We start from the raw sequence: 144179 nt of genomic DNA, 5'->3' as shown, positions 1-144179 counted from the left end.
TGTTGAAGATTTCCTCATATGTTTCTTCGCCATTTTTATTTCTTCTTCTGTGAAGTCTCGCTTTAGCTCCTGCTGGAACCCAATTTTTAAACCATTGTCTTGTACAAAACATAAAACAATCCAAATGGATTAAGATTCCAATGTTCATTTGAACATCTTGACAGAAAACAAAGTTTGGATTATTTCAGAATAGTAGAAATTGGAAACTTAGAAGTCATAAAAACATTAATCAATTTGATAACATAAACATTCAGAACCTTGTATGGGACAAAGGCCCCCATAAAAAATCTCAGAGACAAAAATAGCTGCAATTCAATGAAAAAGAAAAACACAAGTTAATAGTCCTATAATATAAACAGCCTTTGAAGTGTTCTGTGAAGGGGCTGGGAATATGGCCTAGTGGTAAAGTGCTGGCCTCTTATACATGAAGCCCTGGGTTAGATTCCTCAACACCACATATATAGAAAAAGGGTAGCGCACTAGCCTTGAGCAAAAAGAAGCCAGGGACAGTGCTCAGGCCCCGAGTCCAAGCCCCAGGACTGGCAAACAACAACATCAAAAATAAAGTGTTCTGTGAAAAAGCCAACAACCCCAAATCACGACAAACACAAGAAAAAGAAATAAGTAACAGAAGGGGGTGAGGATGATGAAGGGGGTGACACTGATCAAGATGTATTAGATTCATAATTGCTCTGTTAAATGGCAACTCCTTTGTAAATCTACTTAAAAATAATGAAAAATTAAAAAGTTACCAGAAAGCATATGAAAAATTTCTACCTAACAGACTGTCAAAAGAGATAAAATATTATTTTTTAATTGCCAGTCTTGGGGCTTGGGACTCAGAGCCTGAGCACTGTCCCTGGATTCTTTTTGCTCAAGGCTAGCTAGCACTCTGCCACTTGAGCCACAGTGTCACTTCTGGCTTTTTCTGTTTATGGGGTGCTGAGGAATCGAACCCAGGGCTTTGTGCACGCTAGGCAAGCACTCTACCACTAGGCCACCTCATAAAGTATTTTCAGTGTTGCTGAGATCCAAGCTCAGGCCACACATCCAAGTTCTCTTCTGTGGAGATGGAGTGTCAGAGACTTTTCTGTCTGGGCTGGCCTTGAACTACATTACAAACCAGAACCACTCACACCTTGCTTAGACAATATCTTATTTTATGAAATAAAATAGTATTCTGATAAATGGAGCATAATGGGATGTTTTATGGGCAAGAGAGTACTATGAAAAAGGAAAACACAGCCAGTAAAATGCAGATTTGTAATTTTGTTGTAAAGGTGAAATGAGAGGCTAAGTAGTGGCTGAGGAGCAGGGCACTCAGTTTAGGAGGGAGTCAGGCGCTAGAGGTCAGCCACAGCCCGGAGCTGCTAATCCAGGAACATCTGCAGCCAGCGGCCTGCAAGTGGCCTCATTTGCTGGCGCCCCCCCCCCCCACGCCCAGGAGTCATTTTTTAAAGCCCATACCTAAGCAAAATCTCTGTATTTTCACTCTGTATATATGTTGGTGGAGAACAGCTGTGGTAGAAAAGTAGAGCAAGAAAGAAAAATGACCAAGGCCAGCAAGCCTGGCTACAGGAATCTCTGGCCTGCTGGGTGTAGAGGCCCCTGTAGAATCTCTTCCTGCACCACTCACCACTTGAGCCATTAAGCTTGGATGCAGCAAGTACCCCTTGTCACAAGAGGGTGAAAATCAGGAGAAGGGAGTGAGAAGTTTAGATGGTCAGAGAGGATGGGAGTGGGACAGAGACAGGTCAGTCACCTTCATTTCTTCTTCCACTGTGTTCTGCCTTTGATCCCTGAACTGGGGATGGGGAGGAAGATGACTGCAAAAGCCAGCGGGGCAAGAAGGAGGTAGAGCTGGAGACATGCGCTCAGGAATGAACCCTTTCACCCTGTCAACCCTGAAGCACTATGTTGGTTAAAAGGAGACGGGAGCACAAACTGCATTCAAATTCCCAATTATGTTGCTTGCTAATTGTGACCCAGGACAAGTTGCCTGTTCTGTCTGGCATTCAGTGTCTTATGTCAAATGAAGACAATGATATTCTGATCCCTCTCACAAAGCATTGGTGGATTAAAGATGGGGGTAGTACCTACCAACAAAGTTTAATACCTAGGAAAATTTAAATGCTCAACAAATCTTAGTTATTATTAGAACACTAATTTTTGTGTAGAGCCCTACGCTAGGTGCTGAGTTTGAATAATCCCAGAAGCTGCAGGATTCCACATTTTCTTCCAAGTCATTCTGGCCCTCCCCATTTTGTCTTCCTGTCCCCAACCGGACCGGATCTAAAATTCAATCTTTTCTTGGAGTGTCTCCAACAGTTTGCACATTCTCCACTAGTCACCTAGTCACCTGATCCTCCCAACACACACACACACACACACACACACACACACACACACACACACACACACACACTCCTATGCACCACATCTTTACTTGTACTTGGAGAGCAAAGCCCTGCCCTGTGCCCAAGCCCTTTGAGAGCCCAGGTTCGTGGAACCCGAGGTAGGAAGCTAGAGGCAGAGCAGCCCTAAGCCACAGTCGGCCAGAGAAAACAGTCTAGTTCCTGCTTGAGAGACCCTACGGGTGTCCAAGGCAGCCAACAAAGAGAAAATACTTATGGGTGGCTTTATTTTTCTTTCATGAAGCATCTGCAGTTGCTGGGTGTAACCTTAGCTGTCTTCTTCCGTGAAATGTGTGAATGTGCTATCGTCAAGCATTCCACATATTGATTCTCTCACATTTCACTGACTTGATCCCTTTCTGCCCCCATTAACCCTACATAATAAGCACTTGCTCTTTCAAATCCAGGTCGACCCCCACAGATGGCCAAGTGTCATAATGGTTAACCACTTCCCCTATCTCTGCTAAGAAGATACCATTCTATACCCACAAATGGAGAGTGTAAGGAAAAAGCCAAGGATTATTTCTTTGAACTTTTTACTTGCTTTGCCAAAGTATAAATATGATGCTGCAGAATATGTGCAAATGTTCCCAAAATAGACCCAGTGCTGAGCCTGTGCTCATGCATGGGCATTCCCAGAACTGGTTTCACTGTGCAGCTTCAAGTCACTGTCTGTGCAGAAGGTGGTGAGGAATTCTCACTTGATGTGGTGCTGAATAGTCAATCCTTCAAGATTAGAAAAGCTTCTTGATTTAGGAGACATTTGTTATGGAAATATTTCAGTCCTCTTTGGGAAATCTTCTCCCCTCCTCCCCCATGCCAGTCACTTCCTAGGCAGATTGCCATACTGCAAGATGTTCTTGCATCTGGGCACCATGGACCACCAAGGTCAGTAAACAAGATGGAAAACTAGATGAAGAGTGTATGTTCTAGCTATGCACTTTCTCTCAATTCAAAAGTTTCAAAATTAGAAGCTGATTTTAATAGTTTTTTGAAGTTACAGCAAGAGGTGCAGTAGAAATGGTCTGGATGGGCATGAAGGGTATTTCTGGGGTAAAGATAATGTTCTTTGGCTCTATAGAGTTTTCCAGTATAGATATATCCATTTGTCAAAAACAGTTGAACTATTCACTTATGATTTGTGCAATTCTAGCTAGACATGGTGGCTCATGCCTATAATTCTAGTTACTCAGGAGGCAAAGTCAGTACAATTGAAACCAATCCATGGGAAATTAGCAGGAGATCCTATCTGACAAAAACACTTAATGACTCAGGGCAGGGTTCTTGTGTTAGAGTGTTTTCATAGCCTTTGTGAGGCTCTGGGTTTAATCCCCAACACTGAAAAACAATTTAAAATATTTGTATAAGTCTTTGTATCTCTTTTTCTCTGTTGAAGCTTGAGTTTTTCAAATTATGAGCAGAAAAACATGTTATATGGTCAACTGTTACAGTTATGCTTTCAGTCACTTTTGGCAAATCAGAGCCTATTGTGTTCAGCCAGATGAGTTTGGCAGATTGAAAACAGAATAACAAGCCACCACTTTCAAAGCAAACTGAAGACAGCTAGCAATTGAGAAAGTTCATTGGCAATGTCAACCATTCTTATTAAGTTCTGTCCTAGGCTAAGCTAGATCACTGGAAAATAATTTGAAATCACATTTTTTGAATCCTTTTGAGAATTCCATTAACTTACTTATATTTAGCCCATGGCTTTTCTTTTTGTTGCGGATTAACCACAAGAATCACCCATAGGAACAAGTTAAAGTGTGATGCCCCAAACACTAGTTATTAGTCTAGTCACTCAGAGTATACCCTAACACTAATGTGCCAACTCAAATGAGACTGTCACATGATACATCTCCTTATTACAAGGAAAAGAAATTTTCTACTTTTTCCTGGTCTGTTAATGATGCTAGAGCATCTTTCCAAGTAGTGCTATTACAATGAATAATTAAAGATCATGTATCCTGCCTATCTTATATCCTTCAGAGTGGCAATGCACAAAAGTCTATTCCTTGACACTTGTACCTATCTGAAACAGGCTAAATGAAAAAGATATAAAATGTACAGAAGAAGAATGTTCAGCACAAAGCAAAGCGAAGGAAGTTAGTGAAAATTACAAAAATTAAAAGGATAGCTGAGTGCTGGTGGCTCATGTCTATAGTCCTAGCTACTCAAGAGGCTGAGATCTGAGGACTGTGGTTTAAAGCTAGCCCAAGCAGTTCATTGGATTCAAATTTCCAATTAACCACTAGAAAGCCAAAGGTGGAGGTGTGGCTCAAATGGTTCAGAGCTAGCCTTGAAAAGGAAAACCAAGAGCCATGAGGCCCTGTGTTTAAGACATTGTACCAACACATGTATGCATGCATGCGCAAACACACACACACACACACACACACACACACACACACACACACGAGGTAATGCAAACACCATGCCCCATAGGGAAAGAAAAAAATTGGGTAAGTAATTTTTTCAATTTTATCTCAAAAGAAAAATATAAGTAAATAATGAGCTCAAGTAAATAACACATATGCTGAAGTGACTTGAAAAATGTATACTGATGTCAACATTGGACTTTGAAATAAAAGTAGATGTGAAATGTTTTGAATATAAAATGGGGTGGAGTAATACACAGATGAATAGTTGAGTAGGTATTTGATAAAACAATCTAAGTAAAATGCTAATGGCAGCGCCTAACGGTCAGGTAATCTTTTTTTTGTTGTTGTTGTTGTTGGTTGTGGGGCTTGAACTCTGGGTCTGGGTGCTGTCCCTGAGGTTTTCAACTCTAGGCTACAACTCTACCACTTGAGCCACAGCACTACTTCCAATTTTCTGGTGGTTAATTGGAGATAAGAGTCTCACAGACTTTCCTGCTCGGGCTTGGCTTTGGACTGTGATCCTCAGATCTCAGCCTCCTGAGTAGCTAGGATTACAGTCATGAACTACCAGCACCTGGCCTTTATAAAAGCAATCATTGTAGAAAGATTTCTGGACATTAAATTTATTTCATGATGAAATGCTGTGAAAAATAGTAAAAATTCCCAGTTTTTTAGAGCAAATAGTGTTCACTTTATTGTTTATTTCCTGACATGTTCTCTGTCTCTGTCTCTCTCTCTCTCTCTTTCTCTCTCTGTCACACACACACATCCAGATATTTTTATTTTATTTTTAAAATATATTGTATTATCTTTAAATAGTTGTACATCCAGATATTTGTATTTTATTTTTAAAATATATTGTATTATCTTTAAATAGTTGTACAAAGGATTTGCCATTCAAAAAAGGAGTTAATGATCATATATTTTAATAGCATACAATTTTATAGAGGCAACTCTGCACTGTGTATTTTCACTGAATTTTTAAATATTTTCCTCCATGGCATTGATTTTTTTAAGTTTGTGAAGTATTCCTCTTTGCCATGTTGCAGACTGAACCTATGTACTCACTTATGATAGATAAGTGATCTATCATTGAGCTACATTTGCAGCCCATATTATCCCATCAAATCTTTAGACACTAACTTATTTAATTTTGTAGTGAAGAATATTTATTTATATGTGAGATATTTTTATTGCTGGCTTATTTCTTTACTGTTATAAGCGTTGAGAAAATAGGTTCCATTAGACATATCTTTGTGAAATTTTCTTTTAGGTCCAAGATTGGCACTCAAACCTAGTACCTCATGCTTTTGCGCACTGGCTAGTGCTCCTACCAACTGAGCTAGGTCTCCAACCCCTCTGTGTGTTTTTATGAGTATACACATGGGATAAACTTCTAGAAATGGATTCCTGCATTAAAAATAGCATGCCAGTTTGCATTCTCATGAACAGATGATAAAAATAGTTTTTTTTTTTTTTTTTTTTCGGCCAGTCCTGGGCCTTGGACTCAGGGCCTGAGCACTGTCCCTGGCTTCCTTTTGCTCAAGGCTAGCACTCTGCCACTTGAGCCACAGCGCCACTTCTGGCCATTTTCTGTATATGTGGTGCTGGGGAATTGAACCCAGGGCCTCATGTATACGAGGCAAGCTCTCTTGCCACTAGGCCATATCCCCAGCCCCCAAAATAGTTTTGCCTTGGGGCTGGGAATATGGCTTAGTGGTAAAGTGCTCGCCTCGTATACATGAAGCCCTGGGTTCAATTCCTCAGCACCACATATATAGAAAAAAGCCAGAAGTGGAGCTGTGGCTCAAGAGGTAGAGTGCTAGCCTTGAGCAAAAAGAAGCCAGGGACAGTGCTCAGGTCCTGAGTCCACACCCTAGGACTGGCAACAAAAACAAAACAATTTTAAAAAATAGTTTAGCCTCCACACTTCCAACACTAATTTTAATTTTTGCAAATGTAAGACCTGATAAAACAGCACTGTAGCTTGTTTTAATTTTAATTTCTATATTACATAATTTCTGCTTATGTTAACTCTCTACTAATCCTTTTGCCCATTTTCCTGATTCCTTTTTTATTTGTAATATCTTTATATGGTGATCCTTTCGTGGTGTGTATCTTGAATGTTTTCAGTGTAAATTTTTCCTGCATTCACACTGTTAGGGAAAGAGCAGAAAGTTGTTTCCTTTTAAGAGAATGGAAACTTCTTTCTCCAGGCTTACTACCAAACCTTAGTGGACAAGTTCAAAAGTGGGCCAACTATTATACAATATAGACTCATCATCACCAGCCTCAATTGGGTCTGTACTGTTGCCACATGATTTTGAGGGTTTTCTAATTAGTTTATTCAAATCTACACAGTGCCACTTTTTTTTTTTTTTGTCCAGTCCTGGGCCTTGAACTCAGGGCCTGAGCACTGTCCCTGGCTTCTTCCGGCTCAAGGCTAGCACTCTGCCACTTGAGCCACAGCGCCGCTTCTGGCCGTTTTCTGTATATGTGGTGCTGGGGAATCGAACCTAGGGCCTCGTGTATCCGAGGCAGGCACTCTTGCCACTAGGCTATATCCCCAGCCCGACAGTGCCACTTTTAAACATTTGCGTTAACATTCATCTTCTCCCATTTCCTCTCTTATATCACAGAGACAAAACTTTGGTTTTGTCTTTCAACAAGCACAAAAGGAAGAAAAATAAAGTGCTTTCTGTAGGTAAGACAAGGCTTCTGTAGGGGAAAGTGAGCTTCTCAAAAAAATCTTCAAAAGGCTGGGAAAGTGGCTTAGCAGTAGAGTGCTTGACTAGCATGCATGAAGCCCTGGGTTCGAGTCCTCGGCACCACATAAATGGAAAAAACAGGAAGTGATATGGTGGTTCAAGTTGTAGAGTGCTAGCCTTGAGCCAAAAGAAGCCAGGTACAGTGCCCAGGCACTGAGTTCAAGCCGCAGGACTGGGGAAAAAAATCTCAAATAAATCAGGGTATCTCACACCTGTAACCCAGCTAATCAGGAGGTTGCGATCTGAGAATGGCTCTTTAAAGACTATGTTCAGCAAGGGTAGAAAAGTCACTAGACTTTGATCTCCAATTAACTACCCAAAAGCAGGAAATGTTGCTGTGGCTAAAAGTAATAAAACACCAGCTTTGAGCACAAAAGCTCAGGGCCAGTGCTTAGGTCCTGAATTCAAGTTCCGACACACACACACACACACACACACACACACATCTTCAAATAGTTGTATGGGGGGGTTACAATTTAACATGTCCATTTATCTGTCCAATGCATCTATATCAGAGTCACCACTTCTATCATTCTCCACCATCCCCTCTAATCCTTGCCTCCTGAATCATGTCAAGTTCCTCACTTCCTTTTTCATATAAGTCCATTTAACATAGTAACTATACTTGTTCCCCATTACCTTCTCCATTCATCTACCCTCTTCCACTAGTCTTCAAACATAGTTTCAAACATAGTTTCTGCTTCCTGATACTCATTTTGTTAAACAGTTAATTGTTCAAAGGATTTACTCTATGGAGTTTCACTCCTGGATATACTATATTCACCTTGATTATGTATCTATGCATATGCCCCTATGCATGATTACAGGGAAAGTTGCATTTTAGGTATAAGGAAAATGGATGTTTAGCTGAGAAAAGATAATTTGGAACACTAGCCTTGCTCCTGCTCTCTTTCCAGTCCACCACACTGAGTTCATGCTTCTTTGGTAAGAAAATCACCAGAAACTGATGGAGCTTCTAGATGAGTGCTGACACCCAGAGGCTGACTAATTCCCTGGCAACTCACTGGCAATGAGACTCAAGGAATAAGCTGGCCCGGCTTTGAGTCCCACTGACTGAGTTACTATGAAAGAGAATCTGAAAAAAAGGGTAGTTTGTCTTATTGCTAACCATAACTTGGTTCTCTGGTAGATTCCAGAGGAACCAATAAATTGTTCCAGACTGATAGATCCCTAAGCTTGGACACCAGCATGCTCATGAGCATTCCCCTCAACAACAGTTGCCAGTGTGGACAATGGGTTCTTGAGTAGAAGAAAAGGTGCAAGGTGGGGTGGTGAGTTCAGCTGATAAGTTCACTCATACGCACATGGGCTGCATCAGTCTGAGGAATTCCTAGAAAAAAGTGGGGGTACTGTCTGAAGGGGACAAATTCCACCTGGAGCAGCTGAGAAAAATAGATGTCTAGAAACTTGAACATGTCTATTAGTGTGAGATTCTAGAGGGACTTGGAGGCCTTTGTGGCTTATAAGTAAGCAGTACACGCAGAAGGTTTAGTCTCCAAAGTCAGAATCCACTCTCCAAAATGTCCTCTTTTCTTTCTCAAAGAGCTCATCATATTTTGAACACACTTTCAGCAATGCATGGATTGACCTTTCTACTCCCTCACCACAGTCATCCCTTAATATCTACAAGGAATTAGTCCAGAACCTAATTATGTGGATGCTTAGGATTCTAATGGGAAATGGTATAGTATTTAAATATAGCACCCCCCCCCGACATCAAGGTTAAACCATTTCTAGACTACTCATGTAAATGCCATGTAGTGAGTACTACATTGTGTAGAGAACAATGAGATGGAGAAAGGTGTTTGCCTTCAATACAGACACAATTATTTTTCCAAATATTTTGTTCCACAGTGTGATCAGCTCCGTAGATGCAGGAACTATAGATCAGAAGAGCTGACTATATTTGGATTGAGTCCTAGCTTGATGGAGAAAAGTTACTTTTTTCTAGGTAGGTGAGAACTGGCAACTCCATTCTTATCAACTGACAAAGCTCAGCAGCAGCTGTCACTGCACCTCTTACATAAACCCTTTGTGTCCACATATCCTCTACCAGACATTTTGCTTAAAACCAGCTGAAATACACTGGTCTGTACCAGACATGCACAGATAACCACTCCAGTCATGAAAAGGTATTTCTAGCTCTGAGTATGACCTGGGAAAGGGAACAGGAAAGCATGTTCAGTAAATGTAGTTGATAACTCCAAACATTCAAGGGGAAGGAATAGGAAGAAATAGAAAGAGTGGAAAGAAAAATGCAGTGAATGAAACATCCCTTTCCATGTGAGTTGTTTTTGGATGGAAGCCAAGAAAGATCTAGAATAGACATGTTGACTGGAGATAGCACTGGGTGGCTACTCTCCCTCTGTATTTCTGTAAGATGGAAACTAAAGGAGCCTCCATCCCCAGAGGTTGGGCTTCATAATCCAGACTACATGATTTGGCCATAAAGGAAATGTCCCCAGGAGAAACATGTCTATGAGAAACACCTGTCGATCTTATTCTTAGAAATCTTGAATAAGCACAATTCTGTCCTGGTGTTATCAAACACTAAAGTTGTTTAAGTAGAAGCACGTAACAAGAGAGATTTTTAAAATATTAAAATCCCTTTTAACACACTACTATTATCCGTATAGATTCTTGAAATATTTGTACAGGTAGCAGAAATACTGACCTGAACAATAGGTAATTCTGATTTCTGGGGTCTTCAAGATCCTTAAATGCTCTCTGAGTCTTAGGTTGCATGGTTTCCCTCATTTGTAAATAATTGGAATGTGACTGTATCTACAAGTAAAACCAATGGATAATAAAAGACAAAACGTTACTTGGACATAATAAACAGGACTCTAAACAGTCACACAGTGAGACTAAAGGAGGATATTCTTAGGAGAGGATCACAAGGACTCAATTTCTATGTGCATATAGTCATATAAAATGATGCACATCGAAATGAACTCCTAGAAATGGGAAAAAGAGGTTTCTTATTGTACTGTTTTCAGGTTTTTTTTGTTTTCCCCCTTTTCTCTGTTTTTTTTTTTAAATTTCTGTTCCTTTGTCTTGTATGTAAGTTTATCTGATTTGGGGAGGGTAAGGGGAAGCACAGAAATGGTGGGACAAAGGGTGAACTAATGAAGCACTGATACTCACTAGACACTATGCTGGAAATGAACTACACAACTTGGCAGGGGGAGATCGAGAGGGAAAAAAACTGGGAGCAAATGATGGAAAGGTGACACTGTTCAAAAAGAAATGTACTCATTACTTGATTTATGTAACTGTAACCCTTCTGTATGTCAACTTTACAATAAAAATTTAAAGAAAACCTATTGACATGTAGGAGCATTTTGGCATTGTGTGCATCATATCTTTATTTTTAAAATGTTTTTCCTTAGTATGTATTTGTTTAGTATTTATGCAAGTTTCCACATGACTAAAGAGGATAAAATGAGGAGGAGGATTAGGAAGAGGAGGAGAAGGAGAGCGAGAGAAATTTCTCCATCTTGCAACTAGTCAACCTCTACCATTAAGGCCAACAAGCTGTAAGCTATCATTTGCTTCTTCAGATGTGTAGAGAAAAATGGCCAGGGAGTGGCTCTCCTCTTTAAAAGGGAATTTCTGATACCCATGTATGGAACTTATGTATACTTTACTCTTTTCATTGTACAGAGAAGTAATCTGTTAAATGGTCATTGCTTTTAAGCTGCCCTTTTTGAGCTTAACTCCCATTACTTGGCTACAATTTGAGGATGGCTACTAGTAAAAGTTGGCAACTCAAACAAGCCTAGAACACAGAGAACAAAGGTGCATGGTCTCCCTGATATGTGGTTGTTGGGGGAGAGGGGGAAGAACAGTAGAGATCATGTCTGTAAAATGACAAACTTCTTTTCAAATGGTATTTTCACATGTTTTGGTCAGCAACTTTACAGTATGTCTTTAAAACCAAACAATTACTAAATAAACATAAAAAGGTCTAGGACAGATCTACCAGAGGATCACAATAGTTCAACATCTATGTACATATGATTATATAAGATGAAGCTAAGCAAAATGAACTCCAAGAGAAGAAAACAGGAGGATTTTATTGTTGTCATTATGTTTAATGTACTAGATGAATTTCCTTTGGCGTACCCCCTGTGGTCACTGTATATGATTTTGGTACACTGAACATTGTATATATGCTTACCTGAACTAGGGAAGGGAAAGAAAAATGAGGGAGGGTGTAACAAATATTACAAGAAATGTACTCACTACCTTATTATGTAATTGTACCCCCTCTGTACATCACTTTGTCAATAAAATTTAATTTAACAAACAGTTGGCAACTAAAGTGCAGTCATCACTGATCTCAATGATTCTGGGGAAGCTGGATTCAGGAGTTTCCTGGCTACTCAAGAAAAAGAAGTCTGATCAGTTTGCATGATCCAACATGTGATTTGAATTCTTTCCAAAGGTTTATTGACTGATAACCTTTCTCCTTTCCCATCATTTCAAACATTCCCCAAAGAACAGTCTACACTTAGAAGCTCTCAGTTCCCCCCATGACTTGAAACCCTAAGTCCATTCTCTAATTTTCTTTGTTCCCCACTAACCAGCATCTGGGAGGTAACAAGTGTTAGTAATCAGCAAATGAAATACTTCCTTTTCTGCTCTCGGTTATAGTCTCCAGGATTAGACACTCTTTTCTTGCAGTTCTCCACCTCCTTGACCTATGCAGTTTTCCCATTTTTCTGTTCCCTTCCTCATTCATCCTCTTCCATCTCTGTCAATGGAATCCTCTAATGCCATTCTCCTATTATAGATGTTTCTTTTCTTTAAGGTTCTGCTTTCTCCATCTTGCCTCATCACTCCTAGATTCAAGATGATTTGAAATGGCCTCAGTGAGAGGCTATGATCATTGACTATGACAGTCATCCTGAATCCCAATCGCTATCCATTTGTTAGTAACACTGGTAGTTTTCTCTATGCATCATTTTGTTAATCCATACTGTAACAATGCATTGAGATTGTGTACATGGAGTATTCGAACCAGTGTCTAAGAAACAGAAAGGCTCACACAATTTTTTTTCTACTGTATAATCTGAGCTTCAAGTACTATGTTTCACCACTCCAGGTTCACTCTAATTGGTTTGCTTCTTATCTTCTCCTGAAGGTCTCTAAGAATTGCCACTTTTAATGGTAAAGAAACATATGAGGAAGTGTTCAACATCCCTGACAGTAAAGGAAATGCAAATAAAAACAATTCTGAGATACCACCTCACCACAGTTAGAATGGCCTACACTCATAACTCAGACAACAACAAATGCTGGAGGAGATGAAGAGAAAGAGGAACCCTTCTCCACTGCTGGTGGGATTGCAAACTAGTACAACCACTCTGGAGAACAGTATGGATGTTCCTCAAAAAACTCAGTGTAGACATACCCTATGACCCAGCCATACCACTCCTAGGCATCTATGCAGAACAACAGGATCCAGGATACTACAAAGACACCTGCACATCCATGTTTATTGCTGCATAATTCACAATAACCAAAATATGGAAACAACCCAGAAGCCACACTACAGATGAATGGATCAAAAAATGTGGTACCTGTACACAATGGAATTCTCCACAGCGATTAGAAATGATAAAATAATGGCATTCGCAGGGAAATAGTCAGATATCGAACAAATCATGTTGAGTGAGACAAGCCTAGAACACAGAAAACAAATGCACATAGTCTCCCTGATATGTGGATGTTGGGGGAGGGGGAAGCAAAGATCCTGTCTGTAAAATAACAAACTTCTTTTCAAATGGTATTTCTACATGTTTTGGTCAGCAACTTTACAGTATGTCTCTAAAACCAAACAATTACTAAATAAACATAAAAATAACTAGGATAGACCTATCAGAGGATCACAGTAGCTCAACAGCTTTGTACATATGATTATATAACATGAGGCTAAGCAAAATGAACTCCAAGAGATGGAAACAGGAGCATTTTATTGTTGTTGTTATTTTTAATGTACTAAGTGAATTTCCTTTGGCGTATCCCCTGTGGTCACTGTGTATGATTTTGGAACACTGAGTATTGTATATATGTTTATCTGAGCTAGGGAAGGGAAAGAAAAATGAAGGAGGGTGTAACAAATATGAGAAGAAATGTACTCACCATCTTATTATGTAACTGTAACCCTTCTGTACATCACCTTGACAATAAAATTTAAAAAAAATTGCCACTTTTATAGCTCCTTTTCTATCTCCATCTACAAATCGATCAGACTTAGTTTCCTTTGAGAATTCAAAGTTACCTGCTCCAATGTTTGAGAATTCATCCAACAGGGATATTGGTCAGGACTGACTAAGATCTTCCCATGGTCTTCAAACAACAAGAAAGGAATGAGTAACTCAGTTAAGAGAAGGTGAACCTCTCTCTGATGAAGTCTGGACAAAGTAAAGATATGGCATGTGACTAGAGCCTCCCTCCCTGCATGCCAGAAAGATTGGTTATAGGACTCCTGGAAATACTAAAAATCTGTGAATTCTCATTTCTTATATAGAATAGCATGAGCCAAGTGCTGAGCCATACCTGTAGTTCCAGCTACTATAGAGACCAAGGAAATAGGGTTTCTGGAGTTCATGTATTGGAGATGTGCCTGGGAAACACAGAAAGATAGTCTTGTAGCCAAACAAAAAGCATGATATTTTCATATCATTTTTCACATTCTCCAGAATACTTTGAGTCATCTCTAAACTGCTTTTATTACCAAATGCAATGAAAATGGTAAGTAAATAGTTGCTCTGCTGAATTAAGGAATAAGGATAATAAAGCTCTGTTAATGTTCAGTAAAGATGTAGTTGTTTTTTTCAAATATTTTTGATCTATGATATATTGAATATTCAGATATGGAATTCACAGATATGGAGAACCAAATACATGCATACACACATATGCACATAAATACATACACACATACATACATACATACATACATACATACATATCTTTTTGGAAAAGTGAGTTTTTCAGTCAGGAAAAGAAATAATAAATGATAACGCTTTTCCAACCCTATCCCAGGACTTAGCCCATTGCATAGCTCATAACAAGTGTTAAGTATATATTCTTTTGTTGATGCTGTTGTTATTAATGTTATCATAATTGGGGCTCAGATGTACACATCAGCAGAGAGTTTATCCTCAGCAGGTGAAGGAGCACATCTTCCTGAGGGGCGGAAACATTTGAGATGGCTCAGATGGAAGCTACCAAGTCTCCTGTCTGTTGACTTCAGTCTTCTCAGTAATGAAGGAGGTGAAGTCATCTCCTGAGAATGAGAGGAAGGCTGGGGCTGGGGGCTTGAGGAGAGGGCAGGAAGTCTGGAGCAGCTGCTGTCGGGAATGTGATAGGGAGTCAGCAAGCAAGGAATGAACAGACTGTTGAACAGCCAGAGGGGCCGGCTTAGGGGAGAGAGCAGCATTGGCAGGAAACTCGATGAGCAGAGTTTCTCCAATGAGCCAAGAGTAGAAACAGCCACCTTCAAGGGGTCACTCAGGGCTGCAGGATAGAAACACAGGAATGGGACCAAAGATAGGAGAGGTAATATTCTAGAATGAGCACAGGAACTATCTGTACACTTGGGCTAACAAAGAGGTTCATTTATTTCTTCAACAGATATTTAGCTTCTCTGTATTTTATCAGAATCATGGAGGATGAACCAAAGAACTACACACACAAAATCTCTGCATTTAGCTATGTCTATACAAAAGAACTCACACAAGTATTCAGAGCTTTCTTTATCATTAGGGAAAACTGGTAATAGCTCCTCTCAATAGGTGAATGGATAAACAAACAGATATATTCCTGTGGTGACTCAACGAAATGCAGAAATGAACTAGTGATATATACAAATATATAAATAAATCCTAAAACCAGTACACTGAGGTAAAGAAGTATTACTGCATGACTACATCTGTATAAAATTGTAGGAAATGTAAATAGCAACAAAAAGAAAAAAAATGTTTGGCCAGCAGGAGGGATGCACACAAAATCCCAAGGAATGATTTAACATTTTTTTATATTTTTTATTAATTGTACTAGAAGGTTTGATTGTGGTATCTATATATATGCTTGTAATATACTTTGATCAAATTCATCCCTTCTGGTTTTCTTCCTCATTCCTCTCCCCCTTTGCCCTGTTTTCATGGATTCCATTGTTGTATTTTCATAAGTACATATAATGTATTCCACTCATATTTTCTCTCCTTTCATCCTCTCCTTTCCTCCTCCTTTTAACTAGTCTCATTTCAATCATCCCTTTGCAAAGAAGCTTTTGAGGTGATGGATTGTTATATTATTTAGATTTTGGTGATGGTTTCATAGGCATACATATGTATATATGTGAGTTTTTATGTTAATTATACATCAAATACACAGAATAAATATTTTGATTGATCTTAAAAATCCTTGTCTTCATAAAATTACAGCATACCTGGGAGATAATAAGAAGCTAGTGGGGCTGGGAATGTGGCCTAATGGTAGAGTGCTTGCCTAGCATTCATGAAGCCTTGGGTTGGATTCCTCGGCACCACAAACACAGAAAAAGTCAGATGTGGTACTGTTGCTCAAGTGGTAGAGTGCTAGCCTTGAGCAAAAAGAAACCAGGGACAGTGCTCAGGCCCTGAGTTCAAGCCCCAGGACTGGCAAAAAAAGAAAAGAAATGTACACACTACCTTAAGTGTGTAACTGTAACCCCTCTGTACATCATTTTAACAATTAGAAAAAGGAAAAAAATAAGAAGCTAATAAGTAAATCAACAAAATAATTTTAAAGCCATTCCTGTTTGAAGAATTGGTAAATAATATGATGGAGTTAGGAGAAGGGAATAAGTACAAATAGGATAGTCATCATAAATTGCTGAGGAAGTGGCATGGGAACTGAGGTCTGAACAATGAAAGGAACAGCCGTGAGAAGATGTTGGTAAAAAATATTCCAGACAGAAGTTGCAAAGGCTTTGAGGCAGGAAAGAGAGTGCTCAAGAAACAGCAAGAAGACAAGAGTAACTTGAGTTTAATAAGCAAGTGGGAGGGAAGAAGATCACTATGTTTGTCTGTGGCAGATATGTTCTAATAACCCCCCAGGGGCTTCCTGAAGCAAAGCTAGTACCAAGTGCTATATATACTGATTTTCTGACCTCACACCCTCCTGGTATCAAGCAATGTCCCTACCTCAGACTTCAGAGTCTTGGAATACAGGTGCAGAGAGTCAAATCTGACTTCCATTTCCTTCATAATACTTAGCACGTATTGTGGCTATAACTTTTGCGGTCTGAGATGTGACCACAAAATTAGCATGGGTTTCTTTCAGAAACTTCTTTATAATACCATGGGTAGATTTGTTCTTAACCATACATTCTAGTGACTTCAGTATTTTATTTTTCTTATCTTTCCTTATTAAGTCCTGGGGGCTGGGGATATGGCCTAGTGGCAAGAGTGCTTGCCTCGTATACATGAGGCCCTGGGTTCGATTCCCCAGCACCAAATATACAGAAAATGGCCAGAAGTGGCGCTGTGGCTCAAGTGGCAGAGTGCTAGCCTTGAGCAAGAAGAAGCCAGGGACAGTGCTCAGGCCCTGAGTCCAAGCCCCAGGACTGGCCAAAAAAAAAACCTTATTAAGACCTGCCATTTCAAGAAAGAACCTCACAGATTTTCTTTGGCATGTCCAAATTTTCAGTACCAGGAATCTTGCTTTTGGTGTAACTATTAAGTTGAATAAGGGTTGCTTGATCATAAGCACTGTGATACTTCCACTTTCAGTATCATATTTGTCTAATAACCAGTTACTAAATAACAGTAATATATGTAGTATAGAAATCAGAAAAGAGCAGGAGGGCACAAAATTTCATCGTGGTACTCAGAATGTCATACAACTGAGGAGTCAGGAAATGTTTGTTTCTGGAATTTTCCATTTAATATTTTCACATCACAGTTGATTATGAGCAACTGAACCTGTGCTATAAGATGATGCATAAGAAAGGGAAGAGACTACTATATCAAGAGATGATATTTAGAGAAACTGGCAAAGGTTAGGTCATATGGAGGCTTCTTCATTATGCATATTATTAAAACATTGCATTGTAGTCTAATAGTTTGAGTAATGCAGTAGAGAACTTTGATCAGATCTCCACTTCCAGATTTTTTAAAAGCCAGGCTGGGCTAGCTTCCAACCATGATCCTCAAATATCATGCTCCTGCTTTTGTTTTTTATTCTGGTACTGCATTATGTTTTAATATTGCTCTGGCTATTGTGTGAAGTGAGGGTGGGAATACCAGGAAGCCCAGTTAGGTAGTATTGTATTAATTCAGGAAAGAAATGTTGTGGCTATGGACTAGGATACCAGAAGTAAAGATCATGAGAAATGGTATAGGCAGAATTCCTTCTGGAGGTAAAATGGAAAAGATGTGACTGTGAGATTGTGTGTGGGAGAGTGAGAGAATGAGTAGGTTCAATATGACCTCAGTTTTGACATAAGCAACTGGATGGTTGGCAGTGGTATTGTTTACAAAACTGTCAGCTTTCAGAAAGTGAAAGTAAGTCTATTATTGGTTATCTTATCTAGAAGGAGGAAAAGTTAGAGTAAGCTGTAATTTTCTAGAAAAGTGTCAGTCATTCAATTAAGCTAGAAACGGAGGATGTTTCGTATTTTGTGAGTTTTGTAGTAAATGTCTGAGCTGAGAAAACATGAAATGGTTTTGTTTTGGCTTGATTTATCATGGTCACACAGATGTTTTACTATTAGATAGTCTGATATTGTTCTGTGGCACTACATCCTATAGGAGAAAAACATGGCCTCCTGTGAACATCAAGCCAGCTTCTAACAAGAGTGAGGCCTAGATATGAACATCAGAGCAATTCTCAGATGTCTTGAGTGGCCTTTTATTTCTCAAATAGGAGGGTTAATTTTGGGAGGAGGAACATACAATCTTATTTGCACATAATAACTTTGAGGCAGCTTTAAATAACAAAGTATAGATGTCAAGTAGGTAGCTATGATCAACTGCACCTCAGAGTATGGGTCTCAGAGACAACAATATTAATTTGGGAGTTATCATTGTAAAGATGGTATTTGTAGATGAGTGTCGGGACCCCTTTCACCCTCGTGCATGTTCCACCCCGTCCTGCCGGGCGGAAAGCTGGAGTGTGGCCCAATGTGCAAACCTTGGCGGTGCGTAGATGCGAGAATGCCCCCCTCCTGCCCCTGAAATGAAGGACACAGAAACACATAGGCATCTCACGGTAAGCTTCTGGAACTCCCACCGGTTTACACAGGGGAGGGGTTTTTATGACAGTAATGGCAGCAGGAAGGGGAGAGACTAGCTGGATACTAGCGATAGGCTGGTGAGCTGTCCATCACAGTGATGTCACAGAACTTTCCCCAGAGGCGGAGATCACAGCACACAGGACCGCCCCCTGGAGCTCAGCTTGGCGTCATAATGAGACATGTGCTCCAAGACGAGAGGCAGGACTGGTTTGGGCCCCTTCCAGTTCCGACCAGGAAGAAGGTAGGAGTGGCTAACAGCCACGCAGCCCCAGGGCAGGAGAAAGGGGCGGTCTCTCAGGGCCTGCCAAGCCGATGCCCCAACAGATGAGGATAATATTGTCTTGTGATACCTTAATGTCACAAAGAGTGAAAAGTAAAATTGAGACTAGAAGTTCCAGGATGAAGCTATGGACAGTTCAACATTGAGGAGATGGTTGAGGATATGGGGAGGAAACAGAATGGAACTGAGAAAAAAAGGGCCAATAAAGGAAACAAGTCATGCTACTGAAGTGTTATGGAAATCAAGAGAGAAGTATAAAGGAAGTACTGATTAATTCCATTAAATGTTACTAAGTAGTCACAAAAATGAATGCTAACAGTTAAATATTAGATTTGGGAAACAAGCGGATCGCAGTTTAGTTTCTATTTTGGAGATGAAAACTCTACTGATACTGATTGAGTCATGATTGTTCAGGGAGGAGATGGTGTCAGGTTATATGTAGACCATCATTTATAGAAGTTTTACTCAAAAGATGAAGACTGATGAAATAATAGGTAGAGTGGGGAGAAGGGCAAGAGAGTTATCTTGAAGGTAGGAAAGACTGCAATATTTTGTATACTGACAGAAATTAAGAAAATGGAATGAGAAAATGACTGAAGACTCTTGAGTATAGATATAGTGTTAAGAGAACTGCAAATCAAGATAAGAGGAGAGTGAAAAATGGTAGTTACCATTACCAGGGACTCAGTATTGTTAACTATTCAACAATCACAAAGGTCTTAAAGAGATGGCTACTATTTATTATAACTATTTTAATGTGTGAAATGGGTATTATATAAATTTTTTTTCAAATTTTTATTATCAAACTGATGTACAGAGAGGTTACAGTTTCATACGTTAGGCAATGGCTACATTTCTTGTACTGTTTGTTACCCTGTCCCTCATACCCCCTCCCTCCTCCCCCTTTCCCTCCCCCTCCCAGGGGGTATATATAAATTTAAGCAACTTTTCTAACATCACCCAGCTAGGTACATACCATAGACTTGAACCCAGGTAGTCTGGTATTGGGATGTAAACCCTATACACCATGTTTTTCTTCTTTTGTGGGTGTTGAAAAAGGTCCAAAAGATGGAGCTCTTGAATTGACCGTCCTCATCCTCCTGGACTTTCTAGTGAAAAAATTCAAACTTTTAAGGGATATACTAGTTTCTAGGAATATAGGATGGAAACTGGGCTGATTCTAGAGCAACTACTTCCCATAGGGCTTGCCATTTGGCTATAGTTTTGATATGTTACAGATTTAGAAACAGATAGCAGGTAGAAAAGTGGTGAGAATCTCATCCTCACAAAACTAGGAGAACTATCCTTATATTTCTCCAGTCTACTAGTCATTCCTCTTGGCCTATTTGTGAACTAGCTTTGGCTGACCCAGGCCTCTGGGCTAGCTCACTGAGTCTGCACAGAGCCGTCCACTATGATTTCACTAGTGTCCTCCCAGGGCCAGGGGTTGTGTACCTGCCAGTGAACAGAGGGTTAAATGGAGAACAGGCCAAAGGGTTTTCCCCCATCCATCTGAGTGCTGCCAGTTCTTCCCTATCTCATCACCTACCCCAGGAGACTCCCATGGAAATGTAGGTGCCTTCCTTGATAGTGCAATGTTGCAATCTTCCAAACTCCCCAAAAGCAGTAGGGATAATGGAAAAGCCAAAGTAAGTTCTGCCCTGGAGAAGCTTACCACAGCAATGTGACTTCTGTAGCCAGTCTTATTCATATTGGAATTAAGTATCCTCGGACAAATCCCTCTGTCTCATCTGTCTCTCCTTATCTTGATGTCTCAAAGTCACCATTAAAGATCCATCGCTTATATGATTTCAGGGATAAATAGAAGGTAGGATTGGATGAATGAGACTCTTATTTTCTGACAGTAAGAAAGGTATTGTTTGGGAGTACTGGGACTGAGAGTGCCAAGGGAAGCTTGGAAAAGGAAGAGGAAATATGCTGAATATCAGTCCTCTAGAGAAATGGCCCAATCAGAGATAAAGAAAATTTAGTAAGTTTTTTGTCTCCATTCTTTCTCTTGCTAGACCCTATGCAGCTATAGCCTCTACCCGATCACATGTACATCATAAAAAGAGACAATGGGGAGCCCCCTGTGCGTCTAGAAACCTGACGTGCTTTTTATGAATGGGCCCTTTGTGAGTAGATATTTGGGAATTTGGTATGTTCAAATGAATAAAAGTCAGTCATTCATAACCACCTTCATCTCTCCCAAGGTTCCAAGAACATTTTTGACAGTGAAAATAGAATATTCTAGGAAATTACTGTCAGCTAAGCAGATGACTCCACATACCTCTCCAATTCCACTGAAATCTACAACTCGGACATTTACCCCTTTACATTGTTCTAAATCATATATGCAAAATGTCAATACTGGGCCAAACATGGTAACTCATACCTATAATCCCAGATACTCATAAGGCAGAGATTAGGATGATTGCAGTTCGATGCCAGCCTAAGTAAAAAAAAAAAAAAAAAAAAAAAAAAGTTGATGAGATTCCATCTCAATAACAACAAATTTCTGTCATAGTAAATGCCTATTATCGGGGCTGGGAATATGGCCTAGTGGCAAGAGTGTTCAAGCCCTGGGTTCGATTCCCCAGTACCATATATATAGAAAATAGCCAGATGTGGCACTGTGGCTCAAATGGTTAGCCTTGAGCAAAAAAAAAAAAAAAAAAAAAGCCAGGGACAGTGCCCAGGTCCTGAATTCAAGGCCCAGGACTGGCAATATATATTCCTATTATCCCAGCCATGTGGGAAGTACAAATTGGAGGATTATGGTCAGAGCAAAATATGACCTGAGAAAAATATGAGACCCTATCTGGTAACAAACAACCTAAAATGAAAGAGGTGGGCATGTCTGAAGTGGAGGAACACCTGTGTAACAAATGTGAAGTCATGCTCAAACCCTAGTAACAGCAATTTATTTTAAAAATATGAATACCCTTCGGAGACTCATCTCAGGAAATAATTAAGCTTGATCATTTCTATATAATTTAGCAGTTTTGCTTTGTTTGGTTTTGTTTTTGCTAGTCCTGGGGCTTGAACTCAGGGCCGGAGCGCTGTCCCTGGCTTTGCTCAAGGCTAGCACTCTACCTCTTGAGCCACTTCTGGATTTTTCTGTTTATGTGGTGCTGAAGAATTGAACCCAGGCCTTCATGCATGCTAGGCAAGCACACTACCACTAAGCCACATTCTCAACCCCATAATTTAGCACTTTATCTTTTTCTCTTAAAAGGGTGCCATGGGGCTGATGATTTAAGGCTCAGTGGTAGAGAGCACAAGCCCTGGGTTCAATCTGCCAACACTGTAAAAGGAAGGGAAACAGATAGGGATGGAGGGAGGGAGGGATAGAGGGAGGGAGGGAGGAAGAATGAAGGAAGGGAGGGTGGAAGGGCACTGAAATATAATATGATTGATCTTATCTATACACTTAAAATGACTACTATGTTAAACTTTACATTCTGCACATTTTATCACAATTGTATAAAATGTATCTGAGGCATTTACCTGTCTACTCTTAAGTTCACTCTCTTCAGAGGAAGAGACACAGGGCACAATTTTGTGCTTCTCTCAACACACCGCTGATCAGGCAGTGGTGAGCACTGCTCCATTGCTCTTCAGCTCAGTATAGGGAGAAGAATTGCCTTAATCCCATACATAGTCTTCATAGGCAGTCTGGAAGCTAAGTGATGGAAATGCTGAAAAGAGACTTTCCATCCATTTTTTTCTCCCAAGCCAGTTTTGGATAGTGGCTCCAGTTAACCTATGTTAGCTATTGACCCACCTAATTAATTTATTCTTTATGGTCCTCAATGATTCTTGCCATTCTTTCTCTTCTCTTAGGCTTTCTTCATTTTCTTCTTTGTTTTTGTTGTATCATTGAGACAGGGTTTTGCTATGTAGCCCAGGCTATCCTCAAAATTTGTATCCTCCTGCTTCCACTGCTCAGGTTCTAGCTAAAAGTATATCTCACTTTGCTATCTCCCTTTTCTAATGCTTTCTACCAGTCCTTGAGAACTTATGTTTTCAAATGTCCAGTCACTCATCCTATTGGAGCCCTCTCAATAAAGTATTATAATCATTATAAATACATAAAGTATTATATTTTAAAGGGACATTATGAGTTTACAGGTAAAGGGAAGTACAGTAGGATGGTGAGACAGTTGTGCATGGTTTCCTAGTCAAGGTTCTATAAATAGGGGAGATAGTATCAGAAATCTGTGAGCTACTGCTTATGTACAGTATTGGCAATTTTCTTTGAGCAATAAGACTAGGAACTTTACAGAGTAGAGAATTTTTCTCTTCCCTCTACTTCCCCCACTTAAGTTCTGAAAGGGTACTCCTCCAAGGAAGGAAACATAAATGAAAAACTGAATACATTATACATTTATAGTGGCCCTATTTCTTCTAGTCCTTTCCCATGTGTGATCTCACTTGATCCTCAAATCTCCACAGCTATGGAGACTGAGGCCAGAAGAGGTTAAGCCACTCCCTCGAAAACAAAGCTGGTTAATTGATGCCAGCTCTGGACCCCAGTTCTCCCAATTCCTGGTCCTGTGCTGTCACAGGCATCACAGGTCATTTGCTTTAGTCATGAGAGAAGATTGTTTGGAAATCGCCCAGCCCCTTTCTCTTTGGTGATACAAATTAGGTGCAGATTTTAGGTTCCTAAAAACAATGGCATATTGAAAAGATAATGAAAGACAAATGACTTTATTTATATTCCTGTAGAAAAGTAAAATATATAGACGCAATTTTTTGTTTATTTTATTATTATTATTATTCATGAGGACTTCTAGACACTGCAGCTGCAAAACATCTAGTCCTTCTTTGTGGAAAGCCCCAAGTTACAAGAAAGGAAGAGTGGGACTACTGCTTCACATGGTATTAAGATATGAAGAGCTGAATCTGAATGCAAATGGAGGGGAGAAAATAAACTGCTAGGTGAGGTTAAAAAAAGAATCACTGATTTATTCAAATGTTTGCCATTCGTGAAACCACATTAAGGACAAGGTTAATATCTTCCAAATTTGTCCAGTCAGCTGATGCATTATCAAAAATGGGTGGAGAGTTGCTGACACAATATTTATCATTTCAGTGCTGTTAAAACCCCATTGGCTGGCAAGTAGCTGAGTGTTCAGACTTTTGGGAAACTTCATTCTCTGGGGCATAGTCACAACTATGAAAGTCTTCGAGAAAAAGTAATTGACCTTTTTAATATTACCAGTTCATTTTCTCACAGGGAGCCTTCTTTATCTACTCTAGTGACATTCTTAATAGGTCACTGTGAAAAGTTTAAAATACTTTTAAAACAAAGTATTATTTGGCATGGAATTTGTTTCATTCTGCTGGCTCATTTGTGCTTATTTATATGCATTGTCTCAACTCTTCTTAATTTGTTTTACTTGGGGTAATATATTATTTAAAGTATGTATGGAAGAAGGGTACAACTATGTTTACAAAGTTTCAATGTACTTCATTATCAAAGTAAGTCTGTATCCCAACTGATGTCACACAAATGAACTAAACTGCTGTACTCAAAACAGACTGCTGGAAACTACTCCGTCTTGCCAGGACCTCCACCATTGCTGTGTACCATGCCCTCCCTCCATGACCCCTCAAATCTCCCTGCATGGCTGACTTGGCTCTTAAAACATCCCCTCTCTTTCCATCATTGTCTTGTACTCTTGCCCAATCCCTGGCCCCTACCTTCAAGGAGAGGATGTGACTTTAGAGGCTGGAACTAGAACTGGAGAGAAGCCATTGGGACAATGCCAATATAGCTTCAAGGAGTAAATCCTGGGAATGAAACTAAGTCCATTTAACTTATTAATAGCTCCAGTAAAATGCCAGATAAGTTGGAAGGTCAAAAGCAGTACCATGAGGGCGGTTTGTATATTGTCAATGCGCTTAAGTGACCGATAATATTTTTGTTGAAAAAGAGAAATTAGTTGTACTTAGGCAATTTGGCTTATACCTAGAAACTGATTTCATGTCTTTGATGAAGCCCAACCCATCATTATCAGCTTTGTGCATTTTCCTCCTAGGTAGGTAGGTCTTTCATAAACTTCTTTTGAGACAAAGAGGATAAACTCTAATTATAAATATTTAGAGCCAGCTGTGTTGGGGCAGGTATGTCATCCCAGTACTCAGGAAATGGAGGCAAAATGATCTCAAGTTCAAGGGAAGCCTGGAATATATGAGGAATTGCACACTAGCCTGGACTACAGAGTGAGACTCTGTCTCAAAGACCAACAGCAACAAAACTATGCACTTCTAACTTTATTCATCATTACTTAGCTCAATCACCTTCTCTGTGACTTATCTTCTAATAAGCTCTTTTAATGGGGAGAATTTTTAAGGTGACTTCTAAGAATTAGCTTTGATAATCACTAATAGCATTGGTTCTTAGAGTTCTTTTAAGTGCATCAAAAAACTGCAAAAGTAAAGTGGCAAATTCATAGTTAGGGTCTCATATTTGAAAGTGTTTCTGAAACATAGGAACACTGCAATAGATTTAGCCAAGCTGGCTTTCAACTCCTGCGCTCAAATGACCTTCCTGCTTCAGATTCCCAAATAGCTGAGACTACAGGTAAGTACCATTGCACTTAGCTTCAACCTTTTCTTCACCCACAATCACACCTATCATATTGCACTTATTGTAAATACAGGCATCACCACTAAACTCCTAAATTCAAATGTCATTTTCAAAAGCAACAAAAAAATCCATCTCTATATTTCTCTCTAGATAGTTGTTCTCAAGGCTGGGAGTTTTGAGAGAAGAGTCTTAAGGTTAGTGTTTAAACAAATTTTATTACCTGCTTCTCACATTCCCCAGGGTTAGAGATCAGGGACATCTGACCCTCCTCTAGAATTGAGGGAGCACACACCGCTAAAACTGAATCAACATAGGGCAAGCATTTAGAGTACCTAAATAGATGACCAAGCTAGGAAAACTCAGACAGGTTACTTTGGGGATGACAACAGGAGAGGCAAGTAAATGATACAGATGGGGTGTCATAGATCTTCCCTTCCCATTGAGCCCTCCTTCCTCCCCCTTCAGTCTCCACTTAAGTCCCTTCTAATGCACAGACTGGTCCTAGCATTCCCCTGGTGAAAGAGAGGAAGGGAAAAGATGTCTGAGGTCTCTTCGTTTTCTTTGTCTTTGTCCCTAAGGCAACGGAAGGCGAGAGCTGCTGCAGCCAGCCTGGCAGTGAACAGCAAGGCTTGTTGGCTGTGCTGAGTGAGCAGTTCTAGGCAGCTCCTGGAGCAGCTGCCAGTGAGACGGCCCAGAGTTCTGCTAGACTCCATTGCTTCCATTCAATGCCAAGTGTTGGACGTGTTCGATTCAGTTCCCAGAGGGCTGGAGCATGGTGTCAGAGCTGTCTGAAGACAAGAGCAGAAGCAGTTTAGTGCAGTTGGATATGTGGGGTGGGGGTGAAGGCATGATGGAAGAGGAGAGAGAAAGTGGCCAGGAGGGAGTAGGGTGGTGCTTTTCCTTCCGGGGCTTCCAGACAAGAGCTCCTGACCTCTCATCATTGTCTGAGAGGAGCCCTGGAAAGGGAGGAAAGAGATGGGTAGCGTTCAGATGTAAGTAGATTAGGAGGGTGCCGATTGCTGGGGAGGGGGGTGAGGTGCGGATGGGTGGATCTAGACCTGCTTGGCACCTAGAGGAAGAGCAGGCAGCGCCCCCAGGGCAGAGTGGCTGAGACCCTGGGCAGGGGAGCCAGAGGCTTTCTCGGCATCGGTGTCGGGGTAGCGGCCGGTGGCCCATTCCTGCTCCCCGGGGTAGGCCTGAGATGGCTCGTTCTTGGCCTCCACGAGCTTGCGGGAGCGAGTGTAGGCCAGGATGAGGCCTCCGGCCAGGCAGGCGTAGAAGATCATGATGAGCAGGATGTAGAGATAGGCGTCGTTGCCTTTGGCGCTGGTCACCTCGCGGCCCACAAAAGGGTCAGGCACGACACCCATACCCATGCTTGGGCCGGGGCCGGCGCCCAAGCCGCTAGCATTACCCCGATGGTGCAGGTCAAGCAGCAGGCGGCTCAAAAGAGTTTGCAGCCGTTGACTCTCGCTGCAATTCATGGCTCTTGAGGAGTGACACGGAGGCTCCAGGACGCTGCTGACCTTTCCCCTCTCGGCGAAGGGAACTGCACGGTCAAGCGGTCGGGCGGGCAAGCTGAGGCTGGAGAGGGCGACAGACGAGGCACCCAGCTCTGGGACAGGAGTGCAGTGGCTGGGGGGCGCCGGCTGCTGGGCCTCCTTATCCCCTCAACCCTGCGCCTCCTCCCCTTCCCCACCACGCCCCCTCCGGCCCTGCGGCGGCCTCCTCCCAGGCCCAGGCTGTCTGGGGAGAAAGGGGACAGCTGGTTGGGAGGGGGGGGAGGAGAAAGGAACAAGGGAGGGGGGTGAGCCCAGAGGAGGGGCCGAGGGGGCGGGCGCTTGGAATGTGTGCGAGGCCCCAGGCAGCAGCAATTGGCAAGACGGTGCTGGGGCCAAGCCTGGATCTTGGGCTGCGGAAGAGAATTCCTTCCAAGTTCTGGCCATCTGCCCTGCGAGCCCGGCTTTGGCCCAGGTACAAGAGCTGGCCCCCCAAGGCAGGCCTTTCATGGCAGCGCCCAAGTGAGACGGCTAGACGCCTTGCAGCAGCACTCTAGTAACATGGCAGCAGAGATTGCTTTGTCCACAGCTATGGCACTTAACCTGTGTTTCTAAGGCCTTGTGTCTGTATCTCTCACCCTCATCCCATCTCTGGTGCGAGAAAAGCATCTTGTTCAGGAGATGCTCAGAACAAAGTTGGTAAGTGAGTGATTAGATACTTGCTTCAAAGGCCAGCACAGAGAATTCCTAGATGACTCCAATGGCTATAAGCCACTGCTGGGGAATCCTCCTGTTCTCATTAACTACCACAGTTTTCTGGAAAGTCCAACACATGTTTACCACATAAGCACATTAACTATCATATGGTCCTGTTCGCTTTTTTCCTTTTTCGTTTTTCTGTGCATGTCCTGGGGCTTGAACCCACAACCTGGACACTGTCCCTATGCTTCTTCACTCAAGACTAGGTAGTGCTCTACCACTTGAGGCACAGCTTTTTGGTGGTTAATTGGAGATAGTCTCAGACTCTCATGCCATGGCTAATTTCGAACTATGATCCCCAGATCTGAGCTACCTAAGTACCTAAGATTACAGATGTGAGGCACTGGCTCCCAATTACCTGTTTCCTCTTGGTAAATCATCTTCCCAGAAGTGAAACTGAATTCTTCCTTTAAGAAGAGCAGAGAAGGGCTGGGGACATGGCCTAGTGGCAAGAGTGCTTGCCTCCCATACATGAAGCCCTGGGTTCAATTCCCCAGCACTGCATATGCAGAAAACGGCCAGAAGTGGCACTGTGGCTCAAGTGGTAGAGTGCTAGCCTTGAGCAAAATGAAGCCAGGGACAGTGCTCAGGCCCTGAGTTCAAGCCCCAGGAATGACAAAAAAAAAAAGTTAAGAGCAGAGACTCCTTTTTTTTTTTTTCACTCTGTAGATGTCTCAGGATCTGAAATGTGACAGCTCTATAAATGATACCACAATCCCAGTTAAGTTGACACACAGTTATATGCTTAGCCAAGGCTTCATAACAGGTCTAAGCCCTGATGAGTGCTTGGGAACCTATTTTTCCCCTTAGGGAGTATTTTTTTAAGGAGAAATCAAGGAACAAAGAGAATGATCCATTTACACATCTGTTAATTTCTTTTTTAAAGACTACGCTTGAAGGTAAAGTGTTCATTTGTAGATCTTGAGGAAGGAAAAAAAGAAGAACTACTGGTCAGGACTAGTTGCATACATTCACCAAGTGAGAATAAAAATAATGAAAAACACATGTACACCATCCAAAACCAAGTTGCCTATCTAATACCATTCAATTCTGGGGCAAATTATGATGCCATGGATTTAATCAGGAAGGTTTCTAGCATCTCTGTCCCATCTATCCTTCAGCCCATAACCCAGGCAGAGGCTAAAGCTCTCATGTATATTGAACACAGGCTAGTACCAAACTGTATTCAGGATCACAAACACAGTCTGGATTCATAACCTCTACCCCAAGCCTCAAAGACCTTCCATATAACCCTGACCACTGTCTCAATGCCCTGACCTCAGGTGGGCTCAAGAACATTTCAAAACTGAGCACAATGAATACCAGAAGACACAGCTAAAATTTTCATAGCCATATATCTCTAGGGATGTGACTGTTGAGCTAAAAGACTCATCTTGAGCTAGGTGCTGGTGGCTCATGCCTAGAATCTCACCTATTTAGGACACTGATATCTGGGGATCAAGTTTCAAAGCCAGCCTGGGCAGTAAAGTTCATGAGACGCTTATGTCCAATTAACCACCCCAAAGCTGGAAGTGGAGCTATGGCTCAAATGGCAGAGCACTAGCCTTGAGGGAAAAAGTTAAGGGACAGTACTCAGGCCGTGAGTTCAAGCCCTAGCACTCACACACACGCGCACACACACACACGCACACACACACACACACACACTTTTGCAAGGAAAATAGGGTGTAGAGGTAGAAGCTCCTTCACTGCAACATAAAGAATAATTAAAATTGTACAGTACTTTTCCACAGCTTTAGGAAATAGTATAATTCTGTTCATTTTCCGAAGAGGTAACTGAGATTCAGAGTGGTTAAATCACAGTACTACCATTATAAAGTTTAATCTTGTTCTTCTTTGTCCTGCCACATTACTATATGGACAGTTTCAATGAGCTTCTTCAATTTCCCCACCTCTCCCTCCTCTGGAACTTTCTACAGTTCAGTTGTTGTTTTTCAGCCAAATGGCCCTGTGTGAGTTCATCATGGACCTCCTGGCCAAATTCCAGGGTTTTTGCTAAGTTTGGCTCTTTGACATTGAGGATGAATTTGATACTGTCAAGCACCCACTCCTTCCTGTAATGGTCCTAGCCTTGGCTCTCATTGCACTACATTCTCGAGTTTCTCTTCTTATCTCTCTGCCCCATCATTCTCTGTCCATCTTTGCTAGTTGTCCTTCTTTCCTCTTTCTATTAGCTGTTGGAATCCCCAAAGACTAAGTGCTCAGCTAGTCACTCTTAACATGTATTTCCTTGGAAAGTATCTCCTTACATGGTGTCCCCTATGGCCTGGTATATATTTAGTCAAATTTGAGTCTCAAGCTCTGATTGGTGCCATCACTTAGATCCTTCTACTTCTTCCTATCGGGTTTTATTGCCATCAGCTTAATTCACACTGATTACTGCAGGTCAATTATGCAAATTGAGAGTCTCCAGGCAGATCTCCCTGACTAACCCAGTCCACCCAGTCCACCATACTTTGGTTAGAATAATTCTCCTTCAACACCACTTCTATCAATTCACCCCAACATTCACAAACCCAGAAGTGCTCTTTATTGTTTAATGGAACACAGTCTTCTTTGGTGGGCCTTAAGTCCTCATCACCAAGAGACAGCATCTTCTCCTCTTTGGAGTTAGAAAAACAGCATATTCCTGTTTCTTTTGCCTTCCTCAAAATTCACTGCCTGAAGGAAGCCTTGCTCTGTGCTCTTGTTTGTGCTCTCAGATTCATCACAAGGAATTCCTTCTTTCTCCCACCCCCACTCATATATACCACCACAACTCAGAGTGCAGCCTCCAATGCAAAAATCTTGTAAAATACAGAAAGACACTAAATTTTTTGCCAATATTGTGCATGCATTCTGCCCACATGTATATGTAGAGATATGCATACACACAAACACACAGCGCTTCATACCTATCTTTCTCATTTAAGATACTATGGATTTTTCCAACATTACTTACTATTTCTACCATCATTTATTGTATACACAGCATAATTCCAGACTATGGATCTGCATCAGTTTGGTATTTATTTTGTATTGGTACTGGAGCTTGAAATAAGAGCCGCTCCCTCTTGCTTAGCTTTTTTTTTTTTTTTTTGGCCAGTCCTGGGCCTTGGACTCAGGGCCTGAGCACTGTCCCTGGCTTCTTCCCGCTCAAGGCTAGCACTCTGCCACTTGAGCCACAGCGCCGCTTCTGGCCGTTTTCTGTATATGTGGTGCTGGGGAATCGAACCTAGGGCCTCGTGTATCCGAGGCAGGCACTCTTGCCACTAGGCTATATCCCCAGCCCCTGCTTAGCTTTTTTTTGAGCTACACCTCCAGTTTTGGATTTTTTTAGTTAATTTGAGATAAGAATCTCACAGATTTGTCTGTTTATGCTTTTTCCAAACCTCAAGCCCCATATCTCAGTCTCCTTAGTAGCTATGTTTATAAGAATGAGCCACTGACACCCTGCCTATCAGCTCTTTAAATTAGCCACTTTTGTCAGATTTATGTTAGGTCCAGATTTTCACTATTACAACTTATGTTTTGATAGACTAATACAAAGTGCTCTCTCTCTCTCTCTCTCTCTCTCTCTCTCTCTCTCTCTCTCTCTCTCTCTCTCTCTCTCTCTTTTGTCAGTTATGGGGCTTGAACTCAGGGTCTGGGCACTGTTCCTGAACTCTTTTGCTCAAGGCTAGCACTCTACCACTTTGAGACACAACACCACTTGTGGTTTTCTGGTGGTTAATTGGACATAAGAATGTCCATGGCCGGGCTGGGGATATGGCCTAGTGGCAAGAGTGCCTGCCTCATATACATGAGGCCTTGGGTTCGATTCCCCAGCACCACATATACAGAAAATGGCCAGAAGTGGCGCTGTGGCTCAAGTGGCAGAGTGCTAGCCTTGAGCAAAAAGAAGCCAGAGACAGTGCTCAGGCCCTGAGTCCAAGCCCCAGGACTGGCCAAAAAAAAAAAAAAAAAAAAAAAAAAAAAAAAGAATGTCCATGGCCTTCCATGTCTGGGCTGGCTTTGAACCTTGAGCCTCAGATCTCTCCCTCCTGAGTAGCTAGGATTACAAGCATGAACCAACAATGCCTGCTTATACAACGCTATTTCTAATTCTATTAAATAAATCATTAGCAGAGAGAAGGCAAGTCAATAATTTATAGTGGCATGAGCCAAAGTTATAGGTGCAAAGGAGGGTAGAAACAGAAATGGAGCACAGTCATAAAATTTAAATAGTTTCAACTTCAGGAAATATATCAACAGGTGTCTGTGGAGATTCTGGCATTGTTTTCTTTTCTACAGGACTGCTGAGCATCCCTTCAAATCTCAGTCCCACGCCAACTCCTTTTCCTATTACACTTAGTGAAACTGAATCCATTAGGCAGGGGTTTCTTCTTATTCCTCTCCAATCTTCCATCTCTTCCCCACCTGCTCTCTACCTGTCAAATAATCCTCTGTTTATCCATCATCTAGGATCACTGATTTCCTGAGGCAATCAAGTGTGTTGACAAATGGAAGTAATTTATAATCATATATTTAGACTCAAAAACTCTTCCTTAGGGAAACTTCTGATCCATGCCAAGATTTTCTTAAAAGTACAATTGAGGCGCCATGAACTAGGAAATACTTTGAGTGTTTCTTGAGACTCCGAGTGCTTCCTGCCAACAGTGCAGCTCCATGGAAGTTAGTTGAATTGAATGGAGATGGGCTTGGCTAGTTGCCAAAGGACAGGCACAGATGGTAAGCACTGTTGGTGTCCAGGAGGCTGGCAAAACCACAGTGACTCCAATGGAGGGGGGAGAAAGATTTTGTGAAGTACTAACTTCAGATTGACAGCAAATCATTCATTAATTGATTCAACAATTAGTTATTGCAGGGTACTTTGTACAAGGCCCTGTGCTGGGTCCTAGACAGCCATCAGTGAGCATGTCACATCAGTGAACAGTCTGTGCCTTTGTAACTCTCTCAGCACTTCTTTGTGAATTGAGAACAAGTAGAGTGTGCCAGAACATGGAGCCGAGTGAGCTGTGGGCAGGGAATCCAGCCAGAATTCTGGTTTGGAGAGAACTGTGACTCTGGACCCAAGCTGTAAGGAATAGTGTCTAAAGCTTTGTCTGTAAAAAAAAAAAAAAAAAAAAAAAAAAGAGTCCCCTGGTGGTCTGAGTTCACTGTCTGCTGTTTGCAACTCAACCTACTAGCTCCTATCAGCACCATCTTGAGGGACTGGCCTGCCATAAGCCACCCAGCAGGTCCACTCTTAAATGATGAATAAAATGTGAGTTTGTCAGTCCAGCTGGGGCTTCTCAGTCGCTCTATGGAAATATGTGCAGAATTGGAAAGCCTTCACAGGGCTAAGATAAAGATGATGGCACTTGTTTTTTGTAATTTTTAATTGTTATTATAAAGGTGATGCATGGAGGTGTTGCAGTTATATAAGTCAGGTAACAAATACATTTCTTTTTGGGCAATGTCACTCTTCCCTCACTCTGTCCCATTTTATCCCTCCCAACCCACCTACAAGTTATATTGTTCATTTTCAACATAGTGTCCAGTGTGTGCCATTGCTGCACTGATCATGGTATTTGTGGGTAGGGATGGACCTTTGGGGCTTCAAGTACATATCTTCAAGCTTCTTGGAGTGGTTGGAGGATTTGTGCTGAGATATGCCCTGTATCTGAGCCACATACTGTAGCATCAAATTTAGTCCCTGACTGCATTTATCAAGTTGTTAGTATGCACCGAGTATATTACACACATCCTATTAATTGACTGCATACCAATGACATAAGGCATGCAGTGTGGTCTGAAAAACATTTAATAGTGGTTTATCATGAGCAAATCATAATGCACTCATTAACAATCAGAATAGCTGCTGGTTGTGAACAACCTGTATAGTTTAGGAGAATGACACCCCATGGCAAGGAAGTAGGAGAGAACTACAGACTCAACAGTTCCCATTTCTCAGAGGATCAAACCAACTTCTTAACTCTCTGAGCTTCAGGGAAGCCCTGGGTTACTCATGACTTCCTTTCCCCAATGGATGCTGACACCTGCTCCTAGTACTTACAGCAAGCACCTTTTCACTTGACACACCTCTTTAAGCATTGCTATCTATTGCACCTGTTGGTGTCTCCCAGCAACTTCTGAAAGCTGAGACATGTTATTTATGTTTACTTATTTATCTACATATTCTATGGTGAGATAGTGTTCACATAAAGTTTTGCTACGTAGCTCAGGCTGGCCTGGAACTCCCTTTCTGCCCTAGGGTAACCTGGAACTTAAGCTCTTCCTGCCTCCCATCTCTTGAGTGCTTAGATTACAGGTGTTCACCACCACATGTAGGGTAATTTTTTTTATCTAGGTTCTCATTATGTTCCCAGGGTGTTGTTGAACTCCTAGGATGAAGCAATCCTCCTACCTTAGTCTCCTAAATCACTTGGACTACTGTCAGGTGAACACATGGCCCCAATGGACTGCCAAATTATTCCTCATGTGCCTGTCAAGACTGTTCCTTAGCTTGAAGATACTCAACACTCTTGTGGGTATAATTACTGAAAATATCTTCAACAACTACTTTCTCAGCTGAATGAAATCTCACTCTCCTTAACAGTCCTCCAGCATAGGAGAACAATGACAGACATGCCCTTCGCTGGCCACTGTAGTATTCCAGAGGACAAGTTTTCTATTTGTCCTCTCATCTGGATCCCTCACCTTCTCTAGCAGAGTGTGGCACACTATTTACCTCTGGGTCTGCCCTCTTCCAATGAAAATTTCCAAATTTAAGAAAAGATTTTCTCTGTTGGCTGTGGAACTTTTAGGTAACATTTTTCCAAGATAATTAAGTGTGCAAAATTCAAACACACGGCATAAATGAAAGATTTTACACTACACACTTTAATATCACTGAGCTTCTACCACCCATAATTGCCTATACTGGCTTTATCTTTTCCTAACCTGCCATCTGCCCAAACATTTATCCATTATACACCATAAGTATACTTCAATCTTCAGCACTTTCCCCAGATCTATCATTAATTAGATGTCACTATTTGCTTATTCTTTGCTTTCTTTTAATGTTTTTCTACTGATACTGGGGTTTGAACTCCGAAGCCCCACACTTTCTGGTCTTTCGTGGTCATAGCTGGCAATCTTGAGAGATGCCTCCAGTCTGAGTTTTTGCTAGTAATTAGTGGAGATGGAGTCTCATGGACTTTTCTACCCAGGCTGTCTTAAAATCTCAGTCCTTTGGATTTCTGATTCTTGAATGGCTAAGATTACAGATGTGATCTACCAGCACCTGGCTTTGGCTTCCTTTTGAAGATACACATATACTGAAGCACATAAATATTAATTGTACATTTTCTGAATTTGACTAACATTACACTTACTGTGATTTACACCAACATTAGTTAAGAAAGTTTCTCCTTGTCCCTTCTTAAAAACCCCTCCCTTCACCCTGAGACAACTGCTGTTTTTCCTATTATGACTATTTTGCTTGTTGTAGAAATTTATAATACATGGCATCATATAGTATGAAGTCTTTTAAGTAAGGTTTTTCATTAACACATGATTTGTACATATTCATGAGATTTTCTGTGAAATTTCTGCACATGCATCCTGCATGATAGAGAACATCCTTCCACATTTCTACCTTCATCTCCTACCAGTACCCTCCCAGTCCCTAGTAATTACTCTTCTGCTTCCAGGTTGACTTCTTCCCTTGCTTTCTTTGTCCTTGCTTCCTTCTTTCCTTCCTTCCTCCTCTTCCTTCTCCTCCTCCTCCTCTTCTTCCTTTCTTTCATTTTTACGTAAAAGACCTTCCTTTTCTGAGTGTGCCTTATTTTGCTTAACATGTTCTCTAGTTCACTCTATTTTGCTGAAGTGACAGGATTTTTGTTCTTATAGCTGAGTATATTCTATATACACACCACATTTTCCTTATCAATTCATTGGTTGTTGACCATATAGAGTAATTCCATAGCATGGCTACTACTGTGAGTAGTGCTGCTATAAACATGAGTGTGCTAATTACATTGTAATTCTAATATTAATTGTGGGAAGAATCTCTATCCTGAGTCCTTATAGAGGCTGGACTAATTTATATTCTCCACATTTTATAATACTTCCTTTTTCAAATAAGATTTCTTTTCCTTAATTCAAGGATTCTGGTGATCTTCTAGGACATTTCAAGTATCAGTAATTTGTTCTCTTTTATTTCTGAGTACTAATTCCACTGTATGGCTATGGCAGTTTGTTTAATGCTGTGATGCACACGAATTGTTTCTAGTTTCTAAATATTAGTAATAATAAGGCTGCTATGAATTTTATCATAAAATCCTTTTGTGAAAATATTTTCCTTTTTCTTAAAAATACAGGTTTCAAGGTTTTAAATTTTTTTTGTTGGTTGTGGGGTTTGAACTCAGGGCTTGGGTGCTGTCCCTGAGCTATTTTGCTCAAGACTAGCACTCTCCACTTTGAGCCACAGCTTCACTTTCTGGTTTTCTGGTGGTTAATTGGGGATAAGCCAACCCAGGCTGTCTTTGAATGGTGATCCTCAGATCCCAGCCTCCTGAGCACCTAGGATTAAAGGGGTAAACCACCAGCTCCTGGCCAGATTTAATTTTTTTTTTTTGCCAGTCCTGGGGCTTGGACTCAGGGCCTGAGCACTGTCCCTGGCTTCTTTTTGCTCAAGGTTTAGCACTCTGCCACTTGGGGCACAGCGCCACTTCTGGCCATTTTCTGTATATGTGGTGCTGGGGAATTGAACCCAGGACCTCATGTATACAAGTCAAGCACTCTTGCCACTAGGCCATATCCCCAGCCCCAGATTTAATTTTATAAGACACTGCTAACCCCTTTCCCAAAGTAGCTGTGTCATACTACATTCCCATAAACAGTGTATGAAGATGCCAACTTATAGGAGAAAAGCCTGTTTTATTTCTTAATCACTTCCATTTCTGATGAATAATAAATGTACATCCAAATGCTAGAAAATTGCTAAAATATGGGAACCAGCTCTGGACTATAATCACTTTTACTGAAAGCTTATGTACGCCATGCAACAGGTTAATCCATTTGCATGCACTGTCTCAGTTCTAAATGACAACCCTTAAGGAAAGTGTATTAGAGATGACAAAACTGAGGTCTGGTTGATACATAATGACATGCCCAAAGTCAGGTAGGTGGCCAATTGAGATTCCAAGGAGTCTGATCTTCTTGTCACAGCATTGTTGTCTAATGTCATTCGTATAGATGGTAGCAGATTTCCAAGTCAGAAGTCTCCCTCAGCCCTCTTATTTTATAGATTAGGAACACTGAGGTCTGTAAGGGGAAAGCTTTTCCCAAAGCCTCCCCTTAGCGTCAGAGCCATCAGAATCCAAGTCTCCTGCCTGCCTCCCTGGCAAGAAATCTTTCCATTCTACTGCATGACCTCCTTTGATGCTTCAAGCACTTCTCATTTTACCTGGAGACTTATAATGGTGCCAAAGATCAAGAAAGTACTTGATCTTTGAAAGATGTGCAGGAATCTTTTTAGATTAGGGTTAAATAAGGTCAACCTTCTTTCTGGGACTAAGACATACAGTGATAAATAGTATTGTCAACCTTGTATTAATTCCTGCCAGAATATTGTCTTGAAAATGTTTCTCCCACTCAGTCTTCACAGGATAAGAAAAACATTAGCAACACTCACAAAGCAATATGTTGGAAATGAACTGTACAATTTGGGGAGGGAATTGGGGGGAAGGAAATTAGGAGAAAAATGAGGGAAGGGGTGTTACAAGTTTGACAAGAAATGTACTCAATACCTAATATATGTTACTGTAACCCCTCTGTACACCACCTGGACCATAAAATTAAATTAAAAAGAAAAAAAATCAATGTAGTTTCTTGGAATGGTCTGCAGGAACAGAGTAGGAAATGTGGGAAGAGTGGAGGCACTTTTATCTTGGACTCCTACAGCCCCATCTGGTGGATACTTGGGATTATTGTTTTTCTGTATTCGGAATGTTTTGCAGCCGTTTGTTACCTGTTTCTGTTATGTTAGATGCTGGGAATCAAGATGCTTAATGAGTTGGTTCCTGCAGTGGAGATAACATTCTCATGGGAGCAAGAGAAACACAGATGCTAGCCAGGCCATTGCAAGAGAGCGTGGCGAAGGGGCTGTTAGATGGTCAAAAGCAAGAGCATGACCAGGCACCGGTGGCTCATGTCTGTACTCCTAGCTACTTAGGAGGCTGAAATCTGAAGATTGCCATTCAAAGTCAGCCTGGGTAGGAAAGCCCATGAGACACTTATCTCCAATTAACCACCAGAAAACCGGAAGTGGCGCTGTGGCTCAAGTGGTAGAGTGCTAGTCTTTTTTTTTTTTTTTTTTTTTTTGGCTAGTCCTGGGCCTTGGACTCAGGGCCTGAGCACTGTCCCTGGCTTCCTTTTGCTCAAGGGTAGCACTCTGCCACTTGAGCCACAGTGCCACTTCTGGCCGTTTTCTGTATATGTGGTGCTGGGGAATCGAACCCAGGGCCTCATGTACATGAGGCAAGCTCTCTTGCCACTAGGCCATATCCCCAGCCCCTACAGTGCTAGTCTTGAGCTGAAGAGTTCAGGGACAGTCCCCAGACCCAGAGCTCAAGCCACATGACTGACAAACAAACAAACAACAACAACAAAAACCCAGAGCATAGCACTTAACAACAACAATAATAACAAAAAACCAGAGCATAGCACTTAAAAATATCAGCTTCCCCCTCAGACAAACCCATATTGGGATTTGGCCCTGGCCACTATCAGATGTTAAGTCACTCAACTCTCTGAACTCCTTTCCTAATCAGCAAAATGGACATAATAACAGTGTTTCCCATAGGGTGTTATGGCAATGACTGAATAAGGTGACACTTGCAAACTACTTAGCATAGCACCCAGAACATACTAAATACTTAGTAGCGTAGGCTACGACTGTTGTTTCATTATTAACAAGCACATGGCATTTTGGAACCAGAGAAGAAGCATTTGAGTCAATCTCTGAGACTCAGGGCACAGTTCCCTGAGGATGTGACCCCTAGGATGAGATATGAGCAGGGAACAGCCACTTTCTGCATGTGGAAAGCAATGGCTATAACACTGGGGGTGGGGAAAACAGTTATCTCCTCTCATGCTTCTATCAGCAGGGATGGCAGAGTCCTTTGCCTCAGGGGTGTCAGGGGTTCCCATGAGGCTTTCTGAGCTGCAAAATCATATGGGAACATTTAGGAACTATTGGAATCAGGTACCAGGTCATGAGTGAAATTGTTCACATGGTGGGTACAGGGCCTAACTAGAAATTCAATGCTAAGAGAAAATTAAGACCAGTTGTATCAACTACCATCTATTTGCTTTAATTTTGACTTTCTTCATGAGCAGTAATGCTTCAGCATTATGCTAAGCAGGCATGATGGAGCCTGATCATTTTCTACTGCCTCCAAACATGAATAGTTCTGGGCCCTCTAGCTACCCTCTGAACTGCCTAGCTAGCACACATCATGGTCAGAGCTAAGTCTATTCATATCACTCATCTCCTCTGTATATCCTAATATTTTCAGGTTATCCAAGTTGTACTTATCCTCCAAGGCTTACACTTCCCCATTTATTATGTGCCAGCACAGTGGCAAGCATTGGAGACATAATAAGAGTGAACAAGACTGACCATGTCTACCTTCCCCTAGCTGACAAGAAGCTATCTGAGACAGAAATGGTGTGACGAAGGGTGAGCTAACTCAGCAGTAATACTCACTAGATACTGTGTGGGAAATGAACTGTACAATTTACAAGGCAGGGAGTTTGGGAGGGAAAAGGCTGGGGGCAAATGAGGGAGGGGTGACATTGTTCAAAAAGAAATGTACTCAATACCTGATTTAACTAACCCCTCTGTACATCATCTTTACAATAGAAATTAAGAAATACAAAGCCTGGCACCAGTGGCTCATGCTTCTAATCCTAGCTACTCAGGAGGCTGAGATCTGAGGCTTGTGGTTCAAAGTCATCCTGGGTAGGAAAGTCTGTGAGACTCTTATCTCCAATTAACCACCAGAAAACTGGAAGTGACGCTGTGGCTCAAGTGGTAGAGCACTAGGCTTGAGCTGAAGAGCTCAGGGACAGTGCCCAGGCCTAGAATTCAAGTCACATGACCAATGAAAAATTAAAAATAGAATAAAATAGTGCTTTCCAACAGTTCTCACTGCTTAGCCCACATGGGTAACACAGAAGATCCCCTGGGATGAGATACACTCTGGCCACTCCAAGGGCAGGGGCATCCGTATGTAGCTCTTTGGAGATCCCTAGCCTGCAACCTCAAGCTTATGGTCCATGAGATTCTTGCTGTCACTCCACTTAGTTAAGGCTATTGGGGCAAAAGGTGATGCTGTGGGGGCTGAATGCACACTCCTTGTTACTAGTCAGAATCTGATGAGAATCACTCTTGCCTCTTCAGCATTAGTCTCAGACTGGAGATATTCAAGGAAATCTTCCCCAAATCTTCCAAATTCCTTCAGAGTCTTCAGCTTCTAACTCACTTCCAGGGTCTGTAATGTGCTGAGATTACTTGGCTTTTTGTCTCCCCATGGCATTTCAAGAGAGGGCCCAGGACTTCTTTAAGTGAAATGTTTTAAGACAAAAAATATGGTATTGGAGGGTTGGGGATTTATCTCAGTGGAAAAGAACTTGCCTGGCAACTGCAAGGTCCTGAGTTGAGTCCTCAGCTCTGAAACAAACAAACAGAAACAAAAACAAAATACCCACGGCAAAACAACAACAACAACAAAACCACCTAACACAAATAGGCATGATAACATGGGTTGGATTTATTTAATAAGATTTTTGAGTGCAAACTTAAAAACAAGAACAAAGCTTTTCATCAAAAGTAAACATGGAATCTACATAACAATCCTGCAATCGTGCATTTGGACAGAAGATACAAATATGAATACATAATTTGTAACTACATTAAAAAATTAAAATATTTCTTCCCAAATTGAAAACACCTCACTATCTTTGTTAACCTGTTCTCATCTTGCTACCTTAGAAACATTTGTCATAGGTGCTCAGGAAAATATAGGCAATGATTACTAAACAGTCTCTGAGATCAAAGAAAACAGTATATTCTCTTTCACTTGCATTTCCTTTCTGAAAAGTTACACAATTCTGCCTTCACTTTAGGCAAAAAATGAATACAAACATCAAGGAGGCAGGACACTTTCATTAAAGCAAAAGTCACAAGTGTTCGACTTAGAAATGTACATACTCGTAGTAAATTTATTAAGTACAACTCTGATGACTGACATGTAATAATAACTGTGGACAATCTAAACAGGTATAAAAATGTGAGATCAAAATCTTTAGGCTCAAATACTTAAAAAGTCACTATGAATATGGAAAATTTCCACTTACATAAACATGGATATTTTTAGATGAAAAAAAATCAGGGGGTAGTGGCATCTCCCTGGTCCCTTAACAATATTTGGATTTCGCAAAAAATTAGCAGCACCCAACCTTACATGTTAATTATGCATTTCTAAAGGACCTGTTCAACAGATTCGTTGGCAGTGTTCCAGCTTTCGGGAGATGAGGGTGGATATGAGGGAAGATGTCTTGGGATAAGATTGTATGTATGCATTCATGTTTAAAACCACCATTCCAAATGGAGATGGGGGTAATCACATGTTAGAAAAGTCTAAGGAAATTACCTTTAAAGGATAAACAATGGGCCAGGAATAGGAGAAAATGAATAGTAGTCAACTTGATAATAATGGTTTTTCACTCTTAAAGGCAAGTTAGGAAGAATGAGAATACTCATATATAACTTCAGGGAAAACTTGCCTAAAATTGTACTTTGCAAAACACTGTACAGAAATCTTTACAGAAACCTTCAATCTTGCTAAAGATACCAGATGATTTTTCATTATTACCACCATATACATAACATTTAAATAGTTTTCTTTATAAATATTTTAGAGCAACAAGGATTTTTCTTGCAGTGGTGGCCCACATTCGTACAGAGCAATGTAAGCAACACACACAAATATATGTATATATAAAATGATTACAAAAAAGTGCAAAGAATAACAGTATTAAGAATTTATGCTTTTTCTTTACAGTAACTAGGGTTCAAGTGCGACTATCAGGGAACTACAATCCCAATTCTTAATTAAAGATTTTAAAAAGAAACCCACACTCCAAGTTACTGCACACACTTCAGTCCCTTATCAAGTAACTCTGCCCTTCTCCCAAATCCAGCATTTCCCATTTCTGAATTCTTCACAAACAGGAAAAAGAAAAGTGATTAACAGTGTTTTCTTCCCTTTAACTTCCTCAAAACTCACCCAAGAAAATTAGTCACCCGTAGGTTTGAACAAGACTTTGGGAAGTCATTCATCATAACCCGTTTTGCTAAAATTAAAGCAAAAAGAAAGGCTTTCTGAAATGCAAATGACTGTTCAAGAATCAAATCAGCAACAGCAAACAGACCATGAATTACAAATGTATTTTCATATATGTACATTTGAAAATCAATCTGTTAGCAAAGATAAAGTCAAAGTCTAAAGCTTTCTCAGCTTCAGTGCTGTACAAGGATCATCATTACAAATGACATGATTTTATTAGTTTGTCTAACAGAAAGTGCTTCCTGTTACGTTTACATTGCCTTTCTAGCATTTTCCTCCTGGTCTCAGCCTTTCCTTTCAAACAAACACAGAAAGCATTTTTCAAAATGTACTTTTCTCTTCAAGGAAACTACAATGACTGATTTTACATCTCAATGTTACAAAAGAACAGTTCGATTTGACTTTGAAAATATTACTAGATATTTTTGGTATGTATATGTTGTTTTGTTCTTACTTTAGGCACTGTAATTATTCACAATAATTATTACAATGAGTCTATGTCTAATCTATATAGTATTATGAACTTAAAATAATACCCCCTAAGGTATTATTTAACTGTGTAGATTATATTATGACTGAATTTTCCCTTCAAGATAAATGGTTGGAAGAGAATTTAAAGGCCTGCAGCACTTGGTTTGAGTAGTGGTAACACACACTTGTCATGCTCACTATTTAAACTCCTGCACGAGGAAGACAATAGACACTGAAGGCTGCAAATTTTTTCAAACTACATTCTACTCCAACTTCGGTTTATTTTGTTCAATATTAAATACTTTTTCTTCATGAAAAAAAATTGTATCTTAGGCTAACTTTTAAAAACAGTGTCTGCTCTAAAATTAATAATAGCTAAAAGGGAAAGAACTTTTCAATTTCTGTTTCACTAGAACTATGCAAAACTAAGCAAAAGTAGATTCTATAACTATTTTAATCACTTTGGGTTTATTTTTTTAAATTACCATGTCTTTAGAATGACACACCTTAACATTCTAATAGACAGCTCAATAAAAGCATAAACTCTACAACCAAAAAATTCACTGGGCCACCTTCTGAGCAACTGGGAATAAAAGAGTAACATTTTATTTGCCACCATACATTCGTTCAATGTCCTTGAGGTAATGGTTCCTCAGTTCCTTCCTTTTCAGTTTGAAAGCATCAGTAACCAAACCAGTTTCAGGGGTCCATGGCTCTGGGCTTAAGCGAACCTTAATTGGAATTTCAAATCGCTCCAAATTCACTGAATGGACAAAAGAAGAAATAGGAGAAGGGGAAAAGAGGGAGAAAAAGGAAAGGGTAGGGAGGGAAAGGGAAGAGGGGGGAAGAAAGAGGAATCAATAAAACATGAAATTTTGTAGAATTTACTTAGACAATGTGACAAAGTTATTAAATAGTATGTAAATAGTTACTAATGACCCTACTGCCTTAGATTTTGGTTTTATATTTCTCAAAGTGTATATAAGTTGTTTTTGTTGGATCATCTTAGACATACAGACACATACACAAGAGGTTTGATGGCATTGTTTTCTTTGCTTGGGATCATCTCCAATGTTACCTAGTTCATCCCCATGCCTGCTCAAATAGCACTGCCTCAGAGAAGAGGATCACTTGTAGTAAAAGAGAAGTCACCTATTTCCTCTATATACTCTTACACAATGCATTGTTTAAAGGGAGCATTTACCCGCTTCAGAGCATATTATATATTTATGTTACCCACTAGAATGCAAGCTCCATAAAAGTAGGGTCTTGGTTTCTTTTCACTTACATCCATAAGGTTACAAAGAGAACCTTCAATACATACATACATACATACATACATACATATATATACACACACACTTACTAATTCATTCTAAAGCAAATGAAGCCCCTAAACAATTCTTCTCATAAGCCATTATTATGTTCAAATACAGATCAAATTGGGGATCATGAATTTCAATCCCATTCAAATGGTGTAAGGGCTAATATACTGTACTTGAGTTAGGTAGCTCAGTGCATGTTGGAGAAGTTTAAACAAATAAGGGCAGAGGAAATCTATACTGATTCGCTGTGGCTTAATTCTTAATCCGTAAATTATATTGTCATGTTATCTATCATTAACATATATATAAGTTTATACTTAAAATTTTTAAGGCCCATTAGTGTGAATGCTAATGTGCATATGAACTTTATTTTATGTGTAGTTATTTAAAAAATAATAATTGTGCACAGACAAAACTTCTGCCGGTTTAAAACCTACTACTAGGGGGCTGGGGATATAGCCTAGTGGCAAGAGTGCCTGCCTCGGATACACGAGGCCCTAGGTTCGATTCCCCAGCACCACATATACAGAAAACGGCCAGAAGCGGCGCTGTGGCTCAAGTGGCAGAGTGCTAGCCTTGAGCGGGAAGAAGCCAGGGACAGTGCTCAGGCCCTGAGTCCAAGGCCCAGGACTGGCCAAAAAAAAAAAAAAAAAAAAAAACCTACTACTAAACAGCCTAGGTGACTTTAGAAACAATTTGGCTTCAGTGGAAAGGACAAGGAATTCAGGTTCAAGAGAGTTCTTATTCTTGTAGTACTCTCAATTTTATGAAAGCTTGGTTCAATTAGTGATTTTTTTCATTAAAATGAGGGAAGAATATAACTCTGAATATGAAAATTTATCTTCCAAATACTACTAGGAAATAACTTTCTAAAAATAGTGCCTAAATAAATAACAAAGGAAGAAAAATTTGTTTGAATTAACCATGCCGACTCTCTTAATACACTGCGCAGTGGTGTCTGAAATACCTATCCCCAGCTTCAATCTGGATCTTAAGAGTTAAATTTTCAACTATACATCTGGCTCCAACATGTTCACTTCATTTATATCCTATTCCAGAAGCACCAAAAGAATTGGGAAAGGCAAACACATTATTTCAGTTGCACACGAATTAAGGAATATGTTTAACTGTCCCTATATTTAACCTCCATTAACTTAACTGCTACTTAACATGAAAAGGGGTGTGGGGGGGTGATTCTTCCAGGATTTCATTTTGGAAACTCCTAAACATAATATTTAGTATGAAAGATATAGAAATCAACTGATAATCAGTTTCCTACGAACAGAAAAAAGCAATTGCTAACAGAATGGTGAACACTGAAAGGAAAAACAAAACAATTTTACATGTGGCATTTTTTATCTGGGTTAACTTGAACATTATAAAATATGATCTGTAGGGGGCAGCGTAGGCCAATTTTTATACCCATTGGTAGCTGCTCAACTTACCCCAAAGCTATTAATTACTTTTCATTCTTATGAGACCATCTCTATATCATGCTTACATTTAAACATGAAGAGGATAGCTAAGAAAGCTATGCAGAGAAAGAGGAGAAGAGAGAGAATATGAATAAATCTGATGAGTATGGAATGTAGGATGACTATGGGAAAAAAGCAAAAAGAATAGAGAAGATGAACATTTCCTAGAACTGAATAGCAGACATCTGCATATTGAAAGGTTCCACATCAAGTATCCCTAACAGTAAGGGATAAAAAAATCTACACCAAAGCACTTCAGTAGAACTACCAGAACATCAGACATTAATATAACTCTGAAAGTTTAGAAAGAGATAATGATTCATGCAAAAAGAAATGGACGTGTGGCTACAACTGGACTGTTCAGCCAGCAACACTGAAAATAAAAGCCAAGAAAACTAAGATCGCAAAATGTAATGGAGATAGGAGTTACTATCTTGACTTGTAAAATATGCCAGGCCACATCTCCATGCTGAAAATACAATCAAGACGTATTCAGAAATATAACCTCATCTCAAAAATTTACATCTAGCTGAGTGCCTGTGGATCACGCCTGTAATTCTAGCTACTCAGGAGGCTGAGATCTGAGAATCATAGTTCAAAGTCAGTCTGGACAGGAAAGTCTGCGAGACTCTTATCTCCAATTAACAACCAGGAAACCGGAAATGGTGCTGTGGCTCAAGTGGTAGAACGCTAGCCTTGAGCTGAAGAGCTCAGGGACAACACACAGGCCCAGAGTTCAAACCCCAGGACTGGAAAAAAAAAGGTCTGGAGGAAGGGTTCACAATAGGTACTAAGAAAAAAAAATCTGTCTAAGAAAGGAATTTTAATCGTAAAATATATAGGTCAGCCATAAATATTTTCAGTCACAATGATGTGAAAATTGATACAAAACATGAAATTGTACTTTAGATTATGAAAGGGGGTATGGATACAAGAAAGCTTCATTTTCTTCCATGAGAGGAAGTTCACTGATAGTATTTCAGATGAAAAATGCAAGAAAGAATAATAAACATGCATTTTCTTTAGAAAAAGGAGACAGATGTCATAGACTAAAAGCAGTCAATTCCTTTGCACATCTCCTTCAAGATAATAAAAATTAAATAAAAATAAAAAGCAGTCAATGTTGAGTGAGAAAGTGGGATACAAGATACAGAACTATTGGGCTGGGGATATGGCCTAGTGGCAAGAGTGCCTGCCTCGGATTCACGAGGCCCTGGGTTCGATTCCCCAGCACCACATATACAGAAAATGGCCAGAAGCGGCGCTGTGGCTCAAGTGGCAGAGTGCTAGCCTTGAGCAAAAAGAAGCCAGGGACAGTGCTCAGGCCCTGAGTCCAAGGCCCAGGACTGGCAAAAAAAAAAAAAAAAAAAAGCTACAGAACTATTGTCTAACAAAAGTCTTGTAATATTTGCTATCTTAAAAAAAAACAATGTATACTGATTACATCTCTTCCACACATGCCTCCTCTTCTAGCAATTCATTAAATGCTAGTTTTGTCCAGGGCCCCTTCCCTCAGTCTGTCTAATTGCATGGGTTCAACTACCCCTAAGTCTATAGTACAACCCAAGCCTCTCTCATAAAATTTGGACTAACATACGTACACAATCACCTGCTGAATATTTTAGCTTTGATTATCTAGTAGGCATTTCAAACTATGTATATCCCAAATTGGTTTCAGCATCGTCTCATAACAACTGTCTTTTCCTCCTGTATTTTTTAGTTCAGTCAGTAGTAACATCTACCTCATCTGAGTATGGATCTAGGGTGTATCCTGGACTCCTTATCTACATTATCCAAGTACTCATCAAATTAATCAATTTTGGTTCCTAAATGTTTCCTGATTCCCCAGAAACCAGCTTTGTTAACTACCTACTACAACTCTTTAAACTCTCCTGCTTCAGTCTGCTCCCCTCACACGTACCTTCGAACTGGTTTCTAGGGTGAAGAATCTAACTAGAAATGCAAATCTGACCATATCACGAACCTCATCAAACAATGGCTTCCCATTCCTGTGAGATTAAATCACAGTTTACAAATGGCCTATGTAGCTCTATAGCCTTACCTTGTATTTACTACTAACACTATGCTTTTTCTTGTTCCTTTTTGTATACCATAAGGTATACAAATGCGAATGCTTGGTTCAGAATAGCTTCTCTCGGTAATTTTAATCAATCCTTGAGAATTAGGTTAAGTGACATCTCTACAAGGAAATTTTCTGTGATCTCCCAGATAGGGTCCATAGTCTATTAATTGTAGTCCCAGGATTATCGGTTCATAACTCTACGTTTATTAAGACTCTGGTCTATCTTTACATTCCTCTCATTGGATAATAAGTTTCTTGATAGTAAAAGTATGTCTTATTCCTTATTGTATTCCTGGTATCTTATATACTGCCTGGCACATGTCAATTAGCTGTATGTTCCATCTGAGATAGTCTATATACAGAATCAATGTACATACACAAATCTGTCTCTACCTATGACATTTTGAAAGAGTTTTTGGTTTCTACTTTGCAGACTTACATGTCAAATCTCTCCACAGACTAGATATCCACTTGGAAAAGATACTGTCACAAGCAATAAAAAATTAGTTTGTTCTAATATGTAACATGTAAGGATCTTTCTAACATGGAGCCTCATCAAATATACTTGTATGGTAGATTTCCTGAAGACTGTATTTTACTATTAACACAACTCTTGAGGAGTCTAATGTACAAAGTATTATTGGGTGAATTTTATGGACCTCAGCAGTCTTACAACAACATACTCACTGGCATTTGCAGCTTCTCGAATTTCTTTAAGAATTTCAGCTTCCATAGCAGGATTATTGCAGATATCAACCCAAGTTCCTTCCACACCCTTCTGTTGTGCCAAAAGAGTCAACTTTTTCTGATTGGGAACCACAAAACTGATCACATAGGACTGGTCACTAAAAATTAGAAGATGAAACAGAAATTAAAACATTAAGCATTTTTATTCATATATTATCCAATGTCATAGTGCCACTATCTTATTTGTTAAAGTTTCATTAAGAAGAATTGAAACCCATAGCACTGACATAAAGCGAAACAGACTAATGATCTAGGAAAAAGCTCAGAAATGAATCCTTGCATCTATACTTCAATGATCTTCAATAGCAGTGTTAATACTCAATGGCAAAACTATAGTTTCTTCCACAATACATACAAGAATTAACTCAAACTACATCAAATACCTAAACATTTAAGAGCTGAATGTACACAACTCCCAGAAGAAAATGGAGGAAATGCTTAATGAAAATGGATTTGGCAATTAGTCTCAGATGTGACACCAAAGGACAGGCAACAAAAGCAAAATGAGTAAGTGAAACTACATCAAAATTTGAGGCCAGCTCAAGGAAAAATTTTGTGAGACTCTCATCACAACCTGTAAAAGCTGGGCGGTGGGGGCATGTGTCTGTTATCCCAGCTATGGTGAAAAACATAAATAGGAGGACTATCATGATTTATCTGGGAATAAATGTGTGATCCTATTCAAAAAAAACTAAAAGCAGAAAGGGACAGAATAGTTCAAATGGTAAGTGTGCATGCCCAGCAAGCATAGGGCCCTGAGTTCAAAACCCAGTATTTCCCAATAGCTACTCAAAAGAATTGAAAGTAGACTTAAAGAATTATTTTCATATTCATGTTCACAGCAGCATCATTAAAAAAACAGCTAAGAGGCAGAAGTAATGTGAATGTCCCTTAGCCTATGAACAGATAAACACAATAGAGTATATATTACAATGGGATATTATTGAGCCTTAGAGAGAAGTTCTGACAAATGCTACAACATGGATAAGGCTTAACAGCATAAAGATAATTGAAGTAAGCCAATTATAAGACAAATACGCCAGGATTCTTCTTATATGATGTATCTAGAGTACTCCAAATTAAAAAGAAAATAAATTTTAAAAATTTAAAAGAATAGAAAGTAGAATGGTGGTGGCTAAGGGCCAATGGGAGGGGGAAAGGAAGAGTTGGTTAATAGGAAGACAGTTTCAGTTGTACAAGATGAAGACATGCTGGAGATTGAGTTTTTAACAATGTAAGTAACACTTGGCACAACTGAAATGGTGAAGATGGTAAGGTTTTTACTTTAGCCAAAATTGTGATTGTGTGTGTATGTACTTGTCCTTGCGCTTGAACTCAGGGCCTGGGCACTGTCCCTGAGCTTTGTTTTTGGCTCAAGTCTAATGCTCTATGGCTTATACCAAAGCTCCACTTCTGGCTTCTTAGTAGTTTTTTGGAGATAACCTCTGTGTATATCATTTTGACAATAAATAAGAAAAGAAAAAAAAAGGAAGAACATGAGGGAAGGGGTGACACCATTCAAAGAGAAATGTACTCTTTATCTAACTCATGTAATTGTAACCCCTCAGTACATCACCATTACAATAGCAATAAAAATGCACAAAAAAAGTCTCATGGACGTTCCTGCCTGGGCAGGAAACAACATTGCGGGCATGAAAGAACAGTACCTGGCTTACAATGTAATTTAAAAAATACACCTAAAAAAACCCCATAGTCACAAAGAAAATGGCCCAATTTCTTGGGCTTTTGATTTAGAAAACGTTTTTTTAAGAAAATCACTTTAGCTAAGTATACAGTTGTTATGTATGTTCAATAAAAGAACTTGTGACATAGATAAGTACTTAACAAGTCAGTAGGTATCCAATGAACTATGATAATGGTTGAGTTATTGTGAGTAATCTTCAAGTTGTTGAATTCAAGAACTTTCAAAAATGCACAATTTCCTAATTTGGATGAAAATTCTAAGAAGACTTTGCAATTACCCTTATACTCCTATTTAGCCAAATTAATTTCCTTTTTAAATTTAAATTCTTGTCTAGGTGATGTACAGAGGGGTGACAGTTACATATGTAAGGTAGTGAGTACATTTCTTCTCAAACTTGTTACGTCCTCCCTCATTTTTTCCCACTTTCCCTCATCTCTGATTCCCTGCTCCCCCCACCCTGAGATGTCTAGTTAATTTCCAACATAATGTTTTGTAACTATCACTGTTGCTTTGGTTTGCCCTTTATCCTTTGTATCACCATTTTTATATTCCCCTTCAATTCCCTAATTCAGATTAACGTATATACAACACCCAGGGTACCAAAATCAAATACAGTGACAAACCCATTTCTAATTTTCCTTTAGCTGTAAGTATATGAAACACAAAACATAATGCCTGCAAGTTACCTTTTGGCAAAAGCACAGATGTTGTCAATAAGTGGGCAGTTCTTCAGTGCTGCCTCTACTTTCCCAAGAGAAACATATTCTCCAGCTTGTAGTTTCACAAGGTCTTTCTTACGATCTGTAAGTCATGAAGAAAGTTAAGTTATACACTCTGTTTCATGAAGGTATGTACGGCTCTGATTTTCTTTGAATCTCATTGTATTAATCTTCATTTGCAAAGCTATTTTCCTTAAAATCTTGTTACATACAATGCTTGCCTAGGTAAAGATGTATTCTCTAAGTCACACTCTTTACCAAAGCTTCATCATCTTTATTCTTTTTGTGGCATTGGGTTGGATCCTGGAGTCTTGAGCATACTATGTCAGTACTCTTACTACTTGAGCCATGTCTCCTCGACCCTTTTTACTGGATTTTCTTCTATGTGATCAGGTCTCCCTAACTTTGCCCACACTAGCCTCAAACTCAAGATTTTCTTGTCTCAGCATCTGGTGTCACTGGGATTTATAGGCATGGGCTACCATACACAAGCCTTCGATAAAGGGAAAAAAAAAGGTCAATTTGTTCTCCACTGAACCATGTTTTTTGGAGGAGAGAGCAGAATTTCCCCAGCAGATCAAAAGTTATAAAGAACCAGTTTCCCCAGAAACTCTAACTACATTCATGTGACACCATAAAACCCAGGAACAGATTATATGGATCACTGGAACTATGACTAAATGAAATATATTGCCTCAAGAGGACCTGTGGAGCGATGCATATTAGCTAGTCAATTCTTCTTTTAACAAAACTTTGTTGGCCTGTTTAAAATGAACAGAGGATGTCCACTGGAGTTGCTTTTTGAGCATCAAGGTCTACTTCTGAAGGCTCATTAAAGGTAATGCCAAAGGGACAGAAGAGCCTGGAACAGGCTGTTTTTGAAACAGGCTGTTTTCTTCCTTTTATTATCATACATTATTTGTATGGGGGGAATGGAGGGCTGTCACAGTAACATTTCTACACATGTCACATGTGAACAATGTATCTGACCAATTTTCTCACCAATCACTCCCTCTTTAAATAATTTCAACAGGTTTCACTGTTCTATTTCCATACATGCAAATAAACTACATGGACTATATCCATCCTCATTTACCCTCTTCACTTGTCCTCCCTCTCTAACTGGTACCCACTTCTCTATTAGTGCCTGTTTTCCTTTTCTGTCATTCAATTCCTAGTGTGTATTAATTACACCAAGGGGTTTCACTAAGGTATTTCAGACAGACATATATTATGTTTTGCTCAGAATAACCGCCTGTATTACTTCCTCTTTCCTACCCCCCATTGCTTTACCAATTACCAGCTTTCATTAAATTCCTTATGTTGAGTTCACATACAGTTGCAATGTATTCCAAAATTATTCACCCTCCATCTTTTTGCCCCTCTCCCTTTACTCCCATCCTCCTACATAATCCCACAGTTAGAATCATATTCATGTATGTATGTCTTTGCATGTATAGGTGTATGTATATATTTTAGGTCTAGCTTTGACATTTGAATGAAAATAGGGTATTTGGCTTTTTGAGCCTGACTTATCAACATGATGTTCTTCAATTCCATACATGTGACAAGTGATATGATTGTTCTTTATATGTGGGAAATAATTCAATGGCATACATGTACTAGATATTCTTCATTCATCCATCTGTTGTTGAGAACCTTGGTCCATTTTACCATTTGTCTATTGTGACAATGCTACAATAAACATTAGTATGCAGATAATCGTTTTTGTAGGCTCCTTCAGATATGTTCAGTAGTGGTATAGGCTGCATCATGGGGAAGGCCTGTTTTGGGTGTTTTGAGGAATATCTACTGATTTCTATAGTGGTTGCACTAGTTTACATTCCCACCAACAATATATGAGGGTCCCTTTTTCCTCTGCATACTCACCAGCCTTTCTTTGTTTTCTTTTTTTGGGGGGTAGAATGTGGGCTTGAACTCTGGGCTTGGGCACTGTCCCTGAGCTCTTCAGCTCAGGGCTGGCACTCTACCACTTGAGTCACAGAGCCACTTATGGTTTCCTGGTGGTTAACTGGAGATAGTGTCATGGACTTTCCTGCCCAGGCTGGCTTCAAACTGCTATCCTCAGATCGCAGCCTCCTGAGTAGCTAGGATTGCAGGCGTGAGCCACTGGCACCAGGCTCTGTTTTCTTAATGATTGCCATTCTGACTGTGGTGAGATGGAGTCTTACTCTACTTTTGAGTTATGTTTCCTTTATGGCTGAGTGTTAGATACTATCTCATGTATGTATTAGCCACTTATATTTATTCTGAGAACTGCCTGTTCAATGTTCTTGTGTATCTGTTATTGGATTATTTGAGGTTTTTTGCTGATTAATTATTGCATATTTCACATACAGAGAAACTGAAAACTAAGTTAAATTGTTAAAAGCTTGAATTAACGTAAGTATCAGCCCTACTGAGGACCTAATCAATATTATCTTTCACATTTGTTCATAATACAGAAACTAAAGAAACCCACAGAAACCCAAATACACTGACCTATAATCTGCAGACATCCATCAGGATGGAATTCTCCAATATCACCGGTGCAAAACCACCTTTGTCCATTTTCGTCCACAGAATAATCCTCAGCTGTTTTCTCTTCATTTTTAAAATATCCCATGGAGATATTCTGCCCACCAATCACAATTTCACCTCTGGGGTTTGGCTTGTCATGAACTGTATAACCACCTAGAAATCATAAAAGCAAATCAGTTGTTGTTTTAAAACAAAATTTGCCTCTGTTAAAATGTTTATCCAGATCAAAATTTATAGCATGACATAGGCGAATATTAGTTTGTTTTTAGTAAGTAAAAATTATTCCCACAAAGACTTCCTATACACTTTCCCCTAATTCCAGTGTCTTATCTATAACACAATTTTGATGCTATAGATCAATGTATGTGGGACATACATTTTCTTTAGATTTTCAATGGAAAAAAAGGGAGGACTTAAGTCTAAAGGTGTAAAACTCTTGCAATATACTTGGGTGTTAAGTATCATTTTTAGTTTTGAGAGTATCCCCCATAGCCTACTGAGAGCCCTTCTCAAATAAATAAATAAATAAAAGTGACTTTTGAAATGTATAGTCATTTAGTCATAGAGAACTGACATTAGTGTATATAATGAAAAAATTACAAAGGAGAGACACTTTTAGAAACTTAAAAGTTGGAGTTTGGATAATGTAATGGAGGCGTTCTACAAAAGAACCTGGACACCTTTAAATTTTAGTCCTTTGTCCCATGCCAAGGTAAACACATTTTGAAATCCTGAGCTTTTCAATTACTCTTTGTCCACACAACTAGGCTGTTAATGCCCTATTTATTTCATAAACCATATTATGGCATTGTATGTTTAGTATCTTCTATGTTATATTCATAATAGGAAGATGTTTGCCTAAAGGACTACCACCAAGGTCTGCACAGTGCACATTTCCTCTAAATGGCGTGCCTCAGCAGGTACACACAAAAAAATCAATCACAACACACTATGTTGAACATGAAATACACAACTTGTGGGTGGCGACAGAATGGAAAAACTGGGACAGAGCAAGGGAAAGGGTGACATTGTTCAGAAAGAAATGTACTCTTTATCTGGCTTATAGCTGCAACTACTCTGCTCATCAGTTTTACAATAACAATATGAATGGAAAAAAATTTTATTCCAAGTGATAAAAAATAATAAAATAAAGTAAGTCAACCATACAAACTGCTGGACAGGTGAGTCTTGACTAATGCAAGCCTCTGTTAGAGGCAAGATATACACAACACTGATTCACCTAGGTGTGTAATCAGTCACTCTGTCACATGAAGGCCTGGGATTTCCTTCTCAGTCTACTGTATTTAATAGCAAAGTGAAGCTTCAAAGACTCCTCACCTTCTCCAAACCCAGGGAAATGTCCATCTACAATTGTTTTTTAGCCTTAAAGCTCAAGTATTCCTCATCATGTCTAGAATTCTCTTTTTGCTCTTGAGAACTTACAGATATTATTGTGGGGGTAGGGGGTAAGTACAGGGAAAAGGCAATTGCAAAGAATCATGTGATGCCTCACACAAACATCATCAAAAATGCAATCAAAAATGCTCAAGAGTTGTTTTCACTCTAAGTATAATCACTAACGCTTGTTATAAAATTCTCACCTTCCTGCCAGTCTTTAAGCTTAATTTCACAGCAAATAAGTGGAGCACCAACTCTGCCAGTAGTGTAGTCAGTAACTAGGACAGAAAAAAGTGACACAAGTATTAGTTTATCACATTTCAGATGTAAACAATCAGATAAAAAAAATAATGGATTTAGATGACAAGAGGAATGAAACAGTGCAAAGTATGACTTTTCAATGTTTCATCTCCATTTCCCCCAGTGTACTTTTGCTTTTCATGACTATATTTTAAATGAATATGTACAAAACTTTTATCTCTCAGAGGAGGAGGGCTAGCTCTACCACTATCTACCTAGGACTCTGATGAGGCAGATTTCACTTAACTTGTCTTAGCTTCTATTTTCTCCCTGTATTAAATGTTGATATTACAGACCTCCTTCACATAGGAATATGCTATGAAAATTAAATGAAATTATGTGTAGACAGTGCCTAAGATTCTTTGGCATACACTAAGTGTTCCATAAATGTTAAGTGCTTTTATCAGACATAATGGTGATGATATTCTCTTTGTAGTTTGTTATTTCTGCTAGCAATAATCACACAGTCATAGGCTGCCTATCCTGTACCTAGCACTATATTACGTACTGTGAAGAAAACACACAAAGCGTATGAGGACAAAGCACTCAATGATCTTACAAATGACCTGGGAAGAAATATACAGTGAAATAATTTCAAGAACTTTTAAATATTCATCTAAGTACTATCAGTTGTTTGCATAATAGTACTGTACAGACTAGAAAGATTAATGTAAAATGATGTCATTGGGAAAGACTTTATGGAAGAGTTAAGCACTAAAAAATGGCTATGACCAGTTACAAAAACAGCATTCCAAGAGAAGGGAATAGAAAGTACAGAAAAGTGAGATTTAAAAATCCCTGTATGAGGGGCTGGGAATATGGCCTAGTGGTAAAGTGCTCACCTCGTATACATGAATCCCTGGGTTAGATTCCTCAGCACCATATATATAGAAAAAGCAAAAAGTGGTGCTGTGGCTCAAGTGGCAGAGTGCTAGCCTTGAGGAAAAAGAAGCCAGGGACAGTGCTCAGGCCCTGAGGTCAAGCCCCAGGACTGGCAAAAAAACAAAACAAAACAATCCCTGTATGAGAAAAGGTCAGATGACGAGCTTGTCTGGAGAGGAAAGGCAGGTGTAAGTATGTGGAAAGTAATGATGGATAGCTACAATCCTGCCAAACTACAGATGACTTCAGAAGCTAGGTAAAGATGTGTTAGATTTGACACCCCCATGTAACAAACAAATGTTGGGAATAACAAAAGGAGATGGATGGATCTAATACAGTGTAGGACAGGCAGACACAGCCTCTGAAAGATAGAAGCTCAAAGCAGTTGACATAATAAAGGGTGTGATGGCAAACCGGGAAAGGAAGGCAGGAACAACCTAATCAACCAATGGAAATATCTGATGAAAGTTAAAAGCAAATAACCAGACAATCTCAAAACTGATATACCATGAATGATGTTTAAAACAGAGATAACACTGATAAACAAAAAACTTGGTAGTGAGAAGACAGTATAAAATAAGGTATTGATTTTGTACACAATAAGTGATAGTGAGATAATCAAAACAGATCCTTCACCCTAGTGTTTCTCAATCAGGAGTGATTTTGTCCCCCAGAGCATATGTGGCAATGGGTGGAAACATGCTTCATTGTCACACCTGGAAAAGCGAGTTACTACTTGTATATGCCTGCTGAATAGCCTTCAGTGCACAGAAGATTACAACAGGAAAGAATTATCTAGTTTCAAATGTGAACAGTGTCAAAGTTGAGACTGCTTTGTATTGTTGAAAGCAATGGTCCACAAAACAAAGAAGTTAGGACATGAACATATATCGGAGAGGGGAAATAAAGCGATAATTAAGAATGCATGCTTTGGGGCTGGGAATATGGCTTAGTGGTAAAGTGTTTGCCTCCTACACATGAAGCCCTGTAGCTCAAGTGGCAGAGTGCTAGACTTGAGCAAAAAAAAAGCCAGGGACAATGCTCGGGCCCTAAGTTCAAGTCCCAGGACTGGCAAAAAAACAAAACAAAACAAAATAATGAATGCTTTAAAGTTAGAATAGAGAGAAAGATGAAAGGACTAGGGAGACAGAATTTTGAGAACAATGTAACATAAATATTTATAAGGCTTCAAATAGCTCACATGAAACTCTATAAAGCTTTTCTCTAAGCATTCATAACACTAAAACTATGTAAGTTTACACTGAATCAGATGTTACAAAGATATTATAAAATAATAACCATAGGGCTGGGAATGCGGCTTAGCAGCAAAGTGCTTGCCTAGCATGCATGAAGCCCCAGGTTTGATCCTTCAGCACCACATACACAGAAAAAGCCGGAAGTGGCGCTGTAGCTCAAGAGGTAGAGTGCTAGCCTTGAGCAAAAAGAAGTCAGAGACAGTGCTCAGGCCCCGAGTCCAAGCTCCAGGACTGGTTAATAATAATAATAACCATGATTTCCAAAGGGAATCCAGATAGTGAGTAATATAGAATTATTTTTTTATCATATCAACAGTGCATACCTTCAGTCACTGTCCCAGCTCCACATGATTCTGTGAGCCCATAGCCCTGCCCAATTGGGCAGCAGAAGCAGACATTCATGAATCTGTGTGTCTGAGGAGAGAGCGGAGCCCCTCCAGACAGCATCATCCGCACATTCCCTCCCAACAGAGCTTTCACCTTTTTAAACAGTAACCTTGAAGAAAGAAGAAATAAGTGAGTGATTCTCATACACACATTATTCATGGTATATAGCTAACACAAAAGATTAAGCAATCTTGCAAATCTGCCGGAAAAAGTGTTTCCCTTCCCTACTTAAAAAACACTCCCAATAGTCTATGTGCAGCTTGGGGAAACTGTTGGAAGTAAATGAAAGAAAATGATGTCAAATGAAACAAACCAAACTTATCTTTAGAACATTTACCTACCTATCTTGCCTCTCTATAGTTCTTCCCATATCTCTAACTTCCCACCCCAGCACCACATTTTAAAGTAAGTGAAATATTCACAAACTTATTTTATTTTGCCAGGCCTGGGGCTTGGACTCAGGGTCTGAGTACTGCCCCTGGCTTCTTTTTGCTCTAGGCTAGCACTCTACTACTTGAGCCACAGCGCCAATTCTGGCTTTTTGTTTATGTGGTGTGGAGGAATCGAACCCAGGGTTTCATGCATGCAAGGAAAGCATTCTACCACAAGGCCACATTCCCAGCCCCACAAACTTATTTTGTAAATACAATACATCAGAATCTTTAAGGAAAAAAAAAACTCATAGATCACCTGTTGTTTTTTTTTTTGGCCAGTCCTGGGGCTTGGACTCAGGGCCTGAGCACTGTCCCTGGCTTCTTTTTCCTCAAGGCTAGCACTCTGCCACTTGAGCCACAGCACCACTTCTGGCCATTTTCTGTATATGTGGTGCTGGGGAATTGAAGCCAGGGCCTCATGTATACAAGGCAAGCACTCTTGCCACTAGGCCATATCCCCAGCCCCATGGATCAGCTTTTTTAACCTAAAACAGTTATCTTTTAAACCATGTGGCTTTATTCAAAAGTCAATTCTAGTACTTTTTTATGAGACCCAATTTTATTTCATAAGTAATTATTTCATTATTAAATTTGATAATATGCCATGTTCAAAGTATATTTAAACATTTCTCTTTTATTCTAAATAAAAATTCAGCCTATGAATGTGGTAATATTCAAATGAAATTAAATTGCCATTTATTTAATCATTTTTTTAATTTAAAAGCACACAAGTAACTATCGACCTAGTGCCCATGGTCCTAGCTATTTGGGAGACTGAGACAGGAGGACAGCACAAGTTCAGCAATTTGAGGCCAACCTGGACAACATAAAAGAGACTCTGTCAGAGTGAATAAGTGTATACCATAAAGACATATGTGTCTGTGTACACATGCACGTGTATATACATGTGTGTATATGAATTTTATTCATCAGGAAGAATATTATGTTTTTGTAGGGAAATTGATGGACCTGGAAAAATTATGTTGAGTGACGTCAGAGTCAGAGACAAAGGACACATGGCTTTCACCCATATATGGAAGTCAGATGTAAAATATATATGAAAATACATACAGATATATATACACAAAAAATAATTCAGGTATACACGCACAATTAAATTGAGTGATGTACATTGTACACACAGGGGTGGGTTTCTAAGATGCAACCCCTTTGAAAAATTAGTAGACATTTTAACAAAATAAATTATTAGGAAGTTGGAACATGTCTGAGGGAGGGAGGTGGACAAATGGAGAGAGGAAGGGTAGGAAAATACAGTCACATTCAATGTATGTACATGAAAATGGAACTAGGAAACATGAGAGGATGTGTGGGGTTGGGATAGATGGTGGGGAGAATGATGGAAGGGGTGCTACAGATCGGAACTCATTGTACTCATAAACTGACATACTGAATTGGAACCCTTTGTACAATTATTTCAAAATAATAAAAATTCAATAAAGAATGAGTAAATGAATGCATGCATATGTACACACATAGATTCAAACTACAAGGCCTATGAAATATACTCACAGATTGCAAAGAGGTGCATCATATCCCTTTTTGATCTGTTCCAATTTGTAATCATACCCTATCTTGAACAATGTTTTCTGGATATAATTCATCTCTTGAACTTTGCTCATAACATTCTTATAAATTCTATCCATGATTTCCTAGAAGGTAAAGCAGATATTTAATAATCTAAAAAGAATCATACCAAGCAATGAGATTTTCTTTTATTGACTATACCTTATTATAACAACTTTGTCTTTAGGATAATAGATATATTTATTTCCTTCATTTTAGAAATAAGTTGTTCATTACTTCAGAAACAGTAAGGATAATATGTAAATTGGCATAATGCATTGTATCCCATTAATATATACAATTATTTCTCAATTTAAAAATAAAACTTTAGACAAGTAAAGACAATTATTGGAATTGCTTCAGTTCTATATGCTAACTTCATCTTAATTTTGAAGAACTATTAAACGCTAAGAATTAATTTACTGCTTACAGAGACTTTTTAAAGCAAAGAATAAATTCTTTAGAATAAATTGGTATATTCTTCTAACATGTTATCCTATCTTATAAAGAAAGAAATTTGCCCAAAACTATATGGCTTTGGTGGTAGAATCATCTTAAGACTTTAAGGAATATATATGCCATTATTTCTGTAAAATACTACATACTTTTATCAAAGTAAAATTGCATGTAAGAAATTCTATAAGTGACCCTCTTGTGGTTTATCTTCATATTCTGTACTCACCGGAACAGCAGCCATAAGAGTAGGCTTCAGGACAGTACAGTCACCTTTGCTTCCCTTTTTAATTTTGCTGGACTACATTAAAGAAAATATACGAAAATGGTGTCATTAAAGTATTAATAACAAAGACAGATGTCATATATGGAATATGATCTTTTATTGCTCTATGAGTTATCTGTTATAACTAATATAACCTAGAAATCTCAAGTTTAACTGCATTACTGGTTTATCCTATAGATTATGGCTTTTAGTACATCACAGACTTTGTTAGAACAGAAACACTAATCCAGATTGACAACAGATCATGTGTCCTTCCCTCCTTCCTTTCTTCATTCCTATTATCTGGGATTTTAAATATCAAATTAGTTGGTAATGAGATTGCTAAAGTCACCTGCTGGAAAAGGTAGAAAAACATAATCTCCGGAAACACAGTTCATTAGTCTGTAAATTAAGATGTGTTAGGTATTACCCACCACTAAGAAGGAAGATGACCACTAGCCTTTAAGAAGCAGTGTAATCCTCAAGAACTACCAACTTTGTCATATAAAAGGTTCTGGTGGTAGATCTGAATTGTTTTTCTCCTACTTTTCTTTAATATGGATAAAATGAGACAAACTAAATTCTTGTGTTTATGTTTGTGCAAGTGCATAAACATTTCTGAGTGCACAAGAGGGCTACTTTAATAGAGAACGCAGGCTTTTTTAAGTCCTTCATATAAGGGGCTGCCTTCTATGTGTTATCAACCAGTTTTTACACAGAGCCACTTCCAAGCATTAACAGGAGCCACAAAAAGTCCTTCATTCTTTCCTTTATTATTATTATTATTATTATTATTATTATTATTATTTGTCAGTCATGGGCATTGAACTCAGGGCATGGGTGCTATCCCTGAGCTTTTGTGCTCAGGGCTAGTGTTTTACCACTTGAATCACAGCTCCACGTCTGGTTTTCTTGTGGTTTAATAAAAACAGGCTGGCTCTGAACTACTATCCTCAGATTGCAGACTCCTGAATGAGTATCTAGGATTACAGGCATGAGGCCCCAGGTACCTGACTTATTATCTATTCTTGGTAATACAGGTTGGGTAATTGATATTCAAAATGCTTGGGACCAAATGGGCTTCACATTTGGGATTATTTTGGGTTACAGAACATTTGCATATACATAAAGTATCTTGGAACGGAAACATGAAATTGATTTATGTACTTTATACCCATAGCCTGAAGGTAGTTTTTTTACATTTCATTGCTCCTGTGCTTTGACTGTGACTTATCACATGAGATCTGTTATGTATTTTCCACTTGTGGAATTACGTCAGTGCTCACAAAGCTTGAATTTTGGAGCATTCTGGAGTCCAGATTTTCAGGTTAGGGGTACTCCACCTGTACCTATTAGTTCCTTTGTGTTATTATGACCACAATAACCTTAATTATGGCATTAAAAAAAGTAGGTGTGAACCTGAGTGCCAGTGACTCACACCTGTAATCCTAGTCAGAAGGCCGAGATCTGAGGATGGCACAGTGCAAAGCCAGGTCAGGAAAGTCTGTGAAACTCTAATCTGCAATTAACCACCAGAAAACTGGAAGTGGCACTGTGGCTCAAGTGGTAAAGCACTACCCTTGAGCTGAAGAGCTCAGGGAAAACACCCAGACCCAGAGTTCAAGCCCCACAACTGAAAAATACGAAGAAACAAAAAGCAACAACAAGTAAGCATGAATATAAACAGGTTTCTAAACAGGTTTCTTAGACCTTGGCCTAACAGATAGCAAGAATTAAAATCAAACTAGGGAGACTCCACCGGTGCCAGTCTCTAGCTTCTAAACTTCCTTAAAGGGGAAAAGCACATTCAAAGCTTCTGGAAATGTGTTTACATCTCATTAACATTCCTGAATACAAATTAAAATCACCATATTGCTTAATACATAAGCAGTACAGAGTTATTTTAAATTTTCTTTTGTAATTCAAGCTTTGTCTTTTCTAGATGAAGTTCTTTCTGTTAGTTTGACAGCTTACTTAGCCTGTTTATGGGCCTAGCAGATTTTAAATGTGAAATTTTCATGTGAGCTAAGTGGTACAATTTAATTAAAATATATCAACACCACTCATAAATAAGTTTGTGTTCCATAAAATACAATGTTAGTAGCTGTTTGGAACAGAACATTTCCTCATAGAAAAAGTCATTTTAAAGGAGGCTTGATAGCCACATGTGGTGCTGCATGCCTCTAATCCTAGCACTTAGGAGGGGTAGGCAGAAGCATCTAAAGATTGAAGCTACCTTAGACTATATAGTGAGACCCTGCTTCAAAAACACAGAAACAAAAGAAGGTGGATGACTACATTATCTTTGTGGGGTGGGTATTATGGCAATAACTAAAAAGAAGCACAGGGATATCTTGGGAAGCTGAAAGCTTCCCTTCTTTCTTGATCTAGATGGAGATGAGAGGTCTACATGTATACATTAAGCTTCAGATACATACACTTTAAATTATACATCAAAAACAAGAACAACAAGAAGAAATACTAGGTGACAGATCACACCTGTAACCCTAACTACTTGGGAAGCTGAAATCAAGAAGAATCATGGTTTGAGATCATCCATGGCAGAAAAGTTTGTGAGACTACTTTTCAACACATAGCTGGGCATTGTGGTACACACTTGTCAACCCAAGTTACAGGAGAGGCAACATTTAGGGTTATGGAACCAGCCCAGTCCCAGAAGAAAAGTCCATTAGACTTGGTCTCCATGAAGGGAAGGCCCATGAAGAAGCCTATAGTAAGTAGATCACAGCTTAGACACATGCCTAAGTGGAGAGTTAAGGCCTTATCCCAAAGAAACCAGTGAAAAGAGGGGCTAGAGACATGACTATTGTATCACACCATCCTGGCAAGCTCAAGCCACTGAATTCAAACTCCAGTACCACCACCACCAAAAAAATAAAGGAAACACAAAAGTTGGTTGGCCTCTCAAACAAATCAAGAAGTATTAAACAATTTTAGTTTACTGGTATACAACCTACCAAACCTCTCCATAAAGTGGTATTTCTATTAAAAAAATATACAGGGCTGGGAAAATGGCCTAGTGGTAGAGTGCTTGCCTCGTATACATGAAGCCCTGGGTTTGATTCCTCAGCACCACATATACAGAAAAAGCCAGAAGTGGAGCTGTGGCTCAAGTGGTAGAGTGCTAGCCTTGAACAAAAAGAAGCCAGGGACAGTGCTCAGGCACTTAGTTCAAGCTCCAAGACTGGCAAAAAAAATTGTGTTAAAAATACATTAGTACTACTAAGTATGAGTCTCAATGATCCACTTCTTTATGAACTGCATATCCTATTAGACTCCCAAATTATCTAGCAGGAGTGATTGAACAGTAACTGCTGGGCCTACAAGAATGGGAGCGGCAGGCTCCTACAGAGCCAAATCATTGTTCACTTTATCCTTCAGTTCCCTTAACCCCACATCAATCCTAGTATCTCTTTTCCCCCTATACTTGACTGAGGCTTTTGGAAATGTAACACACTATGGACAGTAAGTATGTAATTTGGATTTCAAATGTGCTTAAACTACATGAGCTAGTCAAACTGCTTGTTGGGCCTTCTTCTATGAAAACAGAGAGAAGTGAGGACCATCCTGTGTCAGAACAGTAAGTTGGGAACTGTCCTTAGAGATGCTGCCACGCCATTGCAAGGAACTGGCTGTACCAATAGAAATACTACTTTGGTGCCATTCAAAATGGTAGCCATTGGTCACATGGAGAATTTGAAATATGGCTAGAGAAAATGAGAATCTAAATTATTAAAATATAATTTAATTGATTTGTATTTTAAAATGTGGCTAGTAGCTACTGTACTAGATAACACAGGCCTAGGGAGAAATTCAAAAGAAAATTGGCCTAAAATCTTGTATCTCCTCCTAAAGAACCTATTGGTGCTCCTACCTAACATGTATAAAAGGCTCCATGTCATTTTGTTCTCTGTCTTAACTCTCCAGAGTAAAAATCTATCACAGAAAGAAAAGATCAAAGTAATTGTTCATTACAAAATTTAAATTTCTGACATCAAAGTAATGTTAACAAATCCACAATTATTTACTACACTTACATATTGCTCATTAAAGCTTTTCTTGAAGCCTCAGAGAAAATTTTCTGTGAACTGAAATATCTGAGTTTTTAGTAATAAATCAAACAATATAACAATATAACAATAAACATTACAAGGTTTATCACCTGGTCAGACAGTGTTAGTGGAGAAGAATATCCAATCCTGCAGCCATAGGTAAAGCAAGATATCTCGGCTGTCAATTCCAGCACATGAGCCAAAGGCAAGTAGCCAATGTATGTGTCTTTTGGTCTGAAACACAAAAAGACAAAGGTTTTAAGTATAATCTTGAAAAGGCCATGTTATGAAAGCCAGGTAATCACAGCATCAGTAGGATTAAGCAGATATAGTATTACAAGTTTCATGCCGGCCTGGGATACTTCATGAGACTGAAGGAAGGGAATTGAGAAGAAAAAGGGGGGAAAAAGAAAAAAAACACACATTTTAAATTAGAAACATTGTCAAATATTGTCAAAATGATGTACAGAGAGGTTACAGTTTCATACTTTAGGCATTGGATACATTTCTTGTACTGTTTGTTACTTCCTCCCTCATTCCTCCCTCCCCCCTCCCACTATGAGTTGTTCAGTTGGTTTACACCAAACAGTTTTGCAAGCATTGCTTTTGTAGTCGTTTGTCTTTTTATCCTGTGTTTCTTGTTTTTGGTATTCCCTTTCACTTTCCTAATTCTAATACCAGTATATACAGTTGAAACATTGGTCATTTTATCACTTCACTATAGACTGACTTTAGAGAATGCTGAACATGACCTCTGTATTTCTAAGAATATAAGTCAAAGATTCTCTCTTACCCTAGTCCGGGGATTCTTTCACATTGGCCTGTCATTCCAGCTATCAAGTTGCTATGATGCATCATCACTCCTTTAGGGCGGCCAGTGGAACCACTGGTATACATGACAATGGCCATGTCAGAAGGAGATGGTCGATTCGGAGGAATGCTTGCTAAACAAATGAAAAAAAGAAATATACCATATTTTATTCAGTTCAAAGGTTAGATTGTTTGGCAATAAGGTATTTTGATTTGATATGATGAGAAACAATTTAACTTAAGTAATCAGAATTAACAGTCACAACAGAACTGGTTATTGAATTCTAACTGTAATGAGAATTTCAATCTGGCCCATGCTCATCCCTCTTCAGTGTTGTTGGAAGATTTTTGAGGGCTTTGAAGAAACAGTAGAGATTTGTATGTAAGCTCTAAGGCTCAGTTTTCTCATCTTTAAAGGGATTTGTCTGAATTGGACTATAGGCCTTCACCACAGGTGAGCATAAAAATCACTGGCAAAATACTAGTTTTCAAAGTCCAAATTCTGTATGTCTGGGGTAGAAGATAAGCTCTACGGGAACTCTCATATATATTCCTGATTGAAAATCATGGGGCTTGGTCTTTAACTCAAAAATTCTAAGGTACTAATTTTGAAATGGAGCTTCTGCTCTCAAGATAGTCTGTCACACTAACATAGAAACCTCCTTTCCTTCCCAGAATAATCACAATGATCAAGCATGCAATATCATCAGAAGTCAAAGGCAACTTAGCAGGATTATTAGAATAACAACCTGTTCATGAAAATGGCCATGTCTAATAAACCAGTGAAAATTTTAAAATGTATACCTTTCCAACAAAAGACCAAGTTATACATATAAACTAGCTAAATGAAATCTTTTCAAGGATATCTACTGTCATTGTTATAAATCAAACAAATAGAAATGGCAAATCCCCTCAGAGAAGTAGCTAAAGCAGAAGAAATAAAGTTTTCATTCTATCCACACAGTAATAAAACTTCACACATGTCCACTTTGAATAACGAAGCAAAAGTTCTTATCATAATACTGTCTACTTAGATAAGTATCACCAAAGTACACAGAGCCTATGTATTGTGGGCTGTAATGCTTATTGATGAAACCAAATTTTGAGGACTGAAAGAAATCCTCTTTTCTATCAATGTGCTTTGGTGAATTAGCAGAATTGGCCACAGATCCCCACCAGTCAGAACTTGCCAGCCAAGTATGTCCTAGTGTTTCAGGGCCACCATGGTACTCGGAGACAATCCTGCATAGGTTTCTTGTTTTTCTGCAAATCTCACAAGTAGAAGCAGTGATTTGCTCCTGTTCTACCAAGAATATTTACAAAGAAATTCTCTTTTTTCTCTCTCTCCCTTCCTTCCTTCCCTCTTTCTCACAGTATACATGCATACTGCCCAGAACAATAAAGATAATAAGAGATTTGGTTTCCCGAATCTCAGAGTTCTTCACCTATGATGAAAATACTAATTCAAACTACTGTTTTAATAATAATAATAATAATAAACCTTCCATCTTTCATCTAAAAGCCTGCTATCTCCAAAAAAAATCTGGTTAGGATCACTTGCAAGTAGGGTAAAATCTCAAAGAACAACAACAAAAAAGCGTTGCCATTTCAACCATGATACAAAGGTACATTATGACCTATATCTGATACTCTCATATGTTTCCTCTCTAATGGTAAAATACTCAGAGGCTAAGTAGCAGTTCATCCAACATTTCTCTTGCCCAAATGAATTCTTTACAGTATTGTGACCTCCACTTTTAACAATGGAAGAAAACTTAAATGAAGTATTCATTTCCACCACTCTGTCCCAGTGATCCACTGATATTTTGTTACTAGCTGAATTTACTTATTTGAAATGAAATATCAGCCACTAACTCAATCTTAGTAATTTGAATTCTGAGTCATCAAAAAAAATCACTAGCTCTAAGCATAAAAAACATTTACTAAATGCAAGGCCCAAGATCTTTGTCTTTTATGAATCCAAATTCGAAGTTCATCACGGATTATTTTTTAAAAGACATGTTGGCACAAACTGCCTAAAAGTCTGAATCATTTATTACAACTTCACTATTAAGAAAAATTTAAACAATGGCTACCTTTTGATGAGAAGGAAAGAAAATATTTTTAAACCACATGTAGTTTTGATAGATTTTTAAATATTTTTAAACTTTTTTGACAAAGAATTTTAGTGTTTCTACTTTTCCTAACCCACTGAAATGTCATCATGAATAGGTGAATAAATTCATTCTAATTACTTACAGTTTTCTGGCTTGGATCCCAACTCTTCTACTGACTGCATGCTGTGAATCTCAAATCCTTCAGGGTATTCTGCTTTATTGACAGTCTTATTATCCACATAAATGATGTGTTTAACACAGTTGATATCTAACAATGCAGTCTGTTGAGCAGAAAGAAAGCTCAGCTATTAAAACTGAGTTGTCACAAAAATTTACTTATTTAACAACTTCCAATCTTATCCATTGGCACTACTATAAAGTAAAAGAAAATTACACTGTTAAGAGTTACTGTATTTGATTTTGGTACCCTGGGTATTGTATATATGTTTATCTGAATTAGGGAAGGTAAGAAAGAGCAACTTCAAAATAGTGAGACAAAGGATAAAGGGTGAACCAACACAACAGTGATACTCACAAGACAATTTGTTGGAAGTTAACTGTATAACTCAGGGGTGAGGGTGGGGGGTGGTGAGGTGCAGAAAATGAGAGGGGGGTAACAAGTTTGACAAGAAATGTACTCATTACCTTACGTATGTAACTGTAACCCTTCTGTACATCACCTTGACAATAAAAATAAATTAGAAAAGAAGTCACTGTGCAGACAAATCCACTACACTGTAATACTGTCAACATGGGATAGAAACCATTCATAAAAGATGAAGACCTGGCTGGGTGCCGGTGGCTCTCATCTGTAATCCTAGCTACTCAGGACGCTGAGATCTGAGGATAACCAAAGCCAGCTCAGGCAGGAAAGTCCATGAGACTCTCATCTCCAACTAACCACCAGAAAACCAGAAGTGGTGCTGTGGCTCAGGTGGTAGAGCCCTAGCCTTGAGCTGAAGAGCTCAGCGACAGTATCTAGGCCCAGAGTTCAAGCCCCACGACTGACAAAAGAAAAAAAAAGATGAAGACTACGTAGCAAAATAATTATAAAAATTACAATGAATAAAAGAAATACATACAATAAAACAATAGATGCATTAATATGTTATAGTACACAGAAATATGTAAAATGGGATAAGGTTTGGTGATGCATGCTTGGTGATACATGCCTAAAATCCCAGCACCCTGGAGACTAAGGCAAGATGATTACAAATATGAGGCCAACTGTGATAACATAGTGAGTTCCAGGTCAGCCTCGGTCCCATAGCAAAAACCAGTAACAAAATTTAGAATCTAAAAATAAATGTGAGGTGAAAGTAGTACAGGTTTAGTCTTCTTACTAGTATATTTTTATATTCTTTTTTATTTGTATGATTATATGAAGTTGGTATTATTTTAAAATAGCTTGTTATAATCAAATATACTTTTGCAAGGCTTATGGTAACCACTAAACAATCTGTAATAAATGAACCCAAAACAATCAAGGAATCAAAACACATCACTAGAGAAAATCCCTTAACCACAAGTAGGACTATGAGACATAGAGGAATAAAAAGCAAGGAATTGCAACAAGAGTAGAAAACAAGTCTCAAAATGGCTTCAGCAAGACTTACAGATAATCAAATGTAAATGGAATGTATCTTCCAATTAAAAGATATAGAGTGACTGAATGGGTTCAAAAGATAACACCTAATTATATGTTGCTTACAAAAAAACTCACTTCATCTCAAACAACATCTATTGACTGAAAATGAAGGAACAGAGCAAGATACTTCATGCAGATAGAATCCAAACTACAGTAGAAAAGTAGCCATACAAATATCAGAGAAAAGATTTTACATCAAAACAAATGAAGAGACAAGGAAAGGAACTGATTGAGCAAGAGGAAACAATTCTAAGTATATATGTATGTAATACTAGAGCATCCAAATGCAAGTGTTAATAGGTGAAGAGAAATAGATTCAGTAAGAGTTGTGGACCTTAATAGTTTACCATCTAGCAGTGGACATAACTCCAGATAAAAATCCAAAGAAAACAGCAGTTTTGCCCTAGAACAATTGGCCTAATGGGCACAGAACTTTCTGTTCAATAGCTGGTAAATACACATTTTTCTCACTCGCACATGGAACATTCTCCAGAAAACAAGTCTCATAAAAATTTTAGAAATTCAGGCTAGGAGCAGTTGCTCATGTCTACAGTCCCAGCTACACGAGAGGTACTAGGCAAGTAAGAACACCTATGGCAATATATTAGCAGGGCATTATCGCAAAGAACAAATAAGATGTGGTAGACCCTGTTATAATCCTAGCTACACAAAAGACAGAGGAAGGAGGTTAGTTCTGCTGGAAGATGAGGAGACTTTAACTGAAACACAGCTAAAACAAACACAGCTAGAAGGTGGCTTCAAGTGATACAATAGTTGCCTAGTTAAAGCATGAGTTCAAATAACCAATATCACCAAAGATATTCTTAAATTGAAATAAAATCAAGTTTTCTTTCATTACCATAAGACAATAAAACTAATGGCAAGAGAAGTTTTGTAAACTACACAAATACATGAAAATTGAACTGCTTACTTTTAAACAATAGATCAAGACAGAAATAATTTTTTTAAATTCTTGAAACAAATGAAAATATAAACGCAATCCTAAAGCCTATGGGATGCCATAAAGCAGAACTAAGAAAGAAACTATAAACATAGCAACCAGTGTCTATATTGAAAATGAAAGCCAGGTACAGGTGGCTTACACCTATTGAAGAGTCTGAGATCTGGGGATTGAGGTTTGAAGCCCACACAGGCAGGGAAGCCCTTAAGGCTCTTATTTCTAACTAACCAGCAAACAGCCAAAAGTGGAGGTGTGGATCAAGTGGTAGAGAGAAAAAAAAAAAACCAGGAAAGAGCATGAGGTCCTGTGCTAGTCCCAGTACTAGCACAATTAAAAAAAAAAAAAAAGAAACGAAAAGGAAGGATTCACGGTCTATTACAAGTGGTAGGTAGAGCACTTATCTCAACTGCGAGCTTCTTTCCATCCCATGAAGCAAAAAAGATCTCAAAGAAAATTAAAATAATTCAATCCAAGGAAACAGAAATTAAGAACAAACCCCCAAATTACAACAAAGAAACAATAAAATCTAGAGCAGAAATAAATAAGAGACAAAAAAATCAAAAGACCAACAAGAAATGAGCATACTATTCAAAAAGATAAACAAAATACACAAACATTTGAATTAAGCAAAAGAATCGAATTGTCAGACTCAGAAATATAAAGGCAGATATTACAACTGACACTACAGAAATACAAAAGATCTTTAGAGGTTATTGTGAACAACTAAACGCCAACAAGTTTGATAGGCTACAAGGGCAAATTCCTGGACTTATATGCCTTAACAAGGCTAAATCATGAAGAAATAGAAAAAGTAAACAAGCAGTAATATTGAGTCAGTAATCAAAAGTCTCCCATAAAGAAAAGCCCGGAGCTGACAGTGAGTAGCTCACACCTGTAATCCTAGCTACTCAGAGGCTGCTATCTAAGGATCACAGTTTGAAGCCAGCCTAGCCAAGAAACTCTGAGACTCTTATCTCTAATTAACCAACAAGATAATAATAAATGAATTCAGCAACAGTGTAGGGTACAAATATCAGCATTAAAAAACCAGCAGCATTTGGATATACCAAGAATAAATGATCTCAAAAAGAAACCAAAGGGCAGTCTTATTTACAATAGCTATCAAAAAATTAAATATCTAGGAACAAATTTAACCAGAATGTTGAAAGATTTCTATAATGAAGAATGAAACACTGATGGAAGAAATTGAAGATGACACAACAAATGGAAAGACACTCCATGGACAATGGTTAGAAAAATGTCTATACTACCTAAGGCAATCTACAGATTCAGTGCAATTTTGCACAAAATGAATAAAGCAGAAAACATTACACCATATGATTCCAAAATACTCTACAAACTGAAGTAATCCAAACAATATGGTTCATACCTATAATCCTAGCTACTCACAAAGGTAAGATCACCAGGATTAGAACTCAAGGTTAACCCTGGCAAAAAGATCACAAAGCCACCATACCAACCACCCGAAAGCTGGGTGTTGTGGAATCATAAATAGGAAGAACAGGCTGGGCCTGTAGCATAGTGGTAGAGTGCCTGCCTAGCATGCGTGAAGCCCTGGGTTTGATTCCTCAGTACCACGTATACAGAAAAAGCTGTAAGTGGGCTGTGAAAGGGAGCTGTGGCTCAAGTGGTAGAGTGCTAGCCTTGAGCAAAAGAAGTTCAAGGACAGTGCCCAGACCTTGAGTTCAAGTCCTAGGGCTGGCTAAATAAATAAATAAGAAGCACAGTCCAGGCCAGTAACAATAAAACCAAGCAACTCTATTAAAATTGAGCAAAAGACCTAAGTAGACATTTCTCAAACTAAGTCCAACAAATGACTAACAGGAATAATAAAATATGCCAACATTATTAATCATCAGGGCAATGTAAATCAAAACACGGTGAGAACACCTCACTCTAGGTGAATATTTAAAAAGGCTAAAATAATAAGTATGGTAAGTTTATGGGGGAAAATGAATTCCTGTATATTAGCAATGGGAACGTAAATTAGTATTGCAGCTATGAAAAATACTATAGATCTTCCTCAAAAAATTAAAAACAGGGCTGGGAATATGGCCTAATGGTAGAGTGCTTGCCTCGTATACATGAAGCCCTGGGTTCAATTCCTCAGCACCACGAATATATAGAAAAGGCCAGAAGAGGCGCCGTGGCTCAAGTGGCAGAGTGCTAGCCTTGAGCAAAAAGAAGCCAGGACAGTGCTCAGGCCCTGAGTCCAAGCCCCAGGACTGGCACAAAAAAAAGTGATCAATGAAGATAATAGGTATGTTTATCACGATTTAAATATTGCACAATGTATATATGTATTGAAATATGACATGGTTCCCCATTCATCATACACATAATCTTACATTTTATATATGTGTCAAAAATAAATTTAAGTTTGAAAAAAGAAAACTTCATACTTACCTTAAGTTTACTTTCCAGAAGTTCAACACTAGTAATCAGGTAAGAAGCTTCAGATTCATTTAGCCCATGGACCACTGCTTCTTTGCCAAGTGTGGCATATAAAGTCACAACTACATAGTAGAAAATAAACACAAGTATTAAATTATAAATACTTACTAGAAAGGATACGCATTGAATTTTATGACTGCATTCTTCTCCAATTCCAGAAGTCTAATGTTTTAAACTCAAAGATGTCCAGAAATAGGGCTGGGAATATGGCCTAGTGGTAAAGTGCTGGCCTCATATACATGACGCTCTGGGTTCAATTCCTCAGCACCACATATATAGATACAGCCCAAAGTGGTGCTGTGGCTCATGCTAGCCTTGCGCAAAAAGAAGCCAGGGAGAGTCCTCAGGCCCTGAGTTCAAGCCCCAGGACTGGCAAAAAACAAAACAAAAAATATTGGCAATACCACAACTGAAGCTGTGTTCAGCTAAGTCATGCCCGTGATTGTAGCTATCCAGAAGGCTGACACCAAAAGATCTTTGTTTGAGAGCAGTGTAGGCAGAAATGTTCATGATAGTCCATGTCTAATTAACCAGCAAAATGCCAGCCTGCAGGTAGGGTTCAAGTGGTAGAGCATCAACTATGACCAAGAAAGCTCATAGCAAGCCCAGCTAGAGTCCTCTTGTGCTGTACACTCTCACTAGTCTAATTGCCTCAAACAGACAAGTTCTCGAAAATTTTTAGGATCTCAGGTCAGATCAGACACGGATAATGTTTTTACTTCTTCCAAGAAATTTTTTCCGTGGGTCCAATTTCTAATTTGTCTGGTAAGCTCCACACCTTACCTGCAGGGGCCAAGCAGATATATTTCTCAAGAGCAATCAAAGATCACATAAACTGAAGCCCTGATGAGTTAGAATAGAAATGAGTCACATCTGATAAACAGCACAGAAACGGAAATTCGGTCTTTGGTTGTTAACAAGAAACAGCAACATGATTAAGAACAGCCATTTTTCACTATTGATTACTGAAGTTGAGTAAGGGATAAGAGATAATTTTCATTTTATCTATTTTTTTTCCTTTTTCTTTTTCTGGTAGTACTAGCACTTGAACTTGCGGCCTGCACTTGCTTGGCTCATGCTCTATCACTTGAGAAATACCATCAGCCCTGCCTTTTGCTATTTTAGATGTGTCTAGCAAACTTTTCTGATTAGCTGGTCATAAACTGTGATTTTCTAGATCTCAGCCTCCTGAGCAGCTAAGTATCTATTTTTATCCACTGAAATGAAAACTGATCCCTACACTAAACTTGTAGTGATCTTTTTCATTTAGTAAATAACCAAGTGCTCAGGATATAACAAAGCATTGTTCTGAGTCAATTTTTTTTCTGTTGGGTGTGAGGCTTAAACTCTGGGCCTGGGTACTGTCCCTAAGCTCTTCAGCTCAAGGCTAGGGCTCTACCCCTTGAACCACAGGGCCACTTCTGGTTTTCTGGTGGTTAATTGAAGATAAGAGTTTCACAGACTATCCTGCATGGGATGGCTCGAAAATCAGATCTCACCCTCCTGATTAGGTAGGATTACAGGAGTAAGCCACCCGGCCTTTTTTTTTTTTTAAGTTCTAGTACAATGTTAAAAGCAAATGTTTACAAATCAGAAACATACCCAATTTTATTTTCCACCATCTTTAAACTCAAGTTCAAAGTCAAATAAGAAGCCTCAAAGTGAAGTAATTAGCTAAAATTATCCTAAGTAATGATTTTTGTTATTGTTTCAACCATTATTTTAGTATATCATGTCTCAAACTAGATCCTTCTATGCCAATATCTTTGAGGTATAATTCCTTTCTTATTGAAAATTAAATTCTAAATTATATCTACTAATTTGCCCATTCAAGCTCTTCAAAGTTACTGTCTCTCATAAGAGTTATTGAATATCTTTTAGTCACAATATTACATTCTATTTTAGAGACAGAATTCATGCAGAGGACTGGGAATATGGCCTAGTTACTGGTAAGAGTGCTTGCCTCATATACATGAAGCCCTGGGTTCGATTCCCCAGCACCACATATATAGAAAACGGCCAGAAGTGGTGCTGTGGCTCAAATGGCAGAGTGCTAGCCTTGAGCAAAAAGAAGCCAGGGACAGTGCTCAGGCCCTGAGTCCAAGCCCCAGGACTGGCAAAAAAAAACCCACCAAAAAACAAACAACCCAATAAAAAGTACAGACATGCTATTTAAAAAAAAGAATTCATGCAGAATATCAGCTAAGGAACACCTAGTTTTCTGCAAAGCTTTTTTGTTATTGTTATTTTGTTTTCGTTTCTTTTATATTTACAGTGCTAGAGAGACCAAAGTTACAACCTGATACCTGCTAGGGGAGCATTTTACTGCTATATGAGGCCTGAACCATCTGCCTTAAAAACGGAAATCTGATATTTGACAAAGGAGCCAAAGACATACCATGGAAAAAACCATAGCCTCTTCAACTACTGGTACTGGGAAAACTGGGCAGCCGCATGGGCAGCCTGTAACCATGCAGCAAGATCAATTCAAAATGGATTAAAGACCTCAACATCAGACCTGAATCCTTGAAACTACTGAAGGACAGAGTAGGAAAGACACTAGAACTTATAGGCATAGGAAGGACCTTGCTGAATAGAGTCCCAGGGGCACAACAGATAGGGGACAGATTCAACAAATGGGACTACTACAAAATAAAAAGCTTTTGCACAGCTAAAGCTTTGCCACTAAACTAGAAAGACAGTCAACCATATGGGAAAGGATCTTCACCAGCACAACAACAAAGGCCTATTATCCATCATCTACAGAGAACTCAAAACACTAACCCCCTCCAAACCCAGTAAACCAATTATGAAATGGGCAAAGGAGCTAAAGAGAGATTTCACAGGAGAAGAGATAAAAATGGCAAAGAAACATAGGAGGAGATGTTCAACATCCCTGGCAGTAAAGGAAATGCAAATAAAAACAACCCTGAGATACCACCTCACCCCAGTTAGAATGGCCTATACTCTGAACTCAGGCAACAACAAATGCTGGAGGAGATGCAGAGGAAGAGAAACCCTCCTGCACAGCTGGTGGCAGTATAAACTAGTACAACTACTCTGGAGAACAGTATGGAGGTTCCTCAAAAAGCTCAGCATAGACATACCCTATGACCCAGCCATACCACTCCTAGGCATCTATCCGAAACAACAGGTCTCAGGATACCACAAGGACATCTGCACATCCATGTTTATTGCTGCACAATTCACAATAAGCAAAATATGGAAACAACCCAGAAGCCACACTACAGATGAATGGATCCAAAATATGTGGTACCTGTACATAATGGAATTCTACACAGCGATTAGAAATGACAAAAAAATGGTATTCGCAGGGAAATGGTCAGATCTTGAACAAATTATGTTGAGTGAGACAAGCCTAGAACACAGAGAACAAAAGCGCACGGTCTCCCTGATATGTGGATGTGTGGATGTGGGGGGGGGGGGAAAACAGTAGAGATCGTGTCTGTAAAATAACAAACTTCTTTTCAAATGGTATTTCCACGTTTTGGTCAGTGACTTTACATTATGTCTCTAAAACCAAACTATTACTAAACAAACATAAAAATGTCTAGGATAGACCTATCAGAGGATCACAATAGCTCAACAGCTATGTATGCATGATCATATAAGATGAGGCTAAGCAAAATGAACTCCAAGAGATGGAAACAGGAGGATTTTATTGTTGTCATTGTGTTTAATGTTCTAGGTGGATTTCCTTTGGCGTACCCCCTTTGGTCACTATATATGATTTTGGTACACTCGATATTGGGAAGGGAAAGAAAAATGAGGGAGGGAGTAACAAATACAACAAGAAATGTACTTACTACCTTATTATATAACTGTAACCCCTCTGTACATGACTTTGACAATAAAAATTTAAAAGAAAATGGAAGCATCTCAAAACCAATTTCCTGTGTAAACAAAGCTCTCCCTCTACCACAAGGCACTTACGTGGAAAGTTGAACTTGAAACAGGTCTGAGCTGCAATCATCCATTCAGCCCTGGTCTCACAGAAAATGGCAATGGTGCTCTTTGGTTTCAGTCCCAATGCAGTGAGTCCACTACCAAAGTTATTCACTCTGCGATTTACTTCAAGATAATTTATCCACTTATAGTTCCCAAGGATTAGCTGTTAAAATGAGACATTCTCTAATATTAGTATACTTATCCAAATAAATAATTAAAATACTATTAAAATGCAGAAGTACCTAGATGCTATGAGCATCTTGGGAGAATTAATTACATAGCACTATAACAGAATGCCAGTATTCTTAAAATGTACTGGATATTTTTTATTGAGGTACAAGGGATCAAGCACTCCATCTGCTATATACTCAACTGCTAAATGCAGTTCATTCATAACAAAGTAACATGCACTTTCATCCTTTGAAAAAAATAATAATGCGCAAATTTATTTTTTACCTTCTTAAAAACCTTTCCATTTGGTTGCATTTCGTTTTCTTCACTCAGGATTTCCCTGGTGCCAAGGCTGTCCTTCTTTCCAAATTTGGATACAGCATGGTCAAATAATTTATCCAGGGTGTCTGCTCCAGGGATGTCTATGACAGCTAGTGAGTCGAAGTGTGTGACAGAACGATATGGACTTCCAGGTTTGTCTGAAGTGGGTTTAGCTTTTATTCTCTTTGCCATAGCGTTTTTCTTCTTGGCATTGGTAAGAAAATACCATGGAATAAATATAAGGGCACTGTATATTGTTATTAACAAGTGGACAGGAAGCAAAATAATGGTGAGCACATTTAGTTTAAGTTTCATGATGGGAGGTGTCTACAATGATGCTTATTTCTTGTTATTCTTTGGCTTCTGAGAGCCTTATTTTGCTGAAGGCAATAATGGAAGCAGCAATGAGAGGAGCAGTAGAGCCAAGGCAGTTGAATTTTAGTGATAAAGGTAAAAGTTAGTACTCTTTGGAAGCTGACAATATAATACACCTGTAGATGACCACAATGAACCAGGCAGAGAGAGCAGGAAAAAAAATAAAACAAGAGTATTAACAAGTTGATAGCACAATTCATTTAAATACTCAAGTCTTTATTAGTTTATATAACTGATACTGAAAGTTGAAGTAACTGGTATAAAACACTCGCATTTTCATTTTAAGCCTTAACATAATGGTTTTTAGTGTACCAATTCAATTTTATTTCAGGGTTTTGAAGTATACTAGTAGTCAGTCCATCATTCTGTAAGTCACACAGTTAGCACTCTCTTTAATGCTTAGATGAATAAATAAAATGTATAAACTTGGCTAAACTCTGGGAGAGTAAAGTATGACAATAATGAAGTTTCACTCAAATATGTGTATGTAAACAAGATCACTTCAAATAGGATTAGGTTTTGTATCCAAACTATTGAGGGGAGGGGGAACATTATTAGCTTAGGTTTAATTCTCAAAGAGCAACCAGAAGGATTATTCTGAGGTGCTTAAAGGTTGTTAGGTAATGTTGACTGCTATGTCCTAGTCTTTAAGTAGAATATGATTGTACAGAAATGTTTTAAGGGTCCATGCTGGGCTCAAAATTGTACCAGTTGCCTAGAAAGAGTGGCCAACAGCTTAAAATGAAGTCCTGATCTCTTCCTGTTACACATAGCATATCAAAAGCAATTAGCTCCTAAGATCGGCACAGGGCTATTAGGCAGGGGTGGGAGGTGAGGATACAGCATCTTCTCTAATAAAAATCCAAACGGACTGAGTGCATATCAAGTGGACTTGCTCTCATTAAAGCAGGAGTCAGAGATATCCCATCCAGAACCTTCTTTGGAATCCCATGCCCAAGGTGAGCCCTGAAGGAATCACTTTCAGTGAAAAACAGAGGTAATAATGCCTAACAGAAGGCTGTGAAGTGCAGCACACAGAACGGATACAAAAGGAGTTGGAAGGAAATGCAAAATGACCAAGAGTAACTAGTGAGGGCTTTGTGGGAATTAGACTGAAGCTGTACCTTATGTTAGACATCTGGAATAAAGGAAAAATGGAGATTGGCCTAGGCTGGGAAATCAAAGAGGATACAGAGGACAGAATAGAAGGGCTTTTGGTATATGTTGGCTAGAGTCTATGGGAGTATAGAAACTGAAAAGTCATGCTAAGTAATTTTTATTTGGTTAGGCAGAAAAATGGGGGCCACTTAAGGTAAGAAAAGCAGGGCTACTAGAAAGGAATTACAGAAATAGTCTCAGATTCCTCTCTCTCTCTCTCTCAGGCAATCTGCCTTCCATGGAAAAAGATTTTAATGTGTGTGAGTAGCAGCATGTTTCAGCTACAAAATTAAAATATCAGTTGACCTTGATAAGAGAAACTGAAGTCCATCTTCTTTGACTCATAGCAACAATTCAAAAATGATCCAAGGCTTGCTGTTTATTTTTACCCTAGCTACTACAAAATGGTCACTTACTCCTGCCTGAGTCTCTGTTCAGTATCTTTCATCTGGGTGTGGAGAAATGAGAAAAAAAAAAAAAAACAAACAGCCACACTGAGCAGAGTCCCATCTCTGTCATTCACTGCCTCTGAAATCATCTGTATGAGTCCAGATCAGACTATATTAGTAGGATCTACCCTTTTAGAGAATTTGATCCTTTTCAGAATGCAGTGAGAATTATAAACCCAATTCCCTGAAGTAACATAATCAAAATGAGAAACCTAATTCCAGGGGACTCATGAGTTTCTAGAAACATATTTATGAACTTTAATGAGTGACACCAACAATGAATTAAGAACTTCTGGCCCACATGAATTCCTTGGGCCCTTTATTATATACCAGCCTTCCTTCTTTTTATTTACTTTTAAATATTTTAAAATATGTTTTTCAATTAACACATGTTTGGATTATGAAGTGTTTAACTGCAATATTTCCATACATATATACAGTTTACTTTAAACAAATCCATCCCCCCCAACATATTCTCATTCCTTTCTCTACACTTAAAAACTGCTTTCTCAGTCTCTCTCATAAGTTCGATCATTATTTCTTCAAGGTAAGATATGACAAGTGTCTTGGTATCCAGTTGTCACTTCCACAGACTAGCAGTCTTGTTTCCCATCAGCAATTTCATGATTATCTAGGTCCACAATAATCTTTCCTACATTAACATCTACCATTCATTAGGACACTTTATTATTTAATTGTCACCTCTAAACGTCTGGGCACGTCACTGTACAGCACAAACCAGTATTCTCAGGGTTGAGAACTCTTTCTTAAGACAAAGATTTTGTGATGGCATCTAATAAATCCTAAAAGGAACAGAAGAGCTACCTACAGAATTTTTAAAAATAATTTCTTATTGAACATGTAAGATGACCAAAAGGAAATTACATTTTTATTTAAATATATAAATTCTGAGGAATATTATTAGAATATAAAAAGTATGTCTTCTAATTTATAAAGTGGCCCTATGGAGAGAATATCATGCCATCAAAGTAGAAATTGTCAAACTTGGGAGTCAAAAATACATACAGATTGAAAATAGCCTCTTAAAGGCTATATATAATTTAATTGAATTTAAACTACATTGTATTTCTTTAGTCACTCCTGATGCATCTATTTAATCTTTTTTTGTTTTTTTTCTGCCAGTCCTGGGGCTTGATCTCAGGGTGTAAGCACTGTCCCTGGATTCTTTTTGCTCAAGGCTAGCACTCTACCACTTGAGTCACAGCGCCACTTCTGGCTTTTTCTGTATATGTGGTGCTGAGGAATTGAATCCAGGGCTTCATGTATGCAAGGCAAGCACTCTACCACTAGGCCATATTCCCAGGCGTGTATTTAATCTTTCATGTGCATTTGCTTTAAGTGTTAGAGTAAGGGAAATGCCTTGTACATATTCTTCATTTGTAATTATAACTATCAACATAAACACACACAAATACTATGCAATGTTTGAAGAGCCTTCAGATGATGCAAGACCAGAGGGATCATTTATTCCCAAAGTTCTCAAATCCTTTTGGCAGTGATGAGGGAGTCATGGGTCACCCAGCTGAACAAAATCTGATATGGATATGACAATACAAATATAGATAAAAATAAAAAGCAAAGCTCTTATGGTAGGAGAAAGGTTGATAGAGTTGCTGGAGGGACTCCTTAGAGCTTCCAGTTCAAATAAATATTTGAAATACTAATATTGTCTGAACCTTTATCATACAGAGAAGCAAAAGAATTACAGAGCATACACTGAGCACTGTTTCAGGCACATTACTTTACCTCTGCCCAGTTTTGCCTATCATCTTCAAATCTTCCTTTCTTTGCCCAAAGTTGTTTGGGGTTACACTCAGCCTACTGATGAATATATTTCAGAAAAAAAGATTTCATGATTTTAGCATTTAACTTCAAATTTTAGCTGTGTAAGATGGTACACGCCTGTAATCATAGCAAGCAAGAGGCTGATGCTGGTGGATCATAACTTCAAGGTCAACCTAGGCTACATAATGAAATCTTTCTTTTAAAAACAGTTTTTAAGAAAGAGTTTGTATATGATTATACTCCTGAGCACGAATACAATACACCCACCCTCAGTCCTTTTCTTGTATGTGTATATATATATATATATATATATATATATATGTATTCATATGCAGGGTAGAACCAGGAAGACTAGGTCATAAATAACCTTAAGGTAGAATATGAGAAATCCTATAAAGGAAGGAGGAACAAAATGCTACAGGTATTCAAAAGAACAGAAAATTGTTGCATTTGAGGGGTTGGGGAAATGGGAGGAGAGGATTTAATCATCAAGAATGGTTAAACAAAAGTAAAACACCACAGCATTTGTGATGGTATGAAGGGCAGGTGTGTTTTCCAAAGGAAAGGACAAACACTAGAAAATGAGGACAGTTCTACCAGAGAAAAGGGATAGATGAGAAAAAAAGGATGGGACAGAACCATGCAGGATTATTTTTGAGAAAAGGCAAGTCATGTACAATGTTCAATGCTTTCTGCAGTGACCACTGTCCTATTTTTATAAGTCCATGGGGAAATGGAATAATTACCCAGTTCGTTTTACCGGAATGATGCTAGACCATAAAAAGACACATACATGGGATAATTTGGCATCCGGAGAATCAACATTGCTATTGTGTCAAAGGACAATGAGTTGTTTAAAGAGGAGAACACCTGCAATGCCAGGTTGTGTGTTTACACTAAATTAGGAGATCTCACTTCTACCCTTAAGAGTCTGCTGTCAAATGGGACACTGAACAAATGATGTGACCTGTCCCTGTAAGAGCTCTATATCAGTAACTGTAAAAAGAAGAATACTGTTTTTATCATGTAATCCATAATATTATAGGGGGAATCATTAGTCTTCCTCCATCTAAATTCCACAGGTGATAATAATCATCCCTGGCATACAGTCAACTCTCTTGTCTCTTTCTCTCTTGCTTACTTAGCTAAACTATAACCTGGATCAAATCTCATTCTCCACTGAATTTACACCCGTTCCCAGGCAGGTATATCTGCACAGCTGCATGGCCATGGTGAATGTCTTGTTTTAGTTCCTCCACATTGCTCAGAAAGCTCCCTGGATTAGTGTACTTAGCCTTCTCTTCTGAGTTTCCTACCATATTCTCTCTCATCAGACCACCAATGCTTCTCTTCCATCCTATTCTCAAATGGTGACCTGGCTTTCAACCTTTATAGAGAAAACAGAAACAATCCAAAGAGAATCTCCATAGCATTCCACTGTATCTACCTACTACTTATGTGTACTTGTGGCCATATGCTTGCCTGTGTCCTGTGACAGGATGAACTGACCATGCTCCTAGCTAAACCTTCTGTATACTATACCTTGTATATACATGGACATTGAGGTGCTGCACTACCTATTCATCTGTCTCTCCTGCTTCAATGTTTCTTGCTTAGTTGAATCATACCCATCTGCATCATATTAATCTATCATTCCTTTCATGTTAAAATCTCTTGTACCCAAATCTCAACTGCATTGCATTTCTTCTTCTCATTAGGACTCTTTGAAAGAGTTATCTAGTACTCTGTCTTCATGCTTGTTATTTTTTCATAATACACAGGCTTTTGTTCACTGCCATTCAACTGAAGTACTCAAAGCAATCACTGTCATCAATGACTTCATGTTGTTAAAGCCAAAGGTCAATTTAAAGCTCAGCTCTCATCATCTTCCACCCCATTGGCTGCTCTTTATCCAGTGAAATCTTGCTTTCCAGCTTGGAACTTCTTTACACGGCTTCCAGATCGCATTCAGATTTCTATTTCTCAGGCCTTTCCTTTTCAGGCCCAAGAGAATAGCAAGTCTAAAGATCCTGAGGAAGGACTAGACTTGAGATGCCCTAGGAACAGTGTTGCTGCTTCTTCATCTTCCTGACTTCTAGTGCTAGAGTGTTCGGTCCTTGAACACTTCTCTAAGTGTGCATATACTTGCTTCCATCCTCATCTCATTTCTGCTCAAATATATGATGATTCCTAAATTTCTCCTTCAAGCCTAGAAGTCCCACTCTGAAACAGTCTATATATCCAACTGTATCCTCAATTGATCCATTTAGGTATAAGACAAGTACCTCAAAATCAGCAAATTCCAGGCTGACTCACTCACACATTTTCTTTCTGTAGTCATATTTCAACACATCTTCTTTTCTCTGTACATTCCAGCAGATTTGATCAAATATGGTAGATTCATCTTTTTATGCCTCCCTCTTTCTCATACATTCCACTTAGAAAAAAACCCATACAACTAGTTCAACTATTTCTCATCATCTCCTATGTCCCTTGTGGATAAATGCAATAGCTGATATCTCTCGGGTTCCACTTTCTATTCCTATAGTAAGTTATCAAATCAGTGCCAGTCTTGGGGCTTGAACTCAGGACCTAAGCATGGCCCCTGAGCATTTGTGCTCAAGGCGAATGCTCTACTACTGGAGCCACAGCTCCATTTTTGGCGGTTATCTAGAGATAAAAGTTTTGTGGATTTTTCTGCCCGGGCTGGCTTCAACCTGTGATCATCATATCTCAGTCTCCTGGGTAGCTAGGATTACAGGCATGAGCTACAGGAACCAGCTCAGAGGGCTCCTTTTAAATGTTAGATCATATCCTTCATCTGCTCAAAAGCGTTCCAAGAATCCTTAAATGTTTCACTCAAAACCAAAGCTACCGTCCTTACTATGACCTACATACCTTTCTTTTCCTTGTCCATCAACATTCTTACTTCACTACCTATTGGTTTCCCTGTTTCCACCCTACCTGGAGCATCTCAACTCTAGCTCTGTCTCAGATCCTTTGGACTTGTTATTCTATCAGTTTGCAATGTCCTTTCAATAAACTAAATAGGTTATTTTTCCCTAGCTTTTTTTTTCTTATTTATTGTCAAAGTGATGTACAGAGACGTTACAGTTTTATACATTAGGCCTTGGGTTCCTAGCTTTTTTGTCTTTACTCAAATAGCATTTTCTCCCTTGCTTTACTGTTCTCCTTAGCACTATTCACTAATATAGCACAGGCTTTATTTTTCATGTATATTTTTCATGTATTCTGTGTCCCATTAGATTATAAGCTCCATGATGTGCTAGTTTGTTTGCTACTAAAACCTCAGCAAGCAGAACCGGATCTCTATGCGTGAGCTGATCAATACATGTACATGGAATTGTTACAAACCTCAAAAGGAAAAGCACATGCAAGTAGTCATCTGGAATGCTCATAACCTTAATCATCTTAAGAAAAATTACTTTTCGTACCAACCTTCTATTAAATACTATGCTGTTAAAACCCTTGGTAATTAAAATAAATTTGTACACATTACTGGTTGTTCAAAGATATGAAACTGGGAAAAATGCCTATTGTAGAGGGTAAGGATTGGTATTATAGAAGTAGAAAAACTGCAAAATTTGTACTATGCATTTCCACTGATGTCTTTTTAATGATATGCTGTCCTTTCATCTATGAAAAGTGTCATTGCCGCCCCACTATTAGCAGATATGAACTCTTAAGTTGTGTTTCCTTACTGTCTATCAAGAAAGGCTAGGGCATCTTCAGTCATGGGATAGTTATTTGCTCCCACTTGAGAATTACCATTATATATGGGAATCATCTTAATAACTCCCTATTAACAAAAATTATATTAAGTGAAGTGACTCAGACCCAGTTGCATGGTTTTCCTCATTTGCGGTAACTAGAATGTGCCTATAAATCCACAAGTAAACACATCGAATTATAAAAAAAACAAAAAATATACTTGGTCAGGTCTCTAGACATTCACAGAATGAGACCCAAGGAGGATATTCTTAGAAGATCACAAAGGTTCAACAGCTATGTGCATATGATCATATAAAATTATATTTAGGGGAATTAACTCCAAGAAATGCAAAGAACACAGTTTTTGTTTTCTGTACCGTTTGTCTTCTTTGTAAGTTTATCTGTTTGGGAGAGGATAAAGGGGAGATCAGAAATGGCTGGACAAAGGGTGAATAAATGCAGCAGTGATAATTACTAGGAGTGGGGTGGGAGGGAAAAACTGGTAGAAAGCGAGGAAAAAGGTGACACTATCCAGAAAGAAATGTACTCATTACCTGACTTATGTAACTGTACCGCTCTGTACATCACCTTTACAACAATTAAAAAGGAAACAAGAGCCATGCGTACTAACTTCTTAAAAACCTCCCTATTAACTAAGCATTTGCTAAGTCTTTCATATATATTATTCTACTTAATACTTCCAGAAACTCCTTTAAGGTAATGCCCTCATTTTACAGCTCTAAGGGACTCAAGAGATAAAGAAACTTGGCAAGATTAGCACAGCTAAGTAGGCATTTGGACTCAGGCCTAATTTTCAAGCCCATACTTTTTCTATTGCCTGTTATCCTGGTTATACTGGAATAATCTAAATAGGTAAAAGTAGCAACTATGTATGAAGAAATCCTGGCAAGAATTTTGAATCTGATCTATCTTTCATCCTAGGGATAGATCTCTGTCAGATGTCTACGAGATCCTAGATGTTTTAGTAAAGAATCATATACAATTGCATTGTATTGTACTTTGTTTGGAAATCAAATTTAATGATAAGTATTTCATTCCAGTTACTTCAAACACCCTGAAATAGGTTAAACACAAAAAGCATTAGTGATACATAAAGCTCTAGTGCCAAAAGTAAGTACAAACTACATACTGATTAAAGTCTGAATTTAAAAGAAGAAAGTGCCAGGTGCCACTGGCTTATTCCCATAATCCCAGCTACTCAGGAAGCCCGGGCAGGAAAGTCCATGAGACTCTTTGTCTCCAATAAACCAACAGAAAACTGGAAGCGGTGCTGTAGCTAAAAGTGGTAGAGTGCTAGCTTTGAGTTGAAGAGCTCAGGGACAATGCCCAGGCCCAGAGTCCAAGCCCCTCAACCGACAAAAGAGGAAGGAAGAAGGAAAAAGGAAGACAGAAGAAGGAAGAAAGAAGGAGGAGGAGGGAAGAAGGAGAAGAAGGAGAAGAAGGAGAAGGAGGAGAAGGAGGAGAAGAAGAAGAAGAAAAAGAAGAAGAAAAAGAAGAAGAAGAAGAAGAAGAAGAAGAAGAAGAAGAAGAAGAAGAAGAAGAAGAAAGCATCTCCACCAGAAGCATGTGATACGCCACCAATTTAAGAAAGAGAAGGATAAAGCTAATAAGTTCGAATAGATTAATGGCAAGACTTTTTTTTTTCCAAAAGTTTGAGCAAATAAACTAAACTAAGCAAGGACAATACATGTCCCAGGTTCAAACACATAGTAGGAACTAATGTCATCTAGTTTTTTTCATTAAGATCTTATGAAACATTAAATATCGTTTTGAAAATCAATGATTCAATGCATCAGTGTTTTTACAAGAAATCACATTTCCGTGTCATACTTCATTAAGTGTAACTTATATACCAAAGAATCTGCCTTATGAAAAGGATTAGTTATAGCTATCAAATATCAAGTCAGAAAATTATGATAAAAGTTGGAAAGGATTAAACAGATAAAAGTACCTGTTGTGGTTTAATAGATTATATTTCTAAGTAGATGTTGCATCACTGAGACTCTTGCACAGGGTGGAGTGCTTTAATCAAAACTTTCTTTCACACACTACTTAGTAATAGCTTCTAAAATGACATAAAGCATCCAAGAGCAAGCTCAAATACTTTTCTTTTACAGGAAAAAAGTAGAATAGCTGCACTTAGCAAATGAAGTAGAATTTTACGTAGCAACATTACAAACAAATTAATTTCATACCTTAGTATTAAATCTTACAAAATTTTAACATTTTAAGAAAATAAAGGCATTACGAGTAGCTAGCAAGATCTCTTGCTGTCAGATTATTCTACCATGAAACATACATCAAATACCCATTGACAGTCTTACCTGACTGTAACTGTACTGTAACTAAAATGTGAAAACAATCCCTAGGATAAATACATTCTAGGTGTCCTATACCAGCATGTTCTACCTTTGCCTAGTTATTTTCACTCAAATCATCGCACTACTCTGACTGATCCTTGCATGCATCTCTCACAAAGTTAACCAAGTCTGTTTAATTTGTCACCTGGAGAGGTATTAACTTCTGAAGTTGCCATCCTGCCAATCTCTTCCCAGTTTTTCCCAGCAAAGAAAACATCCCAGCAGTCATGTTAAAGGTGCTAATTTGTGCTCTAGTGTGACTTCCTTCCCTCCCTCCTGCAATGCCTTAAGAACATCCCCAGCATGCATCAGGTGTTTTTTCTAGGTCATAGGTTGGTCTAACTGGGAGCCTATCTCTATATGTTGAAATGCAGAGGTGTAAAAGAAAATAATGCTGCCTAAACACTTTACATACACGGTGTATGATTACATATTTAGTTCTCATTTCAATGTCTCTTGTTCAAAGTGCCACCTACTGGCAAAGCATGGTGTCACAATCCAACTTCATTAAACATCGTTTAAAAAAAAAAAGGAGAAACACTGTTCTTGGAGTTAATGATTTCAGAGAAATACAATAATTCTATGCCATAGAAAGAGGCAGATAGCACAATGGCGATGTTGTCCAACTGTCACTAAGGATAAGTACTGTAGGTCCCTGTACGCGAAACCTGGCTGCTAAAAGAAATTCTCCAGGGCTGGGAATATGGCCTAGTGTAGCAAGAGTGCTTGCCTCGTATACATGAAGCCGTAGGTTTGATTCCTCAGCTCCACATATGTAGAAAAGGCCAGAAGTGGCGCTGTGGCTCACGTGGTGGAGTGCTAGCCTTGAGCAAAAAGAAGCCAGAGACAGTGCTCAGGCCCTGAGTCCAAGGCCCAGGACTGGCAAAAAAAAAATAAAAAAAAAAGAAAAGAAAGAAATTCTCTTGTTGTGTTATAATGTAAGAGTTTCATTTTGCCTAGGAAGCCTTCAATTTATGGGTGTTTTTCTCTATTAGAACACATTTATGATTCCTACAGGAATATCTTTGGATACAGGGGAAATTTTCAACTGAACCTTTTTTAATTTAATAGGATGGCTCTTGGCTAATGCTGCTTCAAAGGATTTCCTATTGGTAATAATTATTTTCAACAAGAGCCATAAGTCATTTTTTGTTGGCAGTACTGGGGCTTCAACTCAGGGCCTGGGAGCAGACCCTGAGCTTTTTTAGTCATGGCTTTTTTAGTCATGGAGCTTTACAATTTGAATCACAATTTCACTTTGGGCCCTTTGGTGGTTAATTGGAGGTAAATCTCATGGACTCTTCTGCCCAAGCTAGATTTGAACCTCAGTCCTCAGGACTCAGCCTGAGTAGCTAGGATTATACGTGGGATCCATCAGTGCCTGGCTAAGTCATTTCATGTAAGACTATAATTCAGATGACTAAGGACCTAATGTAAAATTCTATTTTTTTAAAGAGCCCAATCTGGTTGAGTATGAAGTATATCTTATACGAGAACCTAATAAAAAGAACTCAAAGACTGATAAATCTGATGAAGACTGAGCATTAATACTCAATTTCCATATATTATTAGTACTAGCAGAAAAGGACATATATCCCAAAGATAGGCAATGATTCTAAAAGGTCAGTTTTATTCTTAACATTTCATTATGGGTATTCTGACATTTCAGAAATTAATAAAATATTTGAAGAAGAAGGAAGCTACACATAGCCAAACACACACTATAGTTAATATTTCCATGGTAAGAACAGAAATAAATTCCCTGCTGTTCTCTGTCTTCTCATTTATGTTTACCTGGCCCAGTGAGGCAAAGGTGGTCTTAGAGGGGAAAGTATTATTTCCATTTTGAGATGTATGTTGGAGTAGCTGAAGCACCAAAGCCATGACAATTGATGGAGAACAACCAAGATACACCATCCAAGAACATCCAAGGTACTGTCTGCAAATTCCTTCACATAACTGGTCATATGTACTGCCAAGACTTTGCTCTTCACCTTGCAAGATTTTTATTTTTTCTAGTTAATCTAGATTGGCCAACACTAAGTGTTAAAGGCCAATTGTTAGAAATATCTATTTTTGTGTGTGGGTGTATATGTATGAGAGGCAAAACAATATCTGTGAAAAAGTAACTACAGAGACTTGCTATACTAGCTCTCATAATAATGGCTCCAATCTGTCAATTTCCCAAAGAAAATGCTAGCTTGATTGATATGGCTGAATACAGAGAAAGCCAATTTTGGGTGGCTGATTAAAATCTGTGGCCATATTTAAAATTATTTTAATATACACCAATCCTTGGACTCTGGCACTTGGCTACATAAGTCTTTCACCTTCTATATTTTGTTTTTGCAATACTGAAGCTTGAATCCAGGGCCTTTTGCTTGCTAGTCAGGTACTCTACCACTTAAGCCATGCTCCTAGTATGTTTTGCTTATTTTTTTTAATGTCTCTCAATTTTGCCTGGGCTGGCTCAGGATAACAGGCAAGAATTGTAAGAAATGAGAGGTGAGTCACCGATATGGGCTCAGGCTTTATTGGGGAACAGACCTGCCAGGTTGCGCCAAGTAGGAATGGATGCTGCAGCAGTAGACAGGTGTGGGTGAATTTAAACAAAATTTTAGGAGGCAGTAATGACTGAGATGGAATCTCTTGAATCTTTTACCTGTCTCCAAACACAATCCTCCCAAACTTCACCTCCCAAGTAGCTAGGATTATAGGCATGAGCCACTTTCCCAGGTTTCTGAATTCATATATAATTGGAAATCAAAATTACAACATAAGGGGCTGGGGATATGGCCTAGTGGCAAGAGTGCCTGCCTCATATACATGAGGCCCTGGGTTCGATTCCCCAGCACCACATATACAGAAAATGGCCAGAAGTGGCGCTGTGGCTCAAGTGGCAGAGTGCTAGCCTTGAGCAAAAAAGAAGCCAGGGACAGTGCTCAGGCCCTGAGTCCAAGCCCCAGGACTGGCCAAAAAAAAAAAAAATTACAACATAAGAACTACTAGAACTTCTGCTCATAATCTAGTATACTGAAAGCTTCTCAGAAGATCAGAAATACTAGACATGCAGCACCTAAGCTGCTGAGCCTTCAGATCTGGAACAAATAGCTTCTCAGTGTCTGCTTTCTTGTCTGTAAAATAAAGTTGGATTCAAATTTTTTTTTTTTTTTTTGGCCAGTCCTGGGCCTTGGACTCAGGGCCTGAGCACTGTCCCTGGCTTCCTTTAGCTCAAGGCTAGCACTCTGCCACTTGAGCCACAGCGCCACTTGTGGCCGTTTTCTGTATATGTGGTGCTGGGGAATCGAACCCAGGGCCTCATGTATACGAGACAAGCTCTCTTGCCACTGGGCCATATCCCCAGCCCAGTTGGATTCAAATTTTAAGATGACAACTAATTAATTTTTTTTTCATTATTAGAAGGGGAAATTTCAGTGCTACCAGTTTCTGGCCAGTTATAAAAGCCTTTTAAAAGCCCTATTTGCCCTCACTACCATTTTATAAAACAAAAAGTACATGTACCTCCCCCAAATTGGGATATATTATTTAAGTTGAAAATATTTAGTATTAAAATGAAAAACCTCATGACCTAGTATTCTGCTTTTCCTCATTTCACTAGGTACCCATGGTTGGAAAGTCAACATCTGGGAACCACTGGACTAAATCATTTCAAGTTTCAAACAGTATGGTTTTATGTTTTAATATTCTGTGGTATTTCTTTTTAAATAAGGTTGAATAACTTAGGCTATGGGTTGTAGAAGGCTCTCAAAATTATTTAGCACACGATCAATCACAAATCTATCCTACTTACTGCCAGTTGGAAGCTTATGTGCCTGTATTGATAAATTTGTATGGTTGGCAAATAATTATATTAAAAATATCCAAAAGGCCCTTGGCATCTTGGGTAGATGCTAATATAAACTGATACTTTATCAGTTTGAGATATATTCACTGAATTAGCTTCAACTTACTGAGGCAAACATAAACTGCTAGAGGTATGACTATTCAAAAATAATGAATAGTTGCTATCAAGCCTATTATACAGAAGAGGAAACTAAAGCAATGGGACACTACGGTTTGTCAAAGACATAGAGCTGATATACCGAGGTAGTGAGAACTGGAATTCCTATCTGTAACTCCATTTTTTATTATGACTCAGAGAGAAATTACACAGAGTAAAATGTCTTCCCATTTTACTTTTCCAAATTTTACCTTTTTAACACCATCATAAATATAGATAGTGTTTTTTCCACTATAGAAAGAGTCCAGATGCTGGTTAGAATACTTCCTTAACTTTCTCAAGAAGTTATTATAATTACAAATTTAGAATTCTAAAGAGTACATACTTACAGGTATCCTCTTTTTCCCTTAGAAGAACAAGGTATATCTTCGGTGATTTCAATCTACAGTAAGAGAAAACATGTATGAACACAGTGTCATGAGAAATGAACCTCTGAAAAAAGGTCAAGCACTTCATGTTCCTGTGTCTCTAGCTCAGGTTAGACCAGGCATCAAGGGCAAAAGAAGGGGCTACTGAAGATGAGTGCTTAAAAGTTGCAGTGGTATGAGGATCTCAAGTTAACTGAGTCAGACTCCAAGAGACAGTAGTCCAATCCTATGAGAAAGCAGCAACACACAGAAGTCTTGTTTTCTAAGTGTTTTTATTTATTCCTCTGATTCCCCCATAGTCAAGACCATAGCAACCTTAGAGACACTAAACAGCTTAACACAGCAAACTAGTTGATCTACCAAGAAAGGCATCTGCACTTTCATATGTCTGCAGACATCTGGCTATTTTTCCCATCAAAATCCCCAAACAAAATATTTCCCTTCAGTTGGGCATCGGTGACTCACATTGGCAATTCTAGCTACTCAGGAGGCTGAGATATGAAGATCATGGTTCAAAGCCAGGCCTGGCAGAAAAGTCTATGAATCTTGTACCTCTAATTTAACTACCAAAAGCCAGAAATTGCATCATAGCTCAAGGTGGTAGAGCACCAGCCTTGAACATAAAAGCTCAGAGACAGTGACCAGTTCAGGCCTCAGGACTAGCACAAAACAAAATTTTCCCTTTAAGTAGTGCACGGTTTGTTGCAGTACTGGTCTAAATAAAAACCTAAGAACTTTCTTCAACTCACAAATAGATCTTTGTTTAAATGTTAATTTATAGTTGAGGATTGACCTCCTTAGGACACTAAAGGAAAAAAAGCAGTAAGCATCTGAATATTTAAAACATTACTTCAAAACACTTGGGGCACTTATTTTATATTGAATACCTACAATAAAACTTCCAGTTAACTGTAATCCCCACACTACCTAGATGGTCCTGGTACTACCTGGAGTCAATAATTTTCTCCTTTGTTACCTTTAGAAGTGTGAAGCAAACAATGATCTGTACCCAGATCGATCACTAAGTGATGGTGAATTTAACTTTAAATTAATATCCTTAATCTATTTTGTGTAAGAGTGCTGGAGATAGCATCAGTATGAGACTAAACACAAATGATTGAGACTATTTATAAAAAAAAAGTAATGCTATTTAAATTTTTTCTTTTTCTCACATTTGCTATTAATACGGAGAGAAACCCTATATAAACATATTGATGTCTACAGAGTTCACAATGTGAACATTAAAAAATGGTGGAAAACACAGTTCTATATTAAAAATTTGTATTTCCCACAGATAATTCAGACAACTGAAAAAATGGCAAAATTTATAGAATCATTTACAGATCTACAGGTGACAGGAGGATGGGAACAGGAATATGTAAATGCATCCACTAGTTTCCTTAATTTGGAAAATAATTCCATGAACAAACATTTGTGAACAATAGTCAATATTTGGCCCTTGCTATATGAGATGAAAAAACTGGAGAGGATAATCAAAGGTCAGAGAACTGCCTCAGCTTGACAAGTGTTTCAGCTGCAACCTTGTACTTCTCTCTAGTCTCATGCCCCAAATCAGCTGAGAAGGACAAGCAATTCCCAACGGTGAATACAAAAGAAAGACAAATTGTTTCTCAATACCTACAACCTTAAAGGGCAATTGATCATAGGAAAAAGGAGTTGGAGGTATCGCTCACAGGTAGTACATATGCTTAGCATATTCCACGCTAGGTTTGAACACTAGCGGGGGGGGGGGAAACTTGAGAAATGAAAGAAAAGCTACTCATGAAAGAAAGTCAAATTAGAATGTCTATCTTAGCCCAGTGGAATATTTTTTTATATGCTAGTACCAGGACTTAAATTCAGACTCACACTTGGCTTTTTACTCACAGCTGGCACTCTACCACTTGAGCCACACCTCTAGTATACCATTTTGTAGGTTAATTAAAGACAGAGTCTTGTGGCTAACATGAAACCATAATCCTTTAGATTTCAGCCTCCTAAGTAGGTAGCATTTATTACAAGCAGGCTTGATCGAAGGAAGCCAGGCTGGAATTTTTCTATGTGCCAACAACAACAACAAAATTCCATCTGACCTTGCACTCTCTTTTCTCTTCCGCACTTCAAGACTGTAATGTCCTCTAAAGTCATTCTACTAAAATACAGTGAATGCATAAAAGGACCTAAGCAGATTGCAGCCATACAGGTTCCATTTACAAATGATCAGGGACAGGAATAACTTGGCTAAAATTATACTGAAAACGTTTTCACTTTTATGAATATACAAGTATTTTATAACATAAGGAAGTTGAAATGTCTTAACATAGCCCATTTTTAACAAACTGAAATATATAACAGAGCAGGAACTAAAGATAATACAACATCAAAGGTTTTTATCTTACAATTATTGAAGATCATCTTGAGAAAACCCAGCTCATTAAATGCTCGGAAGTTTAAACCAAAGTCCACACACAGTTAACAGGAGTGTAAACAGTGACTTTTAAAAAGTAAAACATGGGGGCTGGGGATATAGCCTAGTGGCAAGAGTGCCTGCCTCGGATACACGAGGCCCTAGGTTCGATTCCCCAGCACCACATATACAGAAAAACGGCCAGAAGCGGCGCTGTGGCTCAAGTGGCAGAGTGCTAGCCTTGAGCGGGAAGAAGCCAGGGACAGTGCTCAGGCCCTGAGTCCAAGGCCCAGGACTGGCGAAAAAAAAAAAAAAAGTAAAACATGACACAAATATCAGTGTGTTGCTTAACTTCAAATAACCATCATATTTGGAGACAGTCTGAAAAACAAACCATTAACATGTTTGCTTTGGGCCTTCTCTGTAAATAACTTAGTCTATTAACTTTGATTAAATAAGTTATTCTATTAATACTTTGAAAACATTCTCCCAGAAGTAAAGTCAATACTAAATTTCTGATAGTATCTGTTGGAAATGTTTTAAGCATGATTAATCATCCTCCTGAAATTTATGGCTGAATACCAATCAGAAGAATGGAAAATATTAAGAAACTCATTAGCACATAATGTTCAAATCTAAAAGTAAATTCTTCCAAGTCCTTTCCAAAAAAATTTCCTATGTAATTGTCTAATAGTTCTTCGGCTAATGCCAGTGTCTCATACCTGTAACCTAGCTATTCAAGGGGATGAGATTTGAGACTCTGTTTGAAGCCAGTCCTGGCAGAAAAGCACAAAAGTGTATGAGACTCTTAGTCTCCAATTAACCACCCAAAAGCTGGAAGTGGAGCTGGAGCTCTAGCAGAAAAGGACTTATCCTCAAGCAAAAAACCTAAGGGATAGCACCTGATGCTGGAGTTCAAGCCCTACTACCAGCACAAAGAAAGAAACACACACACACACACACACACACACACACACACACACACACACACACACCACACACCACACACCACACACCCGTCTAATCTTAGAAGTATACATTAATTGCCCATTGAATGAAAACCATTATAGAGGTTCTAAGTAAATTTTATGTTTTAATAATTTTATATACTTTTCTATTTCTGTGCTGATTTACCATAAATAGAAATTTACCATAAATAGAAATACTTTAAAACCAATTTAAAAAATTACAAAGGAAGGCGAAATGACAAGCCAGTCAAACCACTAAAGGAGCTGAGCTCTTTTGTTCAAGGCTAACTCTTATCACTTGAGCCACCATTCCACTTCTGGCTTTTTTGGTAACTAATCTTAGCCTCCTGTCACTAGGATTACAAGTGTGAGCCACCAACGCTCGGCCAAACAGAAAACCTTTAAAAAGTGTTCTCAAAATATCCAAACATTACGTAATACATTAAATAAAAGTAAAATTGCCTTTATGACAGCTCTTAATGTTGGCAGATAACCTTGAAGTCTACACATATTCTAATATATGTACACACACAAACAATTTTTAAACAAAATATGGAATCACATTATGTATACAGGTTTCTAATTTGCTCTTAAAATCCCTGATTCTTTTACATGGCATGGTATGTGGTATACAAAAGCACAATTAAGTCCATGCAATATTTTTATTGGTGGATGTTTTGGACTAGTCTCATTATTAGAAATACAATAATAAACATCCCTATCAAATTTATGCCAGTACTTCTAGAGGAAGACATAGTTTCCAGAGTATGATAATTTTAGATTTTTAATCTGTTAAAAATTACCCTATGGACTAGGAATGTGGCTTAGTGGTAGAGTGCTTGCCTAGCATGCATGAAGCCCTCCGTTCAATTCCTCAGCACCACATAAACATAAAAAGCCAGGAGTGGAGCTGTGGCTCAAATGATAAGAGTGCTAGCCTTGGACAAAAAGAAGCCAGATAGTGCTCAGGCCCTGAGTCCAAGCCCCAGAATTAGCAAAAAGAATTACAATAAAAATGTTTTTTAAAACTGACCTGTAGGCAGGGCACCAGTGCCTATGCCTGTAATCCTAGTTCCTACACAGAAAAGTCTGAGACTCTTATCTCCAATTAACCAACAAAAAGCCAGAAGTTGCCAAAGTGGTAGAACACTAGCCTTGAGGAAAAAAAAGAGCTTAGCAACAGAATCCAGAAGCCCCAAGTTCACACACACACACACACACACACACACACACACACACACACACCCCTCTGCCATTTAGATTTATGAGAAGCGAGTGACACCTAATGTCAATGAGCGTAACCAGCCAAGCACCCAGAGCTTGGGTTCCAATGAAAGGAACCAAAACTGGATGGAATAGTGAATTACAGGACCAAATCAGGAAAAATGCAATGAGCCTGGGGTTGTCTTGTGCTAAAAATTAAAGGAAGTCATTTGAAAGAAAAAAACATATCAAAGGTCACGGGGCCAGCCCTAAGGATCAAAGTTTGGGCAACAAAATAAATAATGATAGATTATATCATTAAAAAGACAATAATAACCATGAATCCACACTAAGACCAACAAAAGATGGGATAAACAAATGAGGCAGAGAGGACAAACTGTCCTGGTAGGGAAAAAAAAAACTAATATAGAAAAAAAGGGGGGAAATAGAAAATTTCTATTAGAATTTCACAGAAAAATAAAACTGAGTAAATTCTAACACTGGTGGACAACAGTTTAAAGTTGAAAACGGATGTCTTCAAGTATCTCCCTAAGTATGTATTAATGAAATATAAAACAGTTAAAGTCTCAATATTTTTATTACAAAAGGAATACATTACCGCCTTATAATTATAGTTGACACCACCAAAACCAAGTAATGAAAGCTGTCATCAGCAGTTAAAAGGAACATCAATATCACATAAACTGGAACATGATGCACCGAGTCCAACATTATTTCCATGGAATTCTTTTTTCTTTTTTGCCAGTCCTGGGGTTTGAACTCAGGGCCTGGGCACTGTCCCTGAACTTTTGCTCAAGACTAACACCCTGCCACCCTAACACAGCACCACTTTCCAGGTTTTTCTGTGTATGTGGTACTGAGGAATCAAACCCATGGCTTCATGCATGCTAGGCAAGCACTATACCACTAAGCCAGATTCCCAGCCTCCATAGAATTCTTAGCAAGGGAAAACAGTCATTTGCAGTGGTGAAAGCTGGCTGATACCACCCACATAGAGTGACTAAGTGCCCATCATAGTAGTAGGTCACATCATGACACATCTCCTGATATGCTGTACTCAGAAGGACACACTATTCCTGGGATAATTTTGCCAAAATGGCATAACCTTACTCTAATTACAAAAGACATCGGATTATGTTGACACTTGGAACATTCTACAAAGAAAACTGGTACTTTTCAAAATTGTCTAGGGCTAGAGATGGGGATGTAACTATGCGGCAGCTACATTGCTAAATACTCAGAAGACCCTGAGTTGGATCACCAGTACTACAAAAGCAAACAAACAACAATCCCCACAAAATTATCAATGTTGAAAGAAAGAGACTGAGGAACTGATATAGGTCAGGAAAGGCAAGGATGGAGGCAGAACTCAGATGCAACTTGGGATTCTGGACTCTCTACTGGAGCACAAAAAGGAAATCAGAAACTCTGATTAAGACTTGAACAAAGTCTGTGGTGTGATTAACACTATTGTACCAATATTAAGCGTGCTGACAACTGTACTATGTAAGGCACCAACATTATGAAAAGCTTGGTGAAAATGAAATAGTATACTATTCTTACAATTCCTTTGTAAAAGCCTAAAAGTAATTTAAAAAAACAACAAAGCACAACCTTTGAAAAAGAATACAGCATTTCATGTTCTCCCTAGTAGTTATACCAATGCCATTTCCCCCTAACTCCTCCAACACTTGATGGAAAGATTTGACAGGTGCCAAACAGTTGTCATTTTACATTTTCATGTTAAAACAAAGGAGAATATTCCACATCTGAATCTCTTCTATTAACATCTTGTTCAAGTCATTTGCCCATTTTCTCACTTATCATTCACTGTTTCATTGACTTATTGAGCACTCATTATATATTAAGGAAATAACTTTGTCTGAAATACTATAAATATTTTCCCAGTACCGCTTTTGTTTTCATTTAAGGTACTTCTTTTGGACAACTATTGCTATGTAAGTTTTAGGTAGTAATATAAAGTCTTTTGTAGCTTCTGGGTTATAATCCCACTTTAAGATTATAAAAATTATTCTCATATTTCTTAAAGTGTGATTATCAGGCCAAAGACAGATTTTTTTTTTGAGGTGTGGGTAGAAAGATGGCGATAACAAGGGAGTTTGTTGATATACACTACAAAATTACTTCCCATTTTAAAGGCTGTACCCATTTATATCCTAAACATCTACTCTACTACCTATACTACTCTATCTACACAGAAACCATTTGACATCTTAAAAATCCATATGGCTGGGTTCTGGTGGCTCACTCCTCTTTAGCTAAAGGCTAGCGCTCTACCACTTGAGCCACAGCACCACTTCTGTTTTCTGGTGGTTAACTGGAGATGAGTCTCATGATCCTGCCCAGGCTGGCTTTAAACTGCGATCCTCAAATCTTAGCCTCCTAAGAAGCTAGGATGACAGGCGTGAGCCACCAGCACCTGGCTACTTTTCTTCTTGAACAGTGTTACCCCCTCCCTCATTTTCTCCCACTTCCCCCAGACTCCCCTCTTTCCTAATTTTTAAAGTTGATTTCCAACAAAGTATCTAATGAGTATCACTGTTGCATTGGTATACCCTTTTCACACCATTTCTGTGCTTCTCCTTCCCCTCCCCAAATCACATAAACTTACATTCAGACAAAAGGTACAGAAGATCAAAAACAGTGACAACAGGGAATAAACCAAAAGAAAAAAAGAAAGAAAGAAAAAGGAAATAACTGCAAACAGTACACAAAAAAACCCCTCTTGCTGCCAACATTTCTTTTTAGGTTGTCATCTGTGACAGATATTTCGGGAAAGTACTTATGACAAGTAGGAAGACGTGAATATCTTAGCCAAACAAAATCCTTGGTTCTAGTTATAACCCATAAGTTATATTTGTCACTGCTGAAAGAACACATAAATTGTAAATCTATGACAACAGTGGATATTTATTCTCATAGTCTGCAGTATTCTGACAAAACTTCACTTTATTGTCTTTAAAGCCATGCTTATTTACATAATAGACCCAAGTCTCCACCTAAGCTGAACTGACAGTCAAGCTAGGATGCCAACAAAAAGTACTCATCCCTAGGCAATAATTCCTATACAACCATTTTGTTATGTAACCCTCACTCTTAATATGTATGGTGAAAGATGTTATTAGTGGTTCTAACTGGCACCATCTTGGCATCTTGGTAGATAAGATACTTTCCAAAAACTCTTAGAGGTGGAATCCTACCCCCAGGTAATGGGCATATCTGAATTCCTAGAGGCAGGGGCGGGGACTTGGACAACAGGTTACTGGACCTGCCAGTCTTGTGCCATGAATTCAGGATTCTCAAGTTCCCTGTGACCCTGCCCCCTAGCCATGACCCTATTTAGGCCATGACCAGCTCAGCTGCCATTTTGTACCATGCCTTGCATCTCTTGACTTTCCTCAGGTCACCATGGCATCCCTTTTCAACTTTCCATTAGAGTTGATCTGGTTCATAGAGATTGTTTTTCTGCTTTCTTTACTACCCTCGTGGCTCTGTTCCCTAACAATATTAAGTGTATTTGAGGCTGCAGGTTTGGGGGGATATTTGTCCACTCACAGTCACTGGTTTCCTAATAAAGACTCTTGAGAGCTGGGAATATGGCCTAATGGCCTCAGCACCACATATATAGAAAAGGTCAGAAGTGGCGCTGTGGATCAAGTAGTGTAGTGCTAGCCTTGAGCAAAAAGAAGCCAGGGACAGTGCTCAGGCCCTAAGTTCAAGCCCCGGGACTGGCAAACAAAAAAAGAAGACTTGATTCGATCTCTCAAAATGTGGTTTCCCTATCTCGTGATCAAATTCTCATATAACATTATCAAGTACCTCATCTACAATGTGAGATTATAAGACTTGATCTGAAACAGGCATATAAACTGCAATCATACAAATTCCATTTTTCACTAACAAAGTGACAGACTTTCAGGCAAAATACACATTAAAATAAAAACTGAAATAGGGATTCTGAATCTAACCAGCACCACATCAGTCATGTGGTAGATGATAGGATATTGGGTTTAACTGGTGCCATCTTCTGTTCATGGTAGAGGCAAGGAAGTACTACCTCCCAGGTAATGGGAGTGCCTGAATTCCTATGGGCAGGCCGGGGACTTGGACAACAGGTTACTGAACCTGCTAGTCTTGGGTTGTGAACTCTCAAGCTCTCTGTGACCCTGCCGCATGACCTGACCCTACTTAGGCCTAGGACAGCTCAGGTGCAGGGACACCATGTCACGTGTCTCCTGTCTGCTTGTGTTCCATCTCCTGGCTCTCCTCCAGTCAACACGACATCCGACTTCAGCTCTCCCCTGACCTGGTTTGTTGGTATTGTTTTCTGCTCTTTCTTTCTTCTGCTGCTCTCATAGCTCAGTTTTCTGACAGTGTTAGGTGTATTCGTGGGGCTCCAGGTCTTTGTGACAAGAGTCCACCTATGGTCACTGGCCTAATAATGAGTCCAGATTTGACCTCTCAAAATGTGGCTTCTCTGTTTTCTCATCATATAACAAAACTTAACTAGTTTTTAAGATAAACTTTTCTCATGACCGAATCAGGATGATATTAAACTAAATGCCAATAAGCTAGACACAAGACAAATACCATATAACATATGAGGAATCCAAAACAATCAAACTCATGAAAACAGGAAAAAGGGTGATTTACAAGGACCTATGTAAAGGCAGAAACAGAGTGGGATTAGTCAAAAAGTAAAGGTTCAGTCAGTTTTATAAGATGAATAAATCCTAGATTTTTACTATACAACATAGTGACTATAGTTAGCAATACTGTATTATATGCTTAAATAATTGATATCTAGGGAGGTCTTATGTTAAATGTTCTTATCACCCACATATAAATAATGATAATATTAACAATTAAGAAAATGACCAGGTACCAATGGCTCATGCCTATAACCCTAGCTACTCAAAAGGCTGAGATCTGAGGATCATGGTTCAGAGCCAGCCTGGGCAGAAAAGTCTGTGAAACTCTTATCTTCAATGAAATACACACACACACATACACACAGAAGCTGGAAGTGAGCAGTGGCTCAGGTGTTACAGTGCTAGCCTAGAGCATAAAAAAAGCTCAGGAACAGTGCCCAGGCCCTGAGTTCAAGTCCCAGAACTGGCACAAAAAAATAAAAAGGAAGGAAACTCTTGGAGGTGATGGATGGGTTTATTGCATAAATTATAGTGATATTTTCATGATATATATTTACCTCTAATCTTATCAACTTGTATATATTAAGTCTGTACAGCCTTTTAAACATCTACCATACCTCAGTAAAGTTTTTAAAAATCAAGGACTGAGTATTAATTACTATCTGTCAAATAATAGTTTTCAAGTTCAGTCTTTATGCCACTGTAATCATATACCATTTTAAAATTACTATAAATTAAGGTATATAGTAATGAGGACAACTAAGGAATTGATCCACTTCTCATTCAGCAGTCTCTGCAGTGTTAAATTCTTAGGACCCTTTCACTTGAGGATGCCTTACTTGTTTTTGCTATAAGTGACAGAAATCAGAGTGAAGAACCAAGGAACTAAGCAACATGATGCACACCAACATGAAAAATGGAAGATGCTCAAACTGAAATTTCACCTGGTAGTAAATAAACACTTTTATTCAGTTCACTGATGCTCAGTTACAACCTAGAGTTTCTGAGCACCATTCTTTGATGTCGGCTCTCAAATTCAGTTTCAAAAGCACGCACCTATGGAGAATGATTTCTATTCAGTATTTGTAGCCACTAACCCATAACTCCTTCATATTAAGTGAAAAATTGAATCTATTAACAATGGAGAGATTTTAAACATCTGGTCTAAGTAATGAAACAAAAAGAAAAGGTTATTAAATCCCACTTGCTTCTATTTTTCTTTTCTTTTCTGTGGGTAGGGAGTGTAGCCTTACAGCCTTGCTTTTTGCTGATCATTTTGGAGATGGCAATCTTTGGGACTTTCTGGGCTGGTTCTGACCAATGACGCTCAGGATATCAGCCTCCTGAATAGCTAGGATTATAGGCATGTGCCACCAATAGGCAGCCACATTTTCATTTTCTTTTTTTTTTTTTTTTGCCAGTCCTGGGCCTTGACCTCAAGGCCTGAAAACAGTTCCTGGCTTCTTCCTGCTCAAGGCTTGAGCCACAGCGCCACTTCTGGCCGTTTTCTATATATGTGGTGCTGAGTAATCGAACCCAGGGCTTCATGTATAAGAGGCAAGCACTCTACCAGTAGGCCATATTTCCAGCCCTCATTTGCTTTATAATAAGTATTTTAATCTTGAATTTTGAAAAGGTTAAAATAAATTAGTACAAAACAAATTATGGAGTGAAAGACCCAGGTGATACTAAAAGTAGTTGCCCTAATCTTTACTTCTCTTCCAAGATTTTTGTAAGAACTAAATAAAATGTTCAAAGAAAATAGAAAAGAGATACTGACCAGAGAAACACAGTTAGCATGGTTTCCCTCACTTGTGGGAGCTATAATGTGCCTATAACTACAAATAAACACACTAAGTAGTATGCAACTGGTTACAAATGAATTGACTAAAGTATAATAGACTCTATGGAGAGCTCAAATTGTATAAATCTTTAGAAAGAGTAAGTCAAAGCCCAACAAAATAAGTACCAGGAAATGGGTATTTACCAGCAGGGATAGGGTGTGGGGGAGATGGGGCCAAGGGGAGAGGGGCATCAGAATGAAGGGGGGAGGGGCAAAAATATTGACGGGATGACACAGATTACTAGCCTTGAGCAAAAAGAAGCCAGGGACAGTGCTCAGGCCCTGAGTTCAAGCCTCAGGTATGGCAAAAAAAGAAAAAGAAAAGAGATCAAAAGACAAAGGGAAAATTCATTCTTACATTCTCTTTTCAACCTATCAATATATCAACTGTATTGATTCATTTATTTCTTCATGGCACATGCTAAGCAAGTACTTTACACCATGTGAGCTACATCCTCACTCCTTTTTTATTTTCTTTTGTTTTTAAGACAGAAATTCACTATTATTTCCTTTGCATGAACTTGTCTCAAACTCATAATCCTCCTGCTTCCATCTCTCCAGTAACTGGGGTTATAGGCATGCATCACCATGCCTGGCTATCAATTGCATTTAAATAGGAATGTTTTTAACTCCAATAAATAAATACTGTTACAAACACCAATAAATCAGTTTTGGGGTTCACGTAAAATAAAGCTGGACTACTATGAAACAACCACTAGCGGGAAAACTTCCAATAAGTGAAAATTGTTATCCCGGTAGTAACGCTGACTCATGGGTTCAAGACACTGATTTTTTTAATTACTCTAGACAAATAGATTGCATAATAGCCTGACCTTACCAAGCCTCCCTCTTCCAAGTTTATTCAAGAAGTTTGTTGCTACATGGACAAGTCTGAATTTTCAAAAACTACAAACCTCAGTAACACTTCAAAGACATGATTTGTACCTAAGGGATCTTGATGAGAAAATATTCCTATAACAATCATGACTTTCCACAAATTTTGTGCATTTTCAGCCAGAAGTTATGCTTTGTTTGCAAAAACTACAAAACATGAGTCGTAATAACTCTCCACACAGAAATAGCTGGCCTAATGAGCAATAACTATTTAATGCAGTAATAGTTTTAGGAGAAAATAGTGCATTCATTTTTTTTGCCAGTCCTGGGACTTGGACTCAGGGCCTGAGCACTGTCCCTGGCTTCTTTTTGCTCAAGGCTAACACTCTACCACTTGAGCCACAGCACCACTTCTGGCCATTTTCTGTTTATGTGGTACTGAGGAATCGAACCCAGGGCTTCGAGCATGCTAGGCAAGCACTCTACCGCTAAGCCACATTCCTAGCCCAATCTTTATATGGTGAGTACAGAAAAAATGTATTTTAGAAACAGACTTTTCTAGCTGACGTGGTTTGTTTTAATAGTTTGTTGGTGTAGCAACTGAGGCTACCAGCTCCTTACTATTGTTCAGATATATTACAGTACCTCTACTTTTACTTCTGCTGTCAATGTTTTTGTGTTGGTTCTGGGGCTTGATCTCAGGGACTCAGTGCTATATCTGAGCTTTTGTGTTCAAGGCTAGCCCTCTACCACCTGAACCACAGCTCCACTTCTGGCTTTTGGGTGGTTAACTGAAGATAAGAGACTCATGGATTTGTCTGCCCAGGCTGGCTTGGAACCAGGATCATCGGATTTCAACCTCCTGAATAGCTAGGATTACAAGTGTGAGACACTGGGGGCTGGGAATATGGCCTAGTGGCAAGAGTGCTTGCCTCATGTACATGAAGCCCTGGGTTCGATTCCCCAGTACCACATATATAGAAAACGGCCAGAAGTGGCGCTGTGGCTCAAGTGGCAGAGTGCTAGCCTTGAGCAAAAAGAAGCCAGGGACAGTGCTCAGGCCCTGAGTCCAAGCCTAGGACTGGCCAAAAAAAAAAAAAAAAAACAAGTGTGAGACACTGGCACCTGAAGGACTTGCCTCTTCCTTCTGTGTCCCATCTTTTTTATGCACCTAAAGTCAGAGTATGAATGGCTGATTCCTGCCTTGTTCTCCCAGGTCAAGCAAAACAGGTATACATGAGCAGGCTTGAACACATACCGCAGGCAGGTTATTTCATCCTAGGCCTGGCAGAATGTTCCGGTCACCCCCGGTGGGACATTCCATTCTGGACCTAACTGAAAGTACCCACCCCTATCCCCTAGTAATTACAGCCTAGTTTTTAATCACTTGCTTCCTTGTTAAACCCTATATAAACCTACCACAAATTCTAGTCCCTTGTACAAACTCCAAACCTGTGGGAAGATCTGTGCCCGTCATTGTTCCTCAATAAACAGTCCTCAATTGTTGAGGTCCAGTATGGCCTATTCTTTTTACATTCTCCTAATAGCATCCTGCTCTGTGAATATATTTATTATTTCCTTAAACAGACAGCAATCCACTAGAATTCCATCAAAATAATGGACAGTTAAAAATAAAGAAATTAGTGCTATCCAAGGTAGACAAGAGGGCTAGGAATGTGGCTTAGTGGTAGAGTGCTTGCCTAGCATGCACTGGGTTCAATTCTTCAGTACCACATACACACAAAAAGCTGGAAGTGGCGCTGTGGCTCAAATGGTAGGTAGAGTGCTAACCTTGAGCAAAAAAAAAAAGAAAAAGGCTCAGACAGTGCCCAGGCCTTCAAGTCCCAGGACTGGCAAAAAAAAAAAGGTAGACAAGAAAGCTACTTAAGAGAGTGTTGAAAGAGGTGGAAATTGGACCATATTTCTTAGAAGGCAATTTGGCAATGAATCCAAAGCCTTAAGCCATACTTCATCACATGCTACTTCATTTCTACTTCTAGGAATAATCCTAGGAAATAATGAGACACTCTCTCTGTCTCTCTGTCTGTCTGTCTGTCTGTCTCTCTCTCTCTCTCTCTCTCTCTCTCTCTCTCTCTCTCTCTCTCTCTCTCTCTCGGATTGACTGAACAATAGTATAAATAACAGAAAAGTGAAGAGCAGCTTCAAATGGCCAAAAGTAGACTGGCAAAATAATCATGTGTTTACTGTGTCAAAACTACACAGCTACCATATGCCCCACTATGGTTATGGGTATGAGAAAACACCTAACATGTTAAGTGAAACTGCTTTAAGACAAAACTTAAAGTAAAATATCAACCTCCTGAAATTTATGGAAGCTAAAATTCAAATTGTTTATGTCTAGATATAGAATTATAGGTGATTTTTAGTTTTTACACTTGTATTTAATAAACATTTTTTGCTCACATGAAATGACTGATAAAGTTAAAGAAAAGAGCATTTCTTTTATTTTTCTTATTCTAACTACAGTGTTGTCTGTATCCTAAGCATCCCATGGTTTCCTTTGTGAAAATGTAGCTAATAAAGGGACAGGCTCCTTGGCATAGTGCTTGCCTAGCACGCATGAAGTCCTGGGTTCTTTCCAGCACTGTGATAGATGGATGAGTGGATAGGTGTGTAGACAGATACAGACAAACAGAACATGACTAACAAAAATTGACTACTGTATAGGTCTCATCATAGCAGAAAAAAATATTATCCATAACTCCAAGGAACAGAACAGTAGCAAAAAGCCTAACAATCATGAATCACAAGGGATTCCACACAAAGATGGAAATACTATTTCTATGCAAAGCATTATATATATTGCTGACTCTATTACTCTTATATTCTATTAGATTACTTACTCTAAAACAACTATGATTTTAAATGCCAGGTGATATCTGTATGAAGTATCATACGTGCCTTCTTTTCACCCCATAAGAAACATGGTTTTCTTTTATACTGGGGAATACGATATTGAGGACTGAACTCAAGCCCTCAAATGCCCATCTGTCCTTTGCTAAGCAGGTGCTCTACTACTTAAGCTACACTCCCAACCCATGAAAATGAATTTAGTTGCTACAATCAGTCCCCTACAGGATATGAATACCACTCCCAGAAGGGATCTTTTGCAAAATAAAAAGACCAAATGACCATCATCCCTCTAAGATCTGTGATGTTCCAACCAGAATGCTGTTTTTCACAGCGGTACTCAGAGGGCTTATGAGGAGAGGGGATTTTAGAAGTGAACCCTGTCAGCCCTATCATGTTTACAACCTGGCCTCTTGGACCAAACATTCAAATTTCAAAGGATATAGTCTTACCTAAGATGGCCTTGCTTCAAACATTTCAATCAACTTTGATATCACATTATGTATGCCTTCAAAAAGAAGCAAGATGGAGAAAGGGACGAATCATTTCTTTCCCTCAAAGTTCTCATTTCAAAATGTTTTGGGCAACAGTGAAGTATCATTAAGTAACTTCACTTCCTGTAAGGCCCACCCATCTATGAAAGTGTCCTGCAATAACCTCAACAGGGATTAGCGTACAAGGCTAAAACACAGAGAAGAAACACAGCTGCCACAGATACAATGACACTACAGTATACATTAGTATAGTTGTTGAAAAATTAATGGTTTTCTCTCTAAAGTAAAGGGAAGTTGCCCTGTGGCTGATGAACAGTGTTGAGTCTGAGCCTCTGAAGCTGAACCCACAAACTTGATCTCATAAAGGAACTAGTTAAAAGAATGGTAATCACATTTTCCAGCTTGCCAAAGACTCTCCCCCACAGTTTATACTTGCTGTCTTACCAAAGCCCTATCTCTTCTGAAAAATTATCCTAATGATGACTCTAGTTATACTCTTTTCCCCCAGAGAAAAGGCAGTGATGTGTGGCTGCACTTACCTTCACTACTGGATAAACACTTCCAAGTAAAAACTCCTGTTTGAATCCAGTTATAATGGGCAAGAAAATGAAAATTCTAGCTATTACACACATACACACACACACACACACACACAGTTTCAATAATATCAAACTAATGTTATTTTCAATAGCTTATGTACAATGAAACATTTTAATCCAACTAAAATCTAGGTTAATACCTTAACTCTATTGACTTTAAACTGAACAAGAGGACTGTGAGTTCAAAACCAATCTGTAGCAGAGCACTGGTGGCTCACCCCTGTAATCCTACTCAGGAGGCTGAGATCTGAGGAGTGTGGTTCAAAACCAGCTCAGGCAGGAAACTCTGTGAGACTCCTTTCTCCAATTAACCACCAGAAAACTGGAAGTGGCACTGTGGCTCAAGTGGTACAGTGCTAGTAGCCTTGAGCTCAAGAGCTCAGAGATGGTGACCAGGCCCATAGTTCAAGCCCCATGACCCCCCAAAAAGAAAAAATAGACTGTACTATATAGAGATTATAAGGCCAGCCTGAGGTACAGTGAAACCTTCTGTCAATCAAACAAGCAAGCAATCACAACAAGACACACACACACACACACACACACACACACACATCTAAAAGTACAGAATAAATCAGATCAACTATAAGAAAATTTTTCTCTTAATAGCGTTCTTAGGTGGTACTGAGATTTGAACTCAGAACCTGAGCCATACCTCCAGCCCTTTATGTTTTGAACACTTTTGTGATAAGATCTTGCTTTTTGTCCAGGCGGGCCTGGACCTCAATCCCCACTATTAATACCTCTCATGTTACTAGCATGACAGGCATGTTGCGACCACACCCGTTTTTTTTCTGTTGTGGTCTCAGAATAACTGATTATAGGCATAAAACATTGCACCTTGCTCATTTGAAAATTAATTAATTTTTACTATTAGTTATACAAAAGATTTGCCATTCAGCATATTTATAAATACAATGCATCTTCATCAATATAACCCCTTTCATCATTTTTCCCTTTCCCTCCTCTATCTTTCTTCCACCCTTCCTCTCAATTTTCCTAGTTTAATACACTATTATGACTGCATTTTACAGACTACAATTCTATTTAAGAAATTGTGGTCATCATTTCATTAAATTCACAAATCAGATGAAAAGATAATGCAATTTAAAATTTCTTAAAAGCCCCTCTGTTCTTCAGAGGACACATATTTGATGTCCCTGGGTGTGTACCCATCTGTGATTTTTCTGTAAAATATTGGAGAACAACCTTAAGAGTTGCATAGCAAATGGAAGTACTTGATTCCCAGTCAATCATTAAAAACTAAAGCTAATTTGAACATTTCTAAACTATTCCAGGTCCTATATGCTCCAGCTTCTGGAACAGCCTGCGTCTAGTACACACACGTACACACAAACACACAAACACATACACACACACACACACACACCACATTCCATTTACTAAGAAACGTACTATTTTACTTGAAATGGCCCACTAGAGAGAAAGACCACAGATTAACATTCTGTGTCTCATGGAAGATCAAAGAGGTGGCTATTAAGAATCCAAAAGTTAGGAGCTCATATACTACAACCAAAAGAACCTAGCTCCACTTTCTTGCTATGCCTCTTACTAGATAGAGATGAGAGAACTAGGCACAACTTAGCCACAACTACCACAACTATAAAATGGAGAAAATAATACTAGTACTATATGCTGGGACTGTAGTGAGGCTCAAAGGAGTTGAACTTCATATAGTTTCTCAAAAGTACCAACCTTAATCTCTCATCTCCTCTTCTAACACATACTTTTCCTGCTGCCAAGATTTCCTTTCTCCCTTTTCTTAGCTTCCTTAGATCACAGTTTCAATGAAATTTACAAAAAGCTTCCATTGACCTCTTACTTGTGTCAAGTGTATTTCCTATGTGCCTTCAAAGTACCTTATAGGGTCTGGGAATATGGCTTAGCGATAGAGTGCTTGCCTTGAATGCATGAAGCCCTGGGTTCGATTACTCAGCACCACATAAACAGAAAAGGCCAGAAGTGGTGCTGTGGTTCAAATGGTAGAGTGCTAGCCTTGAGCAAAAAGAAGCCAGGGACAGTGCTCAGGCCCTGAGTTCAAGCCCCAGGACTGGAAAAAACAAACGAACAAACAAAAAAGCACCTTATAGCGCTGAACTTAAATTTGTCTAATTTCCTGTTTGCTTGCTAGACTTTACTTCTTAAAAGGGAGAAATTATGCATGTTTTGGTTACCACTGTAATCGTGACTTAGTAGAGTATAGATGCTCACTAAATATTCCTTGAATGATCATGAGATGGATTAGTAGATTATGTGATAGAAAAAAGAAGCCAAAGAAGGAGTCCTACACTAAATCTTTCACACTAGGTAGGAATGTATGCCTCTTCCAATTTGAGAGACATAGGAGGACTTACACTAAACGTAAAAATAAACGTAAAAAGCATATTCTGACCAAGTATACATGAGGCATATTGTGACTAGAGCTCTATGACTTCACAAACTGAGCAAGACAACAGTCTAGTCAGTGTGTTTATACTATTTCATGTTCCCTATTCTGAAAATAAGAGTATCAAAGCAGAATTACATGACTACTCAAATCGTCCTGAATATCAGCTAGACTAAGTCTAAGCCGTAAGAGCTACTGGCTTAAGTGGAAACAAGAAAAGGGAGTTAAATCATGAACCCATAGCATGGAAAAGCATGGGGGGGGGGGGGGGGGATAAGTATGGTACTATGAAAAGAAATTGCTTGTCCAGAAGGCACCACTGGGTGGCAGCAGTGCCTCTAGTTGTCCACTGAAAAAATGAAACCAGGATGGCCACCAGGCTCTTGGAAGATCTTGGGTTGAAAGCTCAAAGTTTCTCTAGTGTAGAGCTGAGCAGAAAGAATTCTGGAATTCAACTTCTGTAAGTCTGCCATTAACATGGGGATAGGACGTTGTGTTTATCAGAGATTCCTCCATAGGGAATCTGGCTAGTTTGGGGCTTGTCAAAAGATCTCAAAGCTTTCAAACTTTGGTTTGAACCACATAGAATACCAACTGTCAAAATCTATTATATGTAAAAACTCAGCAATTTCAAGTAGGCTAACCTAGCATTCATAAATTAACTGGGTCTCATGAGAATTTCATATTTCTCTAGTTTAGGAAACACACAATTGGTCTCTTAAAGTAGTAAATAAGTGAGCAAAGAAATGGATAAAACATCTAAGGATAAAGGAAAAGCTACATTAAAAAGAGCATACAGGAACAGGCCTGAAGAACAATAGAACAGAACTGAAGACCCAGAAATGAACCCACAGAACTATGCCTACTTAATCTTTGATAAAGGAGCTAAAAAATTAGGATGGAAGGAAGATAGCCTCTTTAACAAATGGAGCTGGCAAAACTGGTTCAACACAGTCAACAAACTAAAACTAGATCCTTACATATCACCCTGCACCAAAATCAATTCCAAATGGTTCAAAGACCTTGAAATAAAAACAGATACTCTAAAAACACTAAAAGAAGGAGTAGGAGAAACACTTGCGATCCTTGGCACAGGATGGAACTTCCTTAACAAAGACCCAGAAATGCTACAAATCAAAGAAAGGATGAACAAATGGGACTGCATCAAACTGCAGAGCTTCTGCAGGGCAAAGGACATAGCTCGCAAGATAAACAGAAAGCCCACAGATTGGGAAAAGATCTTTACCAGACATACGGACAAAGGCCTCATATCTAAAATATATGCAGAACTAAAAAAATTACCTTCTTCCACAACAAAACCACAAAGAACCAATAGCCCCCTCATCAAGTGGGATAAAGACTTACAAAGAGACTTCTCTGATGAGGAAATGAGAATGGCCAAGAGACATATGAAAAAGTGCTCCACATCACTGGCTATAAAAGAAATGCAAATCAAAACATTGAGATCCCACCTCACCCCAGTAAGAATGTCCTTTATCAAGAAAACTAACAATAACAAATGTTGGAGGGGATGTGGCCAAAAGGGAACCCTACTTCATTGTTGGTGGGAATGTAAACTGGTTCAGTATGGAGATTCCTCAGAAGGCTAAACATAGAGCTCCCCTATGACCCAGCAGCCCCACTTTGGGGCATCTACCCAAAAGACCACAAACAAGAACACACTAAAGCCACCAGCACAACAATGCTCATCACAGCACAATTTGTCATTGCTAAAATATGGAACCAACCCAGATGCCCCTCAGTAGACAAATGGATCAGGAAAATGTGGTACATATACACAATTGAATTTTATGCCTCTATCAGAAAGAATGACATTGCCCCATTCGTAAGGAAATGGAAGGACTTGGAAAAAATTATACTAAGTGAAGTGAGCCAGACCCAAAGAAACATGGACTCTATGGTCTCCCTCATCGGGAATAATTAGCACAGATTTAGGCAAGTCACAGCAGAGGATCACAAGAGCCCAATAGCTATACCCTTATGAACACATAAGATGATGCTAAGTGAAATGAACTCCATGTTATGGAAACGACTGTTATATCACTGTTGTAATTACTTTCAACACGCTCTGTGAAACCGGTTTCTATTGTTGATGATCCTCTTGTATCCCCTTCCTGTGGTTGTACCTGCACTATCTCTGTATCTTATCTGAGTAAACTGGATACTGTATATACTGGTATTAGAACTAGGGAAGTGAAAGGGAATATCAAAATCGAGAGACAAAGGATAAAAAGACAAACGACTCCAAAAGCAATACTTGCAAAACCATTTGATATACACCAACTGAACAACTCATGGGGGGAGAGGGGAAGGGGGAGGGGGCGGGGGCAAATGAGGGAGGAGGTAACAGGGGAGGGGGCGAATGAGGGAGGAGGTAACAAACAGTATAAGAAATGTACCCAAGGGCTAGGAATATGGCCTAGTGGCAAGAGTGCTTGCCTCCTATACTTGAAGCTCTCGGTTCAATTCCCCAGTACCACATATATGGAAAACGGTCAAAAGGGGCGCTGTGGCTCAGGTGGCAGAGTGCTAGCCTTGAGTGGGAAGAAGCCAGGGAAGGTGCTCAGGCCCTGAGTCCAAGGCCCAGGACTGGCCAAAAAAAAAAAAAAAGAAAAGAAAAGAAATGTAGCCAAGGCCTAACGTATGAAACTGTAACCTCTCTGTACATCACTTTGACAATAAATAAGAAAAATAAATAAATGAATGAATGAACATAAATAGCCAGGCGCTGGTGGCTAACACCTGTAATAATAGCTATTCAGGAGGCTGAGATCTGAGGATAGCTGTTCAAAGCCAGCTTGGGCAGAAAAGTCCATGAGACTCTTATCTCCAATAAACCACTCATAAAAAATGGAAGTGGTGCTGTGGCTCAAATGTTAGAGTTCTGGCCTTGAGCTGAAGAGCTCAGGGACAGCACCATGGCCCAGAGTACAAGCCCTATGACTAACCAAAAACAAAACAAAACAAAACAAAAACAGGAGCACACATGAGAAGAGGTACACCAAAGAAAAAGAAAATACTATATTTAAGTGTAAATCAGCAAATACAAAAAATATGTTCTGTAAAATATCTTTTTTTTCTTGCCAGTGCTGGGGTTTGAACTCTGGGCCTGAGTGCTGACCTTGACCAACTTTTGCTCAAGGCTAGCGCTCTACCACTTGAGCTACAGTGCCATTTCTGGCTTTTTCTGTAATTGGAGATAAGTCTTGAAAGAAATGTACTTACTACTAACTGTAACCCCTCTGTACATCACCTTAAAATAACATTAAATTGAAAAAAAAAAAAGAGTCTCATGGCCTTTCCTGCTTGGGATGGCTTTGCACCAAGATCCTTAGATTTCACTCCCATAAGTAGCTAGGATGATAGATGTGAGCCACTGGTGCCTGGATGTAACTTACCTTTTGGAGAAATCCAAACTATTATTTTGTGGAATGGATTTATATTCTACATAGAAAATGTATAGACAGATGTATGCTAAAAATACTAGTTGTCGAGGCTGGGAATATGGCCTTGTGGTAAAGTGCTTGCCTCGTATACATGAAGTCCTGAGTTCAATTCCTCAGCACCACATATATAGAAAAAGCCAGAAGTGGAGCTATGGCTCAAGTGGTAGAATGCTATCCTTAAGCAAAAAAGAAGCCAGGGACAGTGCTCAGGCCCTAAGTTCAAGCCCCAGGACTGGAAAAACAAAAAACAAAAAATAGTAGTTGTCTGAGCAGAATGGATTACCCAGGCTTTGTTTTATTTTTATTGTTATATCTACATACATGCTCTAGAATGAGTATATACAATATATTTGGATCATGAAAGACAAAAGAAGAGTTTGGTACAAAAATTAGAGAAATACAAGTAAAACTGATAGTATATTTAACAGCACTATACCAGTGTCAGGCTATATAAAATGTTAAGATTAAGGGGGCTGGGGATATGGCCTAGTGGCAAGAGTGCTTGTATACATGAGGCCCTGGGTTCGATTCCCCAGCACTACATATACAGAAAATGGCCAGAAGTGGCGCTGTGGCTCAAGTGGCAGAGTGCTAGCTTTGAGCAAAAAGAAGCCAGGGACAGTGCTCAGGCCCTGAGTCCAAGCCCCAGGACTGGCAAAAAAAAAAAAGATTAAGGGAAGCTGGGTGCAAATAATACATTCCTCTGAACTATCCTTAATATATTTTCTATAAATCTAAAATAATCCCAAATAAAAATATTTTAATACAATAATGCAAGTATTTATGGCTTTTTACATAGAATGAACACAAACTTTTTTGGGCCAGTAATGGGGTTTGAACTCAGGGCCTAGGCAAGGCCCATTTGACTTTTTTTTTGCCAATCCTAGGGCTTGAACTCAGGGCCTGAGCACTGTCCCTGAGCTTTTGCTCAAGGCTAGCACTCCACCCCTTGAGCCACAGCACGACTTCCAGCTTTTCCTGTGTACGTGGTGCTGAGGAATCAAACCCAGGGCTTCATACATGCTAGGCAAGCACTCTTCTGCTAAGCCACATTCCCAGCCCTGCCCATTTGCTTTTTCATTTAAGGCTGGCAGTTACAGCTCCACTTCTGGCTTTTTGGCTCATCAGTTGGAGATAAGAATCTCATGGGCTTTTTTACCCAAACTGCCTTCAAACTATGATCCTTAGAACTCAACCTCCATAGTAACTCCGGCTTAGGCTGGCTTTGAACCACAATCCTCCTGAATAGCTCGTATTACAAGCACAAGCCACTGCCTCAAACTTTTTCTAATCTGGAACAAATGCATTTAGTTACATCATCCCTACATATAAACAAGAATATGTTCAAATGAAATCTTTGGCAGTAAGCCATTATACCTTCTAGCATTACAACACAAAGTTGTAAAGACAATTATATCATCTGGCCTCTCCTACATATGAAAGTGATGTCAGTCTACCCACTGAAGCAGAAAACAAATTGCTAAGGCTCTACTTACTTGATTTTATAAACATCAGAACTGAAAATGATTTACCATAATAACAGAATTCAAGAGTGAAGAAATCGGAAGTTAAAGATAGCCAATGACAACTTTTCCATATATATATACATATACATATACACATATATGTATATATTATATATACATATAAATCTAGTTTCTCAAACCAAGTAATTCCAGATTTACATGCATACATTTTTTTCACTATTCAACTAGTATATAATCTGGAACTACTGTTTAAAAGATAGTATTTTAAGTGAAAAGTAGCCTAGCACAGAGAGCTCAATATACAAGTAGAATAGGAAAGGAAGGTTACCCATGAGGAAATTCACAACCATATAATAGCCCAACCAGATAATGATTATAGAATTTTTATATGTTAATAATACTAGCCTTTTACAAGTGAATACTAGACACTCTCTGCAATTATCCAGTTATACCTGTTACTGCTTAGGTAATAGCTGAATTACCTAGTTATTTTAAATTTAAATATAATTAATTTTTATTTTTAAGTTTCCCTCAAATATTTGGTCATGAGAAAGCATACAGAGTAAAAGATGAAAATGAACTATCAGAAAGCACAAACAAAACTAGAGATCTTTCTGGACACCAGTGGCTCACACTCATAATCCTAGCAATTTAGGAGGCTGAGAGCTCACTCAGGATTGTGATTTGAAGCCCGCCTGGGAAGGAATTTCCATGAGACTCTATCTCCAATGAGCAAATGTGGCTCGAGTGGTAGAATGCCAGCCTTGAATAAAAATGCTAAAGGAGGGCACTCAGGCCCTGGGTTCAAGCCCTAGTACTGACAGAAAAGGTCTTGATTAACTTCACCTACTGACTGGTTATATTATTCTAGTAAGTGTGAAATTTGGAATAAGTTAGTTCTACTGTGGAACATACCTAATGGAGGTTTCATTGCTTAGGTGTTTGAAATACCTTAAAATAAACACTTCTGCATAGGGCTTTATATGCAGCAGGAAGAAGACAGCTCTAGGGTGTAGTTCAGTGGTAAAGCATTTTCCTAGCAAGCTCAAGACCCTATGCTTAGCCTCCAATACAGCAGAATAAAATAAAATGAGAATAGTTTTTTAAAAAAAGAAAAGAGTACTAAAAAGTCCCAAACACAGCCAAAGTCTTTTTCCCATGTCAATGAAATACTGTTTGAAGAAGAGGAATTATGAATCACTATACAAAGGTCAGCCAAGAAACCTACTACAATTTCAAGTATTGCTATATCCTATTAGTAGATACTGTTCATAAATCCCTAATGCATTTAACTTGTGCTTCATTGACAATGCAAAGTGCCTTTAAGACATCCCTTCGCAGTTACTGCTGATTATTTAATCTTGAAAATATATCATGTTTAAAGTAGGCAGTAATTCAATACTCCTTATGGTACCTGCAACCAATGTCAACAGTAGTGAGAGATAAAAAGATAGTTTGTTTTTCAAGGGTATGAAATAATGGGCTGCTTAGTTTTCTTCTAGACCAGAGATAAGGTCAACACAGGATAGTTGTGAAATGTTCTCTCTGATCATACCTCCACCTTAAATTCTACCGGACACATTACAGCATCTTGCAGGCCAGATTCTTTAAGAATAAGGGAAGATATTATCAAAGTATGTGTTCAATACCCTCATCTCATAGTTTCCAGGGTTATTGTACCTGAAGGTAGAGGTGGAAAAATCCTGGTCCTTGAGGATCAACGGAAGCAGAACTGGTAAGGTCAGTGGGGACACAGAAAAGTGGTCTAACAATGGCCAAGACATGACTATAGACCTGGGAAAGGACCAAACTCCAAAAATTCAGAGGATCATTCCAGGTTAGTTGGATGCAACTCAATCAGGTAACTATCACTGAGTTATCATTTAATAATCATCATTGATTTTTTTAACTCAATAGAGGACAATCCCATTACCCAGAAGGCTGAGAAAGAAAAATTATAATTTTGACTCAAAAATGGGGGGAAAGTAGGGGATTTTATTTATCAAGGCCCACAAGTCTAAGAAGTTTCATTCTTAAAAATTTTAGTCACTTCCCCCAAATGAGTTTTCTCTCTCCCTTCCATGTATATGTGTGTATATATACATACACACATAGCCATGATATTGTAAAAAATATTATGACAATAAAAAGATCAATTAATAAAATGACTTTCATTTCTTTAGATAAAAATGAGAGAAATTGACTCTAGGTTGAAAACAATTCTTGTAACTAAAATCAGGTACTCATTTCAAAATGAGGTACTTTCATCTTATTAAAGTACCATGTAAGGGTTTAAAAAAATAATCTTATCCTTTAAAAAGAATGATCAAGTATTGAGTCAATTTTACAGGATTTTCCTGGAGCCAATGATCATCAAACTAAACACAGAGGACCTTTTTTTCTTTTATGGGCCAGTCCTGGGGCTAGTGCTCAGGGCCTGAGCACTGTCCTTGCTTCTTTTTGCTCAAGGCAAGCACTCTACCACTCGAGCCAGAGTGCCACTTCCGGCTTTTTCTATAATATGTGGGGCTGAGGAATCGAACCCAGAGCTTCATATATGTGAAGTACTCTACTACTAGGCCATATTCCCAGCCCCAGAGTCCTACAAACATTTTGGTTTTAATCTTAAGTTATCAAGGGAATGTTAAATTTTCCAAAACTCAAGGTACACTCTGGCTACAAACCATAAATTCACTTCTCCACATGTTTGGGAACAGCATCCACCTCTCTTCCCTGCTGGCACTGCCCTGAGCAAGATGACCCTTTAGTCAAAGGTGGGACACACAAGCAACCACCTGTCTTTCCTCCTAGAGAACAACTGGAAAGAAGATGTAAGCAAATACTTTATCCCTATGAGGATAACAAACAAACAAATAAAAGTATGGTCCTTAAGATCTAAAAAGAAAATTTTAGAAAATTAGCAGTTATCTGAAACTTGTATTAAAAAAAATCTATCTTACTAAATGTTACTTCAGTCACAGGCCAATCAGCCCACAGAAATATTTCATGTAACCAAGCAACAATAGCACAAATGCAGAGTGCCACAGACATAAGACAGGGATTGGCGAGTCTGCCCATCACAGAATGTTTTCCTCCCAAATGTCAGCCACCACCTCTGTGAAGCACTTATCTCTTTATACCCTTCCTGAGCTAGCTCTCAGGGCAACTGGATGTGCGTTCTTAATCCCATTGATTATTGTGTACTCCATTCAGTTCTAACCAAGCAAGTCCCAAAAGAAATGCAAAGGCACCTGGGCACCAGTGGCTCATACCCATAACCCATAATCCTCACTAATCAGGAAGCTGAGATTTGAGGATTGTGGCTCACAGCTAGCCTAAGCAGAAAAGTTCACTATCTCCAATTAACCACCAGAAAACTGTGTGTGGCTGTGTTGTGACTCAGAGTGGTAGAGTGCTAGCCTTGAGCACAAAAGTTCAAGGACAGCGCCCAGACCCTGAGTTCAAGCCCCATGACCAACAACAACAACAACAAAAAATGCAAAGACAAAGCTGAGCTATAAAAATGATGCTGGGAAATCCAAGACAAAGAGAAACTGGGGAATTCACCATGAAGGTTTTTCATTTTGCAGTTGTTTCTTCTAAAACAGTCTGTGCTTTCAGGGAAAACACCTGTCATTAAGTCCAGTTCCTGCCCCCTTATCTGTAGCAATTATGTTCTAAGAAGTTCCTCACATGCCTGAAATGTGGACAGTACTAAACTCCCTATAAGCTGTTTGTTCCTAAACAAACATACCAATGATAAAGTTTAATTTAAAATTTAGGCATGCTAGGAGATTAATAACAGTAACATAATAGAACCATATAACAATGAACTGCAATAAAGTTTATTTTTAATTCACGAGTTGTTCACTTCTGGAATTTTCCATTTAATATTTTCAGACTGGTTGACTGTGGGTAACTGAAACTGTGGAAAGTGAAACTACAGCAGATAAGAGGAAACTGCTGGATTCTTTGGGGGCTATTTCCTAAGGAATACTCCTTTCCTTCAAACATTTTAATTTTTAATCTCTGGTTATCAAGGGAGTGTTAAAAATTAACATACATGTATACAAGCAAAAATGGTTTTCAAATTATAATGCTTTCCTTTCGAGTTGACATTGAAAGTAGAATCCAAACCAAGTAATCCAAAAAATTCTGGGGAAATTTTCAATTGAAAAACTCAAAAGCAAACTCCTTAGGTCAGTCATTTGGCTTAAAAAAAAGCAAGTTAAATTTGCATGAATATGCTCATGCTGACATTTCTATGGGGGGGGGGGATAAATACTACATAGCTTCTCAAGGAAAGGTTAAAAAATTGACGAAAAGTGCACCTGAACTGTATCTTTCCTAGATTCTGGCTTATGGAAACAATTCATTTCATAGGAATTTTAAGCTACCCATGTCAAGGAATTGTCTGTGCACAGAGGGAACCCCCCAGTGCCTTCTTAAAACACTTTTTGGTCTTGTTTTGGAATCTGATGCTTTCTGCATCTCGAATATTCCAGAGTTTAAATCATCTTAGACTAACCCTGAAATCGACTTTTGCCCAAAGCTGGAAAGTTTCTGTGGTTCCAGCTAATGAGATGTCATTATCCTCAGACTGCTTTTCCCTCTTCTGCTACACTTGTCAGAAACATTATTCATGTGACAAATGTGATGACTACTTCTGCACAGTTCTATCCTTTTGTAGAGTTGTAATTTTTTACTATGTTTTTAGGCTGCTTCTCAACTCAGTATCTTGGTCATCATGGCATCTTTCACTTGGCTTCAACCCACCTAATATTACTGTGTTCTCTCTTTTCTTCTCAAAGCCATGACTGAGTTTTAGGTTCATTCATGGAGTTCCTGTTTCCTGTCTGAGAGAACTTCTCAGATTTCAGTTCATTTGAGAAACAGGACTAACATATTTGGAGCACAAAGAAACATCAACATCTTCTGAGAAGTTCTGTCCATTTCCCTAGGATTATTTTTTAATGACACATCACTCAGAATCAGTAGCCCTTCAAATCCTTACTACTTTTTATTTTCTTTTGTTTTGTTTTTGCCAGTCCTGGGGCTTGGACTCAGGGCCTGAGCACTGTCCCTGGCTTCTTTTTGCTCAAAGCTAGCACTCTGCCACTTGAGCCACAGCACCATTTCTGGCTTTTTCTCTATATGTGGTGCTGAGGACTCGAACCCAGGGTTTCATGTACATGAGGCAAGCACTCTACCACAAGGCCATATTCCCAGCCCCTCCTTACTACTTTTTAAAAATTAAAATGTTATTAACATAGATGAAATCCACATTACAGGTAATAAAAAGAGTAACTAAGAGAAAGCAGGTATTTCACCAGGCCACTCCACTGCATTCCCCTCATAATAACCACAAGAATCGACCATTAACATTCTCAGCACCTCTCTAATGGTCTACCTTTCACATGCCCTCATTAATCAAGTGAGAAACAGAGAATCTCTATCCTGACTCCTCTGTAGTACCTGCTCAGTTGACAGCACCTTTTAGAGGAAAATCTTCCTGCTATGAAATCAATTTCCAAAAGGTCAAGATGCAGACAGTCTAGAAAAATAAGAACTGTTTCAGTCAACATAACAAAAATATGAATAGCTATGCAGTCTTCACATAAACACCTCTGTTCACAAAAGGAAATCTTATCTTATAAAATATTAGATTTGTGGGAAATCATTTTTAAGGATGCATTAAAAAAATTGTATTTTAGCTAGGCATGGGGTTGTATGCCTGTAATCAAAGTACTTGGAAGGCGGAGGCAGGAAGAGAGTGAATTCAAGGCTAGCCTAGGCTATATACGCAAGCTCCTCCAAAAACAATGACAATCAAAACAACATACCTCTAAATCCTACATATAAACCCAGAGATTATAAGGCCTTTGGTGGATTTAATATATGCCTCTAAATAATGAAAGCAGCATACAAAACTATTTCCCAAATCAAATTTGTCCTTCCAACACTGTTCTAATATTCAAATTTCCATGATATAAGCAGGGATATCATAGACAAAGATTCATGTTGCTACTGTTGCTTAGATTTTTTTTTTACATTTTTAAGTTCTAAAATGAAGAGTTTGTATTACATCCCTTTACCCAACATTACAAACAGGAGTTGGTTTTTCTTTCTTTCTTTTTTTTGCCAGTCCTAGGGCTTGAACTCAGGACCTGGACACTGTCCCTGGCTTCTTTTTGCTCAAGGCTAGCACTCTACCACTTGAGCCACAGCGCCATTTCCAGCCTTTTCTGTTAAGTGTTGCTGAGGAATTGCACCCAAGGCTTCTTGTATTCAAGGCAAGCACTCTACCACTAGACCATATTCTCAGCCCAGGAGTTGGTTTTTCTTGGGATGAAAATAATCATTCAAGTTTACTTTTTAAAATTCGTTAAGCTTGGGGGGATTTTCAAATGATAGAGTTCCTCTCTGGTAAGTGTATAGTCCTACATTGAAACCCCAGAACTACACACACACAACAAAGCTTCCTAATGACATTTCAACATATTGCACTTCTACATCATCGTTAAGTGACTACAATCTAAATACGGTCAAGCCCTGCAAACCGATGTTTCCATAACAACTCACTGTATATATGAGAGTGGTCGCACACAATTATAATGGAGCTCACAAATTCCTATTATCTAATAACATTGTGGGATAACCCATTACTCATGTTTGTGGTAATATGGTGTAAACAAACCTAGTGTTGCCAGTCATATAACATGCCATCATATACTATCATATCTACTAGATGTGTTGTAGGCTATAAAGTAGATTTGCAAAAATACAATTTGTGATGTTCAGCCAATGACAAAATGAACTAATAAAACTAATACCACATTTCTAAAAATAACCCAACTATGAAGTGTAACGCAAGTACAACATGTTTAAATTCAAACCCAATCGAACTGATTCAACACTGGGAACGGCAATCTTTCTTGGTGATTTACTTTTGGTGACCAGAGCTTGTTCTTCAAGATGATAGTTATTCCAAGAAAAATGTTGGATGTCTTCCCTTATTCAGAGTCATCAATTGTGAAGAATGCTTACAATATGATGTCAAGGTAAAGAAAGAAAGTTACAAATCAACACACACACACACACACATTTTTTTTTGTAGAAAGATGCTAAACGTGTTTGTACCTGTTCATGCAAATATCCACATGCTTACGGGCAAATGTGCACATATAAACATATGTATGTACCAGAAAATTAACAATGGGTCTGTCTGGTTATGGGATCATGGTATTTCTATTCTTCTTTATATTTTTCAAAGTCGAAAATTTAGAAAATGCAAATACTATTTTGAGTAAAAGTTAAAAGAAAACCTGTGCTTACTCAGCGCAAGCCATTACATTTGGATGCATGTTAATACACAATAAAACTGAATTGTAATGATCTTCCAGTGTGCAAAAGTTTGGTATGACTCTACATAACTACTAAGTAGCAATTATAAATTGCTGAATATATGATAGGATTGCATAACGTAAGAAATAAAAGTATTCCTAAAACACTCCCTTTTCTTCTGGAAGTAAATACACTGGTGTGTTATCAATCAGACCTATTTTATTATCTATACACATGATAAAGTCTGTTTACTTTCAGATAAGTGGAATCACTATCTATAACTCCCTTCATCTCCCAATTACCAACTCTGGAACTCCTATCCTTGTTCAAATAGGTCTTCCTTTTCTTTTTATTTGCCCAATGATATTCTGAGTACAACCTAGTATTCAAATTTGCCCTAAGGATGGATATATAGGATGCTGCCAAGTTTTCACTGTTGTAAACTATTTCACTGCAGTGCAACCTTAGAGTTTTATGTACATAGGCAGTTTGTCCCCTAGAAGGGTTTTCTAATAGAATTGGTGGCTCTAAATATATGCACATTTTTAAATGACAGGATTCAGGTACTCCTTATCTAAAAGTTACATAGCATATAAGTGCCCATTTGCTAAAGGTATTATATTTAATGTTTGCCAATGCACTTGAAGAACCATGGATTTGCATTTCTCTAACAGAGAAGACTTAAGCACCTTCTCTTTTTCAGTCATTTTTCCTTTTCCTTGAAAATGCCTACACTACTTTTTCTAATGAGAACCTATTTATTACATATGTATAGGAGCTAATTACATATTAGACATATTACATAGTAAAAGGACGTTTAATGTGATTTGGAACAGTTGGCTACTGGTATAAAAGGTAACTTTGGGTGAGAAAATTTTAATTGTACAAGACAAATATTTCATTCTATTAATTGTAAAGGTCTACTCTTTCATGAAATTTTTACATAGAGGCCAAGATTTTTTCCATAACTCCAGGCCTATTTATTGTAAAGAAATTTAAACTGCATTCTTAGAGTAATACTTCAAAGAAATGAAGACACTTGCAAAGCAATGTAAGTACAAAACATTTTTAGATTTTTATACCTATTTTACACAAATCTTTTATAATTTTCCTACCCATACCTAATTAAGTCTTTTCAGTACAATTTCTTTCATTAGAAGGAATCTAATGTTAACTCAGCTTCAAAAATTACCCATATATGCTTTCTTTTTTTTTCTTTCTTTTTTTTTTTTTTTGGCCAGTCCTGGGCCTTGGACTCAGGGCCTGAGCACTGTCCCTGGCTTCCTTTTGCTCAAGGCTAGCACTTTGCCACTTGAGCCACAGCGCCACTTCTGGCCATTTTCTGTATATGTGGTGCTGGGGAATCGAACCCAGGGCCTCATGTATACGAGGCAGGCTCTCTTGCCACTAGGCCATATCCCCAGCCCCCATATATGCTTTCTTTAACATCTATTCACTTCCTACTTTCATGCCCTCATATAATATAAAGCAAATTTCTGACATCTTACCATTTCATCTGAAAGTTTTCCATAAGGATTCCAATTCTCCCCACTCATATTTTATCAGGTTATATTAAACAAATTACATATATAAACAACATGAGTTGGGAATGTAGCTCAGTGGTGGAATGCTTGCCCATCATGGATAAGAGTCTGGGTTTCATTTCCACACAACACCAAAACAACAAAATATATGTGCAATCAACCAATATCAAATGCAGTAGTAAAAACATCTGCTGTACTAGTTGCATATAAACACAGATTCGGATTCTGGAGACTAGCCTACTAAGAGCAAATATCTAGTGCCCAGTGTATTTCAGAAAGGAAACAGATCACCACTGAAAATTGTGGGGCAACACAATGGACTACTACATAGCGATTAGAAATGATAAAATATTGGTTTTTGCAGGGAAATGGTCAGAACTTGAACAAATAATGTTGAGCGAGACAAGCCAAGAACACAGAGAACCAAGGGGCATGGTCTCCTTGATATATGACTGTTAGGTGGGGAGGACAATAGAGACCAGGTCTATGAAACAAAAAACTTCTTTTCAAATGGTATTTTCACAAGTTTGAGTCAGCGACCTTACATTATGTATAAGCAAAAACAACTCCAAGAGAAGGGCACAGGAGGATTCTATTGCTGACATTACACTTAAAGTTCTAGGTGAATTTCCTTTGGCGTACGCTACATGGTAAACGAAGGTGTATCACAAGAAATGTACTCACTGCCTTATTATGTAACTGTACCCCTTTTGCACAACACCTTATCAACAATATTTAATAAAAAATAAAATAAATTTACAAATCATTAAAAAAAAAGAAAATGGTGGGTCAAGTAACTGGAAATCAATGATATGATAGTTTTACAGCCTGTAGAGACCCTATTTCTTCCATGCTACCATTTGTCCTTTTAACTTTTGTTATAGTGTTTTATGCTTCCCAGATGGTTTTTAAATAAATACTCACACATTTAAACTATATCCTTAATTTACTTCTGTAGGCTGGAGAGGATCCATTTCCTTCCAAATGTATGGCCAACTGTTCTAACTCCATTTGAATTTTCAGTATCACACTAAAGTTATCTAAAAGAACTGAAATATCAATTTAACTTACAAAAGAAGGAAGCTATGTAAACAATATAATAAACTAAGTTCAGTTTAATAACCTCATTACTACTAAGTATGTAAAAATCATCAAGTAGTTTCACTTGCAAGAGGATTTCCATGCCTGGCTTACTTATTATTACCCTGGCTCACAATAAGAACTCCAAATGGCATCTTGACTCCATAGGCCTCTTTCTGATTCTTACTAACTGCCACAGTGTAATTTACATTCACAATGAAACAGTCTACACTTCCAAAATAACAAAAAAAAATCTTCCCAACTCTTTGTGTATGACTTCATGTGGCTGCTAAGCTTAGCCAAAAAAACGAAGGCAATTTTCAGAACCACAATACCCATAAAAATGAAACCAAGACAGAAAAAGGTCAACATAAAGCCTGTGTTCCTTTAGAACACAGGAAAAAATGATCATTTATAAAATAACCTTATCTCTGTGGTCATTATATATATTTCCATAAACCTCTAGAGTATAAATTGGCTTAGCAGGCCTTAAAGTTGTATTGTGAATACAATCAGACAATACATGCGTGAATGGATGTGGCTGTGTTCCAATATAAGTTTATTTACAAAAACAGGTAGTAGGCAGGATTTGACCACAGGAAGTATTTTTCTGGCCCCTGTCTTAAACGGAAGTTTGATCTTTACCAAGTAAGAATCCACTTTCCTAGCTGCACTTATTTGATCAAATGCACACAAATGGACACGTGATGATAATACCACCCTGCAAAAAAATTCTCAAAGTTAATTACTGATCTTTCACCCTAATTTCTTTTCATAAGATAAGCACATGCATTCTTTAAAATATTATGAGCATCACTTCAAGCTAACATATATTTTTAAAAACAGTTAAAATCAGCAGTGCACTGGTGGCTCACACTTGTAATCCTAGTTACTCAGGAGGCTGAGATCAGAGGATCACAGTTCAAAGTCAGCTAGCCAGAGCAGGGAAGTTCATAAGACTCTTATCTCTAATTAATCACAGATATAGCCAGAAGTGGTGCTGTGGCTCAAGTGGTATAGTGCTAGCCTTGAGCAAAAGAAGTTCAGGACAGTGCTCAGACCCAGGGTTCAAGCCCCAGAACCAGAGGGGGAAAAAAAGAAATTAAAATGAATGTTCTGTAGCTACTATAGAAGGAAAAGGTACAGCCTAGAGGGTGAACTCTTTTACTAAATATTTTGATAAAGTACATAGGAAAAGCCTATGAAATTCACGGTCAGGATTCATAGCAACTACTCAAAAGCAGAAGCAGACTTCCAAAATGTGATTAAATGAGAACACAATTTTGTTATTTGATGAAAACATTGTACAGTTCTACCAAAATGTTTAATTTAGAATGTAAAACCAACAACCTCTTCTGCATATCATGTGTCTATTTAATTTTAAAATACAGGTTTTTATGTTGTAGACAACCTGGTAAGGTAGACAGTATATTTATTTGCAAGGGGAAAATTACTGGCAGCCATTTTATATTTTTTTTAATTTTTTTTATTTTTTGCCAGTCCTGGGCCTTGAACTCAGGGCCTGAACACTATCCCTGGCTTCCTTTTGCTCAAGGCTAGCACTCAGCCACTTGAGCCACTGTGCCACTTCTGGCCGTTTTCTATATATGTGGTGCTGGGGAATCGAACCCAGGGCTTCAAGTAACTGAGGCAAACTCTCTTGCCACTAGGCCATATTTCCAGCCCCTGGTAGCCATTTTAATATGATGAGAATTTATTATATGATAAACTCAAGGCCACTTGTTACAGAGCATATTTGAACTCAGGGACTGTTAAAAAGAGAAAATGGTCACTTTCCTTGCAAACAAACATGGGTAGTCAGAATGAAATTAAATAACAAAACTCTGTAAGATTCCCTTGGCACCAAAAGCATAGTCCATAAAAGGAAAAAAATTAATAATTGGATAATATCCAATTAAAGCATTATATTCTGTAAAACCTCCCGTGAACAAGTTAGGAAGGCAAACTAGAGAACTGAAGGAATGTGTTTTCAAACCACATACCTGACAAAGGGTTAGTATTTAAGATACATGAACTCTCAAAACAATAAAAAAAAATCTAACTAGAAAACAGTTAAAAGATATGAAAAGGTATTTCTTCAGAAAGCATATAGGGAAATGGGAACATGAAAAACACTCCATATCTTCAGCCATCAGGAAATTGCAAATGAATCTACAAGTGGGTATCAGTTCTCACCTATCAGAATAACTAGTATAGAAAATATTGCCCGGTATTGGTGGTACTCATGAGGCTGATATTAGAGGCTCATGGTTCAAAGCCAAACCAAGCAGAAATATTCTAAGAGACTATATTTCCAATTAACCAGAAAAGGCTTGACTTGAGGTTTGGCTGAGGCAGTAGGGCATCAACCATAAGTAAGAAAGCTAGGGTAGTAAGAGGATGAGACCCTAAGGTCAAGTATTGTTTTCTTTCTTTTTTTTTTTTTGGACAGTCCTGGGGCTTGAACTCAGGGCCTGAGCACTGTCCCTGGCTTCTTTTTGCTCATGGCTAGTACTCTACCACTTGAGCTACAGAGCCACTTCTGGCTTTTTCTGTATATGTGGTGCTGAGGAATCGAACCCAGGGTTTCATGCATGCTAGGCAAGCACTCTAGCACTAGGCCACATTCTCAGCCAGATCTATTTTTTTTTGCCAGTCTTGAGGCTTGGACTCATGGCCTGAGTGCTGTCCCTGGCTTCTCTTTGCTCAAGGCTAGCACTCTACCTCTTGAGCCACAGTGCCACTTCCACCTTTTTCTGTTTATGGGGTGCTGAGGAATCGAACCCAGGGCTTTGTGCATGCTAGGCAAGCACTCTACCACTAAGCCACATTCCCAGCCCAAGTATTGTTTTACCTATATCAATATGCTATTATATATAGCTTATATGCATATACATATATGTATACATATACATTAATCAGGATGAGCAACACTTGCACACTGGGGAGAGGAATTTAAAATGGTTCAGGGACTGTAGAAAATTATTTGGGAGATCCTCACAGAAATATACATGTGGGCTGGGAATACGGCCTAGTGGCAAGAGTGCTTGCCTCATATACATGAAGCCCTGGGTTGGATCCCTCAGCACCACATATGTAGAAAACTGCCAGAAGTGGCGCTGTGGCTCAAGTGGCAGAGTGTTAGCCTTGAGCAAAAAGAAGCCAGGGGGCTGGGGATATAGCCTAGTGGCAAGAGTGCCTGCCTCGGATACACGAGGCCCTAGGTTCGATTCCCCAGCACCATATATACAGAAAACGGCCAGAAGCGGCACTGTGGCTCAAGTGGCAGAGTGCTAGCCTTGAGCGGGAAGAAGCCAGGGACAGTGCTTAGGCCCTGAGTCCAAGGCCCACGACTGGCCAAAAAAAAAAAAAAAAAGAAGCCAGGGACAGTGCTCAGGCCCTGAGTCCAAGGCCCAGGACTGGAAAAAAAAAAAAAGAAATATATATGTAAGTGCAATACAACCAGTAATTATCTTTAGAAATGTAAATTTATGTACACACAAATCCTGCACATAATTGTTCACAAGGGCTTTCTTTATAAGGAAGAAATATATAAAACCCTGGAAATAGCAGATGTCATATGAGAAGTGAATGGTGTACAGTATGAGCACACCATGGACTAGTACTCAACAATGAAAAAGAACAGATTATTGATAAAAAAAAATACAACTCTGCAATTTCCAAGGAATTATGCTAAGTGGGGAAAAAGCCAATCTTGAAAGGTCAGTACCGCATGATTATATTTACATAACATTATTGAAATGACATGATAACAGACACAGAAAATAAATCAGTGGTGGTAGGGTCAGGGAGAGAAGGAGAAAGATTAATAAAAGGTAACATGGCTGGGAATGTGGTCTAGTGGTAGAGTGCCTGCCTATCACATATGAAGCCCTGGGTTCAATTTCTCAGCACCACATATACAGAAAAAGCAAGAAGGGGCGCTGTGGCTCAAGTGGTAGAGTGCTAGCCTTGAGCAAAAGAAGCCATGGACAGTGCTGCAGGACAGGCAAAAAAAAAAGAACTCAAAAGGTAACATAAGGGATGCTTGTGATGAGAGAACTGTTTTATAATTTGCCTGTGGTGATCACACAAATCTATATATACATCATTACATATAAGTAAACACTCATACAATCTACACACACTGAATGGATTTATCTACTTCAATTTCTTGGTTGTGATGTTACACAGTAATTACATATGATGTCACCAACGAGGGGAAATTAGAAAATCGGTGTCACTTATTACAGTTGTTTAACCATCTGTATCTCAAAATTCAGACTGAAAAATGGGAAAAAAATAAAAAGAGTATAGGATCAGTCAGGGGCAGGAGTAGAAAATTTGTTTACCTTTTTGCTCAAGTCTCAATAATTGAAAGTCAAGGTGGAAAACAAAAGTAATTTTTAAAAAGTGTACAGAGGCCATAATAAAATCATCTCCTATGGAATCTTAATTTCCTGAGGATTTTGTTTAGGCCTCCCCACATGATGGTTGCTGTTTTGAATAAAATCACATCTTTCTTTACACAACCTCACCACCTTCCCACAGTCTAAAGTCATAGGGTATAGAAGGTATCTTCTTAACCATCATATGCTGAAAGCCTGGCACAAAAAGTGATAAAGAAGGAAAAGGAGAACCGAATGATTTAAACACAATGAATGAGATATGTGCACTTTTTCTCAAAGTTCTTAGCAATTTAAAATTATATATAAGGTATGCAGTATTCATTGCTTTTTCAAGTTTCTAACAACTATAAATGGTAAAATGTAATCTGTTATGCAGCAACACGAATTTAAAAGTCCAAAGAATCAGAACATAGAAGGGATCTTAATTATGCTGAAGTCTAGCTGTATTACAGGTGAATTTATTTTTGCAGAAGAGGAAACGGAGCAGTTGATTCAACCATTCACCAATAAAACAAAGTGCTCACTTTCTTAATGGGATTCGGTTCAATGGTATTTTACCCTGATTCTGCAACTCACCTTTGTTTCTCAAAGCAGGACTGACTCCTTTGTTTTTTAAGGTGAAAAGAGCAGATGGAGCCAAGTAATTGCAAGAGGGTGAACAAATGCCTTCAAGGGAGGGGATGCTGGAGTTAAAAAAAAAGGAGAAATGACGTCTTATTTCAAATATGTAACCCCTTGATGGGATTAGTCAGTGAATCATATTCTCCTAGGGTTTTCTGCATCTCTAGACATTTAGCCACAGTTCTTTCAGACACCGAAATGAGAGGAAGAGGAAGTGAATAAGCCAATACTAAATATACAGCACCCACCGAAAGCAGGGATGCAGACAGAACATTGAGTGAATGTCTCTGGGTCCAGCTGTTTTCAAATATAGCTAGACACACAGATGCCAAGAGGATACTGGAAGCCAGAGCATCGCTCCAATTCGAGAGGGTGGCTGTGTGTACACGCATAGAGACCCCTCGATAACTCTCAGTTATAGCACAAGTGGGAGGGGACAAAATGGAGCTGAGGTCTAGGGGCGCCCTAAAGGTCGTTTGGAGGTCTACAAGCCCTACATGTGCTCTCCAAAGGAGGAGAGGAAAGACGACCACCCACTCAGGAAGATGCCTTCTGGCCCTCGGGGTGCCAGGAACGGTAGGAAAAAGCTAGCCACGCTCGTGGGGACCCCCCCCCCACACCCAACGGAGACGATCGGTCGTGACGGCGGGAATTTTCCCGATCGTGGGGCGGCACTTAGGGCCATATGTTGGGCGCCAGAAGAAAGCAGCCGATTCCGATTAATGCAAATGTTCACCCTACCTTCTCCCGAATCAGGTGAGGGGTCTAACCCAGCAGCAACTGGGGTTCCTGCAGATCCACAAAACTGGGGTACTAGGGCCCCAGCCTCCTCCCCTGAGGTTACTTACCGCGTTTTCGCAGCTAGCCGGCACCTGGCCCTGGTAAAGCTCACGGAAAAGAACCGCTGGTCCGCTAGCGCTGGAGCGAGGAGGGGCGCGCCGCGGAGGCCAGAGAAAAAGCCGCAGCCCAAGCAGCGCGCGCGCACCCGGACAGCCGGCGGGGGCGGGGTGTGGCGCGAGCCCGGAAAAGACGGGCCCGGAGGGGCGGGCGGAGCGGGGGCGCGCAGTGGTGTGGCTGAGCCGGCCGAATCGCAGGCGGCAGACGACTCGGCCCACCCACACGCCCGCCCCCGCTCACCCAGGACGTCAGCCGAAAAGGCGGAGCCCAACCAGGCTTCCAGCTGCGGGAGGGAGGGGAGGGGGACCGAGAGAGGGCCCAGCAGGCGCACGGAGGCGTCTAACGGCTCCCTGCGGGTTGCCACTGCCGCCTGGCTGGCTGGCAAAGCAGAGGGAAAGGCCTGATGCCTAACTGCACGGACACACAGAGCAGAGTCACGCCCGCACCTGCTTTCCTGGGCTCCACCCGGGGGGGAAAGTTCCCCTGAGGTCATCTTCCAGCTGCCTTTCAAGATACTCATCTGTAGACTTAATTGCTCTTCCTTTAGAGGCTGATCTTAACACTCTTTGCCCTGGGTCCTGGAAGCCTGACTAATACCTCTCCATCCCTTTATCTTGTTTCTCACCTCCTGAAGATTCTCGCCCCACTAGCTCATCAAATAGCACAAACACTGTTTTCACCTGGTGTATTGGCAAAACAGCCAACAACTGATAAGCAAAAGGAAGTCCACTTGGTATGGAAGCACATTTCTGGTCTTGATACTTGCTGAAAAGCCACTCCTCCAAATGCTTCTCCCAAGAGCTTTGAGAAATTACTGCTCAAAATAAAATTCCAGTGAATGGTCTCAGGACTTCAAAAGGGACAGAGTATAATTGCAAATCCACCACGACAAACTTCCCAGAATATATCACCCAAAGAAATAAATGTCAAGTATTCTTCCAGTTCCCTGGTGCATTATGGTGGGCTAGCTTCCATTTCCTACTGCTAACTGGCATTTCTCATCATTTGTTGTTTCTTCTTTTCTCACAGAATTACCAGATACATATACATATTCCTCACCATCACAGATTAAAACCTACAGTCGTTCTTACATTTTAGTGTGCATCAGAATCATTGGGAGTACTTGTTCAAATATGGGTACCTACAGCTACAACCTCCAAAAATTTCTTGAATGTACTTGGGTTTGAACTCATTCAAGCCCTGCTTCCTGAGCTTGCTTGATCACAGGTGATCTATCACCTCCAGCCCTGCTATTTTCTCCCTATTTGGGAGATTTTTGTAAATAAAGTTTTGCAAAATTTCTCTTTGAACCATGATTCCTTGCATCTCAGGCTCCTGAACAACTAGGATTCCAGGCAGAAGCCTCCAAGGCCAGGCTCCTATATATACTTTGATACAGGTCTGAATAACACTAAGAAGTCTGAATTTTTAATAATCATCTTAAGGTAACTCTATACTTAATTGGCTAGGAGCACAAAGCTGCAGCTTTAATATGTTACTACTCTGATGCTATACCACTCATTTGGTTTCTAACAGCTTCACTTATATATAATTTGCCTATAAATGTTGCTAAGACATTCATAAAGTTTACTTTCTGAAGATTGACCTAGAAATCTTAGAACGTCAAAGAACAAGTTTGTCATCTTCATTTTTATGAGATTTTATTGTAACATCTGAAATAGCTAACCATTTGTCAGCTATATAATCCACAGGCACCTACCTTGTACTGAGAACTATCATCTATAAGAGGATTAACACCAAAGAAATTGAACTTAGTGTCCACAAGAGAAATTACAAGGATGCAAGGTGCTGATAACTCATATAATAAACCTTTCTATTCAGGAGACTGAGATTTGGAGGACTGAGCTAGCACAGACATAAAAGTCCATGAGACTCTGTCTCCAAAATAACCATCAAAAAGCTGGGCTGCAGGTGTAACTCAAAAGGTAGAGCACTAGCTGAGAGCAAGCAAGCCCTGCAAGTTTGAGACTCTGAGTCCAAACCCCAGTACCAGCAAAACAAAAACAGAAGAATAATACAGACCCATTGTAACACAAATCAATCAGACTAAAATGAAAAGGAACTTATCATTAAAGGGTACTTTTTTCAGTTTCCTCTGCCTAGACATTTCCAATTAGGAAATTCTTGTGAACCTAGGAGTCCTCACCTTGCTGACATTCCATCAACTTTGCAAACTATAAAAGAAGTCACTAGAGCCTGAAGGTATCAGTTTTTGTTTACATGTGTATACACACATACATATATATTTCTTATTTGCATATGCATATATCCTTGATATGGGCATGTTTTTCAGAGCAAGTTATTTTCAAAATTGTTATCATTAAAATTATCAGTGGCCACAGTTCTGGCCATCTTTACCATCTACCATACCTCCTTTTTCCCTCCACATTTAGCCATACTCAGTATGAGGAGGAAACAAAAGCTACATCTCCAAAAAAGAGAGTAAATATATCCAATACTGTTTCTACCTCATCAGAATTTTTTTTTACTCTTTTGGAGGTCAAAACAAGCCTTCTTTGATTTCTTGCCATCTGAAACCCTCCAAGAATTACTACCCAGGAGCAAAACATTCCTCAAGCAGCTGTCTGACATTTTAGAGCGAATACATGCACCATTTCTTACTAAGGAAGATGGGAGATTGCTATACTTGTTTGAAATACGAACAAAGACATGCAGGTGGCAAGACTTGTCCAGTTACACAACCAAGTGGTAACAGAACCTGAATTTCCTACTATACCAGCATGCTTGCTACTATGTCATGTTCTCTCAATAGTTCATCCTGCCCAGAACTATCAATACAGTTAGAAACACAACACATATGGGGAAATGGAAAACATAAAATGCAGTTTGTAGATTCAAAATAGCACATGAAAACACTGAAAGGATGAACATTAAGCTTTTCAAAGCTAAATAAAATTTAACAAGACCACTCTGTTAGCAGGCAAGGCCATGTAAACCTTGCCTGTTTTGCTGGTGTGTAACCAGAAACCGAAACAGATAGCCAGGCTGCTCCTGGCATGAGTTATTTATGGAAAGACAGAGAACAACTGTTCTTCATTGAGTGTAGAACAAGTGTTTTAAACTTACTTCATGGGTTAGTAGAATAATAATTTCCTCCTGTGGTCCAACTACAGCAGCAGGACTTTACAATAATATTTACATAGACAAGCTATGTTAGATTTTACCATTAGGAAACTCTATTTTTTGTAGATTTAATAAGCAGGCCAAATATTTTCCTTACTGATGTGTCTAAAGCAACTACTGAAATTAGAAACCTAGGTAGACGATCTCACTGTGAACTAAAATAATAACCTAAGTCACTCCTTGAAACAAAGTCACTTTCTTTTTTTTTTTTTTTTGCCAGTCCTGTGGCTTGGACTCAGGGCCTGAGCACTGTCCCTGGCTCAAGGCTAGCACTGTACCACTTGAGCCACAGCGCCACTTCTGGCCGTTTTCTGTATATGTGGTGCTGGGGAATTGAACCCAGGGCCTCATGTATATGAGGCAAGCACTCTTGCCACTAGGCCATATCCCCAGCCCCAAAGTCACTTTCTTAAAACAAAGAAACGTCAGAGGCAGGGTTGGAGGTGTAGCTCAGTCCCCTGCACAAATTAGAATATGAAAATGGCCAAACACATAGTAGTTATATGTAACTTATCTTTAATAGATTAATTTTTATAAATGATCATTTATCTTCATTCCTATGCATTTTATTAGTTTTTCCAATTAATTGAAATCCCCAAACAAGTGAACAGATATCTCATGGTCCTAAAGGGGAAGGTTCAGTGTTGTAACAAGTTAGATCTTCCCAAATTAATCTATAAAAATCAGGGAAAAATCTATAAAATCTATAAAAAATCTATAAAAATCAGGGAAAAAACAGCAGGGATTTAGTAGAACATAATTTCGGTTTCTCTCATAAAATTTATTTGTTGTCCTTTTTAAAGCTAATTCCTATTCCCTCTAAATAAAATCCTTGGCAGTTATCCCTTAATATTGCTTTAGCAAACTTCTGAAAAAGGAAACAAAATCCTATTTTCCATAAGGCCAGCAAAGAGTGAAATGTACTGTGATTGGCATCAAATCCCTTTGGTACATGTTTGCTTGCTTGCTCTCTTAGTGGTTCTAGCAAGTATGTTACAAAATGGTAGGTCATTCACTTTATAACTCATGCATATCTTCTTTCTTTTCCTTCTCCTTTTACAAACAAGAAGTCTCCAGCCCATCCCAGTTTTTAAAAGACCAGTAAAATCACACAAAATGGTTAAACCTTTCTCACTCACAATCACTAACTATTCTAAATGGAGGCCACAGAGAGGCACAGTCTAAGGAAGGAAACCCATCTACGATTTGAACTTGAGCTAGCTATACCAGACCAGGTTACATAACTTCTTTCTGAGTCTCAGCCTCTTCATCTGGAAATTGGGGATGATAATGATACCATAACTCATAAGGCTCATTTGACAGAAGACTAAATGAAATTCCACTCATGAAATGCCTGATTTATGACAAGTGTATAGAAAATAGTAGGTGTTAATTGCTGCAATGATTTTAATATAAAATACCTTCCAAAGGCTTATGTGTTGAATGCTTAGCATAGATGTGGGAGGCACTACTTTGAAAGATTCTGGAACCTTTAGGAAGTAGAGCCTAAATGAATGAAGTAGATGACTGAGGGTGTCTTTGAAAGTTATACCTGGGGCCCTCCAATCCCTTCCTCTCTTTCCCCTTCCTGTCCCCAATGCACTGAGCTGCTTTGTGACACCACAGGCTCTCTGGCATGGTGGACTATGGCCTGACCATAGTCTAGAAACCATGTAGTATGGACTGTGGGCTGACGTTCCTGAAACCATCAGCCAAACTCCTTTCTCTTTGAGTTGGTGATGTTAGGTATTTTGTCACAACAAGGAAAAAATCTGACTAACACAATTACAAAATTCAGGGGCTGAGAATATGGCCTAGTGGCAATAGTGTTTGCCTCGTATACATGAAGCCCTGGGTTCGATTCCCCAGCACCACATATATAGAAAATGGCCAGAAGTGGTGCTGTGGCTCAAGTGGCAGAGTGCTAGCCTTGAGCAAAAAGAAGCCAGGGACAGTGCTCAGGCCCTGCGTCCCAAGCCCTAGGACTGGCAAACAAAACAAAACACATTTACAAAATTCAGCCTCCACAATTATCAATTTCAACCTCCTCATTTTCCACTCGAGAAAAAAGGAAGTTCCAATCAGATTCTCCTACTTAGGAGTGACTTAGGAGTGATTTAAGTTCAGGGCGGGTTGTCTATAGCCAATTCATTCATTAAATCACTATCTGAACTCCAAATTAGTCCATTTTGCCTTCTATCTTCCAAATATGCACTTTGCATATGCCTTCTGAAAATGGAAAACCTTCATAAATGTATCTAAATATTCCACTCTGCTAAGCCATCAGAAATGTTATCAAGGTAATCTTTCTTCAAATTCAAATATGAAAATAAAACTGTTTGCTTCACTTGGACCTCATATGACACCTGATATTAGCAAGATTATTGTTATTTAAAGAGAAAATATTTACTAATATGTTTGAATAATAAAAGCTACAAATTATTGAGCACTTCACTAAACACATTATATGTATTAGTTTACATAACCCTCACCACAAGCCTATGAGGGAGCTAATATTATTTCAAATAGTGGAAAATTAGATAAAAAATCCAGAATATCTACCATTTTAGAGGAAAATATGAATATGGATGAATAAATGTCATCTATTTGTTCATGTGCACTGTCACATAATTCTACCTAGCAGAGGAGTTAGTTCTCATTTAATAATATCCTACTTTTGTATTAGACTCCAAAGGTAACCTTTCTCATGAGAAAAAAAATCTTTTCTAATTCAGACCAGCTATATAAATAGTTTTCGAATTGGCTTTCAAATTCTCTAAGCTCAACATCTTGTAAGCTCATTTCCAATAGTGTTTATGCAATAGTTTAACAAATCTGATCTTATTGCTGCAGGGCAAAGATTTAACTATAGTGATCTAGATTAGCTTATGAGTCAGTTCCTCCCCTTTGGCTATCCTCTGCTGTGTCATGGTGAAAATTAGGCCCCTTGTGAGGGTGTCCAAACTCTTTATAGCTGTATATCACTGTAAATGGACTAACTATATTTTTAAGGGCTAATTTTTTTTTTTTTGCCAGTCCTGGGTCTTGGACTCAGGGCCTGAGCACTGTCCCTGGCTTCCTTTTGCTCAAGGCTAGCACTCTGCCACTTGAGCCACAGTGCCACTTCTGGCTGTTTTCTGTATATGTGGTGCTGGGGAACCGAACCCAGGGCCTCATGTATACAAGGCAAGCTCTCTTGCCACTAGGCCATATCCCCTGCCCCTTTAAGGGCTAATTTTAATTTTTGGGTTACAGTTACATAAGTCAGGTAATGTATACATTTCTTTTTTTTTTTTTTTTTTTTTTTTTGGCCAGTTCTGGAGCTTGGACACAGGGCCTGAGCACTGTCCCTGGCTTCTTTTTACTCAAGGCTAGCACTCTGCCACTTGAGTCACAGCGCCATTTCTGGCCACTTTCTATATATGTGGTGCTGGGGAATTGAACCCAGGGCCTCATGTATATTGGGCAAGCACTCTTGCCACTAGGCCATATCCCCAGCCCCTATATTTCTTTTTTAACAGTATCAACCCCTACCTCATTTGCTCCCAGATTTTTCCCTCCTGATCTCCCCGCCCCTGCAAGTTATCTAGTTCATTTCCAACATACTGTCTAGTGAGTACTATTGCAGAATTAGTTCACCCTGTCCGGCCATTTCTATGCTTCCCCATCCCCCTCCTCAAATCACATAAACTTATATACAAGACAAAAGGTACGGAAATTAAAAAAACAGCAACAAAAGGGGAAAAACAGGAGAAGGAAGAAAAAGAACCACAAACAGTATAATAATAATAATAATAATAATAATAATAATAAACCTCTAGTAGCCAGGGGGCTCTCCCCTGTAATCCTATCTACTTAAGAGGCTGAGATCTGAGGATCACAGTTCAAAGACAGCCTCGGCAGGAAAGTCTGTGAGACTCTTATCTCCAATTAAGCAGTAGAAAACCAGACATGGCACTGTAGCTCAAGTGCTAGCCTTGAGCTGAAGATATCAGAGACGGTTCCCAGGCCCAGAATTCAAGCCCCACGACCGACAAAATTTTTTTTAAAAACCTCTTGTTGGGGCTGGGAACATGGCCTAGTGGCAAGAGTGCATGCCTCTTATACATGGAGTTCTGGGTTCGATTCCTCAGCACCACATACATAGAAAAGGCCAGAAGTGGTGCTGTGGCTCAAGTGGCAGAGTGCTAGCCTTGAGCAAAAAGAAGGTAGGGGTAGTGCTCAGGCCGAGTTCAAGGCTCAGGATTGGCCAAAACAAAACAAAACAAAAAACATCTTGTTACCATTTCTTGGAATTCATTTCAATAAGCATCATTTTATATGATCATATGCATATAACTATTGAGCCATTTTGATTCTCTCAAGAATGTCCTCTTTGGTCTCAGTATGTGAATGTTTACCGTCCTGTGTAATTTATCATGTCCAAGTGAATTTTTTGGCTCTTACTATCCAGTAGGTTTACTTGTAGATGTATAGGCACATTCTCATTATTACAAATAAGGGAAACCATGCAAGCTATGTTTCTTTGGGACTGGCATACTTCACTTAATATAATTTTTCCAAGTGTTTTCATTTCCTTATGAATGAGGCAATGTCATTCTTTCTGATGGAAACATAGAATTCCATTGTGTATATATACCACATTTTCTTGATCCATTTGTCTACTGAGGGGCATGTAGGTTGATTCCATATCTTAGCTATGATAAACAATGCTGCAATGAACATAGTTGTGCTGGTGACTTTAGTGAGCCTGATTTGTGTTCTATTGGATAAATTCCAAGGAGTAGAATTGGCAGATCATAGGCAATCTCTATGTTTAGTCTTTTGAGGAACCTCCATACTGCTTTTCAGAGTAGTTAAAAAAGTGTACATTCCCACCAACAGCATATTTGTGCTCTCTTTTGCCCACATCCCTGCCAGCATCTGTTATTGTTGGCTTTCTTGATAATGGACAGTCTGTGTTCAGGTAGGCTCTCAATGTTGTCCTGATTTGCATTTCTTTTATGGTCAGAGATATTGAACATTTCTTTATGTGTCTATTGGTCATACCTATTTCTTCTTCTTAGAAGTCTCTATTTAAGTCTGTAGTCCATTTATTAACTCGGTTGTTCCTTTGAGGATTTATTTGGGGGGGGTTAATTTTTAAGCTCTAAGTATATTTTAGATATGAAGCCCTTGTCTGGTACATAGCTACTAGAGATCTTCTCTCATTCTGTTGCCTTTCCATTTACTTTGCTAGCTATGTCCCTTGTAAAAGGCTATTTATAAACCACATTTTCACTTAGAGTCATTCACCTTTCCAATAATAGCATCGTTTAATAATATGGGGCAAGGTAGTTTATGTCTATAATCTTTGTACTTGGGATGATTGTGAGTTCCAGGACAGCTTGGGCTACATGGAGAAATTGCTTCAAAGCCCCCTAAATATAACCTTCTATATGATATCTTTCTTTCCTTTTTTTTTTGCCAGTCCTGGAGCTTGAACTCAGGGCCTCAGCACTCTCTCTGGCTTCTTTTTGCTCAAGGCTAGCACTCTACCACTTGAGCTACAGCGCCACTTCTGGCTTTTTCTGTGTATGTGGTGTATGTATGTGGTGCTGAGGAATCGAACCCAGGGCTTTATGCATGCTAGGGGAGCACTGTGCCGCTAAACCACCTTCCCAGCCCCCTTCTACATGATTTCTGAAAGCAATAATTATAAAAAATAAACATTATAGTGTAATAAGGAGGCTGCATGTAAGTAACTTCTTGCAGCCATCCTGGTGCCTCTTGCATTCTCCACTCATTGCTGAAAAGCCTGGGGGGTGAGAGAGGCCATAAATTGAATGCAGATGCCTAGCTCAATGAGCTAGGTGGACTCAGCTTCAGAGAAATGTAGATTTCATAGCCTTAGGAAAGCTTTGCATATAGAGAATGCTCTGATTCTGCCTTCAGTAACTCCCTAAATGGCTTGAGTCACCAGACTCTGAGTAGCCTCTAAGTATACCCTATATGGAAGGTTGAGGCCTATCTTCCCTAGATGGAAAAGTTCTGCTGGTACCTGAGTATCCATTTATGGTCTGGCATCTTGTCTCCATGGCAGGGGAAGGTGAAGCCCCCCACCTTAGGTGATGGGCACGCATGAATCCCTGGAGACAGGGGTGGGCACTTGGCTGATAGGTTACTGAACCTGTCAGTCCAGTGCCTGGGACTTGGAGTTTCCTGTGATTCTGCCCCCTGACCTGAGCCTATTTAGGCCTAGACTAGCTCTGGAACCATTAGGCCATGCCACGTGTCTCCATTTTCCTGTCCTATATCCTATCTCCTGGCTCTTCTCTGGTCACCGTGGCATACCACTTCAGCTCTCCACTGGAGCTGAATTGATTTGTTAGTATTGTTTTTGTTCTTTCTTTCCTTTCTGGCCTGTTTCCTAACTGTGTTTAGTATATTTGCTTGCTGCTGGTCTTTGAGACAGAAGTCCACCATGCAGTCACTGGCCTTTTAAATAAAGGCCCCAAGATTATACCTTTCAAAATGTGGCTTCTTTGTTTTCCCACCTTATAACAATAGAAAGTAGAAAAAGCACCAAAACTGTACAATGAATACATTGTTAATTAAAAAATATACCACTCCATTAACATTTTGATATACCATTTACTATTTTCTTCATGTGCTTATTTTTTCTGAGTCAAACCATTCTGTAAGTATCCTATGCTTTCTTTCAATTTTATCAATCATAATCCCCCTAAACATTAAAAATCAGTTGATGGTATAACATACACAATTGACTGTGTAACACTGTAACAGTACCTATCTGTAATTTGTTTAATCCCTCACCGTTTGTGAGACATTTGGAGTGGCCCCTCAAATTTTTCAGTAGTATAAATGATTGCTATGAACATAGATTTGTGTTTCATTCTGGTACATTAGTACATCTAGATGTAGACTTGCTGAATCAAATGATAAATTGAAAGATAATTGTCTCCTCTCACCCACTTTCTCTGATTTTCAAAAGAAATGGAGAAGACTTTGTAATAAAAGTCCCAGTGATAAGCAAACCTCTAATAAGTAAACCAATAAAATTTAATACTGTAAAACCACAAAGGGGGTTTTCAATTAAATCAAATATAAAGAGAAAAGACTACCAACTTAAAATTAATAATGTTTAGTTCAGGGTCAAGAAAGGTAATTTCTTTTGGAACTGGGTTTGGAGAAATTATGCAGAGTACAATATTTTAATATTCTCATGGAAAATGAAAGTGAAAAGAGAAAAAGTATAATTGAATAGAAAGTACTAATCTTTTTTTTTTGCCCTGGCTTCTTTTTGCTCAAGGCTAGCACTCTAGCTCTAGCTCTTCTTTTTTTTTTTTTTTTTTTTTTTTTGGTTTACTACTTTATTATAAAGGCTATTGCAATAGTACAGGTGACATGAAGAAAGGGAAGGTCCAGAAACTTCTTTTCAGCTTCTGTCTTCATAGTTGGGGAAAAACACCCTCCTAGCACGTCAATGTACTTGTTGACCAGTACGCTCTCCAAATTCCATAATTTAAGTTTTATATGGATTCATCATGTCAGCATGATGGATTAATTTAATCTCCCTGAAAGACTGGGTGGGGAGGGGATGATTAGAGCACTGTAGGTCTTAAGCCATAGCACCACTTCTGGCTTTTTCTATATATATGGTGCCGGAGAATTGAATCCAGGGCTTCATGTATGCAAGGCAAGCATTCTAGCATTCTACCACTAGGCCATATTCTCAGCTCGAAAGTGCTAATCTAAAAAAGACCATTCACCTACAATTCTACCTTCCTCCCCACACTCTGTTCCGTTGTTTTGTAGTAGCTGCTGCTTTCTTTTGAAATAAACAAGCTTGTCCAAGTGATGAAAGAAACACTAAACACAGAAACCCAAGAAAAGAACGGATGGAAAGTATACCTGTAGATTAAAAATAAAAGAGAAATAGCCAAGAAGTAATAAAAGGAATAGGTTGCCAGATAATTCACATATGATAAAGGTATCTTACAGTGAATTATGATAGAATTTTTGTCTACTTCAATGTTCATAGTAAAAAGACCTCTAACATTGGGAGTTACGAGTAATAATGAGATAAGCATGCCAGCTGTACTCACCCAAGATGATCAGAATTACTCTTTCCACTGGCAACTGAAGTATCTGATGTGGAGTCCAGAAGGATTATATTGCATTTAGGCACAGCACAGAATGAGCTTTTTTATACTCTTGTTATCAAAATACCAAAGGCAATGAGTTGACCTCAACTCACCAGCACCTATGCGAGAAATTCCCTAGTGGTGGCTGGGAAAAATCACTTCAGCATTTATTATGACTTTAGTGGAGGTGAGACGGGAGGAGAAAAAGGGTGAAAGTGAGGTAGAGGAGCATGAGGAGGTGGCATTTCAAAACCTAGTACTTTGCTGTAGAAAACAAAAACAAGCCATTAGATTAAGTGAAAGTCATGGTGTTCTCACTTGAGGTCACAGAAGTTATAGAATGAGAGACTGGAAAATTTCAACTATTAAATAGAGCTATAGCCTCTCTCAGACAGTTGCACTTTTTTTGATAAACACACATCTATGACACACATTGCAAAATGTAGATTAAGAAACCTTGTGGCACAGGGTAGATAATCTTATTTATAGTGACAAGGCTATTGGCTAGTACACAAAGCACACCATGGTTTTAACACTGTGAAGTCTGTGGCCCTGGGCCCTTCTTTCATTCATAGTTTGACTGAGGCCACACTTTTACCATCTACATGTATAAGTGAAAAGCAATAATTTCCTTTGAGCTTTAAAGTATCTAGCACATAAACTTCTCAAATGATATTTTAGGTCTGGAAAAGATTTCAAAATCATCTGGAATCCAGTCATTAATTTGTAAATGAGTGTAAGGTTCACCAGAAAGGAAACCTGCCACCTGGTTCAGGCAGAAAGGAGTTTATTGGGGGGAAAACAAACTTCAGCCAACACAAGATGGAGGAATGGGGAGACACAGGGGAAGGAGGAAAGGAAAAAGAGAAAAAAGAGCAAGAGAGAGTAAGACAGAAAAGGAAAGAGAGCGAGAACAGTATTGAACCGGATTATATAGGAAATGGTGGGAGTTATGGCCAGGTGGATTGAATGTGACCTCAGAGAAGGCCTCCAGGTGTGCCAGTTACCTAGGTAACTCAGGTACTGGGCACAGACTTAAACAGGTGCAGGGCATCTGCATGGAGCCCTCCTGGGGGTGCACCTTACAATGAGCAAACTAGGGTTGCATAACTATAAACCTAGTTGATTCAGCATGGAAGCAGGAAGGAGCACAGATCTCCTGACTTGGTTTTCAACAGTGGAGCTGTGGCTCAAGTGGCAGAGCATCAAAAAACTCAGGAACACCTTTTGGGTGTTTTTGTCTGTTTTGTTGTTTTTGTATTCCCTTCCTGTGGTTGTACCCCCGCTATCACTGTATCTCATCTGAGTACATTGGATACTGTATATATGGGTATTAGAAGTAGGGAAGGGAAAGGGAATATTAAAATTGAGAGACAAAGGATAAAAAGACAAACCATTCCAAAAGCAATACTTACAAAACCATTTGGTATAAACCAACTGAACAACTCATGGGGGGAGAGGGAAAGAAAGAGGGGGAGGGAGGAAATGAGGGAGGAAGTAACAAGTTGAACAAGAAATGTACTCACTGCCTTACATATGAAACTGTAACCCCTCTGTACTTCACTTTGACAATAAAGAAAACAAATTTTTAAAATGTAAAACAAAAAGAAACAAAAACCTCAGGAACAGCATCCAGACCCTGAGTTCAAGTGGCCCAGTCTGAAGTACCATCACGTGTGCGTGCTCTCTCTCTCTTCTTTCTCCCTCTCTCCACTCTCACTCCCGATATGCAAACTTAGCATGGTAGTACAAGCCTGTAATCCCTACACTGCTAAACTAAGGAAGAAGTCAAGTTTGATACCAGCCTGGGCTATATACCAAGCCCTTGTCTCAAAAGAAAAACAGTAAAAACAAAATGAGGAATGCATCAAGATAGATAGAGAGATAGATAGATAGAGATCTATATCTATGTAGATATAGATATATATTCTTGTGGTTGTAGAGTTTGAACTCAGGCTCTTACACTTGTTGGGAATGTACTCTATGGCTTAAGCTACCTCCTAATCCTTGTTTGCTTTATGTAAATTTTTAAATTTTTTTTAACAGTACTGGGGTTTGAAGTCAGGGCCTAAGCACTGTCCCTGGTTTCTTTTTGTTCAAGGCTAGCACTCTACCACCTGAGCCACAGTGCCACTTCTGACTTTTTCTGTTTATGTGGTACAGAGGAATCAAACCCAGGACTTCATGCATGCTAGGCAAGCACTCTACCACTAAGCCACATTCCCAGCCCTGCTTTATGTAAATTTTGAATAGGGTTTTGTACTTATGCTATCACACCCAGCATTGTGTGTGTGTGTGTGTGTGTGTGTGTGTGTGTGTGTGTGTGTGTGTGTGTGTGTGTGTATGCCAGTCCTGGGGCTTCAACTCGGCATAGGATTTTTGCTCAAGGCTAGCTCTCCATCACTTGAGCCACAGCTAAA

General features: G+C 39.0%; 2 protein-coding genes across 7 annotated transcripts; both read right to left on the bottom strand.

The window, feature by feature from the left end:
* Positions 1–26810: 26810 nt before the first annotated feature.
* Positions 26811–27242, bottom strand: Kcne5 (potassium voltage-gated channel subfamily E regulatory subunit 5). The gene has a single exon (XM_048335329.1). It carries the CDS (start codon positions 27240–27242, stop codon positions 26811–26813), a length of 432 nt encoding a protein of 143 aa, XP_048191286.1.
* Positions 27243–40818: 13576 nt separating this feature from the next.
* On the bottom strand, positions 40819–130547 carry Acsl4 (acyl-CoA synthetase long chain family member 4). 6 transcript variants are annotated; one of them, XM_048335522.1, is made up of 17 exons: positions 130399–130545; positions 120046–120106; positions 91240–91292; positions 76953–77192; positions 76482–76659; positions 72480–72589; positions 67586–67724; positions 65310–65460; positions 64627–64750; positions 60408–60479; positions 59672–59811; positions 57644–57816; positions 55086–55160; positions 53446–53637; positions 50911–51025; positions 48460–48617; positions 40819–43652 (listed from the first exon to the last, which is right to left on the bottom strand). In XM_048335522.1, exons 4-17 carry the CDS (start codon positions 77178–77180, stop codon positions 43495–43497), a joined length of 2013 nt encoding a protein of 670 aa, XP_048191479.1. In that variant the 5' UTR covers positions 77181–77192; positions 91240–91292; positions 120046–120106; positions 130399–130545; the 3' UTR covers positions 40819–43494. The 6 variants fall into 6 exon arrangements, with proteins under 6 accessions (XP_048191479.1, XP_048191477.1, XP_048191480.1 ...); XM_048335520.1 differs by lacking the exon at positions 120046–120106 and having other exon boundaries at positions 76953–77479; positions 130399–130547; XM_048335523.1 differs by lacking the exon at positions 120046–120106 and having other exon boundaries at positions 91236–91292.
* Positions 130548–144179: the final 13632 nt, after the last annotated feature.

This window comes from Perognathus longimembris, chromosome 28, assembly GCF_023159225.1.
Source record: "Perognathus longimembris pacificus isolate PPM17 chromosome 28, ASM2315922v1, whole genome shotgun sequence".
NCBI lineage: Eukaryota > Metazoa > Chordata > Mammalia > Rodentia > Heteromyidae > Perognathus > Perognathus longimembris.
Note: the sequence above shows the minus strand (reverse complement) of the source record. Positions and strands in the feature narration are given on the sequence as shown.

Excerpts from the sequence above, each read along its gene's own strand:
- Kcne5 (XM_048335329.1), bottom strand. The coding sequence starts at position 27,242 with ATGAATTGCAGCGAGAGTCAACGGCTGCAAACTCTTTTGAGCCGCCTG.
- Acsl4 (XM_048335520.1), bottom strand. The coding sequence starts at position 77,303 with ATGAAACTTAAACTAAATGTGCTCACCATTATTTTGCTTCCTGTCCAC. Across the intron at positions 65,461-67,585 it reads GGGATCCAAGCCAGAAAACT|CAAGCATTCCTCCGAATCGA; the intron begins GTAAGTAATTAG and ends TCATTTGTTTAG. Across the intron at positions 64,751-65,309 it reads GAAAGAATCCCCGGACTAGG|ACCAAAAGACACATACATTG; the intron begins GTAAGAGAGAAT and ends TTTGTGTTTCAG.